Raw genomic sequence first — 144179 nt, forward strand, 5'->3', positions numbered from 1 at the left:
GCCTGGTGGGCGCAGGGACGCGGGGGCAGCGCTGTGCCTTGCGGCACTGTGGTACTCACTCAGCCTGAGACGTTGACACAGTTTTACGGTAAACCACACGGCTAGAAAGACGGTTCCCACGGACGGCTGCACTTGCTCTCCCAGTAGGTGACGGTGATGTCCCTTTTCCTTGCACCTTTGTTTCTGTGTTGGTAGCGATGGGTTCCCACCGGTAACCCGCTCCCCGGCTTCAAGCTGGACCGGAGGAGCTTTACTCTTTGCCCGCAGGCGCTGGCCCTGAGAAACTGGTGCCTTGGCGGTGGCGGTGTTTCTGCTACACTGGTTGGGCTGTTGCCTTCAATCGGGACTTGGTTGTTGGGGGATCTACGTCCCCTTCACTGTCGGATTCGGCAAATTATGGCGACTCCTAGCCTTGCCGGGGTCCGAGAGGCCCCTGCCCTGGTGCTGACTGTCCTTTGGTCCACTGCTCCAGACCGCCGGGCCACTACCCGTCCGCGGTCCTTCCAGGAACTTCCAAACGGTCCCCCTCCAGACAGTCACCGCCGTTGCTGACCTTGCTGACCCTGTCCTGCACACAGCTGGACTCTCTTCAGGCTTTCCTTTCTGTCACCTTTCACCATTCCTTACTCCTCCTTTACCACTTCACTTTCACTTAGCTGTTTACTCCTTTCTGTCCCTAGCTGGACTTCTCACACAAGCCCTGCCTGGGCTCAACTGCCTGGCTTCTCCCGCCTTCAGAGCTGTCCTCCTCGGTGGGCGGAGCCAACCGCCTGGCCCACCCCCTGGTGTGAACATCAGCCTCTGGAGGAAGGCAACAAGGATTTTTGGTTAGCTTTGATGTGCCTAACTGGGGTGTAGGGTGTGGTGGTGTGATGACCTGTGACCCCTGGCTTGCCCAGGGCGTCACAGCTTTATCTGGCTGGTTTTAAAATTGGGGGGACCGCACGCCGTTTTTTTAAATTATTTAATTATTTATTTCACTGCACAGTATAGACACGCCCACCGGCTGCTGTGATTGTGTGCAGTGTGACACCTGTCACTCAGCGTGGGGGCGTGTCTCACTGTAACCAATCATAGGCGCCGGTGGGCGGGGATAGCAGGGAATACGAGATTGTTTAATGGGCGGCCGGCTTTTTCAAAACAGTAAAAGCCGCCGGAGCAGTGTGAATGCCGTGCAGCGCCGGGGATCGGGGATCGGTGAGTATATGAGAGAGGGGGATAGACTGACATGGACAGAGAGTGAGGGACAGAGATAGTGACCGACTGACAGAGATTAGTGAATGACAGACATTGTGAGGTGCTTCAGAATGCAGCTTTTCAGCTGCGCTCTGAAGCGGACCTTTTTTAAGCTGCGGTGCAGAGCGCACACCTGCGCACATAGCATCAGACACCAAAATCGTATGAGGGATGTCAGACGTTACAATTGACTAGGTTCGTGCAACAAAACGCTCAATTCTAGACAAAGATACGATGTGTTTGCGATCAACGGTTTTGCGTTCAATCCTGATCGCACGTAGATGTCACACGCAGATACCTCACAAACGATGCTGGATGTGCGTCACTTACAACTTGACCCCAACGACGGATTGTGAGATATATTGAAGCGTGTGTAGCGGGCTTTAGAGTCTCCCTTCAACCTTAAAAACTATGATATCATGATGATACCTGTCTATGGCCAGACAGCTCAGACTTTAATGTGCCCTTCTGATTCCTGAGTATGTCACCCTCAAGAGGTGTAATGTTCTGAATCCAGCCACCCTTTTGCCAGTAGATTCAGAAAAGGGGGAATTGGTGACAATGGTAGCAAGTGAGGATGAATACTTTGACATGACGCACGAGCATGACTGCATAGAGCTGATGAGTCAGGAGACAGCAGGTTTTCCACATGTCTATGATACACCTATTACTAATGCAGATTTTGAGTTTTTTGTAGATGGCTCCAGATACCACCTGGATGGGAGATTCTACACTGGATATGCAGTAGTATCCTCACATGAGGTAATCCGAGCTGAACCACTCCCGCCGCACATGTCCGCGCAGGAGGCGGAGCTAACAGCGCTCATTGAGGCGTGTAGAGCGGGATCAGGTAGGAAAATTAATGTTTATTCAGACTCAAAGTATGGATTTGAGATCTGTCATGATTTTGGCCCTATCTGGAGAAGTAGAGCTTTTCTTACGTCAGCTGGTAAGCCTATTAAAAATGCAGAATTGGTAAAACGGTTAATGGAGGCACTAATGTTACCAGTCCAGGTTGGCATCATTAAGGTGAAAGCACACACAAAAGGTGACTCACTGGAGGTAGCGGGCAATAGAAGGGCGGATGCAGCTGCGAAAGCAGCGGCAAAGAGGCCTAGGGATCAGAGGATAGTGGCAGGGAGCCAGCAAGTCCCAGCCACAGTGAGTCTGGATGTCCTGAAATCCCTCCAGCATCAGGCTGCCCAAACTGAGAAGGAACACTGGGAGAAAATGGGAGCTGGGCTGAACTCGAATGGAGTATAGGAAAGTAAGGATAGGTTGTGTTTACCAAGGTCCCTGTTCCCTATGATGGCACAAGCAACACATGGCCCCACTCACGCCTCAAAAAGTCACGTGTAACCAGGTGAATGCCTTCTGGATCGCTCCTGGCTTCAGTTACGTAGCCTCCAAACACGTACAATCCTGCATTATCTGCGCACAACACAACCCAGGTAAAACCGTAAAAGTCCCTAAGAAAGCAACACCCAGACCGCTCTACCCGTTTCAACAACTGCAAATAGACTACATACAACTACCCAAGGTAGGAGTGTATGAATACGTCCTGGTATGTGTAGATCTCTTCTCAGGATGGGTTGAGGCCTATCCAGTAAAATGTGCAAATGCTAAAACAACTGCAGAAAAACTGATGAAGGAACTAGTCTGTCGGTATGGCATCCCAGAAGCCATAGAAAGTGACAGGGGTACACACTTCACTGGAGAAATAATGAGGGACATTATGCAGGCCCTGGGAATAGAGCAGGCATTCCATACCCCTTATCATCCACAGAGCAGTGGAAAAGTAGAGAGATTAAACGGGACACTTAAACTAAAAATTCAAAAGGCCATGGCAGAGACAGGAAAGAATTGGGTAGAGTGCTTATCCCTGGCACTCTTTTCAGTCAGACACACTCCAAATAGAAAGACAGGCTTGTCTCCTTTTGAAGTCCTTTTTGGTAGTGCCCCAAAAACAGGTCTCTACTTTCCACAAGTGTTACAGATGCAACACGGCACTATGACAGCCTACGTCCAGGCCTTACAGGAAAGACTTAATGTGGTGCATAAACATGTCTTTTCATCCATTCCAGATCCCAATGCAAGTGCAGATGTGCATCAGCTGAATCCAGGTGATTGGGTGGTCGTGCGCAGACACGTGAGAAGGAGCCTAGATCCACGCTTTGATGGCCCATTCCAAGTCCAGCTGACCCCATCCACCTCAGTGAAACTTGAGGGAAAACCCACCTGGGTCCACGCTAGTCACTGTAAAAAGGTCACTCCACTGGCAGAATGACAGTTTTGCTAATTATCCTGCTAGGTGTAGCATGGTTGCTGCACCAAACAAAGACACTGAGCGAACTTTTAAATACGGACTGGGATAATAAACTCATTCGCCACCATATTTCTCTTACTGAGGACATGGAAGGAGAAAAGCCAAAAGACTGTTGGATCTGCACACACAGTCCTATTTCCTCAAAGACTATGCCTTATTTAGCCTTACCTCTGGAACCACAGGAGGTATTGGTACCAGACTGTATACACAATGAAACCTGGACTCAATCTAGATTTTTGGGAGAAGATGTACCTCGTGATGTATCTGCTACATTGACTATAGTTGGATGGGTCACTAAACCCTGGTTCCAGCTAAATATCACACGACCCGATGGATACTCGTGGTGGATGGAATACGATTCAGACAAGGGCATAATTGCCAAAATAAAGACTAAGATTCCTCATTCGGGCCCCATTCCCCATGATGGATTATGGTTCAGTCTTCAATACAATGGTGTTGGAAATTGTGGAAAAGACAATAACTGTTTCTATATACATACACATGATTTAACCAAGGACAATGAGACAGTATATCAAAAGGGTATGGAGGGCTGTACATCATCATTTATTAGACAGACTTTTAGGAGGGAGCGGGGTAGCTGTATCTCGGGTATGACCGGAAAACAAATATACAATACGTGGTGTGCTCAAAGTCATGAAGGGGCTTCTGAATCTGCTTTATTGTGTACAAAGTCAAACTCACTTTTGTATTTTCCCAGAGGGAGTGTTTTTGGTTTGTGGGAATCGTGCTCACAAGTGGGTGAGCCCTGACATGAGAGGGGTTTGCACACTTGCCAGACTTACACCTGCCACTTTCATAGTTCCTCATAGTAAAGTAGATGTAGCAGCTGTCCCAATTCATACCTTGTATAAACGAGCAGCAGATAATAAACCCCGGCCAAATGGTAGGCCTCATGTAGTAGAAATGGGAAAAGCAAATAAGGTATTTAGTGCTATTTTCATACACCCTTTTTTAATGCAAATGTGGGACAAGCTAGTAGAGCTGACTACCTGGATGATCAAATTTTTCGGGTTCTTGAGATTCTAAATGCTACCAATGCTATACAAAAACAATTAATTGTAGTCACTAACCAGCATACTATAGTGCTAGACTTTGTGACAGCAAAAGACGGCGGAATGTGTCAAATAATTGGTCCAGCCTGTTGCCATTACATTGACCCTGCAGGCAACCTCCAGGTTAGAGCAGATATACAGAAAACAAGTGAACTTAGGGATAAATGGTTAAAAGAGCACGATGCCAACAAGGACTCCTGGTGGGAAAATACATTTTCTTTTATGAATCCAGCCAATTGGTTTAAGGGCCTAGCAGGTTGGGTTTCTGGCATTATACAAACCTGTATGCAAATATTGTTGTTCTGTCTACTGCTTTATATAGCTGTAAAAACATTGATATATGCATTACCTAAACTAATGAATAATGTATGTTCTAAGAGTCCCAGCATTGCACCCTCTGTAGTTTACTACGGACCCCAAATGGCCTCTGCTGACCGGGAGTAGGTGTCCACACTGAGGGTGGATGGGTGAAGTGGTAGGAAGACCCCTCATGGGTACTAGGCCCATGAGCCAGCAGCTCCTGTTTGGACGCCTACTGACCCTGTAGTGAAGGTTATACCATTTACAAAAGGGGGAAATTGATATAGAAGGGTTAATAGTTTCTCTATTTCTTCATTAAAGATATTTTATTGTTATTAGTAAGTATATCTGATGGTAGTTCATAGTCATGGAGCCTACGGAATAAGAGACAGGCTCAAGGATTATTATTGTCTCTAAATGTTCTTCTTATCTTCTTCTTATCTCATATGCATGACTCTACATTTTTGTTTTGCTAAAACTTAAAGGTCATATGAGCAACTTGTGAAGTCCAGCTAGAAGCTTTTTTTTTTGCAATATCACATTGATCTGTAAATGGTATAAATAAACTGTACTTTGGTTAAATAAACAGAAAAATTGATCATGCCCACAGGGATGCAAGTCTTTTTCTCCGAGCACTCGATCTTGATTAGGTCTGAAGAGGCCTAATTCAGAGGACCTCACTGGTGATCCCATAAGCTGACTTGTGACAAAACAGAACAGCTACAACATGCACAAAGGGTGGAATAAACTGACCAGGAATTAGAACATTAGGCAATCCCACAAGGCATACTCACAAGGTCCAATAGTGATAACACCGACCGGTCACAGGAAAAACCACAGAGAGGACCTAACGTACGTTTCGCGTGTTAAAATTAAAAAGTGTGTATAGCTTCATCAGAGGTCATAGCACTCACCCACAATCCAGGGTTTTTTAAAGTGATATGCAGGGATCACATGACCGGAATTCCGGACACGTGATCGCCACACCAGGAAGTAGTTGAATAACCATCATGGATACAACGAGTGACATGTTGTAGACCATGTGATAGGAAGCCGGTCACATGGACGCAAAACAGGGCGCATGCACCGCCGCCATGGACCCGCCCAACGCCGGCAGCCACCGACAATCAATACTCACTGCGGTCGCGCGAGAGTGAACGGCCGAACTCTCGCGCATGCACGGTAGGGCGATAAAGATATTGGGAGTCACAGTCAGCGGGCAACACGGCAGCGACGCACGTGCACCGAGGCCACATGAACAGCATACAGGAGTAAGTAATGCATAGTTGCCAAACAATAATTTATTTCAAAGTAGTACATAAGTAAGATGGTAAAATCACATGAATGATACAAAAAAATACAACTATAACATTGTGACACAGTACATCATGTGGTAATTTGTGGCAAAGAACAACAGCACCATATGAGTATTTTCATATTCCGCAATTCCATGGCATGTATGGAGGTCCACAAATAGACAGACTATAAAGATGGTTGTCCAAAGATTTTGGAAATACAAAACGTATCCATGTTGTGAGATCTGAAAAAATATACAAGAAGCAAAGCACAATTAAAACTAAGAAAAAAAGAAAAAGAAAAAAGAAAGAAGAGGGAAAAAACAAAAAAAAAACAGAAAAGAGAGAAATTCCAAATGAGCAGTCACAAAAAATTTAAGCCCCTAGGGACGAGCGTGTTGAGTCACTATCCACTTCATTTCACATTGGGCAAGCTGCCACTTCAGATCACATCAATTCCTCGGATTTTTAAGGGTCCAGGGTCACAGCCGTGGTGTGATTTGAAATAGCGAGGAAGTGTCTTAAGTAAAGACACATCCTCCACCTCCCTCACAGCCCTAAAGTCTCTAACATGCTCCCTGACCCTAAAACAGAGCTCATGCGAGGTGAACCCCACGTAGATCAGGGGGCGTGTACAGATAGCAAAATATACAACGTAGGAGGTAGCACAGGAAATGCAATGTCTGATGTTGTAAGATCTCAATCCATCAGAAAAATGGAACGTAGTGCTACGAAGGACATTAGAGCATGCGAGGCAATGTCCACATGGATAACAACCACAGAGGGGACCACTGGACCCAAAAGGGTTAGGGGGATTTGGAGGGACATAGTGACTCTTGACAAGCAACTCTTTCAGATTTTGGGTTCTGTGCACAGTCATAAGGGGCCTGTCTGGAAGGAAAGAGGCTAACGTGGGATCGAATTTTAAAATGGGCCAATGCTTTGTGAACACCACCCTCATAGTTTCCCATTCATGGTTGAAAGTCCCGATGAAACGTATGTTGGTGTCACAACCAACCTCCCTCTTTTTATACACTAACAGATGTTCACTGGGTGTGTTTTCGCCCTTAGATAACCACGCTATTTGATGTACCACCATCCCGCCCCGACATTTCCACCAACTCCAAGAACTCCCCTCGCCACCTCTCACCAAAATGACCCGAACACACAACGGTAAAGTACAGTTACCCCAACTCCTCCTCCACAAAAGATTGAACATAGGGCGGGAGGGCGGGACCTTCTCTGTTGGTGCCTCATGCCCATGTGGTGCCCCCCCTCTCCCCTGGACATATATATAACATCCCACCCCTTCTAGCCTTCCCTGGCCCTATTAACCCACCTCTTAAATTTTTGACCCCACAAAAAGCCCGTTCTTCCCCTGCAGCTAAACTAACCACTTGGTTGCCCTGCAAAGGAGAGTCATGGGTCACTACGCCTATGGCTCTGCTTTGGCTCCATTCTGCCTTGATTGCCCTACTGCAGAGGTTTCCCAACTGGCTTTTTAACTCACAACCCATTAAACTCCCTCTCCCCATCCCTTAATGAACACGTAACACCATTATTGGATAAATTGGCCAGATCGGCCCCCTTATTAACAAACAATACAAATAAATAACCATTTATATAAATGGAAGGGAGGTTCTTGGAGCCCCAAAGCCTGACAGACACCAAATATTGTTCATCAAACCATCCGGCATTTTTGCCCCCAGCTGCGACCACAAGTTCGGGGGCACCACTGTTGCCGGAAAACCTTGTCCCTAACCGACTCTCAGGGGACCCCACCCTGGAGAGCCCCCAAGTTCGCCAGGCAATTACCATTCCAGAATAAACCAGAGGGGGTGGTCCCCATATATCTGATATACCACTACCCGCTCCGACATTTCCACCAACTCCAAGAAGCCCCCTCACCACCACAAGTATTACCTGACACCTGATGCAAGTCACCCCACCAAACCTAGTGCCCGCTCAACTCCTTCCTGAATGGTCAAGGCCCACAAATCAATACCCACTACCATCAAATGCACGTCGGCCACAAAATTCCCAACCGCCCTGTTGACTTTAATTCTGGTCTTGTCAATCCTTTCCAGTGACCAGGCCCCCCTCCAGGTCTTCCTGGGCACAATATCGGAACAAACCACCCTCAATTTTGGGAAAATTGACCAGAAGCGCAGTAAGTCATGGCGTATATCCCTGATCAACTCCCTACAAGGCAAGGGCGAATTGCCCAAATTGTTCCCTCCAACATGCAACACCGGCACATTGGAGGGACTATCTAACCGTGCGAAATGGTGAAAGTAGACTGACACCTGTCGTAAGCGCATACCCCGCACCCCGATCTCATCTCTCGACCAACCCAACTGCCGACCATTTCTTAGCACATCAGCTCTAAGCGTCCCTTAATAAGCAAACAAATGGCAGAAAATCTAGACCAGGGGCGTACCTCCTATGAAAGAAAACAGAAAACACGGGGGAGGGGGAGGGGTTAACAACCAAAATACTGACGATCAAACCAATAAATCTACCAATATCCCTTAAACAACATTGCACTTCCTCAGAACAACCAATTCCCCCCCCCCTTTTTGCCCCGCCAGGCCAACCGCCCCAGCTTTTTTTAACGCCTAGATTCTCACCAGCCTATCCTCTGCACTGTCTCAGCCGGGAGCTCCCAACTATCCGCCCCATTGCGGAAAGAGTGGGCCGAAAACTTATCCACCTCTAATCCCAACATCTCCAGGCATTTTCGAAAGACCACCACGAACTGATACCTAGACAAAAAGGATCCATCCTTGTCATTACTTGAAACCAATATAGATAACTAATAAGGTGATAATTATTACAAAACCTGACCAAGCAACACCTTATAAAAAATATCTTTATTACGAAGTATACAAATATAAAAACACGAATATCAAATCCGTATAAAATCAGTACATAGTGCCAAGTGCTATTTTACATATATTCCACCTAATGGAGTACTAAGGACATAGATTAATTAGATAGTTATTTAACATATAACGACAGTGGGAAGAAGGACAAATACAAAATAATGCCTAAATCTCCACCCTACCTGTCCCTTCCTGACAACTGAGGAATCGTGATTTGATGGACATCCCCCATTCAATGACGGCTATTCCTATTTATCCCTGAGTTCCACTAGTAGAGACCATCACCACACGTACTCCCAAGTGCTTCAAATTGGACAAAACAGACAAAACATAAAGACAATGGACAGGTGAAGAACTGTTAACTGGTAAACATTTCAGTTCTCTGCAGGAAATGTACCTATTATGTAATTCAGGGTTCCCCAACTCCAGTCCTCGAGGGCCGCCAACAGTGCATGTTTTCAGGATTTCCTTAGCATTGCATGGGTGTTGGAATCATCAACTGTGCAGGTGATTAAATTATCACATGTGCAATACTAAGGAAATCCTGAAAACATGCACTGTTTGCGGCCCTTGAGGACTGGAATTGGGGACCCATGATCTAATTAATCTATGTCCTTAGCGCTCCACTAGGTGGAACATATGTAAAATAGCACTTGGCACTATGTACTGAGTTTATACGAATTTGATATTCATGTTTTTATATTTGTATCCTTGTGCTTAAGCAACGGGCCTGAGCGGTCAACCCCCAGAACTAAATACCGTTGAAAACAAGATACCAGACACATCAAGGACCCCCTCAAAGCCCATAAAGTAACCCTTCTCCTGCAGCCAAATTGATCCGTGTAAGACCGCTCTATCCAAAACTCAACAGAATCACCTAAATTGGCTGCATCCGGGCCCAAAACAACACCCTCCCTGGACGACGATGGAGACACCAATTCGCCTATTCTTGTAGCTCAAAAAAACGCCCAGGAAAAGGCCAACCTAAACAAAACCAATCAAAAATGTGAGATGCACACCTGCTCCAGCTGAGCTCCCAGCTCCTCCAACAACTTAAATGACACCGGCCTCCAACTAGCCAGCCTAAAATTCTTTGTTATATCTGCGAAACCCCAGAACTTAAAACCAAACGCAACCCCCGCCATGAAACAATTAACGCTAGAAAAAGACCACCGGTCCGCTGCCACCCTACACAACCAACAAACCCCTACTAAATCCTCTTCAGACTCCCCTGTCCCAAACTCCTGTCTCCAATCCACCCATTCTCTCCAAGCTGCTTCATGCGCGGCCCACATACCCGGGGCCGCCACCAACCGACGCGAAAATACTCGGCCCATGGGCATGATACGACAAGCAAAATTAAGTTTGCCCAGCAAAGACTGAAGGTCCCTCAACTGAATTTTTCTAAGGTGACCTGCCGCACTCACCTCCGCGAGCTAAGCCGAGATTTTCTCCACTGGCATCCTGCACTCCATCTTTCCAGCATCTATAGTGATGCCCAAAAAATTCAGAGAAGTGCATGGGCTTTCTGTCTTGTCCTGAGCCAAGGGAACCCCAAACCGACCCGATAACCATTCCATGGTACTCAACAACGTCTGACAAACTGCTGACTCGGGTGGCCTAATGAACAAAAATTCGTCGAGATAATAAATCACCAACGGGAGCTGAGACACATCACACACTGCCCATTCTAGGAAAGAACTAAACGCCTCAAAATAAGCGCATGAGATGGAACACCCCATTGGAAAACAGCGATCAACAAAATAGGAACCGTCCCAAAAACAACCCAACAGATGCATACTCTCGGGGTGCACAGGCTACAAACGGAATGCCAATTCGATATCCGTTTTCGCTAACAATGCTCCCTTACCATATTTTGAACCCAGCTAACAGCTTCGTCAAACGAGGTATACACCACAGAGCAAGGTTACGGGTCAATGCCATCTTTCATAGACAAACCCTTTGGGAACGACAAATGCTGAATGAGCCGAAATTTGTTCAGCTCCTTCTTTGGGATAACGCCTAACGGCGATACCACCAAATCAGGGATGGAGGGGTATTGCAAATAGGCCTGCCATCCGATAACAAGCAACCCTGCTAAGAAGCTTTTTAGCCACCACCTCCGAGTGCTGACACACTGACAACGGATTTTTTAACTGAAACGGAACAACATGAGGCGAGAAGGGAATTCTAAAATCAACACGAAAACCATCTTCCAATAACAACACCTTATCCCGCTTAGGGGGTATCTATTTAGATATGGGACCATCTCGCGAAGCCTCACCAGACTCGCCTCCTTTTACAGGATCTCCCCCGAACTTAACCTTTCCTTTCTTAAAACAATGAGACGCTCTGTGGGAGGAACCTCCACAACCAGAAAACTGATGCTTAAATTTACAGGTGCTTCCGAACTTGCACTGGCCGTGGTTAAACTGCCAGCACACCCCCGCCTTGGCTCCAACACTCCCTGCCTGGGTTCCTGCTCCCCCAACGGCATGTTGGCCGGCTGACCCAGCCCCCCCGTGAAAGGGCTGACTATAGCGGGCAGGTGCTATGACCTTCAACCACATCCCAATGTCTTTTTGATCCCACCGGATACTGGGCCGCACGGCTTTCCTTTACCTGAATTGCTCGTCGTAACACAACCATGTCTGTCCGCCATAAATCCTATAAGCCTCCACTATAGCATCCATATAGCAGAACAGCCCCGAACAATTATCCGGCGCCTTTTCGCCAATAACGCTGGCTAGGATCGCAAAAGCCTGCAGCCAGTCAACAAAAGTCTGAGGCATCAGTCGCAACCTCCGGTTTTCCTCCTCCTCCTCCTTCTTACTGTTATCTTTTTCATTTTACCTTCCAAATCTTTTCTTTCACATCCTTCTTCAAATGCGCCCCCAACGGGCCATCACAGCAAACATAAACTTCCCCTCTGGCCCTATCATCTAAAATAATCCTGTCTACCTCCTTATCTTTTTTCGTCTGCACTGATACTGACACTCCATCCCCAGAAGCAGCCTCACTCCCTGCCTGAACAACTGCTTGTGCCACCACACCGGAACTCAGGACCCACGCCGAGACGGGAAACCCCACCAACCCACGACTCACCCTATCCAGCCACTCCAGCAACTCGGGCACGCCCCCTAGCACACTGCTAAGGCTACCGATATCGGACCCTGAGGCGCTCGGCCCAGCAGGTCCTGATCGCTGAGCCCGATTCCTCCCTCGCCGGCTCCTGCTGAAGCTGGGGGATTCTTCCGTCAAGGAAGGCCACCGGAGGGGCTCCTACGGTGCTGCTGGGGACCAGGAGCTGCTTCGGGTGAGAACCACTTTGGTGCCCTCGCCCTGCGCACACTCCAGAGGGGGGGCAGCATCAGTCGCCGCTTCCGGACCTCCCAGGATCTCCCGGAATGCGGTCCTGACCGCTGCTCCATCAGTGCCGCCAGCAGCAGCACGAAGCTGCTTCAGGATTTCTTGGACCGTTGCCATCGGGTCAGGACCAGGAGAGATCAGGTGAGGTGACACGGGGACCTTCTATGTTGGTGCCTCGCGCCGATGTGGTGCCCCCCCTCCCCCCTCCCCTGACATATATATAACATCCCACCCCGTCTAACTTTCCCTGGCCCTTTTAACCCTCCCCTTAAACTTTTGACTCCATAAAAAGCCCGCTCTTCCCCTGCAGCTAAATTAACCCCTTGGTTGCCCTGCAAAGGAGAGTCATGGTTCACTACGCCCATGGCTCTGCTTTGGCTCCATTCTGCCTTTAAGAACAATCTTCAGTGTAAATAAGTACAAATAGTTTAGCTTGCGAACACCATCAAGTCTGTGTGGAATTATATGAAGAGACCAAAGAATTTGCACAAACCTACATCCACAGAAGATTTTTGGTTGGTTCGCCGAGATATTTGGAACAACCTCCCTGCAACCTACCTATGTGCAAGTATACCAAGAAGATCTGATGCTTTGATACTCTTGATGGCAAAGGATGATCACATCAAATTTTTATTTTAGATTTTATTCATTGATAAAAATATATTAACATTATATTTGAAACAATTCTTCGTTTGAGGTATTTTTTTTCTACACAAGTAAAATTTTTACACAGTACTGTATACACAGCATTTATATTTTCATACTTCTGACCAGGCAACTTTCCTTTTTTCTGCTTTTGTTTTTCTTTTCTTCTTCCAAGAGTCATAATAATATTTTTTTCCCAGTCGATAGAGCTTTATTTATGGGCTTATTTTTGGAATGACAAGATGTAGTTTTGAATGTCACATAGTTTTGAATGTCACCATTCACTGTAAAATTGCGGAAAAAAATAGATTGCACAGTTTTTTTATTTTGGTTTTAAAGCAATTATTTTTCTTAAAAAAGTTAATGGAATCATGATTTTACAAATCAGTATAATTATAGTGATACCAAACATTTATTTTTTTTTTCATCGAAGTAGTGAAAAAAAGTTGTACGTTCATAAAAATAAAAATTTGTTTGTGTTGTCATTTTCCGAGACAAGCACATTTTTCATTTCAATTTTTTTGGTTGATGGAGCTGTGTGAGGGCTTTTTTTTTGTAATTTACTCACATTTTTATTGATACAAATTGGAATTTAAGCTATGATTGATCTCTTCTTATTACATTTTTTTCCTGAGTTGTAGCAACACCCATACCTTGCCCAAAAAACAAACGCTATGCTAGGGGTACAATTTTCTTTTTCTTCTCATGACAGTTTACAGATTGGGTCAATAAATTATTTATTTTGATAGACTAGATTTTTAGGGACACTGCCATACCAAATATTTGAATTTATTTTAAAACGGAAAGAAAGTGGCAATTAGAATTTTTTAATTGTTTTAATTTTTTTTCATATTTAAATTATTTACTGCAATTTTAAATTCCCATAGGAGACTCGAGCCTGCAAAAGTTTGATATATTGTAGTATTTAGTACAAGCCCTTTATTTGTTTCTGGCAGAGACTGAAGGAGCAAAGCAAGAGATGTGAGAATCAATCAAACATAACTTTTAATCAATTTTTTTTTATTTTACTTTTTTACATCTATGCCTGAGTTGCAATATAAATATCCGATTACACAGGATAAATCATCAATTCAGATTTTCATGTTCAGACTCCACCTCTCAAAGTGTAATTACAAAGCATTACTCAATACTTCAATAATCCACGTGACTCCTTTATAGTTATATGATTATATCCCTATATGCAACCACATATTCAGGAGAAGAATTGGACAGTAGTACAAAATCCTCAAAACACATTATCAATGTATGTTGCAAACGTGTCAATACACAGTTATGAGGCATTCAATACTGAATCACTGAATCCGATAGTTATTAATTCACTCAATATATAGAGGTGTAATAGCGAGCAACCACATATTCTAGGAAGGCATTGACAGTGGTACAAAATTCTCAAAACACATAAATAACCAGTGTGTGTTGCAAGCATACAGTGAAGGAAATAATTATTTGATCCCTTGCTGATTTTGTAAGTTTGCCCACTGACCAAGACATGAACAGGTTATAATATTAAGGGTAGGTTAATTTTAACAGTGAGAGATAGAATATCCAAAATAAAATCCAGAAAATCGCATTGTATAAATTATATAAAATTATTTGCATTTTGAAGAGAGAAATAAGTATTTGATCCCTTACCAACCATTAAGAGTTGTGGCTCCAACAGACCACTTAGACGTTTTTATTCAACGCAATATCTTCATTAAACAACAACAAGGAAAAACACAAACACCCATATTAATTCTGTAGCAACATTTTTTTTATTAAATTATTCATAATAAAAAATATATTTTTTTTTTAAGTTCATTGGTGGGGCAACATACATATGCATCAATTGGATATTTAAAATGGACCGGGATCACATATCATATGAACCAGAATAAGTTCTCCTGTGCTGAAATAAGATAATACACCAAAAGGGGTCACACTAGATCTAATAAAATAAGGGTCTTTAATTATAAAGTGCCATGGTAGTGGACATAATCTAATATACCACTAGAGGTCACTAGGAATCTTATTGGAAACAGATTCCAACACAGAATCTAATGCAGCCTATATACACTCTGAAACACTCGCATATTCACCTCAGTGAAGCAAAGCATAGTTAGTTGCAGCAACCAGCAAGCAATCACACAGTCCAGCACCTGGCGCCAGGAGTCCATTTAAACCAAAGATGGGAACCTATAAAAATTGGAATGATCTCACCCATCACAAGGATGTCTTGTGGGTAGCGCCATCAGACTTTTAGGGTCAGCCCGCAGGGACAGCTGTGGACTGCTCGTTAGAGCGGGAGCCTGTTCAGGGTAAATAAGGATTGGTTCAGTGTTTGTTTAATGACGGACCTTGAGGCTGAAGGAACACCTCTATTGACCACTCGATGTATACCTGAAGTCTGATGGCGCTACCCAAAAGACATCCTTGTGATGGATGAGATCATTCCAATCATTATAGGTTCTCATCTTTGGTTTAAATGGACCCCGGTCCAGAGTTTTACTTTTTTCTTCTTGAAAGTAGGGCATTTACGTAGAAGCATGCAATGGTGATTTCATTTCAACTTACAAAATGTCAATGTCTCGATAACTTGCCATGGGGCTTTGAGCATCAATTACAGCTTGACAACAACGTCTCATGCTGATCACAAGTCAAATTATTGTCTGCTAAGGCATAGCATCCCACTCTTCTTGAAGGGCGGCCCTCAAGTTATTGAGGTACTGGAGTACAGAGTTCCGAGCCTCTACATGGCAACTCAACTGATTCCATAGGTTTTCTATGGGATTCAGGTCTGGAAAAAGTGCAGGCCACTCCATTTGAGGTACTCCAGTCTCCAGTAGCGGTTCCCCTAATAATGTGACTTCGATGACCTGGAGCTTTGTCATCCATGAAGATGAAGTTAGGCTTGTGTTTATGCAGAGGCAAAATAACTTGATTAATGATGTTATTCAAGTATTAAGGATTTGTTACTGTACCATTCAGAAACTGTAGGGCAGGTCGGTTTGACTAAACACACATGCCCCCACTAACACCACCACCAAATGACAACAGTGGCTGAAACATAGTGCTCTCCTTGACGTCTCCCACATCGTCTTGACGTCAAGGAGATCACATCGTCTTGCTCTCCTTGACGTCTCCCACATTTGGCGGCCATAATTTCTGGTCAGCGTGAATAGACTTTCATCACTGAACAGCAGTGAAGCCCACTGGTCCCTCGTCCAGCAAGATGATGGTTGTGACACTAGGGTGCCTTTCCCCTCACTTAAATGTGCTTGGAGTTGTGTGGCATTCATCCTTTCAAAGGACATTGTTCATAATAAAGGGGTCATCAGTATGGGATGGGGCCAAAGCACGTGTACTTCTATACTTTTCTATGACTCTTTGTATCTTTATTGCAACCTGCTGATGAAACTCCATGACACTCTAAGTTTAGTGGCTACTTCCATCTGAAAACATTCTGCTTGAAGCCTCACAATGGCAAGTTACTGTTGATCAATTATTAGGTGTCGTCGTTGTCTCATGATGTTAAAATGTGAACAGCATGATGAGGTTGACTGTTTAAATACCAATTCTAACTGAACCCCGACATTTATTGGGTTATTCATAGACAAAACCACACATTAATTTTGCCATTAAGCTATTTGTTAGAGAACAGCAAATTATGCAAAAAGTACTGAAACATTTAACCGTTGGACATATGCATTTAGAAGTTTAGAGAAGGTCACATTAAGTTCCCCTGAAAAGGTTAGAGTGCATTTTAGGATCATCTTGACATTTCACTCGAAAGCTAAATAACCCAAATTTTTGTAAATAGTGTATATGGGTTGGGTGTCTGATTCTCTTAAATAGTGCTATAAACATCTTGTTTCCCTTCTTACAGTTAACCCCTTGGTAACAGAGGCATTTATAATGCTTTCCTCCTCATGTTCCAAGGACCACAGTTTTGTTTTATTTTTCCATAGATATGGCCGTTTCAGGGCTTGTTTTTTGTGGGATGTGTTAAAATTTTGAATGAAATCAGCTCTCTATGGTCAGTATGATTTCATATGCTTTTTCTTAAAAAAAAATAGAAGAAACGCAATAATATTTATGTCTTTAGTTACCAAATTCTAAAAAACATATTTTATTTTTCACTTGATAAAGTTGTATGAGGGCTTCTTGTTCTTGAGTGGTTAGCTGTAGATTTTATTGGTGCCATTGTGATCTTCATATGAGAGGAGAAAAGAGAAAGATGGTTGCACCGCTGACAATAATCACTTATATATAAGAACGGGTGCTCACCCGTGCAGCAAGAGAGCAACAATGAAAAACAAGAAAAAAGTACCGCACAAAATGGGGAGCACAACCAATATACAGTATATATATATATATATATATATATATATATATATATATATATATATATTTGCCTTATTCTGTCTGGCTGTCTGTCTTGTTCCAAAATGACACCATTACAGTGACAACCGTCGCATTGGTCACTCGGCTCAGCCCCGCCCCCCGCACGCATTGGCTGCTCGGCTCGGCCCCGCCCCCGTTGGCCGCTCAGCCCCACCCCCCGCATACGTTGGGCACCTATAAACCTCCCCGCGCACACGTTGGGCACTTATACACCTCACCCCGCACACATTGGGCCCCTATACACCTCCCCCCAGGACTACTCCATCTATTAGACACCTCTCCCCCCAGGACTACTCCTCCTATTAGACTCCTCTCCCCCCAGGACTACTCCTCCTATTAGACTCCTCTCCCCCCAGGACTACTCCTCCTATTAGACTCTTCTCCCCCCAGGACTACTCCTCCTATTAGACTCCTCTCCCCCCAGGACTACTCCTCCTATGAAGGAAAAAGTAACCCCGGCACACTACCACTCCCAAAAAGGCAATAATGCAGTAATTTGTATGCAAAAAGATTTTTTATTGATCAAGTTTGTTCAGTATTCATTATGTGCATGTGCTTCGTCCAAAAACAATAGACGTTTCGGCCGGAGGCCTTCGTCAAAATGGACTTTTATCATGTACTTATAGATGCAAGTGGAGACATATGGCAATTAAGCCGCAAAAAGACCCTACGGAGAGTCTCTCAAATAACTTTCTCTGTGACTTAAGAAGACTTCAGGTGATGGATGTACAATACAGTAAAACAATGTTGTAGGTACTAGGACTGTATGCAGTAGTGTAAAGGGAGAGGGGGTTCCAAGACCTATGTGCATAACGTCTTCAATGAGACAGCGTATATTGGATCATATTATCATACATGGCATAACCAATTGACTGTGCTGTTGATAAATCCTTTTTAGGGAGGCAGAAATGACTGTGGACTGTGTCAGCTGTGTCAGCTGTTAGACCCACCAGTATAAGCAAAAGAGTTGTGGATAAGTGAAGAGTCCTGCACTGTGCAGGACTCTTCACTCTGAACACATGTCCAGCGGTGGTTAGGAAGATCATATTCTCCTACCGGTCATACCGGATTCTCCCCTTTCCTGGACCAGTTAAGATAGATTTATCCACAACTCTTTTGCTTGACGAAGGCCTCCGGCCGAAACGTCTATTGTTTTTGGACCAAGCACATGCACATAATGAATACTGAACAAACTTGATCAATAAAAAATCTTTTTGCATACAAATTACTGCATTATTGCCTTTTTGGGAGTGGTAGTGTGCCGGGGTTACGTTTTCCTACATATATATTTTACCTCAGAGCACCTATCTATTCAGTGACGCAGGGCTTCTCCTTCGTTGTTACTCCTCCTATGAGACTCCTCTCCCCCCAGGACTACTCCTCCTATCAGACTCCTCTCCCCCCAGGACTACTCCTCCTATCAGACTCCTCTCCCCCCAGGACTACTCCTCCTATCAGACTCCTCTCCCCCCAGGACTACTCCTCCTATCAGACTCCTCTCCCCCCAGGACTACTCCTCCTATTAGACTCCTTTCCCCCCAGGACTACTCTTCCTATTATACTCCTCTCCCCCCAGGACTACTCCTCCTATCAGACTCCTCTCCCCCCAGGACTACTCCTCCTATCAGACTCCTCTCCCCCCAGGACTACTCCTCCTATCAGACTCCTCTCCCCCCAGGACTACTCCTCCTATCAGACTCCTCTCCCCCCAGGACTACTCTTCCTATTATACTCCTCTCTCCCTAGGACTACTCCTCCTATTAGACTCCTCTCTCCCCAGGGCTACTCCTCCTATTAGACTCCTCTCCCCCCAAGACTACTCTTCCTATTATACTCCTCACCTCCAGGATTACTCCTCCTATTATACTCCTCACCTCCAGGACTACTCATCCTATTATACTCATCTCTCCCCAGGACTACTCCTCCTATTATACTCCTCTCCCCTAGGACTACTCCTCCTATTATCCTCCTCTCCCCCCAGGACTACTACTCCTATTATACTCCTCTCCCCCCAGGACTACTCCTCCTATTATCCTCCTCTCCCCCCAGGACTACTCCTCCTATTATACTCCTCTCCCCCCAGGACTTCTCCTTTTATGATACTCCTCTCCCTCCAGGAGTACTCCTCCAACACACACACGCAACGATATTTGGGAAAAGAACGAGGTGAGTATTTTTGATCGTTAGCGGACGCTCGTAGCTGTCACACGCAACGACGTCGCTAACGAGGCCGGATGTGCGTCACGAGTTCCGTGACCCCAATGATATCTCATTAGCGATGTTGCATGTGAAGCAGCCTTTACTCTCGGATTTTAGCTGTATAATGAAGCTGGTAAGGCCTGAACCTACTTTATAAAATTAATGAGTACTGTAATGGTCATTTATTTTAATAAATGAATACTACACATAAGAATAAGAAACTTTGTACTATATTGTTTCAGAAATCTACTTCTTTCTCCATCATTCCCAAAACTCTGAAATAACTGGGTTAATTTTTTTTTAGTGACTTTAGATTTTCCCATTATTGAGGTACAGTAGATGACAGTCAGTGCTCATAGTTCTATACAAAACTGTACCTGTTTTAAAAAAAACATGAAGCAAAAATGTATTTGCCTCCAATCCACCCCCCAAGTGGAAAGCTGTGTCAACACATCTAGGAGCAGTGGCTCTTCAGAGCAGCATTATTGAATAACCTGCTTGGTGGAAGTTTCATTATACAGCCGGAAAACTGATGAAGTTTGTTGTTTTTGGGTTTTTTTCGTTCTTTTTTAACACAGATTATTAAAAAAAAAAAAAGTTGCAATAAGAAATATAACATTTTAGTGCAAAAGGTGTCAAAACCAATACATGATAAAAATCCATCAAGAGTGGGCATGGGACTTTACCTAATAAAGTCATATGCAGGAAGTGCTTGATAGTGCAGGCAACTACAAAATGTACACACGTGGTCAAAATAGTTGGTACCCCTCGTTTAATGAAAGAAAAACCCACAATTGTTACAGAAATAACTTGAATCTGACAAAAGAAATAGTAAATAAAAAAATCTATGAAAAGAACAATTGAAAGTCAAAAATTGCTTTTCAACCGTGCTTCTACAGATGGTGCGATCTGACACTGATGTTCCTTGAGCTTGAACTTTAATCTCTTTAGAAATTTTTCTGGGCTCTTTTGTTACCATTCGTATTATCTGTCTTTTTGATTTCTCATCAATTTTCCTCCTGCGGCCACGTCCAGGGAGGTTGGTTACAGTCCCATGGATCTTAAATTTCTGAATAATATGTGCAAGTATAGTCACAGGAATATCAAGATGGTCTTATAACTAGGGCTGAGCAGACACGGACTGTTATAGTCCGGATTCACGCGATTTCAAAGATGCCCGGGTGCCGCACCCCAGCCCAGGATTCCAGGTGTACGATCTGAATTCGGCACTGGGGAAATTAAAAGAAAAATAAAGAAAATGAAGGAAAAAAAAAAGAATTAAGCGAACGTTTCATACCTACGGAGTATTGTCATGGTGGCAAACTGCTTCCGGGTCACGCATTCCTTTCCTGTACTGTGCATTAGGCTCATCGCATACATACAGCCTTCTGCGCATTCCGCGCCCACCGGTCGTCCTGACGTCTGTGATTGGTTGCAGTCAGACGCGCCCCCAGTCTGTGACAGTGTCTGCCTGCAGTCATTGCTCAGCACGGCTCAGTCATTGTCTACACTCACAGCCACTGGTCGTGTTCTTTGGCCACTCCCTGTGAGATATGTAGCAAAGCTGAAAGCAGCGTCTGACCTCGTGTAGATTACGCCGGACCTGGAGGGGTGTGTTGGGGGTTAATAAAGTGGTGAAAGAGGGTGTGTGTTTGTATTTTATTCCAAATTAAAAAAAAAATTCTCTGTACTTATTTACTTTCATTTACAGGTTAGTGATGCAGGTATCTCATAGACGCCTGTGCCATCCCTAACCTAGGGTTGGTTTAGTTGCAGCTGTTCTTAACCCCTCATTACCCCGATTGTCACTGCACCAGCACAACGGGAAGAGCCATTCTTACATCTAATGGATGTGGCAATACTGGGCGGCTGCAGACTGAGAATATCAGCCCCCAGCTGGCTTTATCTTGGCTGGGTATCAAAATTGGGGGAACCGCACGTCGTCTTTTTTTTAATTATTTAAATAAAAAAAGCCGCATGTGGGGTCTCTGTTAGGCCAGAATCACACTTGCGCGAGACTCGCTCGAGTCTTGCATTGCATCACCCGACACAGCAGCACACTACCCTAACAGAAGCGGGTCGGCCGTTGTGTTTCTTTGTACCTGCATGCTCATGTTCAGAGAGCGGCAGGCTATGCTGGGTGATGTCATGCCAGACTCTCACGAGTCTCGCATTGCATCACCCGGCACAGCCACACACACTCCTGACAGCAGCGGGTCGGCAGCATGTGTTTCTATGTACTTGTACGCTCCTGTCAGGAGAGTGTGCAGCTGGCGGGTGATGTCATGCCAGACTTGCAAGAGTCTCGCATCGCATCGCCCGACACAGCTGCACACTCTCCCTACAGAAGCTGGTCAGGATCATGTGTTTCTATGTACCTGCACGCTCTTGTAAGCAGTGTGCAGCTGCCAGGTGATGTGATGCAGGTCCCACGCACAGCATAGATAAAGCCCGATAGTTGGGGGCTGCAGCCATGGGCTTTATCTGTGCAGGCATCAGAAAATGGTGGACCCTGCGCCGATTGTTTGTTTTATTTTTATAAATTAATTTTTATACAACCATACTGACCTGCAGACACTTGCACTGCTTTCCCCGCCCACCGGCCATCCTGGCGCCTGTGATTGGTTGCAGTCAGTTGACACGCTGCCACTCAGGGTGAGGGCACATCTAACTGCAACCAATTACACGGGCCGGTGGGCGAGCAAAGCAGTGAATATTCAATTCTTGGCTCCTGAAGGGAAAGTATGACCCGGAAGCAACTTACCTCCATGAAACAGCCTCAGTGAGTATACCGTGCATGCTCCTACGCCCCTATCCCTTCCACCAACGTTTTTAATGTCCGGATTCTGGTCCCCATAAATTTATATGGGTACCGGATTCCGGAGCAGATCGTTTTTTGTTGTTTTTTTTTAAATTTAGCAGGGACCTGGATTTTTGAGAGTTCATTCAGCTCTACTTATAACCCTTACCTTTAACATTTTTGTCTATACAATTTCTTTCTAATCTCCTAACCCAACTCTTTCCTTCGCTTCTTCTGGTCCATGTTGAGCGTGGTAAACACCATGTCACCAAACAGCACAGTGAGTATCTGTAGCCCTATATACAGATCTACTGACCGATTACAAAATTGTAGTCACCTGTGATACTAATTAGGGGACGCACCTTGATTAAACATGGCCCTTTTGTCCCATTAGTTTCAGGGGTTCCATCATTTCTGTCCAGGCCTGTTTCATCAGTTTTATTTTTTTAAAAATTCTGTGGAAGCATGGTTGAAAAAGCAATGTCTGACTTTCATTTGTTCATTTTCATAGATTTTTTTTATTACTTTTGTCAGATTCAAGTTATTTCTGTGACCATAGTGTTTTTTTCTTTAATTAAACGAGGGGTACCACCAATTTTGACCACGTATGTAAATCTATGTGTTAAATAAAAGGAAAGTAGGTAATTTTGTACCTTCAAAAAACCCCCCCCAAAAAAACGTAACTCTTAAAAATTACATTTCACCAAATTTTTCATCTTGATCTGCACGCACAATGCAATAGTAGCTTCAAAGCAGAATAAAACAGAATCTCCCTTAAGATATTAGAATTCAAAGTATTTGTATATAAATGTAACTCAGCTCCGACCAGGCAATGTGGAGAAAGATGCAGTACAGCAAAGATGACAGTACTATGATAGGAAGAGACCTGTTAGAATGGTTTGTAATGTGAGACAGTTATATTTAACTGCATTTTCTAATCATGCAGGAGGTTATACCAGGAGATCAGGGCTACATCATTATACCACATCCAGACGTTGAGTATTTGGTGGGTTTTGTACCTTAGTATTTGTGAGCCAAAACCAGGAGTGGAACAATCAGAGGAAAAGTATAATAGAAACATGGGCAACCACTTCTGCATTTTTTTTTTTTACCCACTCTTGGTTTTGACTTACAAATACTAAAAGGTAAAAAGCGCACCAAATGCTCAACGTGTGCACGTGGCCTTACATCTCCCACAAGGAGAAACCTGCTCAAACCTAGGATGGGAAGGGGGGGGGGGTGTTCCTCTTTATTTTGAGTGTTTCAGCCTGCTTATGATTGGTCAGCATCATACAGGGAAAAGTACTTGCCCCCAGTAAGAAAATATCTTGTAAAGCCCACTTGAACTTAACAAAAGTTCTCATTAGTTGCCAAATACCTTTATGGCTAATATCTCCACAATGGAAGGCAAAATAAAAAAAAACAACATTTTTTATTCCACTCTGCAGCCACTATTACATATTTACTAAAACTAAAATAAAAATACACTCAAAGATTTGAATTTTGTGACTCACAAATCATCGTGCTGGATATTTTATAAAAACTGAAAGGTAGAAATTAATTTCTTAAAAGTAAAGCGATAGATCGGTGCGAGCATAGTGTAGCCTGAAAGTCATGATTAATAGAGGCATTTATCATGAGCTGATAGACATTTTAATAAACTTGACACAGATATTGCTTACGAAGACAGTTTTTACATAGGGCCATTACTTAGCCCTGCAACAATATTGATAAGTGTGTGTATATTTTTTGTGTTCAGCAATGGCTATAGTGGGCAACAGACTACAACCACTTGTATACCACAAACTTCAAAAAACGGAAATGATGACACACAATAGAATGGATTTAAGTTGTTTACAGAACTTCTCCAATAAAGATCTTTATTAATTCCCTTTATCCTACTTTGTAGATATACTAATCCTTTTTAAGGTTAAACTCTTAAAATGACTGAGAAATTCATTAACCTAAACATATTTGTGATTTTGCTTCATATCTGTTTACGAGGCATACAATGCATCCTCCTCTTCATTAAGGTTAGGCAGCATTTTGCATTATAGAGTCTACGTTTGGTCCAGCGATGAATGGAAAGACCTTGATGCTAAAACAGTGCAGCAGGAAAATGATACATTGACCAAGTATGTTCAAAAAGAAAAATCTGCACTTCAGACTTTCACAGATGTATGGCTCCTGAATAATATCAAGCTTCCCAGGACTTTAGAAAAAAACACCTGTTTAGAAAGACTGTGTGTCATTTTATTTCCACAGACCATAAATTAGTACTCCAAGGTATTGTGACTGACTAATGCTCTCCATCATTTAGAACGCCTCCAGAAAATGGAAATTTGCTCCACATCACAAACTAACTTTTCCATGCCTGGGTGGGCAGACGTTCCTGCCCATTCCATCTACACTACACAAGTTTTGTTAAAAAATGCTAAATAAGCCCAAAACACTGCCATCTTCTTTCCAGGCATAATGTAATGTGCACAGTGTTTACATAAGGGAGCAAAATTAAAGTGGAACTAGACCATTTTCTAAACTAGTAAAATGGACATACAAGGGTCAAGTAAGATACAGGAATTAACAAAGTGGCTGCATTTCAGCTATTGACTACACTTGTATCTCACAAACAACTGAATTCATCTTTTTGGTCCACGTTAATGGATTCCTATGGATTTTTACAGAAAGACCTATCTGAAACAAAACTCTCAAGCCAAGATTCCTTATGGAGTTTAAACTAGAATTCAATCACAAAAACATCTTCAAATGTTGCAGATTTTTTTGCACAACACAATTTTTGTAGCTTTTGGGTAATTCCGCCAAAATGGCAGATCTTAGGAGAAGTCATAAATGATGGCCCTGTTATGCTAACTGTCCACACAAGCTCCATTTTAAGTATGAAAATGTGCCTAGTAAAAGTAGGTTCTCGTATTAAATTAGGAAGGGTTCTTAAAAGTAATTCTAAACAGCCTTCGTAATAACTATCTCAGACTTTGCTCATGTATTGTGATGCGGCTAAGAAATTATCAGCAAGTAATTTCCAACTACCTGCCTGTTCTGCCATGCGCCGATCTTTGCCAGTCTAGGGCGGTCACAGATCACTCTTGCTGGCGATTCTGCAGCTTTCAGTGACATCACATTGACAAGGTAGCTTCTTTTCCACCCTACTCTGTTGATGAGGTGTCTCTGCCAATGTCATGCTGATTGACAGCCAGCTTCCCGCTGTCTTAACTGCAAGTAGCCAGTGGTCAATCAACATGATGTCTGCATGACACCCTGTTGATAGAGCTGATCAGAAAAGGAAAAGAAAGGGCTGCTCTGTTGACAATAGGTGAAATGAAGTAGCATAGTCGCCGGCAGGAGCGATCCCTGACCCCTCTGAGCTGGCCAAGATTAGCGTCGGTCAGAACAAGCAAGTAGTTACAAACTACTAATCTGTAAGATCTTAGCGCCATAGGAAAAAAGAAGCAAGGTACTGGATAACCTCTTTAGCCCCTACATGACCCATAAGTATAATGGACTTTTATATCTGGTAAGAGGAGATATGTATCTAAAATAAATAAAACTAGAATAACTTAGAGGGGATGCCCACTACTGGATAATCACTGCTTAATCTCTTCATTGCCAAATATACTGGACAACCCCGTTAAAATATGTCTACGCTTAATTGCAAATTGAATTTGCTATATTATATTTTAACTTATTTGACTAATGTGGTATCTAAAACACAAAAACAAAATCAGTGGGGAGCACAATATACAGTATATGGTATATACACATGGGCCCTAGTAGGGTAAACTATGCTATTTTTCTCTAAAAATAAATAATGGAAAACCACTGAATGTAGATGAATTACAAGTGGTACATTGTATGAACAAGGTGAATATTTTTCGGAATGGAAATAGTCTTACAATGTTGGTTTAAATGTACATAGCCGCTCATATCTGAGATATTGTCCAATATTAAACCAAATAACATTGTGATAAATTGCAACAGTTGATGGCCATAAACACTTCATTAAGGACCATTTCCAGTCCGTGATGCCTTAGGAAGCATTCACACATCTATATGACACATCCTATTGCGAAACGGACAGCACTCGGACCCGGAGAGTAGAATGGATGTATTCACGTATCCGTTAAAATCACTTATCCAAGAGTGAGAGCCGAGAGACTCAGAACTTGTCCTATTCTCAATCATTTAGAGGATCCGACTAGGTCATTCAAGTCTGAGGATCAATGTAAAATGAAGGAAAGCACCGAAAACCTACTATATACATAAGATTTCCAGCTGAGTTTCATCTGTTTTTTAACTGATCCAGTAGATGAAAAAAAGTTTAGTTTACTTGCATTACTTATAATAAAAAAAAAAAAAAAAAAAAAAAAAAAGTAGTGGGACATGTTTTCTGGAGAAAAAACAAACATACGTCACATGACCTTCTGACACTCCTTCCTACATCTCTTTAAAAAAGAGAAGTTGTTTAGGCTTGAGGACCTCTACAGTCAGTCTATGTGACAGCAGACTTGTGAATCCTCACAGTGTGCACTGTCAGGATTCTCAGATACCGGGAGGTCACGTGACCAAAAATATGCCTTTTCCATACTTCTGGCAACATTCTGACTAGACGTGTCGGGCCTTGCTCAATTCACTCGTATTCAACGAGATCTTGCACGTCTAGCTGTCTGGTGACCACATGTATGTCTATTGCAGTCATCGATCATGCACCTGCCTGCTCCTGAAGCTGCTATCGGAGGATCCTGAGAACGTGCAGTGTGAGGATTCACAAGTCTACAGTCACTTAGAGTGACTGCAGACTTGAACTCCAAGCCTGGATAACCCCTAAAGTGATGCAAACGGCTACATTTTAACAGATCATTTTTTTTCTTTCCATACAACATAAAAAAAATTGCAGCTTTTAAAAGTTACAAAAGGGTTGTATGAAACACATGGATGTGTGCATGTCGCCTTAAAAGAATTAGTAGAAGAAGGGAAAGCATCAATGCCCTACAAACCATTCAAGCTCCGAGTCGTAATAGTCAATTTTTCAGCCACATGTGTCACAGTGTCTCAGATTATGCAGCATCAAATGGTAAATGTAAGAAAGCTTTAGGGGCATGTTTTCAGGGGTCAGAAATGTGGAAGATATTGAGAATTTCAAAAATTGCAAATTTTGCTGCCACAGTTACAGATATTTATGCAAACTAGCACCATTCCCTTTTTTTCTAGTTGAAGATTTTGCTGTAATTTTAAGTCACCTCATTCATGTCCATGGGGAAAATCCACAAAAAAAAAAAACCCAACACAACCAACCATTTACCTGCATATTTTCAAAATTAAAATCTGCAATGGATTACAGTCCTAGATATGTGGATTCATTTTTGAAAAATCTCATCCACATGCTGCAGACTTTTTCAGCACAAAAATTGAGCTGTGGTGAGAAAATTTAAAGCCACATATGTTTACATTTCACTTGTTTTGATGGGCGGGATGAAATTCACATCGAGATCTGCAGCCAAAATACATTGTACTTCATCTGCACTTACAGGTATTTTAAATCTAGTGAATAATAAAAGAGAATATCGGGCACTTTGAGATTTCATTAGTTGAATTTTGATGTACCTGAATCGTTGCCTAACCATTTGCTTGCCAGGAAGAAATGATTTTAATAGATAACAGTAAACTTGGACAAAAAGCAGAGAAAACATAACATGAGGGTTAGCAGTCTGTTGTGAAGTAACTAAGTAGTATTGTATTGGAGGATGCCGCAGACAATGACAATAACTGAATAACATAGATTCTGCTCCAGGTGAGGACAGGGTCATGTGCAATGTGCTGCATGGTGTGCCCTCTGGGTATAGAAACATGGGCATAGTCCCGTAATGCATTCAAGTCCATAGCACTCGACAAATGTTTTTTTTTTTTTATCTTCCCCAGAAGAGAATAAAATGTAAATAGGAAGAGAACGGAGGGTAAAAAAATCCTGTAACTCCTTATTTTTCAAACATAGAAGAGCCTGACTCTGGATGTACTGACAAGAAGTTCAGCATCGTAGAACTTGGTTTCTATGATTACGTTCCCACTGTAAAGAAAACAAAGAAAAACTGTTAGATATGTGTTGTAGTAATAGTTTATCTAGATCACATCTGTTTCACCACAGGGTTTCACAAAGGCACTCTGCTACAATGGGTCTAGATTTAAAGGGACTCTGTCACCAGGATTTTCCTATCCCATCTGAGAGTAGAAAAATGTGAATGTGCCACTTACTGGAGTGCTTGCTGTCATTTTGATAAAGTTCCCGTTTAATATGCAAGAGATCTACTAGTTCTCTAAATGCGAAGCTCTGTATAACCCTGCCCACATCACTAATTGGCAGCTTTCTGCCAACATACAGTGTACACAGAAATCTGCCAATAAGTGGTGGAGGAGAGGTTCTACAGGTCATGAATATAGAGGACTACCTCGCAGAAGGTTTATTAGTCCTCTAGTGATAAGCAGAGTGACACATAGTTGGAGTCAGTGTCTCTGTCGCTTCATTATGCTACTCTCAGATAAAGATGCAAAAACCTGTTGACAGATTCCCTTTAAATAACTTTGGGGCAGACATTATTTTTCCCTTGTGTGCATGATTTCTTCTAATACCATTGCTGTCCCTTCTTTTGCTTCAGATACCTATTCCTGCTAATACCAAATCTATAAATTAAGAAACAAAAACATACAGACACTGTGACATCTAATAATTTCCTATGATGTCACATTATAACCTGCAACGGTGACATAGTAAGGCTATGTGCGCACGTTGCGTACAGTCACTACAGAAATTTCTGCAGCGATCTGAACAGCACACGTGCGCTTCAAATCGCTGCAGAAAATGTCCATAGTGAAGAAAAAAAAAAAGCCGATTCCATGCGCTCTGACTGCAGTTCCTCCCATAGAAAGAGCAGGGGCTGCAGGCAACGCGCACGGAAGAAGTGACATGTCACTTCTTAGAACGCGCGCTTCGGGCAGCAGCCGAAGCGCTGCGCTCTAAGACGCCACGTCGCACGGCTCCTGCATAATCTTCATAGATTATGCAGGGGACGCAGGATGCATGCAGTTACGCTGCGCTACAAAGTGCAGCGTAACTGCATGTAATTACGCAACGTGCGCACATAGCCTTAAACTGTTCCAGATTTGTGGGACACTTGCATTGAGGTTTATGGTAAGTGAATTATTTGTCAATAGCGACTGCAACTTGTCAATGACTTCTCTTTGATGACTGAGGGACAAAAGAGCTAAGCATGAAAGCGAGCACACCACTTGGTAAGTTAAAAGGTCAATGTTTATTAGTAACAAGAATACACAAATAAAACCACTTAAAAAACAATTAAAGTGAGAAAACGCCCAATACTACACTAAATAGTCAATGCTCAATATGTTAACATGATGTGCTCCGAAATAAGATATTTTGTTTACTCACTGTCAGCGGAGAAAGGTGCCAAAGGTAAGAGGACAAAAGAAATGTACCACAAGGGTATAGTATAGGCACTAAAGGTACCGTCACACTAAGCAACATCGCTAGCAACATCGCTGCTGAGGCACAACTTGCTAGCGATGTTGCTGTGTGTGACATCCAGCAACGACCTGGCCCCTGCTGTGAGGTCGCCGGTTGTTGCTGAATGTCCTGGGCCATTTTTTAGTTGTTGCTCTCCCGCTGTGAAGCACACATCGCTGTGTGTGACAGCGACAGAGCAACAACTCAATGTGCAGTGAGCAGGGAGCTGGCTTCTGCGGACGCTGGTAACCAATGTAAATATCGGGTAACCAAGAAGCCCTTTCCTTGGTTACCCGATATTTACCTTCGTTACCAGCGTCCGCCGCTCTCACGCTGTCAGTGCTGGCTCCCTGCACACATAGCCAGACTACACATCGGGTAATTAACCCGATGTGTACTCTGGCTAAGAGTGCAGGGAGCCAGCGCTAAGCGGTGTGCGCTGGTAATCAAGGTAAATATCGGGTTGGTTACCAGATATTTACCTTAGTTACCAAGCGCAGCATCGCTTCCACACGTTGCTGCTGGCTGGGGGCTGGTCACTGGTTGCTGATGAGATCTGCCTGTGTGACAGCTCACCAGCAACCCGTGTAGCGATGCTCCAGTGATCCCTGCCAGGTCAGGTTGCTGGTGGGATCACTGGAGCGTTGCTTAGTCTGACATCTCACCAGCGACCTCCTAGCAACTTACCAGCGATCCCTATCAGGTTGTATCGTTGTTGGGATCGCTGGTAAGTTGTTTAGTGTGACTGGGCCTTAAGATATCCGATAACAGAGAACAAAAAAAAAAAAAAAGTGTGCACAGTGGCAAAACTGGTATTGCACAGATGGACACAAAAGGTACTAATGAATCAAAGTACTAAGATGAAAATCCGCAAATAAACCAAGGGCTTATACTTGTATCAAGCGGAGTCCTCAGGGCCAATAGAGGCAAGATTACAGACTGTTAGAATTTAGAGCATAGGGTGCAGATGGCAGGGCAATAGTGTCCTTATAAGTGGTGTGCTCGCTTTCAAGCTCTTTTTCCTGCAATCAATATTCACACAAGCATAGAGCACGCCTTGATTTCATTAATATTTTTCATTTTTCTTCGATTTCCCTATTTATTATTTTGTTATTTTTTTTTTACCGCAAAACCACAGCTCTGAAATAGTCACACAACAGAAGGTCGAAGAGAAGTAGCACAGATGTTTTTTTATGAACAGACTGTTCTAAAAATTGCTGTTGTGCGACATATGCTGCCTTGTGGCCACAGCCTAAATTGGATATTGAATTGTGACTAGAGATGGGGAGACCCAGACTGTAAAAGTCCAGATCTGCGCAGTTTCAAAGTTGCCCAGGTGTCAGGCCCGTTATTCCGAGTGTTTGATCTGGATCCGGCACTTGAGAAATTAAAAAAAAAAAAAGGAAAAATAAAGAAAATAAGAATGAAGCAAGCACTTAATACTTACCAAGGCTCCGTCGTGGCTGTAAACTGCTCCCGCGCGGCTGTACGCTGCTCTTGTGGCCTCCCTGGCCCGCTCATCATTGCTCATCCATATGCACTGCTTTCCATGCCTGGCCTCTATGATTGGTTGCAGTCAGATGTGCCTCCAGCATGTGTAACAGCGTCTGCCTGCAACCAGTCATCACTCATCGTGGCTTATTCATTCTCTTCCTGGAGCTCACAGCGGTCAGTTATGCTTTATGGTCGCTCGCTGTGACAGAGATGTAGCAGAGCTGGAATCACCATGGGACCTAGAGTGGATTATGTCGGATCTGCAGGGGTATTTAAGGGGTTAATAAAGTGGTGAAAGGTTGTTTTTTTATATATATGTATATATATATATATATATATATATATATATATATATATATATATATATATATATATATATATATATATATATATATATATATATATATATATATATATATATATATTTTATTCCAAATAAAGGATTTTTCGGTGCCTGTGTTTGTTTACGTTCAGTTACAGATTAGTGATGAGGGGGTCTCCATACACCTGCCATCATCAATCTAGGGCTTAGCAGGAGCTGTGGGCTGTTACTAACCCCTTACTACCCCGATTGCCACCGCACCAGGGCAACGGGAAAAGCGCCAGGCTTGTCACATCTAATGCTGGGCGGCTGCAGGTTGCTATTTCTAGGCTGGGGGACGGTCAATAACTATGGCCCTCCCCAGTCTAAGAATACCAGCCCCTAGCTGTTGGGCTTTATCTTGGCTGGGTATCGGGACTGCACACTGTTTTATTTTTCATTATTTTTTTAAATATTAAAAAAAATGCATGCGGTTCCTGTTATTTTGATACATATCCAAGATAAGAGCAGGGCTGGTGCTGTAGCCTGTGCCCATGGGCTTTATCTGTGTTGGTATCATAATATGGGGGGACTCTGACGTATGACTCGCATGAGTGCAGTGAAAAAATCTTGCATTGAACTCGGCCCCATATAAGACAATTCTGCAGCTCACATCTGTGAGTTTTTCCTCAGCCCTAATCGAAATGAGGAAAAAAATTGCAGCATGCTGCGACCGTCTGTGAGTCTCCATACAAGTCTGTGGGTGTGAGAGAAACATCAGACCTCACTCGGATGTTATCCAACTGCATCGCGATATACGCACAGGCTGACAATGGAGGAGATGGGGGGGAGGGATTAATCCCTTCCTCTCCTTCGCAGCTGTCATCCGATCGCAGGAGAGCCTGAGCCGAGGATCGTTAGCATATCACATCCAATGCTCTCGAATCTGATGCCATACACCAGTGTGACCCGGCCTACGATATAGATGGGCATAGTGCCTGTGAATGGAAACAGTCAGCTGACACGCAGACACGCTGCCCCTCAGTGTGCGGGCGCTCCTGACTGCAACTAATCACAGGCACCAGTGAGCAGGAAAAGCAGTGTATATCCAATGAATGTTAATTAGCTGCTCCGGAAGTGAATGCACGACCTGCAAACAGCTTACCCCCATGATAGATCTTCGGTAAGTCGATCTTTTTATTTCTTCTACCAACATTTTTAATCCCCAGTTTCTGATCCCCACCAACTTATACGGGACCGGATTCTGGATTGGAACCAGGTTTTAAAAAAGGATAACAGGGACCCGCCGGTCCCGGTTATCTGCGAGTCTGCATCTCTATTTTTGACCTTAATATTTTGAAAACACTAACATTATACAACCCTAAAATTTCCATAGTAGACACATGCAGCTGGAATACTCTCATTAAAAGGGAATCTGTCAGCAGGTTTTTGCTATGTAAGTTGAAAAAAAGCATGCTGCAAGGGTTAAAGAAAATTCAGGGCTGCCTGTCTTGTCACAGTCCAAATATCAGTTATTTATTTGCCATCTTTGTTTAAGCAGCAGGACCATTATCATTGCTAGGGCTACAATGTCAGACACAGAGCAGTCCAACATGTCCCCTCCTGTGATTGTACATTGACAATGAGATGTCAATCTATATTGAGAGCCTGGAGTGGTCAGAGAAGCTCACTCCGCTCTGCTAGATGGCCAAATCTAAAAATTCGGATTGTGTCAGAACGGCTGCACTCAGTAATCGAAGTGATACATTCAGGATCTCTTTGTCGACATCATGCTGCTGTCAGATGAAGTAGCAAATACCTGCTGACAGATTTTTTTAACCCCTTCACCCCCGGCAATTTTTCATTTTTTCCTCCCCTCCTTCCAAGAGCCATTACTTTTTTATTTTTCCGTCAATATTGCCATATGAGGACTTGTTTTTTGCGGGACGAGTTGTACTTTGAATGCATCCATTACTTTTATCAAATAGTGTACTGGAAAACAGGAAAAAAATTCCAAGTGTGGTGAAATTGCAAAAAAAGTGCAATTGCACGATTGTTTTTGTGGTCTTTTATTTACCTTGTTCACTATGTGATAAAACTAATGTGTCATTATGATGCCTCACGTCAGTACAAGTTTATAGATACATATATACTTTTATGTAAGGGGTTAAAAAATAAATAAATAAATTCAGACGTTTCTCCAAAAAAAGAATAGCGCTTTTGTCGCCATTTTCAGAGACCCCTAGCGGTCTCATTTTTCAGGATCTAGGGCTCAGTGACGACTTATTTTTCGTGCCTTGAGCTGGTCTTTTTAAATCATACCATTTTTATGTACATGTGCTGTTTTTATCTTCTGTTATTGCATTTTAATGCAATGTTGCTGTGTCCAAAAAAAAACGTTATTTTGGCGTCTGGAATTTTTTTCTCGCCGCAGTGTACCAATCAGAATAAATGATTTTATATTTTGATAAATCGGGCATTTCTGACCGTGGAAATACCAAATATGTGGATATTTTTTATTGTTTTATTTTCATTGGGGCGAAAGGGGGGTGATTTGAACTTTTAATTTTTTTTCATTTTTTCATAAATTTAAAAAAAAACAAAAAAAAACAACAATTTTTTTTATTGATTTTACAATATCAGGTAGGGGGGACATGACCTAGGACATATACACCGTATTTTTCGTTTTATAAGAAGCACCCCAAATTTAGAAATAAAAAAAATACAAAATGGGGTTAGTCTTATACTCTGGTGTTGTCTTACAGGACGGAGGCGGCAGCAGTGGTGGAGCGGGGTCACAGGAGGCAGATGCTGTGCAGGCAGCGGCGGGTCAGTGCAGGAAGAGGCAGGCAGCGGGTCACTGCTGGCAGCGGGTCACTGCTGGCAGCGGTGGAGGGTCACTGCTGGCAGCGGCGGAGGGTCACTGCTGGCAGCGGCGGTGGTTGTGTGGTGGAGCAGGCCGATGCGGCAAGTGTCCCATATGCTCTGTCGGCGGTCCATGCTTCAAAAGGCATGGCACCCAGAGAGGTATTTGCGCAGATTGAGCGCTCATCCAAGAGCTCCATCTGCGCAAGCGCTGACTACGGGCGCCATCATTTGAAGCCTGGACCGCGGACAGACCATCTGGGACACTCGCCGCACAGCCACTGCAGTCCGCACAGCCAGCAGGCCGGTCGCCCACCCACATAGAGAGGCAGCCTGCACAGAGAGGCAGACGGCCGCACGCACTGACAGGCACCTGGCCGCCTGCACAGAGAGCCGCACAGACAGCCCCCAGCCAATTCTCCACCTCCCGGTAAGCTATATTCGGATTTTAAGACAAACCCCTCATTTTCCTCCCAAGTTTTTGGGAGGAAAAGTGCATCTTAAAATCCAAAAATACGGTATACATCTAAGGGGTTAATAGAGCTATGGACAACACACACTTCAAACTGCACATGGCACTTGCCATAGTGATGGAAAAATAAGGGAAATCATACAACTATCATTACCATGGCATGCTATGGAACTTTAACATCTTGAAGAGAATCTGTCACCAAGTTTTGGCAACCTAATCTGAGAGCAGCATAATGTAGAGACAGAGACGCTGATTCCAGAGAGGTATGCATTACTGGGCTGAATAGTGTACTTTTGATAAAATCATTAGTACCCAGATTGCTACCGCACAGGGCAATCGGGATGAGCTGGGTAAAGTTCCAGGATTGTTGCATCTAATGGATGTGACAATCCTGAGTGGCTGCAGGCTGATATTTTTAAGCTGGGGGGCCAATAAGGATGGGTCTACCCAGCTTGAGCATACCAGCTCCCAGCCATCTGCTTTATCATGGATGGGTATCAAAATTGGGGGGAGAAGCGCATGCCGTTTTTTAAAAACTTATTTATTTCAATAATATATAAAATTAAAAAAGCCGCATGTGGTTCCTCTAATTTTGATACACAGCCAGCACATGGCTGAGGGCTGCAGCCTGTAGCCATATGCTTTATCTGTGTTGGGTATCATAATATGGGGGGACCCTATGCCAATTGTTTCTAATTTATTTTTACACCAATGTTGACGCAGACAGTGTGTGTGATTGACAGCAAGCAGAAATGCTGCCACACAGACTGGGGGCGCGTCTGACTGCAACTAAAGATGCGAGGACTGCAGATGGGAGGGGGAAGCAGTGCATATGCATAAAGTAGAGTGAGTGACAGTACCGCCACGTGTAGAGCGGTTAGAATGAAGCGCTTGCTTCAATCCCCCATCCCTTCTACCACCATTTTTAAGCACCTGATTTGGGTCCACATAGACTTATATGGGGACCGGCGTCCGGCCAGATATCCGGTATCAATACCAGGCACGAACAGGGCGTTTTTTTTTTTCAACCCGGTTGAACACAGATTCCTGGGTATCTGCGGGTCCACCCATCACTAATCAGCTCCACTCTTTAGTCTGTTAACAAATTCTCAGGCTCTGTACACGATACATTTTTTTCTGCGGAGTTGTTACAAAACCTGAAGGGAATCTTGATGCCAGCAAAGTGAATGAGAATCCTGAAGTCTCATGCATGTGTTGCTTATTTTTTTGTTGCAGATTTAAATCTGCAGCTTATCAATTCTTTCAACTTTCTGCTGCAGATTTCACCTATACTAAAGAGTGGGGGAAAATCTCCAACATAAATGTAAAAAAAAAAGCGTGTTTTTTGCTACCAAAAAAATTGTGCAGAGATTTCTGTACTAAATACTTAACTGTTTGCCTGTTATGCCTGAGCATAGATTGCTGCAGGATCGTTTGTAGCATAAAAGACATCATAAAATAATGTCAGAGTCCAAAGTTAAAGACTGTGGACTCAATATACCTCATTATACTCAGTGGCTCCGTTAGAATTATGGTATTCTGGGTGACAGAGGCTTGTGAAGAGCAGTTAGTGTGAAAGTAGCCTAAACTGTATGAAAATAAAGCTTCCCTATCCAATTTCCACTATATCAGGACACACACTGACAATGCCAAGTTCTTACGTTAAAACATTAGCTGGCATCATTTGAGACTCCGGTGCTGCTTCTATCATGGACTGCCAGGTGTTCACAGAATTGGGCATTACAAAGCCAAACTCAAAAGACCATTCTGGAAGACAAAAAACTGAATTTAAAATAAATTCATTATGGACATTCAATATTTCATTGTTTGTGTCGGACCTACATGAGATAATATCTGCAGCATCATCCAACAGTAAAAAGGAATGGGGACAGAAGCGTAAGGCTAGTTTCACACTTGCGTTGAATGGCATCCGTTGCGTTGCGTTGTGTAACGGATGCAACAGATGCGTTGCATATAATGGCACAACGAATGCAACGGATCGTACAAAACAACGGAAAGCTTTTTTTTTTTCCTTTACAGTTTTACCGGCGGCAGACTATTGTGAACGATCAAGTGAGCGCTCTCAAAAGCCAGCCGCCCAGCGATCAGCTGAGCGCTCTCAAAAGCCGGCCGTCGGGCGATCAGCTGAGCGCTCTCAAAAGCCGGGCGATCAGCTGAGCGCTCTCAAAACCCGGCCAATCAGCTGAATGCTCTCAAAAGCCGGCCGCCGGCCAATCAGCTGAGCACTCTCAAACGCCGGCCGCTAGGCGATCAGCTGAGCGCTCTCAAACACCGGCCGCTAGGCGATCAGCTGAGCGCTCTCAAAAGCCGGCCGCTAGGCGATCAGCTGAGCGCTCTCAAAAGCCGGCCGCTAGGCGATCAGCTGAGCGCTCTCAAAAGCCGGCCGCTAGGCGATCAGCTGAGCGCTCTCAAAAGCTGGCCGCTAGGCGATCAGCTGAGCGCTCTCAAACACCGGCCGCTAGGCGATCAGCTGAGCGCTCTCAAAAGCCGGCCGCTAGGCGATCAGCTGAGCGCTCTCAAAAGCCGGCCGCTAGGCGATCAGCTGAGCGCTCTCAAAAGCTGGCCGCTAGGCGATCAGCTGAGCGCTCTCAAACACCGGCCGCTAGGCGATCAGCTGAGCGCTCTCAAACACCGGCCGCCGGGCGATCAGCTGAGCGCTCTCAAAAGCCGGCCGCTAGGCGATCAGCTGAGCGCTCTCAAAAGCTGGCCGCTAGGCGATCAGCTGAGCGCTCTCAAACACCGGCCGCTAGGCGATCAGCTGAGCGCTCTCAAACACCGGCCGCCGGGCGATCAGCTGAGCGCTCTCAAAAGCCGGCCGCCGGGCGATCAGCTGAGCGCTCTCAAAAGCCAGCCGCCGGGCGATCAGCTGAGCGCTCTCAAAAGCCGGCCGCCGGGCGATCAGCTGAGCGCTCGGCCACCGAGAGACAAAATAACGTTTCTGTGATTTAAAAAAAAAAAAAAGATGAGCATGCGCAGTGAAAAAATAAAGGATTCCGCTGCTCAAAAAACGTTACGTTACATGCTGCGTTCCTTCCGCCCGGCGGAAGCAACGCAGCGTCGGCCAGCGGAAGCAACGCAGGTACTTCTGTCACAATCCGTCATCCATACAAGTCTATGGGAAACAGCGGAATCCGTTAACGGATTCCGCTGTTTTCCAAAAGGGCGGATTGCGACTGAAGGTAATTAACGCAAGTGTGAAACTAGCCTTAAGGTTAAGATTCACAGCAGTAAAATATAGAGTGGGCGAGAATCCCGGTCTATAGGCCATTTCAATAACCTGCCCTTGGTCTGGAGCCTTGTGAACTGCCTAATATGTGATGGCATCTGCGGCTTCTCTATTGATTAGCTGGCCTTATGTGATGTCATCGTTGCTGTATGACGCACAGGCAACATCACTCTAGACTGGCAAGTCAAAAGAGAACTAGAGATGCGTCATGTAAGAGGCTACAATGTATCAGGTCTTGGGAACCGATTTCCACCATGTCTAGTAAAATACCTTTAATAGAATAACAGAGATTTTATATTGACCTATATATATTTTACTGCCGAATTTGAATATAAAATGAAATTTTTTTAAAGAAAATGTTACTGTTACACTGCTACTCGCTGATAATAGTGTACAAGTAGTACAAGACATATCAAAGAGCATCCAATGCATTAGATCTAGAAAACAAATGAAAAAGAATTATACTCCGGCTCTTATTTTTAGGAATGTAAGAGACAACTAGATAAGATTTGCCAATTTCCAGGTTTGAACATAGCATTCATTCCTTTTAAGAGATCATACCTTCTAAACACTGCCCCTTAAAGTAGACTTTCTGTTCTAGTCTAAAATTCTCCATCTCTTCTTCAGATGCAAAGTTGATCTCTCTGGACACAGATTTACATTTCAAGATTTTCTTGGGCACGCGAGCTGTAGGAAAAAGTAAACTATGTAAAACTCCAAAAAGAACCTTAACACCACAATTATATAATCTTATATAATCTATAGTAGTATATGATCTCAAGGACATCATGACTTTTGAGAAGTAGGCTTCTTTGTTTATATAGCATTTAGAGTTCAGCAAAGATTCACAGGACTGTGGTCCAGAGGTCAAGTCCAGAGTCCGTGGCCACTGGACAAGAGCCTTGCGAACCTCAACTGTGTGGCGAGTTGGTTGGGATATGTCCACACAAACATTTCTATGCTTTTTTATGCATAAAACAAAAGATTTAATTGATAACATTTGGTGCTGGATTTTATTATTCTTAGACATTTTATCCTTTGCATATACTACAAAACCTCTCATTCCTTTCTGGAAATACTCCTCCCAGTAAGGCTGCTTTCACACATCAGTTTTTTGCAATCAGGCACAATCCGGCGCTTTGCTGAAAAAAACGCATCCGGTTTTTTTGCCGCCGGATGCGTTTTTTCCTCATAGACTTGCATCAGCGCCGGATTGTGCCGCATGGCCTTGCGTTGCATCCAGTTTTTGCCGGATGCGGCATACTTAGCCGATGCAGCGGCCGCATAGAACGTTGCTTGCAGCGTTTTTTTTGTCTTCGGAGAAAAATCGCATCCGGCCGGATCCGGCGCGATTTACAATGCAAGCCTATGGACGCCGGATGCGGCGTCCTGCGGCAAAAAACGCATCCGGCGGCCGGATGCGGTTTTTTGAACTGCGCATGCTCAGTATCATACTGGATCCATCAAAAAATGGACGGGCCGCATGGAAAAACTTATGCAATGGATCCGGTTTTTTTTCGCTGCATCCGTTCCATAGATTTTTGAGGCGGATTGAGCCTGATGCAAAAAAACTGATGTGTGAAAGCAGCCTAAGATTTTGAAGGGGACTAAGCTGCAGTACCTGGCACAGCCACAATTATAGACTAATGCTGTGCCTGTGCAATAAACGATTAATGAAAACCCGCCATTATTTATTTTATCCTTTTAATTTATAGTGCAGTCATCATATTATATAGCACTGCATACTTATAATTGCTCATTTTCCCCTTCTACCCAATTAATTCTTGCTTTCCATTAGGTCTATGACATAACATGATGAAAACCAGACTAGCTGAATCATTCTAAGCACTATGAAGAAAAAGAAAGTCACTTTTTTTTGCACAAGTCATCCCCCTCTCCAACTCTTGACCCACACACTCTGCTCCTCCCCCTGCCAGGGATGTTGCACTGATGACTGATGTGGGGAAAAAACAAAAAAACCAAAACTGCTTCAACTTAGAGCTTAGAATGATTCAGCTAATTTGCTTTTAATCATGCGATGTCATGGAAAAAAGAAGAATTAACTGGGTAGAAGGGAAAAATTAGTAATTGTAAGTACACAGCGTTCTATAACATGAGGACTGCAATATATTAGCAGGATAAAACTTTTGATGGGTGTGTATCTTTCACAGGACTCCTAAGGGTCATACCAATGAACCTTTAATCTTTTTTTTTTCTGACTGGTGTAAAATATTTTACCATCGTGAGTCAATAGTAACTATAGTCAATTTTTATATGTGCTGTATTTATCACAAACAGAAAATTCCATTTTTGAGCCTAAAAATTATAATTAAAAAAAGCACATAAAAAGACAAAATCAATTTCCACTGTCTGTATAGCTATTTAGGAGCCTGCCTTTGCTGGCGGAAAATGTAGATATGTTACTTGTAATCTCACATCCACACCGGTAAACAAGAAGAGCCACTTCACACATTCTAGCTGTTCATAAAATCTTTAAACCACTTGCCAGATGTCAATATTACATTATATGTTCAACAGTGAGATTTTTTTTTTTTTTTTACAGTTTTCATATGGATAAAATCTACAGAAAAGCTGAGAAACTCTCAAATGCATTACTTTATTCAACTACTGCAAGGATAAGCTGACTTTTTAGATAATTATTATTATTATTTTTTTTTTTTAAGATTTTAGTAACTCTGCAGGATTCTAAACTGAAATCCCCATTAATCCCCTCTGGCTCTAGTTTGTACACAGCTTATGCCAATGATCTGCACTACTGATATAGTGGATGCTTCAAAAATCCAGCACTAGAAATACAGAATCCTTTGTTGATACTACTTTAAAAATTAGTGCATGTCCATATTACGTGTTTCATGCATTACTGCTTGAATAATAGACAAAAGATGAATATATGCTATAAGACTATATAAAATACACACCAATAAATAAAAAAAAACCTTCACAGGTTGTCATTAACACATGAAGGTCATCACAACCTCTAGTGTTTATATTTCATGTATAATGTTTATATTGTATGCATGTGCGCTTTGGCCTTCTGCGCATGTGCCGGATGCTCGTCGAGATACCTGGGACCTTGGCATCTTGAGCGCTCATCAGGGCACATGTGCAATTGATACATAAAAGTCATCATAACCTTTATTGTTGAGGTAGGATGCGCATGCACCCAAGAAATACACTAGATATGAGATTGTGTGCTCCACAAACAACATTGACAATGATTCTTTATTGGGTAAATTTTCTATCAATCAGGAACATGTGAGGTCATTAAGATGTGCCTCTATATATTGAAAATGAGCATAAGAATGCAGACAATAGCTGGGTATCCATTATCATTTGTCATGTGAATGAATCTCTCTCCGTCCATGAGCCTCCAGAAACCAGTATCTGAAGGAGAAACGCGGTGAAGCACAGTATATGATCAGATAATTAGGGTAGACATTTGCTGGACAATTTATATGGTGCCAACTTCCCTGGTCAGGTAAGTAACAAAACGAGGGATGACCAGGGTATATCATTTAAATTTACAACTGTTTACCTGGATTGTCTGTAACTATATATTTATTGACTAATCCCGCTATATGAGTGCCATTATTCTATAGAATATTTTTGTGTAGTTTGTTTGGGGTCTTTTATTAATAAATGTGTTTTTAGGCAATTTTTTGTTAGTTGTATATATGATTCTCTTTTTTTTTTTTTTAAATCAGATCTTTTTTATTAAACAACTAGGAATCAATACAGAGAAAATATATTGCATCTTATATAACTAGTAAAAGCGTACATTGAAAAAAAACATATGCTGTCTGTCTATAAATCAGGTTCTTCCTCTGTATATAAAAAAAAAGAAGAAAGGATTCTTAGATCAGCTACATAAATTGAGCCTACAAACAATATGGTTCCACAGATAAACAAAAGTTAAACTATGCAACAATACCTCAGTCTAATAGAAAAGTCTCCTCCATCAGCCGTGTCGCTCCACATATTTCCATACCCGCTTGCCTCTCTCTCCCCGTTAAGTCATCAATCACACACCTCCGGCCCCCTCCCACAGCACTACTCAAAGTCCACTTCGCCACGTAAAAAACTAGTTTTAACTTTTACTCCCCAAACGTTCCATTCACTGCAAGCACACCAGTAACTGGTCCAACATTGCATCCTGCACTAGTGCCCCATCCATGGCTGCCAGATTTTGTAAAACTTTCTCAGTGTTTTTCTTTTTAAATAAACTCCCCTTTCCAATCTAATGACATTATTTAATTTATTTTTAAGTTCTGGTAATGTTGGTGGTAGAGGATCTAACCAACGGTATACCAGTATCTTCCTTGCTTGATACAGGATACGTGCTATTCCCAGGGCTGTTGGAGAGTCCAGGCCTACTCCTCCCTCCCACAGACTCAACAAACATAGACGAGGCGATGGTTGTATTGTGATATGATATATTTGGTCTAGGAGTTCCAGGGTTTGTTTCCAGAAATCACCAATGTGTCCACACTCCCACATAACATGCATCAAATTGGCATCATCCTGTCCACACCTAACACATTGTGCATTTGGTCTAAGTCCCATCCTGAATAAATAGGCTGGGAGCTTTATATACCCTGTGGATGAGATATATTTGAGAAAGTCTTTGGCACTCAGAGACCGCCAGTTTAGGGACCTGTTCTAAAATGTCGGACCACTGGTCTTCCGTCAGGGGACCAACGTCCCGTTCCCATTTACTTTTAACAGTCAGTGGGTATGTCTCCAGATGGGCAGGTAGTAATCTTTTGTATAGTTCAGAAATAAGACCTTTAGAGGACTCAGATGTAAGTAGCATATGTAATGTTTGATTATGTGTCACTGTGTTTGTCCTCCTCTGTCTTTCCAGTGCGTGCCTCAGCTGTAAGTACTGATAAAAGAAGAAGACATGTGGAAGGTGAAACTCCGTTCTCAATTGCTCAAAAAACTTTTAAGAACATTATTTTGTAGTACTTGTGACACTAAATTGATCCTTTTATATTCCCATCCTTTGAACCCCACTAATTTTTTAATTTCTGGCAAATCCGGGTTCCGCCACAGTGACCAGAACTCCGTAGGCCCATTTATCTTCAAAAGAAACTTACCTCTGTCCCATACCCTAAATATCATAGCCAACGTGGGATATCGTACCCCATTTATCTGTCTTTGTCTCACATCCAACTGGCAACCCGGATATTTCCATACCGATCCCTCTCTCACTATATCACCACTATTATCACACGCTCCTTCTTTGCCCCAACCCCTAGGATGTTGCATCTGGGAGACTATATAGTATATATATGGGTTTGGTACCGCCAGTCCTCCCTCCTCCTTTCCCCGCTGTAGCACTTCCAGTCGAATCCTAGCCCGTTTTTTCTTCCAGATAAGTTCCCGGAATAATGTATTAATTTTTGCAAAAAATTCCCTACGTATCCACACTGGAGAGTTATGTATAAGATATAGTAATTGTGGCATCATTACCATTTTGATTAAGTTGCATCTACCGATATTTGATAGCGGCAAGCGACACCAGGTGTGTACCTTTGCTCTGAACCGCTGCAACAGGGGTTCCAGATTTAGGGTCTGGAAATCCTTCGGATTTGGGCTGTTACTCCCAGATACTTAAACTCTCGGACCACAGGAACCGGTATTTGCAAGTCCGAGAAACCCACCGGGAGAGGGTCTATCAGCATTAAAGCTGATTTGGACCAATTAATCCGAAGGCCAGACCTCCGCCCAAATTCTTGAATGATATCCATTGCCGGCAAAATCGAGGAATGTACCCTGTCTAAAAATATAAAAGTAGGTCATGTGCGTATAATGATATCTTCTGCTCCACTGCTCCACACCTAAATCCCGTTATCTCCTTGGACTTCCGTATTGCAACTGCCAATGGCTCCACTGCAGTAGCAAATAGCAAGGGCGATAGCGGGCACCCCTGTCTAGTACCTCTTCCAAGAGGAAAAGACTCAGAGACCCTGCCATTAGCCCCAACCGTCGCCACCGGTGACTCATATAGCAGCTTCACCCAATTTATAAATCTGTGTCCAAAACCCATTTTCCGAAGTACCGCCCACAAATACCCCCATTCTAAGCTATTGAACGCCTTAGCGGCGTCTAAGGACAAAATTGGCCTTTCTCTTGGCTTCTCAGAACTATGCTGAATCCCCAAGTATAATTTTTTAAGATTCATAGATGTGGCTCTACACGGAATAAATCCTGTTTGATCATTCTGTATAATAGATGAGATGACTCGGGACATCCTATTGGCGAGCACCTTGGCCAGTAATTTAACATCTGTTGGTAGTAGAGAGATTGGGCGGTATGAGTCCGGGATCTCTGGATCTTTTCCGGGTTTTAATATTAAGACTATTAAAGCTTCCCTCATAGAAGGCGGGAGGACCCTCTGCCTTTCAGCTTCTTCAAATACTTTAAGTTGTTTAGGTAGCAGTAAGGGTGCATACGTTTTATAAAACTCGCCAGGCAGGCCATCCGTTCCCGGAGCTTTTTCATTTTGCGTCTGGCCAAGCGCTTCCTCTAATTCTTCCAACAGGATGTCTCGAGCCAACAAATCCTTTTCTTCGTCGGCTAGTGTGGGGAGAGAGCATCCAAATATTGCTCTCTTAGTCTCCGTAAGGTCACAGTCTGATGTGTATAGTCGCATATAATACCTCTTTATCTCCCTCACTATATCCTCACTTTCCGTTACAAGGTCAGCCGACTCCATCTTCAGCCTATTTATATATGAAGATCCTTCCTGCGCCCTAATGACTGTGGCTAGTAGGTGCCCTACTCCCTCCCCCTCTATGAAATATTTCTGTTTGAGGAAGTAACGTTTATTTGCTGCCACCGACATGAGATTTTCTTTGAGTGACGTTTGTGCCTTCTCTAGAGTGTTTTTCGTTTCCTCTGTCGGGTTGAGCACCACTGCAGCCTCCGCAACAGATACTTCCTGAATCAGACTTTGGGTGTAGCGTCTGTTTTGGTTTTTACGTATGCATATTTCTCTGATATAGATGCCCCTCACCACGGCTTTCATAGAGTCCCAGACTATATGTGATGGTGCGGAGCACTCATTAAGTTGGAAATATTCTAAAATAGTATCATGCAAAGATCCCCCTATAAGCTGGATCCAGAAGGGATTAAGTTTCCAGATAGGCCTAGACAGGGTGAGGGGCTTTCCCCATGAAAGTGTAACATGGAGTGGTGAGTGATCAGATACGCTTCTAGGTAGATAGGCCACCGTTTGTACATATGAGGTCAGAAGTGTGTTCCCAATAGCCAGGTCAATCCGTGACATAGTGTGATGGGAGCTAGAGTAGCAGGAAAACTGTTTGGATGTGGGGTTTTGGACGCGCCAAAGGTCTACCAAACCCAGCTCTGTCAGCAATCTAGCAAATGAAATTGAGGCTGCGTCCTCTATGTTCCCCGAATGTAGCTTATCTAGATAAGGATGTAAATATGTGTTAAAATCTCCTCAATCAAAAGAGTTGGCGCAGGGGGCAAGGAGTCTAAAACAGACAAGATTATTTTTACTGGTTCGACTGAGTACGGTGGAGGAATGTATACTGCAACCAGAATAAATTGTATACCATACAGTGTGCAAAGCAAACAAACAAATCTGCCCCCAGGGTAAACCACTGATTTTGTACAGGAGAACGGGATGGATTTGTGCACCAACACACCGACACCCCGTGCATGGGTTGAGTATGTGGAATAATATTCATGTGTGATCCATCCCTTCCTCAGCCAATGAACATTATCTCTTACCATGTGGGTCTCAGATAAACATAGAATATCCGGGAGAAACTTTTGCAAATGAGTAAATATAGCACACCTCTTATTCGCATACCTGAGGCCCTTAACATTCCACGCTACAATATTAAGTGATGTCGCCATAAGAGCAGGTTAAAAAATAATAAACCGGAGCATACTCCATTCCTGTGGGAGAGAAGCAATCTCCACCAATTCCTGTTAGCATTAGCTTGAGCGACACAACTGAGGTACACCACACCCCACATATTAATTGCAAAATACAACAATAAAACGAAAAAAAAACAAGGCGGGAAATAAAGCCCTGCACACCAGTACACAGCGCCCCCGCCCTCAAAAACAAGTGTAACTTGCACATTTCTCTCAGATAGAGAGAATCAGGGCTAGAAAACTCGCCCAGAGTCCATGCAAGGAGAAGGGTCCACAGCTTTTTCCCGTAACGAGTGTCCACAGTGAACCGGTCATCTCCCGCCCTGGATCCAAAATTAAATGATCGGTAGTAATTATACCAGCATAGCATCTCAGACAATAAGAAACAGCAGCACCTGGCAGTAGAAAGGGTGATCTTCAAGTATTCTTCCTCCTCATGGACCTCTCATTAATATCCAGCCAAGACAGCGCCATGCTGTATCAAAAAAGTGAGTTTCTCCATTCACCGCAATTCGCAGTCTAGCAAGATACATCATGGAGTATGGCACTTGTAATCCGCGCAGGCGTAGTTTAATCTCAAGAAATTGCGCCCTTTTACGTTGTACCTCCATGGAAAAATCAGGGAAAATAGAGATCTTCCTCCCATTAATAGCAAGCTCCTTAATATCTCTGGATCTGCACAGAATAGCATCCCAGTCTTTAAAATGCAGGAGTTTAAGCAAGATAGGACGTGGGGGTGCTCCTGGCGGGGGGGGGGAGGAGGCACGTGTAGGGATCCTGTGCACTCTCTCAATAGCAAAGAATGGAGATAAAACATCTTTGCCAAAGGTGTCCATAGCCATTTTTCAAAAAAGCCCAGGGAGTCATTCCCTTCTGCTCTCTCCGGGACCCTCACCAGGCGCAGATTACTTCTACGGGAGCGGTTCTCTAAATCGTCCACCTTGTTCAGCAGTGTTGTGATATTTTGCGTGGCTTTTCCCAGCTCCCGTGTCATTGGTGGCAACTTATGCTCTGCTGCACTCACATGTTCTTCTAGCTCCCCCACTCTGGTAGTCACCCCCTGCAGCTTATGTTTGATACAGGCTATATCCAAAGTGACAGTTCCCATTTGGTTACTTAAAGTGGCCAGTGTGGTGTTGCAAGCATTAACTGCTGCCAGGATTTCTCCCAGTGTGGGTTCAGCTTCAGCGGGGACAGACCCAGGCTGCTCCATATCTCCCCCTCCCCCACCTTCAATCACAGGCCCAGGCGTCTGTATTTGCTGAGCTACTAAACAAACAGGGCTCAGATTACTCACTGGATCCTCCACATTATGTTCAGTGTCTCTCACAGATTTCTCACCGGAAGACATATCAGGAACAGGAGCCACTCTGGCATATCTCTCCAGTCTGCTCACAGCCCCCACTGCTCCACTACAGGACGGCCTGGTTTTTGCTGGTGCTCTCTTGGCCACTGCAGGGACACATTCCTGTGCGTCTTTATCCTTATCTTTCTTCCTGATACGGATCGGCATGGTGCTAGTATCCTCCCCTCTCCAGATGCCTGGGTGAATATTGCAGCCTTCCAGGTTAGTTATGCCTATTAACAGGGCCGGTATTCAGGATTTTGAGCGGATCCAGGCAGGAGCTCTCCTGTGCTGCTTCCTCCCTACATGAGGTCCAGGCCACGCCCCCCTGTATATATGATTCTCTTAGTGTTATCCATTTTTATGAGATCTTCACAGGTGTTCGTTACAAATTAGTCTCAAATTAGGCATCTGCAACCTTATTCTTTCAATGTAAAAATATATTTAAAGAAGTGGTTCACCCATATTTTTTATTTTCTAGAGCGATATGTTGAGAAACAATGTTTCTCTCAAATACCTTATGTTGGCAATAGTGCCTGTGAGAGTCGCTATTGCAGACTGCTGTTCCCCATGCCTGACCCCCGGGCTCCATGACCTCAGGGATCCGGTGACGTCACGTCAAGTGCCTGTTACATCGCGGCTGACCGCAGTGTCCGTGAGTAATGGGCTGTGGGCAGTGTTTCACCGCTCGTCACAGCCCATCAGCTCCCTCCTCCCTCACAGCAAAGCGCTGCAAGCAGGAGACATGCTGGGCTGTGACGAGTGGTGAAACACCGCCCACAGTTCAGTGACTAAGGAAGACCGGGGCCGGCCGCGGTGATGTGAAGTGATCCCCAACTTGACGTGACATCACCGGATCCCCGAGGTCACGGAGCCCGGGGGTCACAGAGCGGGGAACAGCGGTCCGCAATAGCACCTCTAACAGGCATTATTGCCAACATAAGGTATTTGAGAGCAACATTGTTTCTCAATATAATATCGATCTAGAAAATAAAAAATATGGGTGAACCACCCCTTTAAAGGGAACCAAACATCAGCATTTTCCTATATAAGGTGCAGCCAGTGCAGTACTGGCACTATCAGGCACATTGTGTACATACCATTAGTGGGCAGCTAGGGTGTTTAGGCTGTGAAATTCAACTTTATAAAGTTTGAAAATTCATGCACTTTTTGATTGACGTGTGCACCTCGCTGCTAATGTCCGGGCGGGTTATGCACGTATATCCCCACCCCCTGTTCCTCCCTCTCACTGGCTGTATGTAAATTTCTAATCTTCAGTTACACGGCATCTGAGTTAGCGCCTGCGCATAGTGCTCATCTCTGGCGCCATGTTTCTGAAGCCCACAGTATTATGGTGCATGAGAGGGCGGTGCCTGAGAGGGCGGCGCATGCGCCCTCACATCTTCAGATCTGTTGTGACTGCGGGAGCGCGTGCGGTCACAACAGGACAATGTGCCTGATAGTGCCAGTACTGCACTGGCTGCACCTTATATACCAAAATCCTGATGTTTGGTTCCCTTTAAAGACCTGCAAGGAAAAAAGACATATGGACCGAATGCAGATAACATGACAGACAATTATTAGAAAGGATATAAATGGATATACATCAAAAATAACATTGAACCAATGTAGATGAATAAATATACAGTAAATGTTTTCTAGTTAAAATTAGTATTCTAAAGTGTAAATGTAAAATGAATGCTGCCTCTCTTCTCTCTACACAAATTGGTTTATTGACCAGTTCTACACTGTAAAAAGTGAAGGAATGTAGGTTTATATTATGAACATCAAACGAGCAACAATGTAGAGGTTTAGCACCACCCACTTATTGAAAACTCCACTTAGGCAACAATGATACTGAAGCATTCAGGATAGGACTATGAAGTGGTGTGCTGCAATAAGCAAAGTTTCATGTAACATCAGAAAAAAAGAAAAGAAGCAGCCGCACTCACCATTTATGTCCAAGTGTCTTTTGTTGAAGATCCATAAAATCACTGGGAAGCGGGGTGCATCAGGACGACGGCTGTTTCACGCGTGTCAAGCACGAAACGGCCGTCGTCCCGATGCACCCCGCTCCCCCTTACCTGCATCCCGTTCCCCGGTGATTTTATGGATTTTCAATAAAGGACACTGACATAAATTGTGACTGCAGCTGCTTCTTTTCATTTTTTTTCTAATGTATTGTGAACATCAACAAAAGGTTTTTCTGCATCCGATATACCAGGAACCTTATTGAGTGCATCATATACATGTTCAGCAATGCGGGGGGTTTTTTACATTTAAATGTAGTTCATCCAACAACGAACACTCCATCACATAAACAATGCATCTTGGTTTCAGTTAAAGAGATCCTGTCTACATGATTTTGTAATGTACAGTAAAGACATGGCTGCATTGGTGCTGTAATACTGATTACATTGATACCTTTGGTGAAGAAATCCACTTTGCAGTTCTTTAATCAGCATTTGAAGTGGTCTGCTATTTAGATTTCTGTGCACAGGAGCTGGAATGTACACTGGGTCTTCTCCTCCCTGTCTATGATTCCCGATTCCCTCTGCTAATCTGTGAATGACAAGTCACTGCTGAGATATCAAACAGAGGAGGCAGGTCATTCATAGACCAGAGGCAAGCGGAGGAGTTGGGGGAATCACAGACAAGGAGAAGACCCCATGTACAGTCCAGCCCCTGTGCACCAAAACTTCAAGTAGTTACTGGTGAAGAAATCGAGTTTGTTGTTCTTTTTTTATATCTTTGTTGATCTGTACTACAGCACCATTACAGCCATGTCATTACATTGCAAAATTGTGCTGGCAAGTTCCCTATAGTGACATTTTTTTATTTCAGTTTTTTAGGGCCATTCATGGAATTACAGTTAGGTACAGAAATATTTGGACAGTGACTCAAGTTTTGGCATTTAGCTGTTTAACCAAAACATATTTTAGATACAGTTACATAATAAATATGAGCTTAAAAGGGCAGGCACTCAGCTTTAATTTGAGGGTATTTACATCCTAAATGGAGTAAGGGTTTAAGATTTACAAGCTATGTAGCTGCCTCTATTTCAAGGGACCAAAGGTAATTGGACAATTATCTCAAAAGCTCTTTAATGGGCTATTTCCTCGTCAATCCATCATCAATTAAGCAGGTAAAAGGTCTGGAGCTGATTCTAGGTTTGGCATTTGCATTTGGAAGCAGTTGCTGTGAACTCACAACATACAATCAAAGGAGCTCTGAATGGAAGATAAATTGACCATTATTAGGCTGAAAAAAAAAAGAAGAGATCCATCAGAGAAATAGCAGAAATGTTACGAGTGGCCAAATCAACAAGTTTAGTACATTATGCAAAAAACAGAGCGCACTAGTGAGCTTGGGAACACAAAATGGCCTTAACACCAAAGAACGACAACAGTAGTGGATGATCACAGAATCCTTTCAGGAATAAGAAATACCTCTTCAAAACATCCAACCAAGTGAATAACACTCTCCAGTGAGTGTTTCAGTATCTAAGTCTTCTATAAAGAGATGCCTTCATGAGAGCAAATACCAAGGATTCACAAAAAGGTGCAAAACCAATAATCAGCCTTAAAAATAGAAAGTACAGATTAGAATTTGAAAAAAAAAACAAAAACAAAAACAACATCTAAAGAAGCCAGCCCAGTTCTGGAAAAACAATCTTTGGACAAGTGAAACTAAGATCAACCTTACCTGTACCAGATTGAACGGAAGAACGTATGGAGAATGCTTTGAAACGCCAATGGTCCAAAGCATACCACAATTTCTGTAAAACATGGTGGAGGCAGTGTAATGGCATGGCTTCCAATGGCACTAGGTAACTTGTGTTTATTGATTAGTGATGAGCAGTTGGATGCTCGGATGGGGGCAACATGATTACCCAAGTATAATGGAAATAAATTGGGAACTCGACCATTTTTCCAAAAGGTTTTGGGGGAAATATGCTCAAGTTCCCCACTGACTTCTATTATACTCAACTACTGGAACGGCACACATCCGAGCACCCAACTGGTCGTTACAAGTACCGAGCACCAGAGCATGGTAGTGCTCACTCATCACTATTTATGATGTGACTAAAGAAAAAAGCAGCCAGATGACTTCTGAAGTGTACAGGGCTATAATCTCTGCTTAGATGAAACAGTGATTCACATTACAGATGGTCAATAATCCAAAACATATAAGCAACTCGGGATTTTTTTTTGAGGCAAAAAAGTGGAATATTCTGCCATGGCCGAGTCAATCACCAGATCTCAACACCATCGAGCTTGTAATTCACATGCTTAAAAAGGGAACCTGTCACCAGATATGTCCCCTATAAGTTGAGGCCATCACCATTAAGTTCTTATATACAGCATTCTAGAATACTGTATATAAGTGGCCAGACCGATTTGTATAACGTAAAAAACAGCTTTTATTATACTCACCTGTGGCATGCTCCGGTCCAATGGGCATTGCTGGTCTCGGTCTAGTGCCTCCTATCTTCTTGCAATCGGGGTTCCCTCCTTCTTGCTTTGTGTGAATGACGCGTCCTATGTCATCCACACAGAGTACACTGTTTCGCGCCCTCGCTCGCGCACTTCTCTCTATCCTGCTGCGGGCAGATCAAAGTACTGTAAAACATAGGTGCAGGGAAAGCTCAAACAACGTCCACGAATGCGCACTACACTACTTTGATCTGCTGTCAGTAGGGTAGAGAGAAGTGCGTGTGCACAATGGAGGACTCTGTGTGGATGACTTAGGACGAGTCATTCACACGAAGCAGAGAAAAAAAAAAAGACAGCAATCGCAAGAAGATCGGAGGCGCCGGACCAAGACTAGCGATGCCGGACCAAGACCAGCGAGCATAATAAAAGATGTTATGTTATGAAGATCAGCATGGGCACTTATATACAGCATTCTAGAATGCTGTATATAAAGAGCTTACTGGTGGTGGTCACAGTTTATAGAGGACAAATCTGGTGACAGGTTCCCTTTAAAGAAGTGTGAGGGGGTACTTACTCAGCTTGCTTCTTAGTTGCATTGAGGTAGGCATGGCAGCATAATTTATGTCAAAACCAGGAAGATTTATTTATAGTTGGGGATGGGCGATCTTGACCTTTAAAGATCGGGGATCGTGTACACGATCCCGATCACGAGCTTTCCTGGGAGGCTTATGTTACAAATCAGGTACAGATCGGGTCCAGGGGCTGTAAAAAAATTATGATCATACTTACAGGTCCCGTGACGCATCCCGCAGACTGTCTCCTGGCCACTGCTTCCGCGTTCGATCATTGATGTGCCGCCAATAACCAGCACTGACTTACATATCCTTCAATGACATCATAGCCAAGTGACCAGTCTGGTGTGAATGTTGTACAGACATTGGCTTACAGACTGGTCACATGACTATGACGTCATCAAAGGTCCTTTTAAGTGAACTTTGTCACTGTGCGAGTGTCGCATCACGGCGCACAATCTCCCCGCAGGAGTGGACAGCTGCATATATTTCCATGCAGCTGAAGCTTTCCTGTCCGGAGATTGTCAGGCTGTGCGGGGTGATGCCAATGTGAGACTGCATGAGTCATACCCTCAGCGTCAGCTCTGCTACACGCTCTGTACAGAGCGATGTAGCAGAGCTGACAATGCTCTCTGATTCTCACTGTGTATAGACTGTCTTTACAGAGTGATGAAGCAGAGTTGACATTTCTGTCCCTGTGGATTACGTCAGACTAAGGGTACCTTCACACTTAGCGATGCAGCAGCGATCCGACCAGCGATCTGACCTGGTCAGGATCGCTGCTGCATCGCTACATGGTCGCTGGTGAGCTGTCAAACAGGCAGATCTCACCAGCGACCAGTGAACAGCCCCCAGCCAGCAGCGACGTGCAAGCGACGCTGCGCTTGCACGGAGCTGCCGTCTGGAAGCTGCGGAGACTGGTAACTAAGGTAAACATCGGGTATGGTTACCCGATGTTTACGTTAGTTACCAGCGCACAGCTGTGTGTGCAGGGAGCCGCGCACACTGAGCGCTGGCTCCTTGCTCTCCTACCATAGCTACAGTACACATCGGGTTAATTAACCCGATGTGTACAGCAGCTACATGTGCAGAGAGCCGGAGCCGGCAGCACAGGCAGCGTGAGAGCTGCAGAGGCTCGTAACTAAGGTAAATATCGGGTAACCACCTTGGTTACCCGATGTTTATCTTGGATACAGCTTACCTCAGCTGTCAGATGCCGGCTCCTGCTCCCTGCTCGCTTCATTTGTCGCTCTCTCGCTGTCACACACAGCGATCTGTGTGTCACAGCGGGAGAGCGGCTTTGAAGAAAACGAACCAGGGCTGTGTGTAACAAGCAGCGATCTCGCAGCAGGGGCCAGATCGCTGCTCATTGTCACACACAGCGAGATCGCTAATGAGGTCACTGCTGCGTCACAAAAAGCGTGACTCAGCAGCGATCTCGGCAGCGAGCTCGCTGTGTGTGAAGCACCCCTAAGGTTTTTTTTATAATAAAGATAGAGTCTCTAAATGTTTTTTTTTTGTTTTATTTCTAATAAAAAAAAAGGTTTTTTTTACTGTTTACTAGAAATTCATGGTGGCTATGTCTAATTTGGCGTGACACCATGAATTACGTAGTTTCATAATTTTTTAGTACCATCTGAGAACACAAAGCTGCTATTAACCCTTTATTACCCAGCGTATCACCACATTAGGGCCACTGGACGAGCCGGGTAAAGCGCCTGGAAATGGCGCTAAGAAACAATGCGCCATTTTCAGGGTTCATTTTCAGGCAGACTGCCGAGAATCCCAGCCCCCAGGCTTTACTTGACTTGTGATCAAAATATGGTGGAAACCCACGCGTTTTTTTTTAAAATTATTTGTTTAAATAATTAAAAAAAAAAATTAATGGGCTTCCCTGTATTTTGATTACCAGCCAAGGTAAAGCCAGGCAGATGGGGGGTAGCAGCTCGTAGCCGTCTGCTTTATCTGTTCGGAGACTCAAAAATACCGCATAGAGCTACGTCTTTTTTTATATATATACTGTATATTATGTGCCAATAACGATGAGCAGGTCTGTATCTACCTGTCTATCTACATAGATATATTTGGTGTTGCTGTGTTTGTAAAAGATCCAAGCTATCAAAATATAAAATTAAATAACCAATATGGTAAACACTGTAAAAAAAAAAAAAAAAAAAAAATTATTCTAAAACACCAGATTTTAAGTTTTTTTGCATGCTGAACCAATCCTAAAAAATGGAATAAAAAGCTATCAAAAAGTCTTATGTACCCCAAAATGGTATTAATAAAAAAAAAAAAAATGTCAGCTTCCCACACACAAAAAAAGTCTTCACAAAGCTTCACTGATGAAAACATAAGTGTTACTAGTCTTAAACGATCATGAATCTAACTAATTTTATTATTTGCAAAATTTTCAATTTTTTTCCACAAAAAAAAAAATAAAAAATAAGAAGCTATACAAGTATAGCCTTAATTGTAGTGGCTTGGAGAATCATATTACTAGGTTATTTTTATCACACAGAGTCTAAGAAATCCAATTAATAATGTCTGCAGCTTATATAGTGAAATCTGGTGAGATTAGATGGCAAGAACAACACTTTAATAGGACATACTGAAACATACCTTCATGTTCAACTCCTGGAAATGACAAATCTTCTGCTCCTTGCCACATAGTCTTCCCCGTTTCACCGTCGCGGAGAATCATGGAATTTCTAATAAGGTTAAGGAATACAACCTTCCGTGGCCTAGAACACAAACGCAATCAGCCATGCATACATTACCGACTCTGAAGAACAGATCTAGTTTAATGATGAGCAAGTTTCAAAATACTCAGATTCGCAATACTCCTAACGAGTACTGTCTAATACTCGCGTATGCATGCCAAATAGTGTGTGCAGTGCAATGGGGATACTCGCAATGTAACGAGTAACCCACACTATTTCTGCGAGTAGTACGGCATTCGGGTTACTCGTTACATTGCAAGTATTACCCATTGACTTGCATTGCCCACAGTATTCGGAATGCATACGCGAGTATTAGGCAGTACTCGTTACGAGTATCACGAATCTGAGTATTTAGAAATTCGCTCATCATTAATCTAGCTGTGCTAACGTGCAACAAATACTATATATCCAAAAAATATGTACATTTGCTATAGTCTACAGGACATCCACATGCCCTTTTTCAGTCTATGGACAGCCCTTGCCGCTATGAGACAACAGCTTAAAAAGGTTTATTTTTTAACCAGCAATCATTGACCACACCAATCCTGAACCCTGGATCCTATCCTCCACTAAAAAGGTGATGTCTGCCACTAAGTACTTTCTAATGTAGTTAAATGGAGATGTCTTACACATTGACGTTGTCTCCATCCACCACTGACTGATCCATAATTTTACTAGTTCCTCAAAGTGTTTTAGCAAGTCCAGAATTCTGTACGATTGCAAATTCTTGTGTAGTTTGCTGCATTGTTGAAGAGAAAACAATAAAAAAAAAAAAAAAAAAAAAAGCCAGCTACGGGGAAAACCAGTTGCCTGGGCCGATTTTTCAAGACTGACCCGATTGACAGGTGTCTCTATAGCTATAAGCTGGTCACCTAAACGTAGCTGGAATAGAAGACACCAGCAGATACCCGACAAAATGATTGAAACAATGAGACCAATTTTGATCTTATACCAGATTTTCTCTGAAATGGCGCGGCGGCAAAGAAGCAGCCTATGTTAGATTTATACTGCCTGTGGTTGTGGTAACAGGAATCATCAAACAGGATACTTTAATGCAATGCATATCCCGATAAGTAATGTATTGCACCCAAGTTATTTCAGTGGGGTTTGGCTCGTAATGTGAATGTACACACTTTGGAGTGGCGACTAGGCGCTGACAGCATAGCTGAGGCGTTATCGGCTAATGGGATTTAAACAGCTTAAGTTTTCTTCATCCTGACTAGAGGCAGGGACCACTATTATTAGCAACTTCACACATAGCAGGACGTTGTTACATCATATGTGAACTCCTCACAATAATTAGGGTCACACAAATGCAATATTCTTTGTCGAGTACCGAAATCAGGTTTCCAGCTTAAATCCCAAAAGAAGGGAATTTTGTTACTTACCGTAAATTCCTTTTCTTCTAGCTCCAATTGGGAGACCCAGACGATTGGGTGTATAGCTACTGCCTCCGGAGGCCACACAAAGTATTACACTAAAAAGTGTAAGGCCCCTCCCCTTCTGCGTATACACCCCCCGTGGGATCACGGGCTGCTTCAGTTTTAGTGCAAAAGCAAGAAGGAGGAAAGCCAATAACTGGTTAAACAAATTCAATCCGAAGGAACATCGGAGAACTGAAACCATTCAACATGAACAACATGTGTACCCGAACAACCAAAAAACCCGAAGGAACAGGGGCGGGTGCTCCCAATTGGAGCTAGAAGAAAAGGAATTTACGGTAAGTAACAAAATTCCCTTCTTCTTCGGCGCTCCATTGGGAGACCCAGACGATTGGGACGTCCAAAAGCAGTCCCTGGGTGGGTAAATTAATACCTCAAGCTTGGACTGTAAAAACAGCCCTTCCCTACATGGAGGCAACCGCCGCCTGCAGGACTCTTCTACTTAGGCTGGCATCCGCCTAAGCCTAGGCATGCACCTGATAACGCTTGGTGAAGGTGTGCAGACTCGTCCAGGTAGCCGCCTGGCACACCTGCTGAGCCGTAGCCTGGTGCCGTAATGCCCAGGACGCACCCACGGCTCTGGTAGAATGGGCCTTCAGCCCTGATGGAACCGGAAGCCCAGCAGAACGGTAGGCTTCAAGGATTGGTTCCTTGATCCATCGAGCCAGGGTGGATTTGGCAGCCTGCGACCCCTTGCGCTGACCAGTGACAAGGACAAAAAGTGCATCCGATCGGCGCAGGGGCGCCGTGCGGGAAATGTAGATTCTGAGTGCTCTTCACCAGATCCAACAATGCAAATCCATTTCATATCGATGAAATGGACAAGAACAAAAGGAAGGTAAGGAGATATCCTGATTGTGATGAAAAGGGAATACCACCTTAGGGAGAAAAACTCCGGAATCGGGCGCAGCACTACGTTGTCTTGGTGAAACACCAGGAAGGGAGCTTTGGATGACCGCGCTGCTAGCTCGGACACTCTCCGAAGGGACGTGACCGCTACCAGAAAGGCCACTTTCTGTGAAAGTCGAGAAAGTGAAACATCCCTCAGAGGCTCGAATGGCGGCTTCTGGAGAGCAATTAGTACCCTGGTCAGATCCCATGGGTCTAACGGCCTCAGTACGGAGGGACAATGTGACAAACCCCCTGCAGGAACGTGCGTACCTGAGGAAGTCGTGCTAGCCGCTTCTGAAAAAATACAGACAGCGCTGGAACTTATCCTTTAAGGGAGCCGAGCAACAAACCTGTTTCCCAACCCGATTGCAGGAAGGAAAGACAAGTAGGCAATGCAAATGGCCAGGGAGACAGTCCCTGAACAGAGCACTAAAGTAAGAATATCTTCCACGTCCAGTGGTAGAACTTGGCAGACGTCGGCTTCCTAGCCCGTCACATAGTGGCAATGACGTCATGAGATAATCCTGAAGACGCTAGGATCCAGGACTCAATGGCCACCCAGTCAGGTTTAGGGCCGTAGGATTCAGATGGAAAAAACGGCCCTTGGGACAGTAAGTTTGTCCGGTCTGGTAGTGCCCACGGCTGGCCGACTGTGAGATGCCACAGATCCGGGTACCACGACCTCCTCTGCCAGTCTGGGGCGACGAGGAGGGCGCGGCGGCAATCGGCGCTGATCTTGCGTAGCACTCTGGGCAACAGTGCCAGAGGGGGAAACACATAGGGTAGCTGGAACTGCGACCCATCCTAAACTAAGGCGCCTGCCGCCAGAGCTCGTTGATCGTAAGACCACACCATGAAACTCGTGACCTTGGTGTTGTGCCTAGACGCCATTAGGTCGACGTCCGGCCTCCCCCGAAGGCCCCAGATTTCCTGAAACCCGTCCGGGTGCAGAGACCATTCCCCTGCGTCCATACCCTGGCGACTGAGGAAGTCTGCTTCCCAGTTTTCTACGCCCGGGATGTGAACTGCGGATATGGTGGATGCTCTGTCTTCCACCCACATCAGAATCCGCCGGACTTCTTTGGAGGCTTGCCGACTGCGTATTCTGCCTTGGTGGTTGATGTATGCTACCGCTGTGGAGTTGTCCGACTGAACTCGGATCTGTTTGCATTCCAGCCACTGCTGGAAGGCTTGCAGGGCAAGATACACTGCTTAGATTTCCAGAACATTGATCTGAAGGGTGGACTCCTGCTGAGTCCACGTACCCTGAGCCCTGTGGTGGAGAAAGACTATTCTCCACCCTGACAGACTCACGTCTGTCGTGACCGCCGTCCAGGATGGGGGTAGGAAGGACCTTCCTTTTGACAATGAGGTGGGAAGAAGTCACCACTGAAGAGAGTCCTTGACCGTCTGAGAAAAGGAGACGTTCCTGTCTAGGGACGTCGACTTCCCATCGCTTTGGCGGAGAATGTCCCATTGAAGTGGACGCAGATGAAACTGCGCGAAAGGGACTGCCTCCATTGCTGCTACCATCTTCGGTAGGAAGTGCATGAGGCGTCTTAAGGGGTGTGACTGGCCTTGAAGGAGAGACTGCACCCCCGTCTGTAGTGAACGCTGTTTGTCCAGCGGAAGCTTCACTATCGCTGAGAGAGTATAGAACTCTATGCCAAGATATGTCAGTAATTGGGTCGGTGTCAGATTTAACTTTGAAAAGTTGATGATCCACCCGAAACTCTGGAGAGTCTCCAGCACAACGTTCAGGCTGCGTTGGCATGCCTCTTGAGAGGGTGCGTTGACAAGTAGATCGTCCAAGTAAGTGATCACAGAGTGACCCTGAGAGTGCCGGACTGCTACCACTGCTGCCGTGACCTTGGTGAAAACCTGTGGGGCTGTCGCCAGACCTAAGGGCAGGTCTACGAACTGAAGTTGCTCGTTTTCTATAACGAATCGCAGCAAAACGCTGGTGCTCTGGAGCAATTGGCACGTGGAGATAAGCATCCTGATGTCTCTTGATGCCAGGAATCTCCTTGAGACCTTGAGGCAATGACGGAGCGGAGGGATTCCATCCGGAACCGCCTGGTTTACACTGCTTTTTGAGCAGTTTTAGGTCTAGAACGGAACGGAAGAGCCGTCCTTTTATGGCACCACAACCAGATTGGAGTAAAAACCGTGACCTTGTTCCTGAAGAGGAACAGGGATTATCACTCCTTCTGCCTGCAGAAGAGCATCGGCTCGGTCGAGAGGTGGGGAAGTTCTGAAGAATCGAGCCGGAGGACGAGAACAAAACTCTATCCTGTACACGTGAGAGAAAATGTCTCTCACCCACCGGTCTTTGACCTGTGGCAGCTAAATGCCGCCAAAGCGGGAGAGTCTGCCACCGACCGTGGATGCGGAGAGAGAGAGAGAGAGAGAGGGCTGAAAGTCATGAGGAAACCGCCTTGGTAGCGGTTCCTCCGGCTGCCTTCTGTGGGCGTGATTGAGCCCGCCAGGAGTCTGAGCCCCTCTGAGCCTTTTGAGTCCTTTTGGACTAGGAAAATTGGGACCAGCCCGAGCCTGGAAAGGACCGAAACGTCGACTGTCCTTCCTTGGGTTTTGTTTGATCTGGGCTGGTGTAAGGAAGAATCCTTACCCTTGGCCTGTTTAATGATTTCATCCAATCGCTCAGCCAACAGTCTGTCACCAGATAATGGCAAACTGGTTAAGCCCTTTTTGGAAGCAGGAGCTGCCTTCCATTCCCTTAACCCCAAGGGTCTGCGCAAAACCACGGAGTTGGCGTATGCCACCGGCGTACGGCCCGTAGAGTCCAGGACAGCATGAATAGCGTAAGTCGCAATGCATGCGAGGTTAAGGACGCCACCTGCGGCACAGATGTACGTGTGACAGTGTCTATCTGCGCAAGACCAGCTGAAATAGCTTGGAGTGACCATACGGCTGCGAATGCCGGAGCAAACGACACGCCGATAGCTTCACAGACAGATTTCAACCAGAGGTCCATCTGTCTGTCAATGGCATCTATAAGTGAAGTCCCGTCTTCCACTGCAACTATGGAGGATGTCGCGGTGGAGAAAAGCTTGTCTGGATAAGCGTAGTGTTTCTGGACTGCTCCTCTGAGTCAGAGAGGCCCAAAAGGTACTGAATTTACGCTTGGGATACCTGAAATGGAATTTCTCCTGCTGAAGCTGCCTCCTCCACTGGAGGGGCTGAGGGAGAAATATCCACCAGTGTATTGATGGGCGCTATGAGATCATTCACCATGGCGTCCCATTAGGAGCATCCAGAATGAAAGCGGTCTCAGGATCAGAAACCTGACCAGCTACCTTATCAAACAGAGAATCCCCTCGCTGAGACCCTGACCAGTGTGTGAAGTCGAGGGTCTCTCCCAGCGAGCTCGCTTAGGCTGTCTGGGACTGTCGTCCGTGTCAGAGCCTTCAGTCTGGGATGTATGGGACCCCCTTGGAGCACGGATTAGTTCCAACTGAGGGAGACCGGGGAGCCTTGATTCAACAATGCCCTTGGTCTGAGTCACCACCCTGGACTGCAAAGTTGCTAGAATTTTGTTCATAGTCCAAGACATTTTATCAGCAAAAAAACTGCAAACTCTGTCCTCTGGACAGTTTCACAGGTGGCCCTCTCTGGGCCACCACTAGCAGAGACTCTACCCATTAGGGGTTAGTGGAACCTGCCGGTACAACAGCCTCACGTGCGGTACAGACAGGAAAGCCTGTGCCTTGGCCCCCTTGCTCTATGCTGACGACATGCTGTTGTCTCCTAAGAGCTATCTAGGGGTATATCGCCAAGAAGCGACCGTACAGCCACAAGTCTCAGCCGCGCCGCAGCCTCCAGCGCGGCAGTTTCCCACAGATAAACTCACTCAGCTAAGCTGCAGTGAGTATAGTCCAAGCGCGCAGCGCTGTTGTCCTCGGCGCACTAACACGCCCAGCAATGCTGGCGTGTGTCTGTGTATGGTCTTGCAAATATAAGTACAAGGATAAAGTACACAAAAAAACACTGTGGCAATAGTGGGGTCAGCACCAAGGTGCTGCTTACCGCCCGCATAAGCGGTTAAGTGGTCGCCAGAATCCCTTTGCTGGGTCTCCCAGAGCCTGTGTCCGTTCTCCAGCTTAGATTGCCTGCAGGAATGGCTGCCGGCGTCCTGTGAAGAGGGGCGGGCCGTGGGCGTGCCCCAGACAAGAGCGGGAAACTGGCGTCCCCCTGTGCCCAGTGAGAGGGCTGGAGTATGTAAATAAGACTCCAGCCCTCGGCGCTGACTATTGTACAGCGTCTCGCCCCTTCCCTGACTGGCAGGGTTGGGGGCGGGAACGAAGCGTAACTAGGCCGCAAAAGCCGGGGACTAGATTTATAAGCGCTGCCGTCGTAAAAGCGCGGCAGCGCGAAAGTCCCCAGCGCACCACAAGTCTCAGCCGCGCCGCAGCTCCAGCAGCGGCTGGCGCGGTAGTTCCCGACACATAAACTCACTCAGCTAAGCTGCAGTGAGTAAAGCCCAAGCGCGCAGCGCTACTGTCCCCGGCGCACTAACACACCCAGCAACGCTGGAGTGTGTCTGTGCATAGACTGTACGGGGACACAGAGTACCTTAACGTTGCAGGGCCTGTCCCTGACGATACTCCACTCCGCTCCATTCCAGCAGGATCTCCGGGTCTGTGGATGGAGCCCGGCCTCAGAGCCTGGAGGCCGGTAAGATCCCACTTCACCAGAGCCCTTCAGGGGGATGGGGAAGGGAAACAGCATGTGGGCTCCAGCCTCCGTACCTGCAATGGGTACCTCAACCTTAACAAACACCGCCGACAAAAGTGGGGTGAGAAGGGAGCATGCTGGGGGCCCTAGTATGGGCCCTCTTTTCTTCCATCCGACATAGTCAGCAGCTGCTGCTGACTAAAAACAGTGGAGCTAAGCGTGGATGTCTGACCTCCTTCGCACAAAGCATAAAACTGAAGCAGCCCGTGATCCCACGGGGGGTGTATACGCAGAAGGGGAGGGGCCTTACACTTTTTAGTGTAATACTTTGTGTGGCCTCCGGAGGCAGTAGCTATACACCCCAATCGTCTGGGTCTCCCAATGGAGCGCCGAAGAAAACTGGATTCCAATAAAAACCAAGATGTTGCCAATTACTATTATGAGGATGATGGAGCCACATTGGTCTTCTGGTCTCTGTCCTATCATATCTGTGGTAAACTACGCTTTTGGGTCAGATTAAGTCCAAAATGGCTCCCATCGGCCTCATAACACTGTAGTGCAGGGGTCGGGAACTTTTTTGGCTGAGAGAGCCATGAACGCCACATTTTAAAATGTAATTCCATGAGAGCCATACTCACCAGGGAGGAGCGGTGGTGGTGGAGAAGCTTAGAATGTCCCAGGAGGCAAGGTAGGAGATGCTGCGGGCACGGAGGAGGAGGAGATGTCACGGCTCAAGAGGGTCAGTGTGTGGAAGGTTGGCAATACTGCTGCGGGCTTGTGGTGTGTCATGGCGGCAGGAGGTATTGATCTACTGGCGAGCTGCTTTGAATCACCCGCAATTGACGAGATTGACTTCAAGAAAATGGCTGCGGAGAGTGCACAGATCGATGCAATGGACTTCAAGAAAATGGCCGTGGAGTTCTATCTGCACACGCGCCGACTCCATGGCCATTTTTTTAAAGTCGATCTCGTCAACTGTGGGAGATTCAAAGCAGCTCGCAGGCTACTGTGGGCTCGCATGCCGTGACACCCCACGAGCTCACAGTATCGCCGACCATGAGCCACTACTGCTGCCGTGGTAAGCCATATGAGGTCAGTAAGACTTTCCCCCCAGTTTTGGAGGGAAAAAAAGTGCGTCTTACAAACTGGAAAATACGGTATTTTTTTTTTTATTAAAGATTTGTCTGCTAGCTAGATCCAGCCATCAAGAGACATCTGGCTCGCGAGCCATAGGTTCCCAACCCCTGCTGTAGCGATTAGTTCCCTCAGCGTTCTGTTGATATCTTGTTTTTCGGCAATTCCGACAAAAAAGTGAACCTAGTTGTAGAGAAATGAGCAATTATTTCCTTCAATAAAGTGGTCCTTTACCTATAAATCTACACAAAAGCAAATGGATTATCTACTGACAAATCAAGATGATCCGCATCTTCCCAGTACAGGTAAAAATCTATTATGTTATTTTTCAGAATGATAATGGGCAAGCATAAAAATCCCCCGGTTTTTTGCACGGGATGGGGATGTTAGGGATGATCATATAGGGTTTGCATGTAGTGGACTCTGCTCTAAAATCTACATAAAAAAACTGCTTCATATACTCTTTGAAAAAGCTTCCTACTGATTTCATTGTTAGTACCACATAGCTGTCCATACAGGTTGTTTTTGTTTTTTTTCACCTGATGTTGGAAATAAGTGACAAGTAAGTTCTTGGATGTGGATCACATATAGTATTTGCACTATATTTTACATTGATGCCATAAAGGTTGCAAAAACAAGTGAAATATAAACAAATCAGATACAGCATGAGAACTGCTAACCTTATAGAAAAAAAAACAACAAAAAAACACACATGGATTTCTGACAGGGATATCTCTTGAAAAGTATCTCAGATATACAGTATACAAAATCCACGACCGTAATGAAGTCCTGAACCTGTGCAAATAGTCTAAAATTGCTCCAGTTTCGAAAGGGGTCCTGATGTATACGTGATGGCAAAACCCCGCCAAAATCAGGACTCAGCACTTTAGGATTGTGACCCAACCGATCTAACTTTTACGCCACTTCAATGTGAAAGAAAATTACCAGGGTATCCGTGAAGAACATAATTCCAGTGGATATAAGACTCCTTATTGTTCACGTTTGTGCTGTATTAGACCGCACACGCACCACAGACTGTCTATGCATTGCTGTGATACAGAAGAGGCTCATTTACAGAAATAAGCCAGTCATCTCCACAGGACTGAGGACATGGGCCCCCAGCAAAGAGATATTTTTTAGTTATAGTTTTGTCAAAGGACAACTTTTAAAGATGACTTTTCTCTGACAGATTATCGTGAAATGAGAGTTCTTAAAGTGAACCTGTCAGCATTTATCAAGCACTGGTTGTATGATTTCATCCAGGTATGTTTCGCTCTGAAAAGCTGTGGGTTCAGAGAAAAACACTTTAATCGCCGTCCAGGGACCGCGCTGTTCACTAGTCGGACAGGCGGATCTCCAATAGCTTCTCGACGCATACTTTCTTGAATTGACAGGTCTTTACTTATACATACAGGGAAAGACCTGTCAATCCAGGGCAGTACATGAGGAGAAGCTGCTGGTGACCCGCCTGTCTGGCTAGTGAACATTACAGTCTGGGTCCATGGCCGGCTATTAGAGTAATGCTGCCACATTCTAGAGTCAAACATACCTTGCTGAAATTGTGCAATCAGTTCTTCATACATGCTGCTCACATACTGGGTGTATGCATCAGTTGACAAGTTTATTTTAAGATAATCACGATAATCTTTCAGTATAAACAGGCTGCCGATAACGAGCACAAACGCTTGTTCATTGGATGACATTAACTTTTGCGCAACATAAAACATATTCAATCTTGGTGGCGCATCGTCCGGTATAAACAGGGCTCGAGCTTCCGAGAACAGTGGCAGCCTGTGCGCACTGAGCAATCTCTAACAAATGGCTCACTGCACATCATCTACCATGGTTTGCCTGTTTAAACAGGCAATTGATTGGTGATCGGTAATGCCATACTGTTTAGTGGTCATAGAGCGCCAGTCGGTCCATGTAAACTGTCGCTAAGGCTGGAGTCTCACTTGCAAGTGACTCGTGCAAGTCTCACATCAGTATCACCCGGCACGGCCGCACACTATCCGGACAGGAGCGTCTCAGCTGCATAGAAATACATGCAGCCGACACGCTCCTGTCGGAGAGTGTGCACCGTGACGGGCGATACCGATGTGAGACTCGCAAGTGTGACACCGGCCTAAAACGTAAAGATTGTCCTAAGTGCAGGATTTCTTTACCACGGCATCATCACCTACAAAACTATTTCATTTTTTGTTACAAATAGAGCCAAGACGCAGCGTTAAAAAGCTGTACTAGCCTCAATAAAATCCTTATTCCACAATTCCTCCTACTTAGCCATCGCAGGGATGTGCCCTGTGCGTTTGCCCAGCACATACACATGGTGGGAGACCATCCTACTACCAGAATACCGAAGGAGAGAGAGGTTTGGTGGCATGCGAGCCACGCCATATTTAGTCCTTTTCCTATGCATAACACAGGACAAACCAATGGGCTGAGAGAAGAAAGGTATGTGAACAGAATTAATACATGTATAATAGGAAATATAGGATCTCTCATTCCAGAAAGAAAACAACTAAATTATAACTAGAATAGCCTTTAACCTCAGTGGTGAGAACTTTGTTTTGGGATACAGTTCTTCTCCGACACTACGTAATACTCTGAAATGACACACGACAGCAGGGGAGATGTATGCTTGGTTTTACGTTGCAGTCTGAACAGCTGGTTACAATGTGGCATGCAGCATTTAGAAATAAGCCATAGACTTTCTCAAACAAGTCATAAATTGTCTGGGAGAGAAGCCCTCTTTATCAATGGATAGACAAAAGTGAACGTCTCACCAATGATACATTGCTGCAAGCAGAAACGCTAAAGACGTCAGTTTAACAAAGGAGCAATAGTATTCCCAGACAGAGAGCTGGTAAAGTAGATCACAGGGAGACGTTTCCAGGGTGAGGATTTGTGCGTAGGGTTGATATGGGATACATTAGCTGAAAAACATCATCACTGTGCTAGAACAGGTTGTTATACCTTCTAGGCCGCCCCTTCCCCAGAGCTCCCCATACATAGCAGCTGCGGCTCTGGGGACAGCGCAGGCTGGTGACACGGAAAAGTGGTTAACGCTAGGATTACATCCAGTCCAGTCTAATGTAACAGTGCTTTGTAACCTCTAGGAATAAGTACTTTAATCTGACAGACACTGTAGAGATGGGGGATGGGGATTCATTTATTAAAGCAGCCACAAGCTTCATTCAGAGCACTCATGAAATATATAACACAGCCTGGCCGTGTAACTGTGCCATGAGTGATTATAGGCACATTAGGATTAGAAAAGGGGGGAGAAAACAATGTAATATCTCTGCCTAATGCTCTGATGCAGCAGAGAACCACCCAAACTGCTATGCAGTCTCATGAACTATGCCCCAACATTTCCAGGATGTGATCCTATCATTGCTCACAACACACGTAACACTAGGCCAGGGTTCCCCAACCTGTGGCTCGGGAGCCACATGTGGCTTGCGGGCTCATGATATGTGGCTCACGGCTGTCTGCCAGCTAGGTGCATTTGCACCAGGTCTGGCATACAGCTATGAAGAGCAGGTCTCCAGATGGTGATATTTGTGAGTAGCCCCAAACAGAAGAGCAGATCTGAATGGAGGAAGGAACCCCTGGATATTGAAATATTGCCTCGATGTGGTGATTATTGTGGAAAAGATTCGGCTGTCATTACATTGGTAATGGAAGCTTTGGGTGTCACTACGGTGAGGGGCGAGATACAAATGTGGTTCACAAGCCTCTCTCAGAGCTGAATGTGGCTTGTGACCATTCTATCAGAGATCAATGTGGCTCTCAAGGTCAGAAAGGTTGGGGACCACTGCACTAGGAGATACCTTCTCCTTCACTGGAATAACACACATGAAGACAAGCCAAAACATTTACTGTACGCTGGGGTTTAGGCAAATCATTGCTATCACACCCATTACATGTATTTTTGTTTTGTGTACATTAAATCAGACTAGTAAAAATATTCACTTTAGGATAGATAGCCTTCCACTTTATTATCTAAAAGAAAATCTTAAAGGGAATGCGCCAGTAAAAGCAACACTTTTAAGCAGTCTATATGAGCAAGCAGGTCATAGAAAGTTGAATAAAAGGATACCATGATATCTGCAATCCCATGTCTTATTCCAGAGAAAGTCACATTTTTCTTAATCTAGTAACAAACTGCTATGATCTATGGGCCAGTGTTACCAGTGTGAGACATGTAATGAAGAGGGTGTTACCAGTGTGAGACATGTAATGACTGACAGTCTGCTCTTCTGAACTCAATACAGAGCTGGGTGTGATTATCACTAGCACAGTACAGTAGAGATAAGCGTTGTCTATTTACAAACACATCTGTAGTTGTAGCTTTCCCCTGATAGTGCTGTCAGCTCTGTTGCACTCCCCTCTGTCCAATCTGGCTGCCTGTGAGATAGAAGTTGAAAAGGTATTAGTTGCAATCAGGCACAGCTCTACAGTAAAGCAGACAGCACTGAGAGAGGAGAGCTACAACTGCAGATATGGTTAGAATGAGACAAATTCTAGCTCTGCTGTACTGTGTTAGTTGTTATCACATATAGCTCTGCAGTTAGATTTGGAAAATAGACTGGCAGTCATTACGTGACTCATACTGGTAATGCCCTCGTTCATTAAAAATTACCACTGGAGGAAGACTTTCTGGGAGATCTATGTTGCCCACAGATCTTAGCAGCTAATTTACACATTAAGAAAAAGGTGTATTTCTCTGGAATAAGACATTGGATCGCAGATATCAAGTTATTTTATTCAACTTTCTATGACCTACATGACCATATAGATGGCTTAGGAGGAATAATCCTAAGCCATGACGCGTCCTATGTCATGCACACAGGCCAGTACTGAGGTCCTGCGCAGGCGCACCACAATACTTTGATCAGGACCTCAGTGCCAGCGAGTGTGTATGACGTAGGATGCTTCATGCACGTCGGTTTCAGAAGAAGGAGAACAAAGATGGCCGAAAGAGGCGGCGCCGGTCACGGAGAACGGAGACGCCCATTCGACCAGTCTGCACCGGAACGACCTTCTAGGTGAGTATTATAAAGTGTTTTTTATGTTCTACACAGCAGCCTGGGCTCTTATATACAGGATGTTAGAATGCTGTATATAAGATCCCACTGGTGGTGGCCGCAGATTATAGGGCCCAAATCTGGTGACAGGTTCCCTTTAAGTATTAAAATTGTACTCCTAAACTGTATTTAGCCTTCTCAGCCACTACATGTGCCTAGACGTGGTCCATCAGCTGTGTCCAGCTCATTACCAAAGAGGACTTATAATGCCCTCACCTGACAACTACAACCTCCATTAGCCAAACAAATCTTGTCTAAGCCATGGATGATGATGGTTGTAATTCTGACCCAGCTGTTGTGCTTTTCTCTCTACTGTACAATAAAAGTGTGGCTCCTACAATGGTTACCGCTGGAAGAAATTTTCCCTTTTAAACATAATCTACTCTGGATACAGTCCGAGGAACCTCACAGAAAGGAAAAAATAAAAAATAAAAGCAGATGTAGCCGATATTTTTTTTCCTAACATGTTTAACGGATTACACATTTTAAACATTTAATTCCGAATAGTTGACGGCAGGCTCAAGTCAGGGTTTTGCCCGAGTTATTGGAATATTATCCGTCTCCCTCCATCTATCCCATAATGACACCATGGTATTAGCAATCTTCCTGAGAGCATTAAAAGCCCATCATACTTATGGCAAAGGCGAGCGCCGCAGAAAATAGACCTGGCCTCGATCACTGTTAGAAATGACAACAAGATGCGTACACCTGCATTAAACACATTAACAAGAATGTGTGCCTGTCATGAACGCCGCGCCGTGGTGCTAGTTTCCTAGATGCACCATAAATTCCATATGTGCAGGCCACTCAATAAACCCACACAGCTAGAGCCAAAGCCATCTCGCTACCTGCCATGAGCAGTACTAAAGCGAGCTTTCATTGTGGTCACAAAGCACTTCATATACTGAGCCAGGGCTGTGAATATATTCTGTCCACAAGCCGAGAGCATTACCTAATAAAGCTCCCCACCGAAAGGAGATTCCGCGTGGTGCTAAATCTCACTGATTTACAGTATGTGAAGCCTTTCCAAATGTGATATATGGCAAGGATACAACTGGTAGGATTATAAGGCTACAGCCCTGACCTCAGAATAATTACTAGAAAGAAAACGGAGAAGTGACTTGTATGGTGTACAATGTTATATATATATATATACACATACACACACACACACACACACACACACACACTTAAAGACCCCGCACCCAATCTAGACCCAGTCAATGATGGATCAGCAATCTCTCTCTAATCCTACGCATATGCTTTGTTGTGATTACCGCCTCTCAAAGGAGTTCATGAACTGAAATTTTGGGTGGTCCCTAAGAGAAGCTTCATCATATTCATCTATAAATCATACACACAGGGTTGCTTGCTGCAGTAATCTAAGGTATGTCCCCATATTGCATTTTGCCACATTTTTAACCATATACCGTAATTTTGCTGCAAGGAGCCAGTTGTCAAACAGCAGGACATCGGCAGAGGTGCCCTATCAAAGTGACGTCAGTAGAAGCAGGAGATCGCTGTCAGGTGCAGTCCGTGACCACTCAGAGCTGGCCAGGACCAGCGTCAGATAGAACAAGCAAGTAATTAGCAAGTACCTGCCTGTTAGTTCTTGGTAATAAAACAAAAACCTGGATAACGCCATTAAAGGGAACCAGTCAGGTCCCAAGTGCACCCAGAGCCACGAGCAGTTCTGGATGCTTAGCTAGAATCCCTGCCTAGCCGTCCCTACATCTAGTAGCATATACAAACACATCTTTAGAAAGATGGCTAGTCAGTCCACTTAGCTTATTATCATGCACCTGTGGGCATGATAAATGATTTACAATGCCCAGCGCCATGGCAGTGCAATACAAAGCCGCACATGCACACAGCTGTGCTCCAGTTAGCACTGAATTCCTTTGACACCGGGTGTATGCGTCCTGGCTTCAGACTCTCACTGCCCATGATCTGAAGTTGTCCGAACTTCCGATCATGCGCACTACTCCTCTCTGAAACAGACACACATACACCCGGCTTCTGAGTAGTGCACATGATCGGAAATGTGGGCGACTTCAGATCATGGGCAGTGAGAGTCTGAAGCCGGGACGCATACACCCGGCATCACACTAGGTACGGGGAACTACTAAGCGCATGGCGAAAGAGAAGGGAACCCCTGTGTCTAGGGAGAGGGAAGATGATGACCCTTGACCGAAGCTGCTGCTGGTCCCCCTTGATACGTTCCGCACCTATGCGCTGAGCCAGATACCTGACCCTAGGTATCCCTAGTGTTGGGCCCTAAATAGGGAACGGATGGGATGAGCTCTTCCTCAATTTCACTAAACAACTATAGAAGACAAGGGGGACACATGGAGAAAAGCATGAACTACTTATCATTAGATAACTCAGGTAGACGTTCAGCAGAGCTTTTAGCAACGATACCACAAAGGAGTACAAACCACCTGCTTGCAACCTCGGCGAAAGGATCACTAGCACAGTCCAAAGCAAGGAAGGGGAATTTAAACACAAAGGAAATACTGACAATCAACAGCTGGGTGGAAGCTGAGCTCCTGCTGTGTCCAAGGGGAGAGGGATGAATCCAGCAGGAAAGCTAACTATACCAATGAATACTGACAGTAGGAACAATGAAAAGTCAGGGGGCATTCTACGCAGCCAAACGCTGTGACCTTCTACGGCCAGAACCCACATGACTGTCTGTCACACGTGACACACCAGTGACACCCGGCGTCGATGCTGAAGGCTGATGGGTAAAAAGTCGGGCGCATGCGCTGCTTTGTACTGTGCTGCCATGACGCTGGGCATTGTAAAGTAGGTTATCATGCCCACGAGGGCGTGATAACATGCTAAGTGGGCCAACTAGTCAGGGAACTAACGCCCTTGTGACTAGTCACAGCCATCATTAACATCTCATAAACGGTCTAGATATACTTTTTCTAAAGATCTGTTTATCCATGCTAGTAAATGCTGGGACGGTTAGGCAGGGATTCTAGATATGCAGTCAGAACGGCTCATGGTTCTGGGTGCACTGGGGACCTGACAGGTTCCCTTTAAGGTACCCATAACATGACGCTCATGTAAAACGAGTCACCATAGCAGTGTCCGATTGCTCCTGCGGAACATCCCTTTTCACATTGCAGCAAATCTGCGATTAATCCTCAATATCCTCATGCAACACAGGTGCATTTAGCAGTGGTTTCGGCATGAAATCCACCATGATAAACCCGCTCTGTGTTCATGCAGCCTTAGATAATGGCATGAAAGATTACATATTTGTGTAAGTCAATCAAGGCAATTTAAGGCGTTACACTCTTCAATTACCAAAAGTGGAAACTTATTGGTTTTTCCATTTCCAATTTAAAAGGGAACTGTCCGCATTTTTTTGCTCTGTAAGTTGAGGCCAGCATGCTGCAAAAGTTAAGGGATGCCTGACTTGTCAAAGCCCGATCTGTTGTTTATTTGCTATGTTTGTTTAACCCCTTCACGACCATGGACGGAAAGATCCGTCCTTGTGCCCTGGGCCTTAACGACCAAGGACGGATCTTTCCGTCATGGCGGAATCGCGGCACCGGAGCCTCCGGTGACTGCAATATGTTAACAAAAACCGCAGATTCGGGGAGGAGGGGACCTGTTCCTGACCTTAGGAGGGGTGGTGCCTCCTCCCCGGACCTACGGAGGCTGTGATTGGCTGACGAACGCCGCTCAACCAATCACAGCCACTGTAATGTTCCAGCCATTTAAAATGACTGAAACATTGAAATCCAGCCCTGGCCAGTGCAGCTGTAGCACTGGCCATTGGCTGGAGCTGGGTGACCTCACTGGATCACCCTCCCCCAGCTCCAATGCTCTGATTGGAGAGATCGGCCTTGTGACCGATTTCTCCAATCACAGTGGAGCTGTTGCCGGTGACCGCCCCCATCAGCTTCACTTGTCCCTGCAGCACGCCAGCACACTGAGAACAGTGAGTGTACACAGTGCAATGGCAGGGCGACAAGCTCCGGTCCCATGCTGTTATGAGACCGGAGCATGGGACCCGGAAGTTGCCGCGCTGCCATTGCACTGTACGAAAAGCGTCCCGATCCGCCGCCGCCGCTGCGATCTGCCACCTGTCTCCCCGATCTCCTGCCCGCACCCTTACCCCCACCCCCACACCTCCCGATCCGCTGCCTCCACCGCCCTCCATCTGCCACAGTGCCACCGCTCCCCCCAATCTGCTGCCCGGCCCCTCACCTCCGTGCAGCAGATCGGAGGGAGCGGTGGCACTATGACAGATGGAGGAGGACAGGGATCGTGCACCCTGTCCTTCTCCATCTGTCATAGTTCCACCGCTCCCTCCGATCTGCTGCCCGGCCCCTCCCCCTCGTGATGTGCTGCTCGCCCCCTCCCCTCCGTGATGTGCTGCTCGCCCCCTCCCCTCCCCTCCGTGATGTGCTGCTCGCCCCCTCCCCTCCGTGATGTGCTGCTCGCCCCCTCCCCTCCGTGATGTGCTGCTCGCCCCCTCCCCTCCCCTCCGTGATGTGCTGCTCGCCCCCTCCCCTCCCCTCCGTGATGTGCTGCTCGCCCCCTCCCCTCCCCTCCGTGATGTGCTGCTCGCCCCCTCCCCTCCCCTCCGTGATGTGCTGCTCGCCCCCTCCCCTCCCCTCCGTGATGTGCTGCTCGCCCCCTCCCCTCCGTGATGTGCTGCTCGCCCCCTCCCCTCCCCTCCGTGATGTGCTGCTCGCCCCCTCCCCTCCCCTCCGTGATGTGCTGCTAGCCCCCTCCCCTCCCCTCCGTGATGTGCTGCTCGCCCCCTCCCCTCCCCTCCGTGATGTGCTGCTCGCCCCCTCCCCTCCCCTCCGTGATGTGCTGCTCGCCCCCTCCCCTCCCCTCCGTGATGTGCTGCTCGCCCCCTCCCCTCCCCTCCGTGATGTGCTGCTCGCCCCCTCCCCTCCCCTCCGTGATGTGCTGCTCGCCCCCTCCCCTCCGTGATATGCTGCTCGCCCCCTCCCCTCCGTGATGTGCTGCTCGCCCCCTCCCCTCCCCTCCGTGATGTGCTGCTCGCCCCCTCCCCTCCCCTCCGTGATGTGCTGCTCGCCCCCTCCCCTCCGTGATGTGCTGCTCGCCCCCTCCCCTCCGTGATGTGCTGCTCGCCCCCTCCCCTCCCCTCCGTGATGTGCTGCTCGCCCCCTCCCCTCCGTGATGTGCTGCTCGCCCCCTCCCCTCCGTGATGTGCTGCTCGCCCCCTCCCCTCCCCTCCGTGATGTGCTGCTCGCCCCCTCCCCTCCCCTCCGTGATGTGCTGCTCGCCCCCTCCCCTCCCCTCCGTGATGTGCTGCTCGCCCCCTCCCCTACGTGATGTGCTGCACGCTCCCCCCACCTCTCACCCCCGTGGTCAGCTACCCGCCCCCTCCCCTGTCACCGCCGTGATGTGCGCTCCCTCCCCTGTCACTGCCGTGATGTGCGCTCCCTCCCCTGTCACCGCCGTGATGTGCGCTCCCTCCCCTGTCACCGCCGTGATGTGCGCTCCCTCCCGTCACCGCCGTGATGTGCGCTCCCTCCCCTGTCACCGCCGTGATGTGCGCTCCCTCCCCTGTCACCGCCGTGATGTGCGCTCCCTCCCCTGTCACCGCCGTGATGTGCGCTCCCTCCCCTGTCACCGCCGTGATGTGCGCTCCCTCCCCTGTCACCGCCGTGATGTGCGCTCCCTCCCCTGTCACCGCCGTGATGTGCGCTCCCTCCCCTGTCACCGCCGTGATGTGCGCTCCCTCCCCTGTCACCGCCGTGATGTGCGCTCCCTCCCCTGTCACCCTCGTGATCTGCTGTCCACTCTCCCTCCACCTCTCACCCCCGTGATCTGCGCTCTGCTCACCTGTCTCCCCCGTGATCTGCGCGCTCTCACCTCTCACCCCCGTGATCTGTGCTCTCCCTCACCTCTCACCCCCGTGATCTGTGCTCTGCTCACCTGTCACCCCGTGATCTGTGCTCCCTCACCTGTCACCCCCGTGATCTGTGCTCTGCTCACCTGTCTCCTCCGTGATCTGTGCTCTGCTCACCTGTCTCCTCCGTGATCTGCGCTGCGCTCCCTCCCCCACCTCTCACCCTCCCCGATCTGCTGCCTCCTTCATCTCCTGTGATCCAGCTGCCTAGATCCATCCTGTAGGGTAACTATCCCCAATCTCACCTCCCACTCCCCTTCCCACCCATCCCCCCCACCCGCTCCCTCCCCCCATCCTCTGCCGCTCCTGCATCCACTGCGCCCTCTCCCATCCGCCCCCACCCTATCCCAGCCGCCGTCACACAATCACAGATGCTCCCTTTAGATGCCGCTGCCCCCCCATCTGCTGCCGCCCCATCTGCTGCCCCCTCCCCCCCATCTTCCGCTGGTTTTTTTTTTCTATGCCATGGGGGTCTAGTTTCCAAAATGGGGTCACATGTGGGGGAGCTCCACTGTTTCGGCACCTCAGGGGGTCTCCAAACACAACATGGAATACGCTAATTATCCCAGACAATTTTGCGTTTGAAACGTCAAATGACGCTCCTTGCCTTCCGAGCCCTGCTGTGCGCCCAAACATTTGAGTTCCACCACATATGAGGTATCTGCGTACTCAGGAGAAATTGCACAATACATTTTATGGTGCAATTTTTCCTGATACCCTTGTGAAAAAAAAAGCTACCTGGTAGAAGTAACAATTTTGTGGTAAAAAGTTTTTTTTTTATTTTCACGGCTCAACTCTATTAACTTTTGTGAAGCCCCCAGAGGCTCAAAGTGCTCAATAAACATCTAGATAAATTCCATGAGGGGTCTAGTTTCCAAAATGGGGTCACATGTGGTGGAGCTCCACTGTTTCGGCACCTCAGGGGCTCTCCAAACGCAACATGGTGCGGCTAACGATTCCAGCTAATTTTCTGTTCAAAAAAGTCAAATGGCGCTCCTTCCCTTCCGAGTCCTGCCGTGCGCCCAAACAGTGGTTTTTCGCCACATATGAGGTATCTGCGTGTTCAGTAGAAATTGCCCAACAAATTGTGGGGGTTCATTTAATCCTTCTACCCTTGTGAATATGCAATATTTGAGGCTAAATTAACATTTTTGTTGCAAAAAGTAAAATGTTCATTTTTTCCTTCCACATTGCTTTAGTTACTGTGAAGCACCTGAAGGGTTAATAACCTTCTTGAATGTGGTTTTGAGTAGCCTGAGGGGTGCCGTTTTTGGAATGGTGTCACTTTTGGGTGTTCTGTGTCATGTAGACCTTTCAAAATTGCTTCAAATGTGATGTGGTCCCTAAAAAAAGTGGCTTTGTAAATTTTGTTGTAAAAATGAGAAATTGCTCATAAACTTTGAACCCCTATAAGTTCCTTAAATTTTTTTTTTTTTTTCCCAAAATTGTTCTGATGTAAAATAGACATGTGGGAAATGTTATTTATTAATTATTTTGTGTCATATGTCTCGTTGGTTTTAGAGCATAAAAATTCAAAGTTTGAAAATTACAAAATTTTCAAAATTTTCGCGAAATTTCCGTTTTTTTCACAAAGAAATGCAAAAAATATCGGCCTAAATTTACCACTAACATGAAGCCCAATATGTCACGAAAAAACAATCTCAGAATCACCGGGATCCGCTGAAGCGTTCCAGAGTTATAACCTCATAAAGTGACACTGGTCAGAATTGCAAAAAATGGCCTGGTCTTTAGGGTCAAAATAGGCTTGGGGCTGAAGGGGTTAAAGAGAACCTGTCAGGTCCAATATGCACCCATAACCACGAGCAGTTCTGGGTGCATATTGCTAATCCCTGCCTAACCGTCCCTGTATACAGTAGCATAGATAAAGGGATCTTTAGAAAATGTATTTCTAAAGATCTTATATCGTATGCTAATGAGTGAGGGGACTAGTCCCCTGGGAGTTAGTTCCCCGGCCAGTGACCCCCATTAGCATGTTAGTACGTCCCTGTGGACGTGCTAACATGTTAATGAATGCGCCCACAAGGGCGTACTAACATGCTAATGGAGGCGACTAGCAAGGGAAGCAACGCCCAGGGGACTAGTACCCTCGCTCATTAGCATAAGGTAAAAGATCTTTAGAAATACTTTTTTCTAAAGATCCCTTTATCTATGATAATGTATTGAGGGACAGTTAGGCAGGGATTAGCAATATGCACCCAGAACTGCTCGTGGTTCTGGGTGCATATTGGACCTGACAGGTTCCCTTTAAGCAGCTGGACACAGGAGGATTTCTCATTGCTCACACTGGACTACAATGTCACGAGCACTGTAGTCCGGCAAGCCCCCTCCTCTGATTGAGCATGGAAAGTGAGGTGTCAAATCTCTATTGACAGCAGGGTGGATAAAAATCAATGTTTTTTTAAAAAAAAAAAAAAAAAATATCGGATTTTTTTGATTTAAATCGGATTTTTTTCAATAAACTGCTTTTTGAGGAAAATATTTTACCATCCAAAGGTTCTTCCATCATGAGATAAAGCTGAGTTGTTTAACTCAGTAGAATAAAGGCTGTATATGTGTAACATTCACAATGCCATGCTCTTCCAGAGGTTTCTGTAGGATTAGTGGGCAGTTTCTCTCCTATATTATCACAGACGCTCGCTTTACTTATGCAGTTCTCAAAACTGAATTTGACTCCGCAGAGGTCTCAGCCTCTTCTTCACGGCAAAAATATTACAACATGAACAGAGTTGAGAAAAAGACCTTAATCCTATTGTTCTACAAACCTATGAATACAGAATCAACCCCTTCAGTGCCAAGTCCAAGAAGTTAGACAATATGTTTCTGATTGTTTGGAGTGGAATAGATCTGCACAACACAAGAAGAATGTGAATCTAAGTGTGAGGAGGAGGAAGGGCAAGCAGACAAGAAAATGAAAGTGAAACTTTGAGCACAATACTGCAGCATAGCCACAGACAGACAAGTCTGGATCTGTTTGTGTGTACGATCTGAGGTTTATTACATTCTTTCCTTATAATGGCAGCAGGCCGTAACAGAGACCCAGTTTGGGAATATTTTAATGAAGCTCCTTCGCCTATCGGTAAGGCAGGCATGGGTGCAAAATGCAAACGATGCAACAAAGAGATGCAAGGCCTGGTGGCGCGAATGAGGCAACATCATGAGAAGTGCGGTGATGAAGATGATCAAAGAAACACTTCTAAACAGGCAGGATCTTCAGGTTGGTAAACATTTTTATTGAATCCTATTTCTAAAGACTGAACTGTCATGTGTGAGAAAAATTATAATTTCTTATTATTACTGCATGTTACTGTCATTTGGTACAGTTATGAAGAAAAACAAATATTCCTTTTGGGGCAGGGGCAGTGATGTGTTGTGTACAATAAGCAGAAATTGTACAATAAAATAACAGCATTGACTTTTTTTGTTTAGGGGAATTCATGGATTCTGGAGACTATCCACCTCCAAGATCACCATCATCCTGTTCTACAGTTTCAGAGTTATCCATCCAGGATAGTGCTTCATTAGCAGCAGCATCATCATCATCAGACACCCACAGCCACATATCACCATCACCCAAAAGGAAGAAAAAACCTTTACCTCCTGGAACTACCATAGATAGGTTTGTGATAAGAACTAGCAGATTAGAAAAAGAGTTGATTGATGAAAAAATTGCCCAGTTTATTTATGCAACGAACTCTTCTTTCCGTCTGACTGAGAACCCACATTTCATTAATATGGTTCAGTCACTGAGACCAGGATACAGTCCACCCAGCAGAGCTGATGTTGCAGGGAAACTGCTGGATCAAGTGTATGACAGAGAAATGGAGCAATGTGCAACAGCTCTGGAGGGTAAAATTGTTAACCTAAGTATTGATGGGTGGAGTAATGTCTACAATGATCCTATTGTATGTGCTTGTATAACAACAGAAGAAGGTAAAGTCTTCCTTGCACAAACAACTGATACGTCAGGAAATGCACACAGCAGAATACTTACAGGAAGCGGCAGTAAAAGCTATAACGACATGTGAACAAAAATTCAAATGTCTAGTACGCAGTTTGGTCACTGACAATGCTGCAAACGTATCCAAGATGAGAAGGGATTTAGAAGAGCAGGGAGGGAATACAAAGCTGCTAATAACATATGGTTGCAGTGCTCATTTGCTGCACCTCTTAGCCAAAGACTTAAGTGTTCCAGAAATAAAAGAGTAGCCACTGGAAAATTAGTTATATATATCAATTTCAATCAGCAATGTTTCAAGACAGCATATCACTACTGCAAAAAATAATCATAAAATTTAACTTTTACTTCAATCGCTAAAAATGTGGTCAGAATCACAATTACAAGACGAACAACAACCAACATGAATTAAAATAAATTTGGTTCTTCCTATAGTGGCCCAAATAACACCGCAAGTAAAAATTGAATTTATCTCACCAACTTATTCTCTTCAATGAAGTTTATAGGGTCCATTCATTAGCAGAACCCCAAAACAAAAGGTCTGAAGTATCTCCCGACGCGTTTCAATCAACTCTTCAGGGGAGTATTAGAATGCCTCTTAGGTCCCGTAAAGACATGGACCTTGCATTCATATAATATGCATCTTATAACTTTGTTCAAATAGAATTGCGGTGATTCCAACACAGGTACTAATTATAGAGGGCCTGTCACCTCTACAAGCATGCACATGGTACGGACGCCTGTGCTTCTCGCCCACTATAGGAAGGGCCAAATTTATTTTAATTCATGTTGGTTGTTGTTTGTCTTGTAATTGTGATTCTGACCACATTTTTAGCGATTGAAGTAAAAGTTAAATTTTATGATTATTTTTTGCAGTAGTGATATGCTGTCTTGAAACATTGCTGATTTAAATTGTTCCAGAAATAAAGGCTAATGTTGTTGAAATTGCTAAATACTTCCGTAATAATCATTTTGCTGCAGCAGCTCTGAAAAGGATGGGTGGAACCAAGCTAACGCTCCCACAAGTTGTTAGATGGAACTCTGTGGTGGACTGTTTTGAGCAGTATATCAAAAACTGGCCTATTCTGATGACACTTTGTGAAGAAATTCGAGATAAAATAGATGGCACTGTCACGGCCAAAATCCTCAACATTGGGCTTAAGAGAAATGTTGAACATATGCTGAGCTTCCTGAAACCCATCTCTGAAGCTTTAAACAAAATACAGAAAAATAGCTGTTTTATTGCGGATGCTGTTGAAATTTGGAAGGAACTGAGTGAACACTAAGGCTATGTGCGCACTAGAAATGAGAAGTTTCTCAAGAAAACTTCTTGAGAAACTTCTGGGAGTGAAAGATTTCCGGACCTCCGGAAAAAATCCGCACCAAATCCGCATGCGGATTTGCCGCGGATTAGCCGCGGAATAGCCGCGATTTTCCCGCGGGTGGTTCCCTGCGGATTTTTGCAGGCTGTACTGCCGAAATCCGCAGGGTACCTGCGGAAATAATGGACATGTTCATTTTCTCAAGAAAGTTTCTCGAGAAATTCTTCTCAAGGAAATTTCTTGAGAAAAATCCGCACCAGTGCGCACAGCTATTTTTTTTTACCATAGGATTTGCTGGGAAATGTCTGCACAAAGATTGCAGACATTTCTCAAGAAATTTCCGCGGCAAATCCGCGGGTAAATCCGCGGGTAAAACGCACTAGTGCGCACATAGCCTTAAAAACAGAACTACACATGGACAGAATTAAATTACAAGCAGTAAACAAACGAATGGGACAAGCACTGACTCCAGCTCATTTTTTGGCAAATATTGTCAATATCCAATATCAGGGTCAAAACCTAAGTGCTGAGGAAGAGGAGTTAGCTATGACATGGGTATCCAGCAATCATCCATCTTTAATGCCAACTATAATAAACTTCAGAGCTAAGGGGGAACCATTCAAGAAATATATGTTTGCTGAAGATATTTTAAGGAAGGTCACACCAGTAAACTGGTGGAAGTCACTTAAGCGCTTGGATTTAGAGACTGCTCAAGTAATGATTTCACTTTTAACAGCAGTAGCTTCTTCTGCAGGCGTTGAAAGAATATTCTCTTCCTTTGGACTCATTCATTCTAAATTGAGAAATCGGTTGGGACCCAATAAAGCAGGAAAGCTTGTTTTTCTTTTCCAGATTATGAATAGGAACAAAGAAGAAGATGATGATGATGATGAAGATGACGACAAGTGAGCTACAGAGGACAGCAGGGACAGTAGTATTTAAGTTTTTCATGTGTCGGCTGGGCTGACAGTCTAAGTTTCTTAAAATATATATATATTTTGTTTAGCCAAATTAGTTAACAAACATGGATGTTTGTTTAAGCAAATAACTTATGCTGTAATGTTGTTATTGTTTCAGTTGAATAAATCTATTTAAATTGTTATTAAGGTCAGGATTATTTTTCTCCTTCCTAAGTACAACAGAACAGTGGTGTCCAAATATGAATGATTAACCCATTAAACTGGGGAGAAAAAAGTAATAGAAAAAGTGATTCTAAAAATCTTCATCTACTTGCATGTTAAAGTAGCAAGAACTAGTTTAGGTAGAAACTTTGATTTAAATCACTGATTTAAATCAAGCCTTACTGACTAGTGATTTAAATTGTGATTTAAATCGTGATTTAAATCAGTTACATTTATATCAAATCCACCCTGATTGACAGCCTGGTGTGTGATGGACAGCTCTCTCAGCTCTGCTACATGGCTAACTCTAAAAATTCTTATTGTGTCAGAATGGCTGCACCCAGTAATCTAAGTGATACATCGTTGGATTCAGGGTCTCTAGTCTCTACATTATGCTGCTCTCAGATAAGGTGGCAAAAACCTGCTGACAGATTCCCTTTAATATACATGTAATAAATTATGCTACATGGTAAATGAAAGCATTTTTCTGCAGGCAATTATCTTTGGCTGATTCCCTGCAAAAAATCTCATGTATTACGCATTATATAGAAAATTATATACCAGTCACATCCTAAAACAATTACAAATTATACAAAAAACTTCTCACTCTCCATGTGTGAAGCCTCAGGGTTCGTTCACACTAGCATATACCTCAGAAGAGTGCAATACAAAGGAAAAAAAAAAAAAAAAAAAAAAAGGATTGCGCTCATACCTATGTTATTCAATGGCACTGTGCAGATCTGTGTGTGTGTGTGGGGGGGGGGGGGGGGGGGGGGGGTTCTCCTCTGAATTCGGCCTGAGGACGAAATTGCTACACGCTGCAAGTGGATGTGTAAATTGGACAAGACACTCCAATGCAAGTCTAGAGGTGCGAGAAAACAGATGTCACACAAACCATCCTCGGGACATCCGTTTTTTTATGGATACATTACCATTCTGTAGCAAAGGACACTGTAAATTAATGTAGCATAATGGCTGCTGAGAAACAAATGGATGTCCTACGGAAAAAAAAAAGAAAAATCGCGCCTTTGCATAGCACTTGCGTTACATACAGATCTCACTCGTCACATTTTTCTGGATGAAAATGGAACAGATTTTTTTTATTTATGCACCAGTGAGCGTGAATCCTTAACCCCTTCACGACCTTGAGTGTACTGCTACGTCCAAGGCCGTGTCCCTGCCTTTGATGGGGGTTTTCACGCTGAGCCCACATCTTTCCCTGCATGTTGGCTGATCTAATTAGCTGGCATGTGTCTTTAACAGCCACGGATGGATAGGAGCGCCATCCGTGGCTGCTTATCAGTTAAATCCTGCTGTCAATCTGTGACAGCGGGATTTAACACGCACCGCTTCATTGGCGACCCTGTGACATGATCGCTGGGTGCCGATGGGTTGTCATGACAGTCGGGGGTTCAGCTCATGACTCCAGTCACTGTCATGACAAGCTTCCTATGAATGTCAGCTGCAAGCTGGCATTGACAGGAGAAGATGATTTCGGCTGTTCTTGATACCAGCAGATTGCTAGAAATGCTCAGTTCTGGAGCTGCCCCATCTTCTCATAGCGGACGTGCAAAACCCGGTTGCAGCCACTAACAGAATAAGGGTAGCTGCGGAGTTGAGCATTTCTGGCTGCCTGCTGTCACCACCGGCACTGAGAACCGTTGACCAGCGGGGGTGCCAGGTGTCGCACTCCAGCCCATCAGATATTGATGAGAAGAATTAGCATTAAAAAAGGAAAATACCATCACACCAGTCTTTTCACTGCAGTGGTATGGTGTACCTCTCCTCTCCTCTCCTCTATTAGGCCTAAGCCACACGGCGAGAAAAACAGTGCGAGTGGAGTGCGATAAAACATCGCATTCCCCTCGGACCAATTCTAGCCTGTGTGTCAGCGCACATGAGCGATTATTTTCTCAGCCCTAATCGGACCGAGAAAACAATCGCAGCATGCTGCGATTGTAAGCCGAGACTCTCTAGCACCCATTCAAGTTAATGGGGCGAGAGAAAAATCGCACTGCACTCGCGGTACACCGGTGTACCGCTAGTGCAGTGCGAGAATGGCAATAGCCGGCTATGCAGGAGAGAGGGAGAGAAATCCCTCCCACCCCTCCTGAGTGCCGGCCCGCCCCCCGCAGCTGAGGTCTGCTCGCACGAACGGACCTCAGTTGCAAGGACACACGCATGACACTCGGCTCTGCTGTACTGCCAGCACGAGCCGAGTGTCATGCAAGGGGATCGCAGTAGTCCCCGTGTGGCCCCAGCCTTATACCATATTGGCACAATCCTGCCCAGGTCTGGTGTGGTTCTTCCAGTTCTGGTGCAGTGGGAGCAGTAAAACAGAAGGCTGAAACATACAACAGTTACTTAGCACAGTAATCCCTTTTCCCCTGGTCTCTGCATGACGCAGGTTCATGCCTAATATTTTGCCAATAATTCAAAAGGAAAGTCAGCAGATACAAAGACTTGAAAGAAAAGCAGGACTGGGCCACACATGATCTATTCACGATCGCTCCGCAGGAAAATTAGTATCCCGTCCCGTCCCAGAGGAACAAGAGTCATTACAGCACAATGCGCCCATGACAATCTGCTTCTCGGAGGACAAAATTAGAGTAGATTCCAGCCAAAGTAGCATTTTTCAGGGCAGTACGGCTGCCAGTCCCCACTTCACAGTTATTTAATCATTTTAAAGTAATGCAGAATAGGAGCTGTTCAAAGCAGAATATCAATAGTGTAGTAGGGTAAAACAAATTGTTACTTGGCTAGTAATCAAGATAAAGTGCTTTTACATGGGCAGATCTAGCTGAAAAACAGTCACATGGCCGATGTAAACAGGTCTACCGATTAAGAGGTTATTCACTCCAAAAGAAGTACACTGGTCCACCCTTGTATAAAGGGAAGCTGTCACCAGTAGACATGAACGGACCCGTGGAAGTTCGGTTTGGCGGGTTCAACCAGACTTTATAGAAAGTTCGGTTTAGGAACCGGACTTGACCTGAACCCTAATGGAAGTGTCACACTAGGTACGGTGAAAAGGAAGGGAAACCCTGTGTGTCTAGGGAAGGGGGGAGAGGTTGACCAGTGACCAAACTTACCACTGGTTCCTGGGTTTTCTCACCCTAGATAGGTTCCACACCTATGCACCAAGCTGGATAACTGGCCCTAAACTGACCCTGATCTGGGCCCTAGGTAGAGAGCAGATTAGCTCTTTTTCAATCCCACTAGGCACTAATCGACACACAGGGAATATAAACAAGGGAAAAATAAACAACTTATCTCAAAGTAAATACAGGGAGAGGGACTGCAAAAATGCAACTAAGTACTCTAGATGGTTGCAAGCCGACTGCTTGCCCTCAGGATCTGTAAGAAGTTAGAGCTATCACCAGCCCCGAGTAATAGGAATTGCAGGTATATAAAGCCACCATGCAAGTGCTGATAAAAAGCAGCTGAAACGCTGAGGAACTCTGCAGGGTTCTAAAGGGAAAGGGATGAAAACGAAGCAGAAATAATAGGTCAGGGAGCAGTTTGCACGGCCGAACGCTGTAACCTTCTATAGCCGGACACCATAGGACTGTCTGTGGAAGTCACTAATTTTGCAGTTCAGATCTCTAACCTTATGCAGCCATCCATAAACAGATCATGTCTTGTGGAACGGGGAGCAGGCTTTTTCGATTTTTTCGTTCTGTTTGGTGCACACTACATCTGATCAAGCTGTTAGTGCAAGCCATTCAAACGGAGCATAGACAAGCACAGCGAAACGCAACGCACCCGAACTCTGAACCCAAACTTGGGTGTGGGGGGGGGTGTTTGTAAAGTGTATTCGGTATGAACACCGAGCCTTGGGTTCAATCTTTTCTAGTCACCAGGCTTTTGCCACAAAATGTGAAAGAACCATAATACAAAGATTAAGATCTTGAATCCAGTGATGTGTCACTTACTGGGCTGCTCTGTGTACTTTTGATAAAAATCAGTTTTACCAGCACAAGATTATCACTAGAGGACTAGTAAACTTGCTGCCCGGTAGTCCTCCATATTTATGAGCTCGGTATAATCTCAACCTCACCAATGATTGGCAGCTTAATGTGAACACTATACAAGGGCAGAAAGCTGCCAAACAGTGGTGTCAACAGCGTTAAACAGAGCTGAGCATTCAGAGTATTGCTAGATCTACAGCAGACAAAAGAGTGGTTTTATCAAAATGACAGCAAGCAGCCTAGCAAGACACATCGCTGGAATCAGGGTCTCTGCCTTTAAATTTTTCTGCTCTCCTTTGGGGTAGTACCCTGGTGACAGATCCTCTATAATCAATTCTAGGCCCCACAGAAAGTAAAAACAACAACACAATATATACTCAACTCCCACAAGGACATTCCAGAGATGTTGGCACTGGGGTTTTCCAGCAGGTCATTTTGTGACATGTGGTCATCACAGCCAATCTACTGATCGGCGGCAGCGCTTCCTATTCATCAGAGTGGATGTCAGCTCTGGCATAACATGGATGAGTGACAGCTGATCAGCTTTCAGTAACCACTTAGTAAAGTTTCATTTAAATTTCAATTAAAGTATTTTTTTCTTAGTATTTGTATACAAAACCCAGGAGTGTCTCCAAAGCACAGACCAGGTGTTATTCTTTAAATTATAGTTTTTCTCTGCAAATTCCACTTCTGGTTTTGGCATACAAACAGATGCAAAGTACGGACATGTGATTGAGGCCTAAAGCGGGCTTTACATGCTACGACATTGCTAGCCGATGCTAGCGATGTCGAGTGTGATAGCACCCGCCCCCATTGTACGGCCGATATGTGGTGATCGCTGCCGTAGCGAACATTATTTCTACGGCAGAGTCACACACACATACCTGCTCTGCGACGTCGCTGTGACCGGTGAACCGCCTCCTTTCTAAGGGGGTGGTTCGTTCAGCGTCACAGCGACGTCACAGCACAGAACCGCCGCCCAATAGAAAAGGAGGGGAGGAGATGAGCGGCCGGAACATCCCGCCCACCTCCTTTCTAACTCCTTTTCCGGTGGACGCAGGTAACGAGGTTGTTTGTCGTTCCAGCGGCGTCACACATAGCGATGTGTGCTGCCGCAGGGACGACAAACAACCTCGTTACTGCAGCAGCAACGATAATTGGGAAGAGGGGGTGATGTCACCGATGAGCGATTTTGACTGTTTTTTGCGACGATTCAAAAATCGCTCATAGGTGTCACACACAACGACATCGCTAAAGCGGCCGGATGTATGTCACAAATTCCGTGAGCTCAACGACATCGCTTTAGCGATCTCGTAGCGTGTAAAGCCACCTTAAGACTGCGCTGGGTTACTGCAGTGTAAGAGCTCTAGATAACATGCAAGATCCTTTCACCGTGAGGAGGACTGAGGTTTATGGGATGCCACAACCTGAAAGTTCGGATTTGCTAGTCAGGTCCTTTAGGGGAGCATTATTTATCTCGGTGTCCAATTGTCTTAAGAGGTGATATTTAGAATAATCAACAGTCTGAGGCTGTTTACGTTTTTGGTAAATAAAAAGGGCAGCTCCAGAATGGCAATCACTGCTCTTTAACTACCTCTAAATCGCCCATAGATCTTAAACGTCCGGTCGATTCACACTTAGGGGTGCTTCACACACAGCGAGCTCGCTGCCGAGATCGCTGCTGAGTCACGCTTTTTGTGACGCAGCAGTGACCTCATTAGCGATCTCGCTGTGTGTGACACTGAGCAGCGATCTGGCCCCTGCTGCGAGATCGCTGCTCGTTACACACAGCCCTGGTTCGCTTTCTTCAAAGGCGCTCTCCCGCTGTGACACACAGATCGCTGTGTGTGACAGCGAGAGAGCGACAAATGAAGCGAGCAGGGAGCAGGAGCCGGCGTCTGGCAGCTGCGGTAAGCTGTAACCAAGATAAACATCGGGTAACAAAGGTGGTTACCCGATATTTACCTTAGTTACCAGCCTCCGCAGCTCTCACACTGCCTGTGCTGCCGGCTCCGGCTCTCTGCACATGTAGCTGCTGTACACATCGGGTTAATTAACCCGATGTGTACTGTAGCTAGGAGAGCAAGGAGCCAGCGCTAAGCAGTGTGCGCGGCTCCCTGCTCTCTGCACATGTAGCTGCATTACACATCGGGTTAATTAACCCGATGTGTACTGTAGCTAGGAGAGCAAGGAGCCAGCGCTAAGCTAAGCGGTGTGCGCTGGTAACTAATGTAAACATCGGGTAACCATACCCGATGTTTACCTTAGTTACCAGTGTCCGCAGCTTCCAGACGCCGGCTCCGTGCAAGCGCAGCGTCGCTTGCACGTCGCTGCTGGCTGGGGGCTGGTCACTGGTCGCTGGTGAGATCTGCCTGTTTGACAGCTCACCAGCGACCATGTAGCGATGCAGCAGCGATCCTGACCAGGTCAGATCGCTGGTCGGATCGCTGCTGCATCGCTAAAGTGTGAAGGTACCCTTACTCCTGACTGATGTTCTAAAAGGTCAATACAGAGGAATCTGCTTGCGGATTGTGCAGCTGTGGCGGTGGGGAGCCGGCTATGGACAGCCAGTCTTCCCACAGACTGCAGAGCTGATTTACTATCAGGCTTGCCTTCCTGATAGCGGTGTACACAATGCTGAATAAGTATTGGGAATATAGATTAGGAAGAACAGACATGCTTTCTCCTTTGGACCCAGTGATGATGTGATCGTTGTGTGTAGGGGGGGAGGGGGGGGAGCAGAATCAGAAGATGCAGAATCCTAGGAGACTTAGCCAGTAAACCGAATTACCCGTGCAACTGAGACTACTATACCAGCTTTAGTTACAGGGGAAATAAGCTATAACAATTATATAGTAATAAGTTCAACTGCCCGACAAAGGTCTTTGAAAACCATATAACCATTATGGGAGGGAACAGCGTAAAAGAAATAAAAAAAACAAAAAAAAACAAAAAAAAACAAAAACACCAGAATTATTAATTGCTGTTATTGATGTGTTCTTTAAGACATCAACGATACAAGATGACCTCCACTCTTCTATTACTAGATTGTGGCATTAAATAGATGACCACTTTGAGCATAGCTTCTCATTTTGTGATTATGAAGATCAAATGGATGTTACATGTCACTCTGTACTGTTGCGTGCAGAAAATGCAAGAGATCGTTGCATCATCACTGCAAGAAACTGACAGGAACACTAAACCAGAAGCGTATGACAAGGGACAGGGACTCAAAGGACCACTTGGCAGTAAACAACTTACACACTGTGTCTGGTCTGAACTTAGGGACATATTAGTGATATTGGAGGTGCAGTTGGTGCTATAGGCCAATAGGATACTGTTCTCGTGTGATACCCTTGGCAATTGGAACCCTGTACACTGTACCTCATACGTGTCACACCCCTTTTTTTTGTCAAAAGTGACAAAGGAACACAGGAAATCTTTACTTTCGATCTTCTTTTTGTCTTTCTTACGACATTGCTGAAATACAAATCAATTTTCTGTAACAATAGTAATTATTTTAATGGCAGAATCACAGATGTCAAATACAGCCAATTAAGGGTGTCCTGCATCTGTGCATCCTTTTATATCCCTCATAAATGTGATATATATATATATATATATATATATATATATATATATACACACAGTACAGACCAAACATTTGGACACACCTTCTCATCTCTAGAACAACTGTCAAGAGGAGACATTGTGCAGCAGGCCTTCATGGTAAAATAGCTGCTAGGAAACCACTGCTAAGGACAGGCAACAAGCAGAAGAGACTTGTTTGGGCTAAAGAACACAGCGAATGGACATTAGACCAGTGGAAATCTGTGCTTTGGTCTGATGAGTCCAAATTTGAGATCTTTGGATCCAACCACCGTGTCTTTGTAGAAAAGGTGAACGAATGGACTCTACATGGCTGGTTCCCACCGTGAAGCATGGAGGAGGAGGTGTGACGGTGTGGGGGTGCTTTGCTGGTGACACTGTTGGGGATTTATTCAAAATTGAAGGCATACTGAACCAGCATGGCTACCACAGCATCTTGCAGCGGTGTGCTATTCCATTTGGTTTGCGTTTAGTTGGACCATCATTTAATTTTTCAACAAGACAATGACCCCAAACACACCTCCAGGCTGTGTAAGGGCTATTTGACTAAGAAGGAGAGTGATGGGGTGCTACGCCAGATGACCTGGTCTCCGCAGTCATCAGACCTGAACCCAATTGAGATGGTTTGGGGTGAGCTGGACCGCAGAGTGAATGCAAAAGGGCGAACAAGTGCTAAGCATCTCTGGGAACTCCTTCAAGACTGATGGAAAACCATTTCCGGTGACTACCTCTTGAAGCTAATCAAGAGAATGCGAAGAGTGTGCAAAGTAGTAATCAAAACAAAAAGGTGGCTACTTTGAAGAACCTAGAATATAAGGGTATGTGCGCACGTTGCTTTTTACCTGCTTTTTACCTGCTTTTTTGCTGCTTTTTCTTCTGCGCTGTTTAATGCCAAAATGGATGTGTTCTTCTATTCAAGCAAAGTCTATGGGAATTTGGGTTTCTTGTTCACACTATGTTGTTCAAAATGCTGCCTTTTTGTGGCCGAACTTTGGTCAAAAACTCAGCTTTGCAGTGCAAAACCCAAATGGCAAAAACAATTGACATGTTGCTTCTTTGAAAAGCTGAGTTTTTGACCAAAGTTCTGCCTCAAAAAGGCAGCATTTTGAACAACATAGTGTGAACAAGAAACCCAAATTCCCATAGACTTTGCTTGAATAGAAGAACACATCCATTTTGGCATTAAACAGCGCAGAAGAAAAAGCAGCAAAAAAGCAGGTAAAAAGCAGGTAAAAAGCAACGTGCGCACATACCCTAAGACATATCAGTTGTTTCCCACTTTTTTAAGTATGTAATTCCACACATGTTTTAATTCATAGTTTTGATGCCTTCAATGTGAATCTACAATTTTTAGAGTCATGAAAATAAAGAAAAGTCTTTGAATGAGACGGTGTGTCCAAACTTTTGGTCTGTACTAATATTATATATATATATATATATATATATATATATATATATATATATATATATATATATATATATATATATATATATATATATATATATATATATATATATATATATATATATATATATATATATATATATATATATATAAATAAAATCTCCCCATCTATCTATGTATATCTATCCTCCCCCCACACTCAAGGCTGTGGAGTCGGAGTTCATTTTGGTGGAGTCGGAGTTGGTATAAAATGGACAGACTCAGACTCCTAAAATCTAATATATAAAGCTGAATGTGTGTGTGTGTATGTGCAGCCACGCCCTTATATGGAATGTTGGCGTGTCACAATGCAGCCAGGGAAAGAGGCAGACATATATATATATATATATATATATATATATATATATATACATGCAAACGGAGAAGAAGGGATATAAGGCAACACTTGAATTTAGAAAAGTACATTTTATTGATTAAAAACAATTATTAATAAATATTGTACTACAAATACAAGTCATGGGATACGTCTAACATGTATGTGAGAATGCAGGGATGGTCATGTGGGAGCGATCACTTGCCTCACAAAGCCAGCCAATGGTTGTAAAGGGGAAAAGTTTAATGTGCCACCATATTCATGAAAGATGTAATGGTAAAGAGTTGCAGTGGAGTGACAACCCCATAGAAAGGAGGGGGGGGGGGGGAAGGAAAAATCAGAGATGTTATAGTTTCTGCATGCAGGCAAAATACAATATAATACACCCCAGGGGTTCACTGCAACAGCAAAAATCAGGAGATATGACCCAGACACTGCGCAGATCCACAGGCAAGGATGAAGGTAACCAGTAATTCACAGCATAAGTATGCATATAAGTTACCCAAGCATGGGGGGCTGCACAAGCAGAGAAAATCAACTAATATGCCACCATGTTCATAAAGGATGTAATGGTAAAAGGTTGCAGTGGAGTGACAACCCACATGGAAAACGGGAAAACACAGGAGTATTATAGTTTCTGCATGCAGGCAGAGTACAACAATGTAATACACCCCAGGGATTCACTGCAGCGGCAACAAATAAGGGATGTGACCCAGACACTGCGCAGATCCACAGGCAGGGGTGAAGGTAACCAATGATTCACAGCATAAATATGCATATAGTTGGGTAACTATATGCATATTTATGCTGTGAATTACTGGTTACCTTCATCCTTGCCTGTGGATCTGCGCAGTGTCTGGGTCATATCTCCTGATTTTTGCTGTTGCAGTGAACCCCTGGGGTGTATTATATTGTTGTATTTTGCCTGCATGCAGAAACTATAACATCTCTGATTTTTCCTCCTCCCCCCCCCCCTCCTTTCTATGGGGTTGTCACTCCACTGCAACTTTTTACCATTACATCTTTCATGAATATGGTGGCACATTAAACGTTTCCCCTTTACAACCATTGGCTGGCTTTGTGAGGCAAGTGATCGCTCCCACATGACCATCCCTGCATTCTCACATACATGTTAGACGTATCCCATGACTTGTATTTGTAGTACAATATTAATAATTGTTTTTAATCAATAAAATGTACTTTTCTAAATTCAAGTGTTGCCTTATCTCCCTTCTTCTCCGTTTGCACATAATTCATGAAGTAGGCTCTTACCCTAGGGGGCACCACTGAGTGGCTCCCCTAAGTGTGATATCTATATTATGGCTAACAATTTTTTGCATCTAAAAATATATTATATATATATATATATATATATATTATATATATACTGTATATTATATGTCCGGGATTGGCATCTGCACCATCGGAGATACAGCCACAAAATTTTGCACACTTACACGTCTGGACCCCGAGAGCATCATCATAGGCTATGTTGTGAGGCGAAATTTTAACCCCGTGCGTTCCAATTTACCAATCAATTTTGCCCCTATCTACATAATGGGGAAAAAGTAAAACGAAAAGTGTATCCGCACCGTCGCATTTACAATCACGAAATTTTACACAGACACCTCAAGTGACCCAGGGAACGTCGTAGACTGTTTTGACAGGAAAATTTAACCCCACGCTTTACAGTTACTCTCCAAAAACATGCCTCCATTAAAGTAAATGGAGCCTGGAACTACAGGTTATTAGTAGGAGCTGTGATTGTTTGCTATAGGAACAAAGGACATTCATAGTATAAAAAGCTTATATGTGAGGTAATAAGATGTCGGTGGGGAGACGGATAGAGAGAGCCAGACGGGGAAAGAGCCAGACGGGGAAAGAGCCAGACGGGGAAAGAGCCAGACGGGGAAAGAGCCAGACGGGGAAAGAGCCAGACGGGGAAAGAGCCAGACGGGGAAAGAGCCAGACGGGGAAAGAGCCAGACGGGAAAAGAGCCAGACGGGAAAAGAGCCAGACGGGAAAAGAGCCAGACGGGGAAAGAGCCAGACGGGGAAAGAGCCAGACGGGGAAAGAGCCAGACGGGGAAAGAGCCAGACGGGGAAAGAGCCAGACGGGGAAAGAGCCAGACGGGGAAAGAGCCAGACGGGGAAAGAGCCAGACGGGGAAAGAGCCAGACGGGGAAAGAGCCAGACGGGGAAAGAGCCAGACGGGGAAAGAGCCAGACGGGGAAAGAGCCAGACGGGGAAAGAGCCAGACGGGGAAAGAGCCAGACGGGGAAAGAGCCAGACGGGGAAAGAGCCAGACGGGGAAAGAGCCAGACGGGGAAAGAGCCAGACGGGGAAAGAGCCAGACGGGGAAAGAGCCAGACGGGGAAAGAGCCAGACGGGGAAAGAGACAGACGGGGAAAGAGACAGACGGGGAAAGAGACAGACAGACAGACATTCAGACAGTGATAGAAACAGGCAGACAGGGAAGGAGGAGACAGCCAAAGATAGATGGGGAAAGACACAGACCTTGATAGAGACAGACAGAGACAGGCAGACAGGAAAAGAGACAAAGCGGGAGAGACAGACGGGGAAAGAGACAGCCCTGGAAAGAGACAGCCGGAGCATATTACCTGGCCAATTTAGTTAAATCTGTGTGGAATATCTGTGGTGTTGAAATATATGTTGTGAAATGCTTCTATTAGCTTAGTTTTTGCCTTTTAATAATTACATTTCTATCTATTTGTTTTGTGGTTTTTGTGTGTGCAGAATAAATTTTTGCTAATACATTCTATTTTGTTAACAGTTATTAACCCGGGCGAAGCCGGGTAGTACAGCTAGTGAGGGAATAAAGGAGATGGAGACAGAAGGGGTCGGAGAGGATTTCGAGGGGTTGGGAGGTGCAAGGAGAGTAGGGAGGTGAGAAGGAGTAATAAATGCTCTAATAGTATTAAATGTCTGCTGGTTAATGCAAGAAGTCTTGTAAACAAAATGAATAAATTGCAGACTCTTATGTCAACCACATATTATAAAGTAGTGGGCATACGGAAACCCGAGAGTCATGACTGGGTGACAAACGTAGATGTTACACTAAATTCAAAAAGGACAGAAAAAAAAAACAAAAAAAAGGTAGAGGGGTGTGTATTTTTATTAAATACAATTTAAGACCTATGCTCAATGATGCCATTGGTGGGAGCTGCGACAATGTAGTGTCAGTATGGGTAAATATACAGTGGCATGCAAAAGTTTGGGCACCCCTGAACAAAAATTACTGTTATTGTGAACAGTTCTGCAAGTTGAAGATTAAATGATCTCAAAAAATCATAACGTTAAAGATGATACATTTCCTTGTTTGTTTTGTTTTTCATAAAATAATAATAATAATAAGAATAAGAATAAATAATAATTTACATTTTTAAAATGAGAAAAAGGATAATGGGCTGGTGCAAAAGTTTGGATACCCTTGGAGATTTGTGTGCCCAGATAACTTTCACCAAGGTTTCAGACCTTAATAAGCCTGTTTAGGATTATGGCTTGTTAACCATCATCTTTAGGAAAGCCCAGATGATGCAAATTTCACTGCTTTATAAAAACCCAGCTTCCTGTAACCTCGTGCACAAAAACAGCAGCCACGGGATCTCCTAAGCAGCTGCTTAGCACTCTGAAAATTAAAATGATGGAGGCCCACAAAGCAGCAGAAGGCTATAAGAAGATACGAAAGGGCAACTTGAAACCACTTTGCGAAGTTCAAAATGTAATTAAGAAATGGAAGTTAAAGAGGACCAAAACACCAGGATTTTCATAAACTAAAGCCAGTGCTATACTGGTGCTATCATGCCGATTCTAAACATACCTTTAGTTGTGAGATCGAATGTTTACTTTCTGAAATATAGGCAAGTAGAGTTTGTGAAATGCGCTGTTATTTGATGACAGGTGTAGCGGAATATCTAATAGGTGGGTTGGATTTTGCTTGGTATTCCTGCCCCTGTCTGCCTACTTGTCCTTCTTTCCTCCTTCCTCCCCCTGTAATAACACAGACAGGAGGAGGAAGGACAGGCAGACAGGGGCAGGAATACCAAGCAAACTCCAACCCACCTATTAGATATTCCGTTGCACCTATCATTAAATAACAGCGCATTTCACGAACTTTACTTGCCTATATTTCAGAAAGTATACCTCCGATCTCCCAACTAAAGGTATTTTTAGAATCAGCATGTTAGCGCCAGTATAGCACTGGCTTTAGTTTATATATGAAAATCCTGGTGGTTTGTCTTCTTTAAGGGGTACTTTGCACGTTGCGACATCGCTAGCATCGGCTAGCGATGCCGAGCTCGATAGTACCCGCCCCCGTTATCTTATGCGATATCTTGTGATAGCTGCCGTAGCGAACATTATCACTACGGCAGCTTCACACGCACTTACCTGCCCTGCGACGTCGCTCTGGCCGGCGACCCGCCTCCTTCCTAAGGGGCGGGTCGTGCGGCGTCACAGCGACGTCACACGGCAGGCGGCTAATAGACGCGGAGTGGCGGAGATGAGCGGGATGTAAACATCCGGCCCACCTCCTTCCTTCCGCATAGCCGGTGGAGGCAGGTAAGGAGATGTTCCTCGCTCCTGCGGCTTCACACACAGCGATGTGTGCTGCCGCAGGAACGAGGAACAACATTGTATCTCCTATTGGTGCGACATTATGAAAATGACCGACGCTACACAGATCACAGATTTTCTACGCTTTTGCGATCGTTTATTGGCGCATCTAGGCTTTACACATTGCGACGTAGTTACCGGCGCCGGATGTGCGTCACTTTCAATTTGACCCCAACGATATCGCAGTAGCGGTGTCGCAGCGTGCAAAGTACCCCTAACAGTAACAGTGGAGGTAAAGATAAAGTCTGGAGGACTAAGCAAAATTTCTGTGAAAGCTGCTCGTAGGATTGTTAAGGCCACGTCTCACTAAGCGACATCGCTAGCGACATCGCTGCTGAGTCATGGTTTTGGTGACGCAACAGCGATCTTGCTAGCGATGTCGCTGTGTGTGACATCCAGCAACGACCTGGCCCCTGCTGTGAGGTCGCCGGTCGTTGCTGAATGTCCTGGACCATTTTCTTCAAAGGCGATGTCCTGCTGGACAGGACGCATCGCTATGTTTCACACTGTGTGACAGGGTCCCAATGACAGCAGAGATCGTTATACAGGTCGCTATTGCGACCTGTATCGTTACTGAGTCGTTGGTAAGGTCTGACTGTGTGACATCTCACCAGCGACTTACTAGCGTTCCTTATCAGGTCGCCTCTTTTTTGGGATCGCTGGTAAGGCTCTAAATATGACGGGGGCTTTACAGAGGCTAATCAGAACCCCTGCTTGACTACAAAAGATCTGCAGGAAGATTTATCAACTCTGGAGTTGTGGTACATTGTTCTACTTTTCAGAGACACCTCGACAAATATGGCCTTCATGGAAGAGTCATCAGAAGAAAACCTCCTGCGTCCTCATCATAAAATTCAGAATCAGAAGTATGCAAAAGAACATCTAAACAAGCCTGAAACAAGTCCTGTGGACCGATGAGGTTCAAATAGAACTCTCTGGCCGCAATGATAAAAGGCATGGATGGAGAAAAGGGCACAGAATTTCTGGAAAAGAACATCTCACAAACCATTAAGAATGGGGGTGGATCAATCATGCTTTGGGGTTGTGTTGCAGCCAGTGGCACAGGGGGGAACATATTACAGGTAAAGGGAAGAATAGATTCAATTAAATGTCAACAAATTCTTGATGCAAACATAACACCATCTGTAAAAAAAAGCTGAAGTTGAAAAGAGGATGGATTCTACAAATGGATAATGATCCTACTCACAAGTCAAAATCCACAATAGACTACCTCAAAATATGCAAACTGAAGGTTTTACATTGGCCATCACAGTCCTCTGATCTGAGCATTATTGAAAATCTGTGGCTAGATTTTAAAAGATCAGTGCATGCAAGACGACCGAGGAATCTCACAGAACTGGGAGACTTTTCCAAGGAAGAATGGATGAAAATCTCTCAAAACAAAAACTGAAAGACTCTTGGCTGGCTACAAAAACCTTCTCCAAGCTGTGATACTTCCCAAAGGGGGTGCTACTATGTATCTATGTGCCATTGTACTTATTTAACATTACAGCACAAGATCGCAAATAATTCTCTTTCTTACTTTCTTTCAGGCAAAACATTTAAACGAAAAAAAAAAAAAAAAATCAGGGAAATATTTTACCTCACAAAAAAAATAATTTGTGATCCCATGCTGTAATGTGTTTATACTTTTTTGCGCCCTCCCCAGGAGATGTGGTTTCATCAGACCAAGTCCCTGTACGGGCAGACACGGACATTACCCAGTACATAGCAGGGACACATAGGATTATCTCAGCACAGGGGGGAAAAAAAAAAAAAAAAAGTAAAGTAAACATCAATTGTGGAACCTATTCCAAGATCTACTAATAAAAGGAACTTTAAGATTAACTTTGTTTTTGGGAAAGCCCATTTAAAGTGCGCATAAGGAGACATCTTTTGTGACACCCTGGCCTATCAGGTGGTCACAGGGTATTGTGCAATCTGCCCTTCTGTACAGTATCCACCTCCTCCTTGGTTACGGGTCCCTGACCTTTGGTGTTGCCAAGAACATGCAAATCAAAATCCTAGGAACACTCTGCACCACACCCACCAGACACACCAGTGGCTGACCTGAAGGGAATAGGGTCGCCCACTTGGGGGGGTTGGTTAAGGGGAGGTCAGGAGTAGTTCAGTTGTGTGGTCACTTAGTTTCGGGAGGAGAAGTCAGGAGCTGGGCTCCCTGAGACTACTAGGTGACAGACATTGGTCAGGGCCTGGTAGGAGCTGGACCCCGGTCGCAGGGGATCGTGACAAGGGGCATGGACAGCCTGCGGCCTTGTGCCATCACCGGGAAGTAGCTTCAGGCGTCATGGTAATTTACCTGACGAGGACGGAGCCTTCAAGATCCGTTCTCCACCCACTCCAAAATCGGGGTACTAGCGCAACAAGGGGGATAGGACTTTCCCACTAACTAGTCCAGAAAATCCCAAGCGTGAACCCTGAGAGCAAGCTCATCCAGTTAGCCACACTGGTGAGCGGGACCCGACTAGTTTTATGCTAAAGGGACCAGTTAGAAGAAAAGATGTCAAGGAAAAGGTCACAGGCTAACAGGCAACAACAACGGGCACGGTATCCAGGCGTGCTCCCTCTAAGTGGCAGCGGTGTCAAGAACTTTGGTTTACCACAGTTGTCTGATTCAGCGTTATAAGGTGGAGCCACCAGAAGGCGAGTATATAGCATGGGACTTACATTTAAAAGCTCCACAGCAAAAAAAACCCCAAAAAAACAATGCAGTGGTGCTTTAAATAATAAGGAAACCCCAGATTGCTGACAGAAGAAATTTAAATATTGTAGGTAGGTACCGGACATGGAATCGTCATTTAGACAGAATTTAGTTACACTAGTATGTTCTCAGTCTACAGAGTGGACTGAAAAGCATATGAAAGCCATGGGACTCCATGCAAAATTACAAGGTGATTAGTGTGCGATCCTAGATGGAAAGTCAAAAAAATAAATGCTTATATTCGCCTCGGCATTACTGCAATAAAATAAAGAAATAGACAAGACTCTTCACACATGAACATTATATCCACTCACGGCATACGAGCTTTGGTCACTGTCATCCAAAAATCATTAAAGGGATTGTCCAGACTTAGAGTGACTTCCGACATGCCCCATATGACTGTATACTGATGAGTCATCACAGTGTGCAGTGTGCGCACTGTCAGGATTCTCAGGTACTGGGAGCCCAATGGGCATGTTAACACTAGTATGTGATTTGCATACATGTAGCCACGTGCCAACGTGACATCCAAAGCTTTGCTCAATACAAGTGAAATGAGCAAGGTTGGACACGCCTAGTCAGAATATGGCCAGAAGTATAGTATACAAATCGCAAACTAGCATTCAAAATGACTGCCTACCTCTAGGACCAGAGAATCCTGACAGCGCACATATTGCACGCTGAGAGGATTCATAAATCTGCAGTCACGTAGATTGACTGCATATTTGCGCCTCAAGCCTATATATATTATTGTGTCAATGGGTTGTTAGTTACAAGTAAATCTTGCTCACGGTAAATACACCACATTTAAACAAAAACCCATGACACCAAAAGATTATACATAATACATACAGTATAAGGTGTTAAGGCGCAAAGGCCCGTATAGGGGAAATCACATTGTCCATAGCCAGCCACAGAGGAAGACTCAGGAAAACGCCCTACGTACGTTTCGATATGTTTGTGCGGTAATCAAAATCTTCATCAGGGGAAGGAATCAAATAAAATCTGTCATTTTTTGCACTTCAAAAACTCTTGTTTCTCTTGCATTATTATGCTATTGAGTTTGTGCTACAAGTGGGGAGTTGGTGGTGCCCATACCCACAATTACCCCTATATGGTGTTACGGAGCATTGTATTTAACTAAAGCTAGAAGAAGCGAAGGTAACCACCTGTACACCTCTCATACAATGCATGGCAATTTATATGAACACACATTTGGGAAAACATATCAGCTTTCAGAAAAGGAGGCCAATACATGGATGAATACAGAGGAAGTAATGGACTCCATGTTTGACAACAAAGGATGTCTGGTGCTTGGAGATAAAAACAATCAAACATTGATGTGAAATTCCATTTTCTAGGGATCTTGAAGAACAAGCATTTCAGGACTTAGATACAGCCAACTGAGGACGATTTTACAAAGTGTTGACAGGAAGACATTCCAGGGAATAAGAAACTTAAGCTGCTTTCACACTATGTTTTTTTAACATGCGTCATGAACGTTTTTTTTAACGCAAAAACGGATCCAGTGCAAATGCGTTTTCATTTCAATGCATTTGCAATGGACTCGCGTCAACATGCGTTTGTGTGCGTTAGGCTGGGGCCACACGGGCACTACTGCGATCCACTTGCATGAGACTCGGCTCGTGCTGGCAGTACAGCAGAGCCGAGTGTCATGCCTGTGTCCTTGCAACTGAGGTCCGTTCGTGCGAGCAGACCTCAGCTGCGGGGGGCGGGCCGGCACTCAGGAGGGGAGGGAGGGATTTCTCTCCCTCTCTACTGTGTAGCCGGCTATTGCCATTCTCGCACTGCACTAGCAGTACACCGGTGTACCGCGAGTGCAGTGCGATTTTTCTCTCGCCCCATTCACTTGAATGGGTGCGAGAGAAAGAGACTCAGCTTACAATCGCAGCATGCTGCGATTGTTTTCTCGGTCCGATTAGGGCTGAGAAAATAATCGCCCATGTGTGCTGACACACAGGCTAGAATTGGTCCAAGGGGAATGCGATGTTTTATCGCACTCCACTTGCACCGATTTTCTCGCCGTGTGGCTTAGCCCTTATAGTAAGGATCCAGCGACTTGCAGTGTTTTAACTTTTTTCAAAAACACTACTTGCAGCGTTTTTGAGCTGCGTCCAAATACTGTTTTTTCACTGGATCCTGACTATACTGCACGCAAACGCATGTGAACGCTTGCATGCTGATAGACAGGATCCTGCTTGATTTACTGAGCATTCCCAGAAACCAGCCTGGCGTGATCAGTCCCTTCTCCCCACCTCCCTCCCTCCCCCCTCCCTCTCTCCCCCCGCCTGAGAGCGGCAAACGCTTGTAACCAAGGTAAATATCGGGTAACCAAGCAAAGCGCTTCGCTTAGTTACCTGATGTTTACCTTGGTTACGTGTGCAGGGAGCAGGCAGCCAGGCTCCTAGCAGCTACAGATGCTCATAACCAAGGTAAATATCGGGTATCCAAGCAAAGCACTTTGCTTAGTTACCCGATGTTTACCTTGGTTACCAGCGTCTGCAGCTGTCAGATGCCGTCTCCCAGTCTATCACATTCAGTTCCCCTCACTCCCGATCACATGACTTCAATGCCTGCCCATAGACTGCATGCGTTTTTCTTTGTAAAAACAGGATCCACTGTTACAGCAAAAAAAGTTCATGACGCATGTTAAAAAAAACGTAGTGTGAAAGCAGCCTTAGCTGTTGAGAATAAGATGGGGGTTGGAGAGACAGCAGATGGCAGTGAGTGAACTCTTAAAGTTCTCTATGTGGCGATTATCGATAAGGTTGATAAATGTGCCAAGTAAAATAAAATGAAACGTGTTGTCCGACCCTTAAACTATCTTTAAAAAAAAAAATAATTTTTTTTAAATTGACACCTGTATAAAATTCCCTACCAATCCTTTGCTACCTTTACTTCCAGATATTTTTTTCACCCCCTCCTGCATGATTGAATGTCCCTGCTTCCGTGAAACTATGGCGGGGCTGTTCAGCTCTACTAGTGTTCTGTCAGTGAGCTCTGCGCCAAAGCCTCTCAGAACCCTGGGAAGGAAAGAAGAGAGGATCCTATGGAATAGACAAGATGATTGGCGTTTTCTTGACGACATTCAGACTTCCGAGCGCAAAGCACTGAAAAGAACACTGACAAGAAGAGAAGTGTAAGGCCCTGTGCACACGCTGCGGTTTTTGCTGCGGTTTTTACTGCGGTTTTGCTACAGAAAATGTTTATAACTTTTCTGCAGACATTCCCCAGCAAAAGCTATGGTTAAAAAAGAAAAAAAAAAAATGTTGTGCGCACACTGCGGTTTTTTTCACCAACAGGTTTTGCTGCATGTTTTCTGCAGCAAAAAGAATTGCATGTCACTTCTTTTCCGCAGGTGTCTGCGGTTTTTGCCATAGAAGAAGTCAAAAACCGCAGGGAACAACCTGCGGAAAAACCGCGGTAAAACCGCATGCAGTTTTTCGGTGTGGTTTGCCGCGTTTTTTTACCACGGGTGCGGTAATCTTTCAGAGCTTAAGAGAATTCCATTTTCTAGTGTGCACAGGGCCTAACAGTCACGACAGAAAAACTGATGATCCGGTCACTAATGAGATTCATCTTCATGGGAGGAAGGGAATAGCCCAGAGCACGGCACAGCCCAGAGCACGGGACAGCCCAGAGCACGGGACAGCCCAGAGCACGGCACAGCCCAGAGCACAGGACAGCCCAGAGCACGGCACAGCCCAGAGCACGGCACAGCCCAGAGCACGGCACAGCCCAGAGCACGGCACAGCCCAGAGCACGGCACAGCCCAGAGCACGGCACAGCCCAGAGCACGGGACAGCCCAGAGCACGGGACAGCCCAGAGCACGGGACAGCCCAGAGCACGGCACAGCCCAGAGCACGGCACAGCCCAGAGCACGGCACAGCCCAGAGCACGGCACAGCCCAGAGCACGGCACAGCCCAGAGCACGGCACAGCCCAGAGCACGGCACAGCCCAGAGCACGGGACAGCCCAGAGCACGGCACAGCCCAGAGCACGGGACAGCCCAGAGCACGGGACAGCCCAGAGCACGGGACAGCCCAGAGCACGGGACAGCCCAGAGCACGGCACAGCCCAGAGCACGGCACAGCCCAGAGCACGGCACAGCCCAGAGCACGGCACAGCCCAGAGCACGGCACAGCCCAGAGCACGGCACAGCCCAGAGCACGGGACAGCCCAGAGCACGGCACAGCCCAGAGCACGGGACAGCCCAGAGCACGGGACAGCCCAGAGCACGGGACAGCCCAGAGCACGGGACAGCCCAGCCCAGAGCACGGGCCCATTTCCTCCTCCAAGCAGGTAGAATTGTGCATTTTAATGAGCTTTTGGACAGGAGAGGCCATATATTGTTCTTCTGGGAACTTCTTCTGTCTGTATCGGCCCCAAAAGGCAACACAACATCTATGTTACTCAATCTCTGAATAGAGCAGTCTGCCAATAGAGAACCGTTGAAGAGATGGAAGATACGATAGTAATGTGTGCACTATACTTAATGGCAGACAAGCATGTTACATTAATGTGTAAAATTTTTCATCTTTCATCACTTAATGTGTGGTTTCTGAGAATTGTTCTAAAATAAAAAGATTTAAATATACAGTGCTTTGCAAAAGTATTCGGCCCCCTTGAATTTTTCATCCTTTTCCCATATTTCAGGCTTCAAACATAAAGATAAAAAATGTAATGTTATGGTGAAGAATCAACAACAAGTGGGACAATTGTGAAGTTGAATGATATTTATTGCTTATTTTAAACTTTAAAAAAAACAAAAAAAAAGCCTGCAAAGTCAGGCGTGCAATATTATTTGTCCCCTTTAAGTTAATACTTTGTAGCTCCACCTTTTGCTGCGATTACAGCTGCAAGTCACTTGGGGTATGTCTCTATCAGTTTTGCACATTGAGAGACTTAAATTCTTGCCCATTCTTCCTTTGCAAACAGCTCGAGCTCAGTGAGGTTGGATGGAGAGCGTTTGTGAACAGCAGTTTTCAACTCTTTCCACAGATTCTCGATTGGATTCAGGTCTGGACTTTGACTTGGCCATTCTAACACCTGGATATGTTTATTTGTGAACCATTCCATTGTAGATTTTGCTTTATGTTTGGGATCATTGTCTTGTTCGAAGACAATCTCCATCCCAGTCTCAGGTCTTTTGTAGACTCCAACAGGTTTTCTTTAGGAATGGTCCTGTATTTGGCTCCATCCATCTTCCCATCAATTTTAACTATCTTCCCTGTCCCTGCTGAAGAAAAGCAGGCCCAAACCATGATGCTGCCACCACCATGTTTGACAATAGGGATGGTGTATTCAGGGTGATGAGCTGTTGCTTTTACACCAAACATATCGTTTGTCATTGTGCCCAAAAAGTTCGATTTTGGTTTCATCTGACCTGAGCACCTTCTTCCAACATGTTTGGTGTGTCTCCCAGGTGGCTTGTGGCAAACTTTAAACGACACTTTATGGATCTTTGAGAAATGGCTTTCTCCTTGCCACTCTTCCATAAAAGCCAGATTTGCGTACGACTGATTGTTATCCTATGGTTAGCCTCTCCCACCTCAGCTGTAGATCTCTGCAGTTCATCCAGAGTGATCATGGGCCTCTTGGCTGCAACTTTGATCAGTCTTCTCCTTGTTTGAGATGAAAGTTTGGATGGACAGCCGGGTCTTGGTAAATTTACAGAGGTAGGATACTCCTTCCATTTCAATATGATCGCTTGCACAGTGCTCCTTGGGATGTTTAAAGTCTTGGAAATCTTTTTGCAACCAAATTCGGCTTTAAACTTCTCCACAACAGTATCACAGACTTGCCTGTTGTGTTTCTTGGTCTTCATGATGCTATCTGTGCTTTAAACAGAACACTGAGGCTACCACAGAGCAGGTGCATTTATACGGAGACTTGATTCACATAGGTGGATTATATTTATCATCAGTCATTTAGGACAACATTGGATCATTCAGAGATCCTCAGTGAACTTCTGGAGTGAGTTTGCTGCACTGAGAGTAAAGGGGCCAAATAATATTGCACACCCCAATTATCAGTTATTTATTTTTTAACAAAGTTTAAAATAAGCAATAAATTTCGATCAACTTCACAATTGTGTCTCACTTGTTGATTCTTCACCATAACATTAAAATTTTTATCTTTACATGTGATGCCTGAAATGTGGGAAAAGGTTTAAAAATTCAAAAGGAGCCAAATACTATCGCAAGGCACTATATATATAATTTTTTATAATTAGCTTTATTTCGCAAAAAAAGGCATGCTTTATCATGTGCACCTTGTCAGGATTTTAAAGATGGCAACTGCCATAAATCAGAGTGCACCCGTCCTAGATTTCAGAGGGCATGCAGTAGGACAGACTGCATAAAGAACATCTGCTCCAGACCTACATCCGGTCAGAGCAGTGTCCTGTCAGGCATCGTGAACGCTTGTTCCTCTGTTCCGTCGGCCTGACAGGACACTGAGCAGAGTGGCCTAAAGGGGAAGATAAACCCCTTTATTTAGCGGACTGAGAATGAACATCCATCTCAGTCAGCCTGACAGTGTTAGTGCATTGCAGGAGGACGTGTCTCACTCATCACACAGCCCCTTGCTAGGACGGCAGTACACTGCTAGATGGAAGTTGCCATCTCTAAAATACTGATATAGTGCAACAGATAAAGCATACATTTTTGCTAAATGAAACTATTTAGAAAAATGTTTAATAATTAAAAGGATTTTTATTACATTTTTCAGAAAACACCTGTAATCTCTTGTATGTCATTCCCTGTATTCAGATCCAACAATTTCTATTTTCTCTACACAATATAAAACAAGCAGCAATTCAATGCACGATGATTGAGCATTTCTGGACATGTCACCTCACCCATTATCCCCTATGATGAGTCATGAGCGTTTAACAGACAAATAGGTTGACTGAGAGCAGCATAATGTAGAGACAGAGACCCAGACACCAGCGATATGTCACTTACTGGGTTGATTGCTATAGATTTTATACAATTATTTTATGAGCAGGAGATTATTACTAGAGGGCTAGTAAACCTGTTGACATGTAGTCTTCCATATTCATGAGATCTGTATAACCCAGCTCTCAACATCGATTTGCAGCTTTCTTCCAATACACAGTGTACACAGTAAGCTGCCAGTGGTGTGGGAGTGGGGTTATAAAGAGCTCAGTATTCAGGAAACGGATAGATCTGCCGCAGATAAAACAGTAATTTTATCGAAACTGCAGGAAGCAGCCCAGTAAGGCTGCTTTCACACCTCCGGTTTTTCTTGTGCGGCACAATCCGGCGCTTTGGAGAAAAAACGCAACAGGTTTTTTTTTGCCGCCGGTTGCGTTTTTTTTTGCACACACTTTCATTAGTGCCGGATTGTGCCACTTGGGCTTGCGTTTGGTCCGGTTTTTGCCACATGTGGCAGATTTAGCCGATGCAGCGGCTGGATGGCACACTGCCTTGCACGTTTTTTTGTCCGGCCGATGCGGCGCGATTTGCAATGCATGCCTATGGACGCCGCATGCGGCGTCCTGCGGCAAACACAGCATCCGGCCGCCGCATGCGTTTTTTCCCACTGCGCATGCTCAGTAGCGTGCCGCAAGCGGCAAAAACCGGACGGGCCTAATGTCAAAAACTTAAGAAAAGGATGCGGTATTGTCGCCGAATCCATTGCATAGGTTTTAGAGCCGCATTGGCCGGCTCTGCTAAAACCGGAGGTGTGAAAGCAGCCTTAGTGATGCACTGCTGTAATCAGGGTCTCTGCAACCACATCATGCTGCTCTCAGACAAGATACCAAAAACCTGCTATTAGATTCCCTTATATAATCCCTTTGGGTTCATTTATTTGCTTTGAACCCTTTTCACTACATGACAAACCACCACCACTAGCGAGCGCTCTAAGCACTCTACAATGTTTTAATATATCACAAGGACACTAGGGCCACCTGTTCAAGGAAAGTCAATAGGTTATCATGGCAGCAAGAGTCCTAGTGATTGCCTGAAGTCTACCATGTTAATAATAAATAAAAAAAGCATAGGCTTTATAGCCTACACTTTCTATCATATCCATAGTCTAGAAAGTGTCCATCATGCACGTCAGTGGTAGGGGTTTCGACTCATCTGGTCTCTACATGGAGAACCTCCACATTGCCTCATGGGTCATCACAAGCACCCAGCCAGCCTGTGCTCTACACTGATGAGGGACAGACATCCCAAAACAGACAGTAGAGGAGCTCCTGGCTTCACATCTATCCAAGGTCATGCTGCAGTGCTCAATAAGGTTTAGTCACTTATGGATCGCTCCCTTTCTTAGGCTACTTTCACACATCAGTTTTCTGCATTCAAGCACAATCCTTTTTTTTCCTGATCCAAAGGATCCGGCAAAAAAAAATGTAAAACCGTATCCACCGGATCCGGTTTTTAACGGATCCGTTATGCCGGATGCGTAAAAAACCGGATCCGTTTTGCATCCGTTTTTGCATCCGGTTTGTCCGTTTTTTTGATGGATCAGTTTTTTTAATTAATTTGGTGCATGCGCAGTTAACAAAAACGGATCCGGCAGCCGCATCCATTTTTTACCGCATTGTGCTGGATTCGGCGTCCATAGGCTTTCATTGTAAAACACGCCGTATCGCGCCGGATGCGGTTTTTTTGCCGGACAAAAAACGTTGCAAGACATGTTGCCTCCGGCCGCCGCTTTAATTAATTTTGCCGCATCCGGAAAAAAACGGATGCAACGCAAAGCCATCAGGTACAATCTGGTAACAATGCAAATCTATGGGGATAAAACGGATGCGGTACCGGATCCGTTTAACCCAGTTTTTTCCGGATTGTACCTGATGGAAAAAAAATGATGTGTGAAAGTAGCCTTAGGTAGGACTTGTTTCTTTAGTTCTGTTAAAAAGCTAATGTGCATGTAATTTGAAAATATGTTGTTGGATTAGTGATCCCCCAGTGAATCTACTGTAGATCAACAGAATGAGGTGGCTGCATGTTTTCCCATACAGAAGCCCACTGCAGACAAACATGTCGGTGTAGGTTTCTAAAAAAGTGGGACCCTCTGGTGGCCGGATGCCTTTGTGTACACACCAAACAGTGGGCATAGGAGCACCCTAACATGTACTCTGTATACATGGAACTAAGTCTACAGCACCAGACATGCAAGAAAATCAATCAAATCTGTGGACAGCACAGTGTAAAGAAAGAAGCGGAGTAGAATAATATATAGATTTGTTGGAACAGATTCAGTATAACTTGTATATTATCCATTGAAATCCCTGATGTTTGTATAGGTACATGAGTCCAGTGGGCGGTCCTACTAGTGATTGACAGCTATCTGTGCAAGCATAGTGGTACAGCGAAGACAGTCGATAGCACCGCCCACTGGACTCCTACATACAAGCACCAGGGATTTCAATGAATAAGATGCAAGGTGTACTAAATCTTATCCAATAATGTATATCAATCTGATTAGCTCCTCGTGCTCTATAATATCCTGCCTGTAAATCAGATACCATTTTCAACATGACAGGTTCCCTTTAGAGGGAATATTTCAGCTTGAAAAACTGTTCAATGTATAGGCAGCTTGTTATAGAGCTGGATGATCTGAACAGATTGATATACGGTATATAATCTTATGGGAAAGTTTCACTTCTTGTTGAGTGGTTGTGATCAGTGATTGCTTATCTTCTTATCTTACACTATCATAGGTACAAGTGATATCTGTGAAAAACATCGATAGCACCTGCATGAGAATAACTGAGGTCTGAATGGGTCCTTAGGCTAAAGTTCAATTAACAAAAACTCCTAAAAGTTACAAATGTTATTAACTATAGTATTAAAAAACTGAATAAGTAGATGTGAGAAAAGTACTCAAAAAACAAGCGAAAGGACCTAAATCAAAAGTGAGATAAAAAAGGATATAGGTAAACCTGAAGGGCCCTATGGTCTCACCCTACCTTGCCGCGGAGGTTGGCACCCCAATAAAGCGCAACTGGCGCCCCCGCTCACCGACAACTCACCGTTAAAGACCCTGATGAGTCCCTAAAACTGGATCCTATCAGAAATTATCCACAAAAACAAATCTGATCAATTAGGTTTTAACAACCAAAGAGATAACAACAATGGTATCCACTATTAATAAGCCATGCTGGATCCTAATAGATACCACATGCAACAAATCAAAATGCAAGGGCTACTGCTGTGCACCACAGCGCCCCAGAAAAAAATGAACACAAAAGCTCACAAAATAGGTTACAAACCAAAACTAAAGAGTAGACAAAAAAAACAAAAAAACAAATGGAGAAAGACAAAACATTTCCCTTGCAGATGTCGTCATTCACAAGTCGGCCTCAACGCGATTCTCCTGTGTTTCAGGTCCATCAGGAGGCTTGATTTGGGTTTAGATGTCCATCCAGGCTGTGCCATCATCAGTTGACTGTTGGACGTCAAACGCCAATGTTTTCTCAAATGGATCTAGTGATGCGATTCCTTAGAGCAGTTATTCAGGGAGAAATGAACAGAAAACTTGCTCACTTGAAGCCCCGGGTGGGGGGGGGGGGTCACATTCTGGCTCTCTACTGGTGCCCAATTGTTTTTTATTATTGTTTCCCTGCTCAACACATTAAAAATACTGTAGTCACAAAAACCCACCCAGCCAAACATAGGGTGAGCCAGGTCACTGGTGTGGACATATTGCCTGAACAGGACCTTTCAGCTATTTCCAGTGTCCATCAATCCAAGGCAAGTGACAACACTGAAAATGAGGGAAATCAAGGAGGACAAGTGTAAAAGGGTTATACGGTACTCTCCTCAGCATTGTATAGCTTTAACAAAAAAAAATATCCATCCAGGCTCCATCCACTGAATGTAAAGCTCCAGGAAGAGTCGACAACGTCTGAGCTACTCTATTTCTTTAACTCCTATTTGAATTAGGCTATGTTCACACTAGAAAAATGATTTTTCTTAAGAGTGCGCCGGTGTTAAAAAACGCACCAAAAACGCACCTGCGTTTTTGCCGCGTTTTCACCGCTGGTTGCTCCCTGCGTTATTGTGCCAATTATATATGGCACATAACGCAGTTAGCTGCAGAAAAGAAGCGACATGCTCATTCTTTTTCTTAAGAAAATCTACTGAAAGAATTACGAAACATTTTTGCTCAGACACTATTCACATGCGCGGCCCACTGCTTCATTTCGATAAGGCAATTCATAGCCCCATTCTTAGGATCGAGGGTGGAAAACATTGAAATGTTGGGAATAATCCTTTAATTCGGTCCTAGTGAGGCAGAAAGTGGATTTTAGATAACCTCCGATTCCAATCACAGAGTACAACTCCCCCCCCCCCCATACACGTTAAATTGAAGTAGCGCACAGCTGCCAATATCAGTAGGATCAGCGACTATTTTGATCTCTTGGCCTCCCGCCTCTTTCCCGAAAGATGATGTCGGAGAATATAAAGGGTGGGCAGCTCGAATGCAAATGCCAGATGCTTTTCTACGCTAACGCAGCAGTTGCCATCGTCTGGCAACGGCATATTTCTCTTCTCGCACTGAAAACACATGAACGATTGACCGATCTGAACATTCGTATGTTTGCAAGTCGTCTTATTTTAGAAATAGCTGCAAATGTCATACAACCAGGGCTCTTGGCCTTTGTTTACAAACAGTCAGCATGTGACCGCTGCAACCAACCAGTGACACATCATGGCTCTTACCGCTACCGGTGAGGACAATATAGCACATGACCGCAGCGATGGATGTACCACTGGATCTTCTGTGCTGTATTGCTTGAGAAAAGTATGATGTGTTCATTTCAGGAGGTTTGCAACATTTTCTTACAAAACAAATAAATCAATTTAAAATCTGGATAACGTTTAAGAGCCCAGGAGGACATCTGCTTAAAGGGATTGTCCACTTCTCGGACAACGCCATTCTCAATCCCTATGTTTGACACTAGTAAAAGAATAACACCTATACTCACCTCTGGTGCCGGCGCCATTCCATTGGTGGCTCTCCTTATTATTGAGTGACATTGTAATGTCACAGAAACCCTGCGGCCAATCAGTGCTGGCTTCGATCTCACCTCCTGCGACTGCTCTCTCACTTCCTCTGGATGTTAGATTTGTTCAAAGTAGAGGAGAGCAAAGCCAGCACTGATTGGCAGCAGGGATCAGGTGACATAGTTACGGGCGGCACGGTGTATCAGTGGTTAGCACTACAGTCTTGCAGTGCTGGGGTCCTGGGTTCAAATCCCACCAAGAACATCTGTAAGGAGTTGGTATGTTCTCCCCGTGTTTGCGTGGGTTTCCTCCCACACTCCAAAAACATACCGATAGGGAACCTAGATTGTGAGCCCCAATAGGGACAGTGAAAAGCACTATGGAATTAACAGCGCTATATAAATTAATAAATATTATTATTGTTATGCTATCCCCAGGAGAGCCAATACAGTCATCGCTGGAATGGCACCGGCATTGGCGGCGAGTACAGTTGTCATTTTGGAATATAGGGATTGAGAAGAAGTTATCCAAGTAGCGGACAACCCCTAAGGGTAAATGGACACATTATGTATTTGCTGCAGACACTTTTTGCAACATTTTTTTATGCGTTTTTTCCCAGTCATTAGAATTGGTGAAAACTGCTGAAAAGACGCTGCAAGAATTGACGTGTTGCAAATTGGAAACAGCTCCAAATCTGCAAGGGATAGATAAACAACTTGTGCATGAGACCTTATAAATCTCATTCACTTTACTAGGACAATCAATGATGCAATTTTTCCAAGAAAGAAAGAAAAAAAAAAACGTGGCAAAAATGTAAGTGTGAACATACTCTTAAAGAGGTCCAACCAGCAGGATTTTGCTATATGAGGTAAAGGCAGTGCGATTGAAGCAGTAAGATTCTGAATCCAGGCATACCTGTTATAGGAAGATCTGATGTTTAATTGATTAAATATCTCTAATCAAAGTTGCACAAATTAACTGTACTTTGATTGACGTGTGCAACAGAGGTAGGCCTTTGAGGGTCAGGTCCTCACGTTTATTCCTCCTCCAGCATCATCCTGTCTTGCCCCTTTATCTGTATTTGAATATTATGCCACGCCACCATTGCCACAGTACTCAGGTCTTCATTAAAACGGCACTGGAGTCTGCGCATGCACGTACCACGATCTCCAGCGCCATTTTATTGAACACACAGCGGTGAAGACTCTGAGAGGCATCGGTGCATGTGCAGATGTAAAAAAAAAAAAAATCTGCGCATGCGCCGATGCCTCTCAGTCTTTACCACAGAGTCTTCAATAAATGGTACCAGTGATCACGGCACGCACATGTGCAGACTCCAGCACCATTTTAATGAAGACCTGAGTACTGTGGCAATGAGGTGTGTCCAAACTTTTGGTCTGTACTGTATGTCTCGGCATCTGTTTGTCATTATAGAGCCCTTAAAAAAACAAAACCTTGAGTGTACCAGTGTCTGCTACACCTTCTTATACAATTAAGTAAACGTTTAAAGTATATGTCAGGGGGAGAGCTCCTTACATATCCTTTTGGCTAAGTGCACGAATCCAGGGTGAACTAAGCCTTAGGCCTCTCTCACATGTCCGTGAAAAACCACGCACGTTTTTCACGGACGTGTCAGAGGTGCGTTTTGCCCTGTGTGAGCTGTGTTTATGGGTTACGTGTGTTCTCCATGTGTTATCCGTGATAACACACGGAGAACGGGAACTTTCCACTCACCTGTCCCTGGCGTCGCTGTCCGCGGTGCTGATCTTTGGTCTCCGGTCCTGCCGACTCCCCGCTGCTGCTGCTTCTGGCCGCAGTGAAGTGAATATTCAATGAGCGGCGGTCGGCAGCAAGTGACAGCAGCGGCAGAGACAGGAGGGCAGGAGAAGGCGAGTAAAGTTTTGTTTTTTTCACACAGACCCATGTCTTCTCTCCGGTGCGTGTCACACGGAACACATCCGTGTGGTCCGTTTGCATTCCGTGTGACACGTTTGCATTCCGTGTGACACCAGTGATGCCGGAGAGAAAACGGATATGTCGGCGTGAGAAACACACGGACACACGCAAGTACGGAACGGACACACGTTCCGTGCGCAAATACTTATGTGTGTCCAAAACCATAGAAATACATAGGTCTACGTGTCTCCGGTACATGAGAAAACTGCCAAACACGTACCGGAGGCACGTACGTGTGAAAGAGGCCTTAAAAAGAGAAGAGTTGGACCCAGCACCAATTCCGATACCATAGAAAAAATCTTTATTGAACCATATTCTTAAAAAATTGAGGAAAATCCATAACGCTTGGTGCTGGGTCCAACTTTTCTCCTTTTGTTGCCTTTACACTGGGCTGGCCTGCCTAGCGGACCGCGTGCCCCCTGCAAGCCCTGGAGTACACAGCATCAGGTGAGCTGAAGTTTTCTGTTGAACTAAGCCTTAACCTTCTATTGGTACAGTCAGGAATCTTCAGATATCACATACTATTAAAGTGCGCCTGTCGGTTCAGGAAACGTTTCACAATACTGTACGTTGTGTGTACATAAGGAATTCCAGTACCTCTGCCGCTAAGATGACTTGTACCTTGCCTCGTGACCAGTTTTTCCCTTTGTAGGCTCTAGCTCCAATTTCGGTTGTCTATGCCCTAGATGCTATGTCTAAATACAAAGAAAGATGGATTCCTGCTCATTAAAATTTTCAACCATTCTTGAGATATTAAACACTTTCTTGTTTTTGTTTATAGATTGCTGTCTAGGAGACCGACCACCGCTGCTGTCTAGCTTGTAGGAAGTGCACCTAAGGTGATCAGTATTTGGAGGTAAGGCTGGGGCCACATGGGGACAAATGCGATCCTCACATGATACTCGGCTTTGCGCTGGCAGCACAGCGGGAGCAGAGTGTCACTGTGACTGAGATCTAATCATGCGATCGGACCTCAGCTGCGGGGGGCGGGCCGGCACTGAGGAGGGGAGGGAGCAATTTCTCTCCCTCTCTCCTCCTTAGCCGGCTATTGCCATTCTTGCTCTGCACTCGCAGTACACCGGTGTACCACGAGTGCAGTGCGATCTTTCTCTCGCCCCATAGACTTGGGTGCAAGAGAAACCAGGAACGCATTACAGTCACAGCATGCTGCGATTGTTTTCTCGGTCTGATTGGGGCCGAAAAAATAATCGTTCATAAGCGCTGACACATAGGCTAATATTGGTGCGAGTGGAATGCGATGTTTTATCGCACTCCACTCGGTCCGATTTTCATGCCGTGTGTCTTAGGCCTAACAGTGAGCTCCAGTGATCCTGACAGGATCAAAGCACTGTTTACTAGCTCAATAAAAAAGCACATGTAACTGTTGTGTAAGCGCATGTTCTGCTGTCTAACAGTGGTGGTCAGTCTCTTCGGCCTCTTTCACACGTTCGTGAAAAACCACGCAAGTTTTTCACGGACGTGTCAAAGGTGTGTTTTGCCCTCCGTGAGCCGTGTTTATGGCCTACGTGTGTTATTCGTGATAACACACGGAGAACGGGAACTTTATGCTCACCTGTCCCTGGCGTCGCTGTCCGTGGTGCTGATCTTTGGTCTCCGATCCTGCCGACTCCCCACTGCTGCTGCTTCCGGCCGCAGTGAAGTGAATATGCAATGAGCATAATGAGCGGCGGTCGGAAGCAAGTGACAGCAGCGGCAGAGACAGGAGGGCTGGAGAAAGTGAGTAAAGTTTTTTTTTTATTTTCTCAAACACGTGAGTTTTCTCCGGCGCGTGTCACACGGAACACCTCCGTGTGGTCCGTTTGCGTTCCGTGTGACACCCGTGATGCTGGAGAAAAATGGACATGTTGACGTGTGGAGCACACGGACACACGTATGCTCCACACATACACACGGTCCATGGCAGAACACGCACGTGAGCGCAGACCCATTGATTTTAATGGGTCTACGTGTGCCCGTGTCTCCGGTACGTGAGGAAAAGGACCAAACACGTACCGGACACAAGGATGTGTGAAGGAGGCCTTAGGCAGCAAGTTCTAAACAAAAAAGTATCAATATATTAAGAATGGCAGAAAGTTTTAATAAGCAGTGAGTTGCCTGAATTTACAAGCACAGTCTGACAGTACCCATTTATGAAGATGGATAATAACCCTTTAAAGGGAACCTGTCAGGTGCAATATACACTCAGTACCACGAGCAGTTCTGGGTGCATATTGCTAATCCCTGCCTAACCGTCCCTGTATCTGGTAGCATAGATAAAGAGATCTTTAGAAAAAGTATTTCTAAAGATAGTGTCTTATATGCTAGTGAGGCCCACGACTAGTCGCAAGGGTGTGAGTTCCATTTGGCTAACCGGCCCAAATAGCATGCTAGCACACTCCTGTGGGCGTACTAACATGCTAATGAATGCGCTGCTTCACAGCACATACCTCACTCTTCATGGCAGCCGGCGGAGGATGGATGCGCACTGTGCGTGATCCGGAGTACTCGGGACTTCCGATCACATGCACTAAATTGATGCTCGACTTCAGTGAGTTATAGTGCGCATGATCAGAAGTCAATCCTCCGCCGGCCGCCATCAAGACTGAAGTATGTGCAGCGTTGCACAGAGGCGTGCCAACATGCTAAGGGGGCCAACTAGCCAAGGGAACTCATGTCCTTGCGACTAGCCCCTGCGCTCATTAGTATATAATAAGCGATCTTTAGAAATAGTTTATCTAAGGATCTGTTTATCTATGCTAGTGTATACAGGGACTGCTAGGCAGGGATTAGCAATATGCACCCATCTGACCCTGATTGGTATCATTAAAGCAACAGATGAACAAGAAAGTGTCATAATTATGGGACAATGCATGTAGCTAAAGCCCACAAGCCCAGATGGACAGCACCTTACACACATTAGGATACAGCTTGAATCCCTCCATGATCTTCTGGGCCCGCTCGTTGTTGCACATGTTGAGGGTCTTCTGTATTCTGCAACAGGACTGATGAAGAGTCTTCTACAACTGGTTGTAACAAGTCCAGATGTCACAGATCACAATGTCACCTCTGTCCCCTGGTACTGCCACCTAGACTGGGTACATGTGAAATGAATGCCACAAACTGGCAGCGGAGATCACAGACTGGCAGCTATGCTAACAGAGGGGATCACACATTAGCAGTTATGCCAATGGAGGGGATCACAGACTGGCAACTATGCCAACAGAGGGGATCACAGATTGGCAGCAATGCCAACAGAGGGGATCACAGACTGGCAGCTATGTTAACAGAAGGGATCACAGACTGGCAGCTATGCCAACAGAGGGGATCACAGACTGGCAGCTATTCCAACAGAGGGGATCACAGACTGGCAGCTATGTTAACAGAAGGGATCACAGACTGGCAGCTATGCCAACAGAGGGGATCACAGACTGGCAGCTATGCCAACAGAGGGGATCACAGACTGGCAGCTATGCTAACAGAGGGGATCACAGACTGGCAGCTGTTAACAGAAGGGATCACAGACTGGCAGCTATGCCAACAGAAGGGATCACAGACTGGCAGCTATGCCAACAGAGGGGATCACAGACTGGCAGCTATGCCAACAGAGGGGATCACAGACTGGCAGCTATGCCAACAGAGGGGATCACAGACTGGCAGCTATGCTAACAGAGGGGATCACAGACTGGCAGCTGTTAACAGAAGGGATCACAGACTGGCAGCTATGCCAACAGAGGGGATCACAGACTGGCAGCTATGCCAACAGAGGGGATCACAGACTGTCAGCTGTTAACAGAAGGGATCACAGACTGGCAGCTATGCCAACAGAAGGGATCACAGACTGGCAGCTATGCCAACAGAGGGGATCACAGACTGGCAGCTATGCCAACAGAGGGGATCACAGACTGGCAGCTGTTAACAGAAGGGATCACAGACTGGCATCTATGCCAACAGAAGGGATCACAGACTGGCAGCTATACCAACAGAGGGGATCACAGACTGGCAGCTATGTTAACAGAAGGGATCACAGACTGGCAGCTATGCCAACAGAAGGGATCACAGACTGGCAGCTATGCCAACAGAGGGGATCACAGACTGGCAGCTATGCCAACAGAGGGGATCACAGACTGGCAGCAGAGGGGATCACAGACTGGCAGCAGAGGGGATCACAGACTGGCAGCAGAGGGGATCACAGACTGGCAGCTATGTTAACAGAAGGGATCACAGACTGGCAGCTATGGCAGCGGTGGGGATCAGAGTGGCACCAGTGACTGAAGGGCAAACCTAAGCCGGCAGCGGAGAGCTGTGACCGGTGACAGTGCTGCACTCCGGTCATAGACTTGACTTGTCTCTTGATCAAAGTTTCTCTGTGGCGGGTCCTTGCAGGAAGTGTCAGGCTGCGCCAGTCTGTGGTACTGTTACTACGGACAATGGCGACTCTACATTGATGTAGGCAGAAATGGCCTTTTGGATGCTACAATCCCGATGTGGAGGCCGCTATTCATTACCATGTAGTCTCGGGCTCCAGCTAAGCGGATTTATGGAAGCGACTCCAGCGCCTCCCCAGCTATCTGTAACGCCTTGTGTGTGCAACCGAACCTTGTATCTGACCAATACCTCTTAGAATACGTCGAAATGAAAAGCGCTTTCCACTAATCAAAAGCCGCGTACTACCTAGAACCTCCCTTAATAGGCGTGGCTTAGTCTACAGAGGTTAGATTGTATTCATAACGTTCCAGGGCAGACATATGCGCGTCACTCTGCCCAGCAACGTGACGTTCCATAGAAACGGATAGCTGTGTACGGGAGGGGAGCGTGGACAAAAGTGTATTGTAAGCGCTTCTGTCTGTACCCGAGAAAATAACTACTTCATGTGATCTCGTGCTTGAAAATGACACTATAAAGTAAAAAGAGAAAAAAAACAATATACTATGGCAACACAATGTCTGGGGATAGAAAATATTAATGGTATCAATAAAAAATACGTTATGAATGTTTTTTTAAGAAATTAAATGACAGTAAACCTGAATATAGAGCATATCTCTCTACGTACTGGGGCAAGTTCTTTCCTAACCTTTTCCAGTCCTTTATATGTGGCCACATAGAAATACTGCTTCTAATGCATTAGTAATTAGTGTACCTACACAGTATGGTCATACCCCCCACACAGGAGAATGCTCCACAGCCCACACACCATATGATGGCCCCATAGTACATTCCACCCCACACGTATAATGCCCCACATCTGCACCACCCAGTATGTGGTTCCCTCCACACAGTATGACTTAGGCTAGGTTTACATTTCCCTTGTTTTGCATCAGTGACATGCGTTTTTTGAAAAAGCGGATTCCGTTGTAAAATGAGTGATCGTTCACAATAGCCGGCCGCCGGCTTTTGAGAGCAATCAGATGATCTCCCGGCCGCCGGCTTTTGAGAGTGAACAGATGATCTCCCTGCGGACGGCTATTGTGAACGATCAGCTGATCGCTCTCATTAGCCGGCGGCCGGGAGATCAGCTAATCACTCTCACAAGCCGGCGGCCGGGAATCAGCTGATCGCTCTCATTAGCCAGCGGCCGGGAGATCAGTTAATCACTCTCAGAAGCCGGCGGCCGGGAGATCAGCTAAACACTCTCAGAAGCCGGCGGCCGGGAATCAGCTGATCGCTCTCATTAGCCGGCGGCCGGGAGATCAGCTAAACACTCTCAGAAGCCGGCGGCCGGGAATCAGCTGATCGCTCTCATTAGCCGGCGGCCGGGAGATCAGCTAATCACTCTCACAAGCCGGCGGCCGGGAATCAGCTGATCGCTCTCAGAAGCCGGCAGCCGGGAATCAGCTGATCGCTCTCATTAGCCAGCGGCCGGGAGATCAGCTAAACACTCTCAGAAGGCGGCGGCCGGGAATCAGCTGATCGCTCTCATTAGCCGGCCGCCGGGAGATTAGCTGATCGCTCATGTGACGCCCTGGATCCCCCAGGTGGTCACACATAGAATAGGCCCCCGCAAAACACCTTCCCTCACAGGGTTACACCCAAGCAAATAAAACCCAAGTCACCCCCCCCCAGGGTAGGACAGGCACACCAGTGGGCGGGACCAGGCGGATGGAGAACGCCCACCTAGGGGTTTAGAGAACCCGGGGGCAGGAAAAGAGAGTCAGTTTTAGTCTAAGTTGCAGTCTAAGTTGAAGTCAGAGTTGGTAGTTGGAGTTGAGAGGAGAAGGTCAAGTGCAAGTGAAGACTGAGAGCAAAGGCGTCGGGGTTGGAGCCCCGGCGTTCTGGCTAGGTGGCAGACGGTGGTCAGTGTCTGACAGGAGACGGAAAGACGGATGCCGGAGATCCGAGGTGGACCGGGACAGGATAGGAGCCCGCCGGTACCGACACCGGAGAACTGACTCGGAAACCGCGCATAGAGGGGGTACTTGGACCCTGAAGCCAGGACCGGAACCAACGACCTTGCTAATTAACCAATTGAGGACAGGATTATAGATCCTGTCCCAACCAAAGTCCCAAAAGCAGACAACAGCCCACGGCAGGGGATAGGGCATCCGCCAGGGCCCGGCAGATCCCAAGGGCCAGCGTCAGCGGGCAAGGCTCCCAATAGAAGTAACGGAAGCGGACTCCCGTGTTCCATACCGGGAAGTCCACAAGAAACAAAAGTAGTGCAGAGGAAAGTGACACAGACTATCACCCCGGGTGAGGGACCAGAGTACACCCGTCCGTGGAGCTCCGGCCACCGGCACCTTGGTTTACCACGGATTTGTGTGATTTCTTCAATAGTGAGTTCACCAATATTCCCCGGTCCGTACGGGCGCACGGCCCCTGCAATCACCATCCTCAGCACAGACACTGGGCCACGGGGCATCCATCCCTACCCTCGGAGGGTTAACAACAGCTAGCTGCCATCCCAACGCCCCGGGTGCTCCCCAATAGCAGCGGTGGTACCCCATTTTACCACACACCGTGGGTGGCGTCACGGACTGTATACAATATCCCCACATATCAACATCCCCCTTTTATTTGGAAGTGTCCACGAGACCCCCGGGTCCGGAGACCCCTCGAGCCACACTGCAGATCCGGATCCGAGCAGCCCGGCTGCTGATGTGGGGGCGGTACACTCACAGAAGTCGGACACCGGGTGATCAGTAGAGTTGAGCGCGGTTCGTGGTTCGTGGTTCTCCAGTTCTAGGCTCGAGTGATTTTGGGGCATGTTCTAGATCGAACTAGAACTCAAGCTTTTTGCAAAAGCTCGATAGTTCTAGAAACGTTCGAGAACGGTTCTAGCAGCAAAAAACCAGCTAAATCCTAGCTTGGTTTCTGCTGTAATAGTGTAAGTCACTCTGTGAATCACACTATTATGACATTTCAGTGTATAGTGTGCGTGAACAGCGCCTTCAGATCACTGCTGTTTCTATAATGGCGATCGCCATTTTTTTTTTTTTTTTTCTTGTCTTCCTTCCCTAAGCGCGCGCGTCTTGTGGGGCGGGCCAGCATGTCAGCCAATCCCAGACACACACGCAGCTAAGTGGACTTTGAGCCAGAGAAGCAACGGCATGTGTGATAGGATGTCCATGTCACATGTCCCTGCATTATAAAACCGGACATTTTCTTCCAGGACGCCATTATCTGCCTTCTGCGTCTTTGGTGTCAGACATCACTGTCGCAGCTCCGTCCTCCTGAGTCCTATCGCCGATACAGCTGTATGCGCTGCATACACAGCGTTAGACAGCTTAGGGAGAGCACTTTATAGCAGTCCTTTTAAGGGCTCAAACCGGCAGGGTCAGAGAGCCATAAGTGACAGGTCCTGCAAACAGCAACAGCGTCTGTGTAGCCAAGGTCAGGGATTTCCTCCCTGCATTTCACCATTAGGAGGGAATAGAAAGGCAGGCTTCCATTCCTCTACTCAGAGCACCACAATCCTGCCACTGTACCATCTTGTCCTCTGCACACTCCAACTCATTATAACTAAGCCATTATACTAGCAAACACTCAGTGTACCTAGTGGCATCCTAAACGTGGCTATTGGACTTTTGTCTATTCACACTATTGTAAAAATATTTGCAGCACGTCTGCCTGCATTGCACACTCAAACTTTTTTAAACTCAGCCATTATACTAGCAAACACTCAGTGTACCTAGTGGCATCCTAAACGTGGCTATTGTACTTTTGTCTATTCACACTATTGGAACGATATTTGCAGCACGTCTGCCTGCATTGCACACTCAAACTTTTTTAAATTCAGCCATTATACTAGCAAACACTCAGTGTACCTAGTGGCATCCTAAACGTGGCTATTGGACTTTTGTCTATTCACACTACTGCAAATCTATGTGCAGCACCTCTGCATGACAACCTCCTGCTCTGTTTTTAATAAGCTATAATGATAGCACAAAATACTGCCATTTAGTGGCATCATAGAACTGGCTGTTGTATTCCATTAGTGCCCCACTGGTGACAAGCTATTTCTAGCACCTCTACATCACACCCTCATGCACATTTTGCTACGCTAATGTTATAGCAAACTCATGGAATTCATTGCTGCATTTCATAATTCGGAGGGATAGAAAGTCAGGCTTCCTTTAGCTTTTCCTTCTGTTCATAGACAGCATCTCCAAGAGCAATTTCCCCTCCACGTCTAAGTGTGGAGAGGCAGCTAGTGCGCATGCGTGTGCCGATTTACCCCAGCTGCAGCATAATTACAGTGTTTCGCGTAGTGAGTATGCTCAGCCTGACTGCCATTCCTGACGCTAAGTCTTCTTTTCGGGATACAGCGCATGCTCCCACACTAAGTGTGAAAAGCCTCTTTGCACAGGTGCTTGCATTCCGTGCCGGGTCTAAGTCCTGTTTTGTGCCTAGACACCATGCTAAAGCTGATAGTCTTTTTTCAGAGACTGTATTTCATGCTACTGAGCATGCTCAGGCACTTCCTGCATCAGAGACTAGGTCCGGTAATGAACTCTTTGGCCCTGGCCCTGATGTGGGGGTCCCATATAGACCACAGGGCATCAGGTGTCCTCCCAAATGGCTTGCAGAGGCCCACACCTATGACTTGTCACCGCATTATTGATGGTCAGACGATGACTGGTGAGGTGTTTGGGTCATGGCAGCCATGAGGTCATCATTGAAGTTGCGTTTCCAAATAGGACGCTAGTTATGCCACTCATGACGTGTCACTCTACTTTTGTCTCCAGGAGGTGCATTGTGGTTCACCCTGGTTTGGGGCGGACTCAGGTTATAAAAGGGGCTGGAGCCAACAAGGAGGTGCGCAGTCTTCTATTATGCTCCGAAAGAGCACACCTCCATGTGTTGAACCCATTGCGGCTTTAGGCCAGAGGTAGGCAGGGATAGGGTGGTGGATGCAGGCCACCACCACAGTTGGTAACGCAGAACGGTTAAGACCAGCTCCTGTCCTACCAGTCCTGCTTGTGCAGCCCAGTGGCATTAACAGGCCTGCTGCTGCTGATGTGTCGCGGGCGGGGAGGAGGGTGTCAGCACACCGCGCTCACCCCTTCTGCTCGGGTCCGGCAGTTGCTCCTGGTGGCTCGAGCTGCGGGCCGGATCCCGGGGTGTCTCGAGCGACACTCCTCGCCCGTGAGTGAAAGGGGGGTGTTTGTTGGGATTATAGTTCGTGACGCCACCCACGGTTGTGGTGATGGCACCACCGCTGCTCAGTGTGGGGGTCCCGGGGATGGTGATGGGAGCAGCCAGGTGTGGTGTTGCCCCTCCGTGGGTAGGGGTTTGTGATCCCGGGGCCCAGTGGGGTGCAGGGGCGCAGGGGCAGCGCTGTGCCTTGCGGCACTGAGGTACTCACTCAGCCAGTAAACACGACACAGTTCTCGGTAAACAAACGGCTGGTTGGACGGGTCCCTCGGACGGTTCACGGTGCTGCGGTTCCCTGCAGTTAGCGGTGACGGTCTCTTCCCTGCACCTTTGAAATGTCTGTTTGGTAGCGGTGGATCCCCACCGGTTACCCGCTCCGCGACTGCAATCTGTGCCGGAGGAGCTCCACACTTTGCCCGCAGGCGCCGGCCCTGGGCAACTGGTGCCTTGGCAGTGGCGGTGTTTCCCCGTTGTGGTTGGACCTTTGCCGTCAATCAGGACTTGCTTGTTGGGGGATCTACGTCCCCTTCACTAACGGATTTAGCAATTTACAGCGACTCCAAGCCTTGCTGGGATCCGAAAGCCCCTGCTCTGGTGCTGACTGCCCTTTGTATACTGCTCCAGGCCCCGGATACACACAGCCTCCGTGGCCCTTCCAGCAACCTCCAGACAGTCCCACTGCAGATCTTCACCACTGTCTGCTGACCTTGCTGACTCCGTTTGGGCACACAGCCACAGACCAACTTCAGGCTTTCTGTCACTTTCTCTGCTGTTTCACTCTAGCTCCCTCCTGAGCTATCTCTGTTGTTCCTTCTCTCTCCTTCACTTAGGTGTTTACACTTGCCCTCCCTGGGCTTAACTTCACTCTTGCCCTGCCTGGGCTAATCTGCCTGTTTCCTTCCTGCCTCCAGAGTTGTGAGCTCCTTGGTGGGCCGAGCCAACCGCCTGGCCAACCCCCTGGTGTGCATCAACAACCTACTGGAAGAAGGCAACAAGGATTTGTGGGTTAGCTGGTGTACCTGCAGGGAATGTGGGGTGTGTGTGTTGTTATCTGTGTCCCCTGGCTTGCCCAGGGCGACACATTCCCCCTTAGCAAAACGCAGACCGTCCTCGGGCTGCCCGTCCAACACCGGTTTTATTTTCCTTTTTGTTTTTTTTCTGAAAAGGTAAACGGTATAACATTATAAACAGTAAATAATATACATTTTTAATCAACTCTTCCCAAGACGGGAGGCACATTTTACTTTTTAACGTTACAACGGTGTACGGTCACGGTTTCCGCTCTCTCCCACCCAAGCAACCTGGCCCTGATGCTGCCCCTAAAGCCCAGGCAGCACCCCTTGACCCACAGTCCAGCACAAGTCACCCGAGCGGGATCTGTCCTTCCCTCCAGAGGGTAGCCACCGGTCCCTTTGGTGGCTGGGCCCTGGCCTGCTCTGCTCAGGGCCCTCCCTCCAACCTGCCTCTCCGGAGGCGGCATTGCGGAAACGGTAACGGTACCCAACATATTTACAAGCCACTAACGTTTGTGGTTGCCCTGCAGAGTTCACGGGCTTGTCCATGGATAGTTCCCATGCATTTTTAAACTTTGAACGGTCCCCACGGGGACAACGGTGCCGGCTCCTGCCGGTTGCTAATCACAAAGCAAATCTGGTGAAAACTCGGTTCAATCATTTTCTTCTTATCATTTTTCAAAACTTTCAACAAACTTAACAGACACACACCAACCTTTTACCTTTGCGGGCCCCTCTTATTCACAGAACGGTCTCCCTGTACCTAAGTGGGGGTCTACCTAGGTTGGGACGGGTGGACCTTCGGGGCCCGGTGTCAGTGGTGCTAGACAGTGGGGTAGAGGGAACAATCGGTTCCTCCTCCCTGCTATAGTGTGGGGCAGGCGGAGGTGCAGGGGGGCTGGGTACAGGTTCATCCCTGGGCACTGGCACTGGTTCTGGCTCACGGTTAACCGCTTCCACTACTTCTTCATCCACGGGTTGTGGGAACAGTATCACTGGAAGGATCACCGCGCCGTTCTGCGTAGGCCAGTTTGCTGGGAAGTCACCCATTACAGTGTGGATTACCTCTGCTGCCTTTTCCACTGGTGGAGGAACCGGTACTTCAGCCTCTGCTTTCAACGCTGGGGGGCATTTTTTTAGATGGTCCCGAGAAACTGTGGCCAGGGTGCCCCCTTGGTCACGACTGATCTGGTAGGTCTTCCCATTGTCCCACTCGGTGGGTTGTACGACGTAAGGGACTTGCTCCCATTGGTCATCCAGTTTGTGGGCTTTTCTTTTCCGTTTCAGCACCACATCTCCTGGCTGGAAAGGACCTGCAGGCGCCTTCTGGTTGAACCGGTGCTCTTGCTGTTCTCGACTTCGACTGAGGTTTTTCTCCACATACTCCTGGATTTGCCGGTACTGGGCCCTCCTCCGACTTTCCCATTCTGCCGTTGAAGGGAGTGCTTCCGGAGCCTCCAACCCCATTTCCAGATCCACCGGCAGGCGGCCAGGCCGGGCCCTCATCAGATACGCTGGGGTGCACTTTGTCGAGCTGGATGGAATATTATTGTACATGTCGACCAAGTCGGGTAACTTTTCCGGCCACATGTTCCGTTCTTCCAGCGGTAACGTCTTGAGGAGCCCCAGGACCAAGTGATTCATTTTCTCGCACATGCCGTTGGTTTGGGCGTGGTACGGAGTGGTCCGGATCTTCTTGCAGCCGTACAACTGGCAGAATTCGTGAAACACTTCTGCTTCAAAAGCCGGGCCTTGGTCGGTCAGCACCTTCTCGGGGTACCCATGGGGTCGGCAAAAATAGGCCTGGAACGCTCGGGCAGCGGTTCGACCAGTCAGGTCCTTAACGGGGACTACCACCATGAATCTTGAGTAGTGGTCTACCATGGTCAATGCGTAGGTGTACCCACTTCGGCTAGGGGTGAGTTTGACATGGTCCAGGGCGACCAGCTCCAGCGGCTGATGGGTGACTATGGGATGTAACGGTGCCCTCTGGCTAGTCTCGTCCTTTCTCCTCAGCGTACAAGGACCGCACTCTCGGCACCAGGCTTCCACCGATTCACGCATCCCACTCCAATAGAACCGCTCCCTCAACAGCATCTCCAGCTTCTTCCACCCGAAGTGGCCAGCACCATCATGGTATGCCCGCAGGATAGTAGCAACCTCAGCTTGAGGAACGATCAACTGGCATATTTTCTCATGGGTCTTTGGGTAGATCAGCTCACGGTACAGCCTCCCTTGGTGTAGGTAGAGCCGTTTTCGTTCTTTCCACAAGCGTTGGGCTTCGGCTGGAGCGGCAGGGTCTATTCCCATAGCACCTTGTTCCACCAGGGTCTTGACAAGGCGGACAGCCGGCGCTTGGTCCTGGGCGTCCTGCCACTCTTGACTGGGCCGCGGGTCCAGGTCCGCCCGTTGCTGACATACTTGTACCCTCTCAGTAGGCGGCTGGTGAAACGCAGGCAACTCAATCTCCTCGAGGTCGTCATCCTCACACCCCTCTTCTGACAAATGGGGCATCCGGGAGAGTGCATCTGCATTGATGTTGACACGACCAGCTCGGTACTTTATGGTGAAATCATAGTTGGCTAACCGGGCTACCCACCGCTGCTCCAGCGCGCCCAACTTGGCCGTGTCCAGATGAGTTAGCGGATTGTTGTCCGTAAACGCGGTGAATTTTGCCGCCGCCAGATAGTGGCGGAACCGCTCTGTGATAGCCCACACCAACGCCAATAGCTCGAGCTTGAAGGAGCTATAGTTCTCAGGGTTCCTTTCGGTCGGCCGGAGTTTTCGGCTGGCGTAGGCAATCACCTTCTCCTTCCCATCCTGGACCTGGGACAAGACCGCTCCTAGCCCCACGTTACTGGCGTCCGTGTGGAGGATGAACGGGCGCCCATAATCAGGGTACGCCAAGACCTCTTCTCCGGTCAAGGCCGCCTTCAACTGGCCAAAGGACTCCTCATGCTTGTCCTCCCACAACAGTGGGGCTCCAATAGGTCTACCACCTTTGGTCTGTCCCACGAGGAGATCTTGCATGGGGGCAGCCATCTTCGTGTACCCCTTTATGAAGCGCCGATAGTACCCCACCAGACCCAGGAACTGCCTTACTTCCCTCACTGTGGTTGGTCTCGGCCAGCTCTGGATGGCAGTGATCTTCTCCGGGTCGGGGGCGACGCCATCCGCACTCACCACGTGTCCTAGATACTGCACCCTGGGTTTCAGCAGATGGCACTTCGAGGGCTTCAACTTCATCCCGAACTTGGCAATGGACGCGAACACCTCGGCCAGGTGCTCCAGATGGGCCTCATACGTCTGGGAATAAACAATCACATCATCCAAATACAGCAGGACGGTCTCGAAGTTTAAATGTCCCAGACAGCACTCCATCAACCGTTGGAAGGTCCCGGGGGCATTGCACAGCCCAAACGGCATGCTATTGAATTCACATAACCCCATCGGGGTGGTGAAGGCGGTCTTCTCCCGGTCCTCGGGGGCCACGGCCACTTGCCAGTATCCGTTGGTGAGGTCAAGGGTCGAGAAGTAGTGTGCAGTTCTCAGTGCAGCCAAAGATTCTTCAATACGAGGCAATGGATAGGCATCTTTATGGGTTATCTGGTTGATCTTCCGGTAGTCCACACACATCCGCATGGTACCATCCTTCTTCTTGACCAGTACCAACGGAGCGGCCCAGGGACTACAACTGTCCCGAATAACCCCTGCCTCCTTCATATTCTTCAACATATCTTTGGCACACTGATAATGTGCAGGGGGAATAGGTCTATACCTCTCTTTGATAGGGGGATGTTCACCCGTGGGAATGTGGTGTTGGACCCCCTTGATCTGCCCAAAGTCTAGGGGGTGCTTACTGAAAACCTGTTCGTACTCCTGCACTACCCTGTGTACCCCTGCCCGGTGATGTGTAGGGGTGTCATCAGTGCCCACATGTAGCTGTTGGTGCCACTCCTTGGTGCCCTCTTGGGGTGGGGAAGTGCTGGTGGTAGGTGGGAGTGTGGATGGACGGGCTTCCTGGATAGTGTGAGGGTCCAGGGTGAGCAGCTTGGCAATGGTGGCATACCGGGGGAGCCTGACTTCTTCCTCCCCACAGTTCAACACTCTCACAGGCACTCTCCCTTTCTTCACATCTACCACCCCTCGGGCGGCCACTACAGTGGGCCAGTGCTCGGAAGGCATGGGCTCCATCATCGCAGGGTAGTCACGCCCCTGGGGCCCTACTGCTGCCCGACACCAGATCATCATCTCACTCCTAGGGGGCACAGTCAATGGAGCAACATCCATCACTCGCACTCCACCAATCTCCCCTCCGGTTGAGCTTACATGCTGGCGGTACATCAGGGCGCGGATCTCACGCTGCACAGCCCTCTGCCGGCTCCCCGCCGCCGTGGCGGCTAGCCGCTGCAAAAGGTTCAACACATCAGCCATGCAGTGTTCCATCACATTGGTTCCCAACACTATTTTCGGGTTATGATCACTAGGCTCATTCATGATCACAATCATACCCTGGTGTTGCAGTTCAGCTTGCCCCACTGTCATAGCCACCTCCTTATACCCCACCTGAGTCAATGGAAGTCCATTAGCGGCAATCAAATTTATACTATTGTCTGGAGGCGCCAGTTCGTCTGTGGCCCAATATTGCTGGTACAATGTGTACGGTATGGTAGTTACCTGTGATCCAGTGTCCAAGAGAGCCATCACGGGTATGCCGTCCACAGCCACAGGGATGATAGGGCGGGCCCCGACGTATCGGTCTCGCCAGTCCGGGGGGCCACGGTGTTCTACTCCTGAGGATTGGCCCGGGGCCCCAGGGGTTGCTCGTTTAACGGGCACTGTCGGTAAACATGACCCGGCTTACGGCACTTGTAGCAGATTGGGGGTCTGCTCCGCGGGTTGTTAGCGCTTCTCTGCTGCATCCAGGGAACATCTTCGGGACGGTCAGCAAGCTGTATCTGCGCTGGGGGCTGAGATCTGGTCAGAGGTTGAAGCGCAGCAAGGATTTTGGCAAGGTCCCCATCCAGGCGACGGACCTGGGCTGCCAGTTCTTCCACTGTGCTGCTCGATGCTGCGGGTAGTAAGGGGGTTGGTTTGGCGGGGGCCGCCACAACGGGAGCTGTCTCGACGGGCCACAGGACGGGTTCCAGAGCTTCAGCAGCTGGGGGCTGTAGTGCTTTGATAGCCCGCTCCTTTAACATGGCAAAGTCCACATCAGGGTGTTCCAGGGCCCACAGCCGGAGTTGTTTACGATCCTCAGGGGACCTCATCCCCTGCGCAAATTGCTCCACTAACATCTTATTGCTATCCGCCTCATTAATAGAGTTCACCCGCTTCAGCGTGCGGAGGGCGGTCTGCAGACGTAGAGCATAGTCCCGAATGCTATCCCCAGCTCGCTGCCGGCACTGGTAAAACTGCATCCTCAGCTCAGCTTCAGTCCGGGTCTCGAAGGCAGTCTGTAGCTTCTCAAAGATGGTGGCTACAGAGAGACGGTCCCCCTCGGCCCAGGTCTCCGCTTCCTGCTCCGCCGCACCGGTTAGCTGGCCTAGCACTATCGCTGCACGTTGCTTATCAGTCAGGGGGTACAGCTCTAGCAACGGGTTAAGCTTTTTCCGGAAGGCCTGCAAGGCATCCGGTTTCCCGTCATACTGCGGTAGCCAGGCAGCTCCGGGCGCATAGGGCAAGGAAAACGGCATGACCTGAGCAAGCGCGGGGGCCGCGGCACCTCCCGCCAGTACGGCCGGGACCTGGGCAGGCCCATTCCCATCCGCGGGTGCCGCTGCGGCTGCGACCACCGCTCCTCCAGCGGCTTCGTCGGGCGCAGACATCTTGTTTCCGTCCCCCTTAGCTCTTTCCGGCCCCTCCTCTCTCGGGGCGGGGTTTTGGCCTTCGCGCCTCTACTGCTCGAGAAGACGCTCGAGCGGGAACTTTTCGCGCCAAAGATGGCGGTTTCTGAAATTTTTCTGCCGGATACCTCCGGCGGTAACAAGGCGCACCTCTACCTGACGGCAGAGCGGTAAGATCCTGTTCGTGACGCCAAGTTGTCGCGGGCGGGGAGGAGGGTGTCAGCACACCGCGCTCACCCCTTCTGCTCGGGTCCGGCAGTTGCTCCTGGTGGCTCGAGCTGCGGGCCGGATCCCGGGGTGTCTCGAGCGACACTCCTCGCCCGTGAGTGAAAGGGGGGTGTTTGTTGGGATTATAGTTCGTGACGCCACCCACGGTTGTGGTGATGGCACCACCGCTGCTCAGTGTGGGGTCCCGGGGATGGTGATGGGAGCAGCCAGGTGTGGTGTTGCCCCTCCGTGGGTAGGGGTTGGTGATCCCGGGGCCCAGTGGGGTACAGGGGCGCAGGGGCAGCGCTGTGCCTTGCGGCACTGAGGTACTCACTCAGCCAGTAAACACGACACAGTTCTCGGTAAACAAACGGCTGGTTGGACGGGTCCCTCGGACGGTTCACGGTGCTGCGGTTCCCTGCAGTTAGCGGTGACGGTCTCTTCCCTGCACCTTTGAAATGTCTGTTTGGTAGCGGTGGATCCCCACCGGTTACCCGCTCCCCGACTGCAATCTGTGCCGGAGGAGCTCCACACTTTGCCCGCAGGCGCCGGCCCTGGGCAACTGGTGCCTTGGCGGTGGCGGTGTTTCCCCGTTGTGGTTGGACCTTTGCCGTCAATCAGGACTTGCTTGTTGGGGGATCTACGTCCCCTTCACTAACGGATTTAGCAATTTACAGCGACTCCAAGCCTTGCTGGGATCCGAAAGCCCCTGCTCTGGTGCTGACTGCCCTTTGTATACTGCTCCAGGCCCCGGATACACACAGCCTCCGTGGCCCTTCCAGCAACCTCCAGACAGTCCCACTGCAGATCTTCACCACTGTCTGCTGACCTTGCTGACTCCGTCTGGGCACACAGCCACAGACCAACTTCAGGCTTTCTGTCACTTTCTCTGCTGTTTCACTCTAGCTCCCTCCTGAGCTATCTCTGTTGTTCCTTCTCTCTCCTTCACTTAGGTGTTTACACTTGCCCTCCCTGGGCTTAACTTCACTCTTGCCCTGCCTGGGCTAATCTGCCTGTTTCCTTCCTGCCTCCAGAGTTGTGAGCTCCTTGGTGGGCCGAGCCAACCGCCTGGCCCACCCCCTGGTGTGCATCAACAACCTACTGGAGGAAGGCAACAAGGATTTGTGGGTTAGCTGGTGTACCTGCAGGGAATGTGGGGTGTGTGTGTTGTTATCTGTGTCCCCTGGCTTGCCCAGGGCGACACAGATGCGCCTGCTGTCCACAGGTGTGGCCCCTACGCACACGGTCAGCGTACTCAATGGCCCCTGTGTTGTTAACAGGGAGTTCCTGGGCTGGGTGGGCATGTGGACCCTGTGACGCTAACAGGGCTCACAGTCTCCAGATCCGAATGGCGTCTAACTCGGTTCAGGCTACTATTAGTTTCATAGCCACACAGCTCTGTATCCTCCACCAAACCTTCCAGTTGCCAACCTCTCCTTTTCCAACTGGGAGCACGGTGGACACTGACTGCTGATGGGGATATATACCTTTCTCTTTCTTTTCTTATTAATTTTCGTTATATAGCGGTCACAGATTATATACCACTTTATCCAAATCTGCCAGTCCCACTGTAACAGATGGTGTTTCTTCAGCAAATGTTACAGTTGCTTAACCACCAAATCCACGGACCAAAACTTTTTTCCCCTTTCCAACACACCTGTTCCCCTTTCCAACAGCATCTGTCCTTTTTAAACTCATTTTGGGATATGACCAAAAGTGCAACTGTGCAGGGACACCGTACTCAACGCCATCTCAGCACAGCAGCCATCCCTCGGTCCCTCCGATGTGGACAAGTAAAAGACCATTTCCTCCTATCCATGACAAAGCGTTGAGATTCACTCTGTGCAGCACTGGTGTTTAGTGGAAAAGTAGATCTAAGATTGCGTACCACATTCTGCAGATACTCCTGTATACGTGCGTCCATTTCTATGGCAGGAATTAGTTCGCCAAATTTTGTCTTGTACCGGGGATCTAACAGTGTGGCAACCCAGTATTCAGGATTACTTCAAATTCATACAATCCGAGGGTCATGTAGGTAGTGCAGCAAGAAGGCGCTCATGTGTCTTGTGCATCCAGGAGGACCAAGTCCTTGGTGTGTTGGTGGCAGAGAGGTGAGAATCGTGCATCCTTCCTCTGCCCTCTCCCCACAACCTCGCACAACCGAAATGTGAGCAAGCTCTCACTCATCTGCTGAGTCTTCCATGCCCATCGCCAGTTCGTCCTCCATTTCTTCATGGGCTCCTGCACTTTCATCAACACTTTTTGCTGATACTATGCGCCCTTGTTAATCCCTCTCCCTCACCATGACTGCCGCATAGGTGCCGCTGACCATCTGGACCTCGTAGATCTTGTTATCCCTTCCGCATATGACTCCTCCTGTACTTCCTCACCTTCCTCTTGTCCCAACACCTGACTCCGAATAATAATTACAGTGTGCTCCATCATGTAGATGACCAGAATTGTCACGCTGAGAATGACATTGCCAGTGCAAAACATCTTCGTCGACATTTGTGAACTGTGTAGCAGGGTGCATAGGTCCTTGATCTGACACCACTCCAGCAGCGTGATCTGCACCACCTCTTGATCAAGTTATCCCAGGATATATGTCATACCGTATTTCAGCAGGGCTCTGCGGTGCTGCCACACACGCTGCAACATGTGCAGATTCCAATTCCTGCGTGTCGGAACATCGCATTTCCGGCGTTTAACTGCCAGACCCTAAGACTTCCGGAGTGATGAAAGTTGTTGAGCTGCTGTGTGCGCACGATGGAAGTGAGCACATAGCGAGCGTGCCCGCTGCACAAGGCCATGTAGGCCGTGATGGTGTTTTAAAAATTGCTGGAGAATTCGGTTCAATACGTGAGCCATACAAGGCACGTGTGTCACATTGCCCTGAGGATGGCCCGCAGCCAGGTTTGCATCATTGCCGCACACGGCTGTTAAGTCACCAACGGAGTCCGCTCCGTCAATTTGTACTCCGGTCGCCAGGTGACAACGTGTTCCTTTCATGAATAGTGCTGATGATGGGAGAGTAGTCGATGCCAGCGGCGCAGGTGGACGCAGGTTATGCTCACCCACTGGGCTGCATTACCTTGACAGATGCAGAATCTCTGGCTGAATGTAGCTGGTGGGTATCTCACAGATGAAATACCATCATTCAGCTACAACCAATGGGAAGACACCACACCCTTTTTTATGCCCATCCTGTCTGCAGACCACTGCCAGACATAGCTATGAACCTCTGGTTAATTTTACCCCCAGTTCAGTTTTAGGATTTTGTGTGCTTGTTACCTGACTACTTTTCCTGCTTGCTGTTTATGTACCTTGTTGGCCGATCCGCATTTCACCTCTGCTTGTTTTCTGATTAAGTCCTGGCCGTCCCATTGTGTTCCTGTTCCTCAATTAATGTTTTGACCCTGCCTGACTACTATTCTCTGGAATAGCGGTGTGACTCACATTTCCCATACATTTCAAAGTAAAACTTTGACCGCCTGATGGCATTGAGCTCTGCTGCCAGCATAGTAAGGAGGTGTGTGGTAGTCCTTGTGCGCAGTTGCAAGGAAGGGTGGCCTGACCACACAGGGTTTGCGCCAAGGTGGAGGACCCACACGAGGTTGAAGAGGCAGAAGCAGTGTATTAACTTCTACATACAGAAGAAGGATTGAAACAACTCGTGGGGACGGCAAGACTTGTACAGCAGACCCTTCTCCATCTCTCACCATAGTTTGCCAGTGCCCAGTCAGTGACATGTAATGACCCTGTCTATGCTTACTGGTCCAAGTATCTGTGTTGAAATGCACCCTGTCACACACAGATTTTCTCAAGGAAGTGGTGATGTTGTGTGCGACATGCTGGTGTAGCGCGGGCATGCTTTTCTTGGAGAAGCAGTGGTGATTGGGCATCTGGTACTGGGGCACAGCGACAGACATAAGGTCTGTAAAATCCTGTGTGTCCACTAGGCGTAAAGGCAGCATTTCGGTAGCCAACAGCTTACAGAGGGATAGAGTCAACCACTTAGCTTTGTCATGGGTCGCAGTAAGTGGCCTTTTATTTGACCACATCTGAGGGACAGAGATCTGGCTGCTGTCTGTAGACGGTGTTGAGTAGGGTGTCCCTGGAAAAATGCAGGTTTGTGAGGAAAGTGCAGGCGGAGACATGATGTTGCCTTCATCTTGCCTTCAGATCTGTTCATCTTGTATCATTTTTAAAAAACACAGCAAGCAAGGGTTACTCCAAGCGGAGTCTACCTTTTTTCCAAAAATTGGGCACACAGACACCCCATCAGTGGCAGCACTTGTGCCCTAGTTGCAAACAGGATGTTTTGATTTGCATCAAGCACATTCAAAAATACGCCATAATTAACCGTCCCCAGCATGACACCGGGGTAGGTAGATAAAGTCTTTGCTGAACCATGACTTGGTCATCTTGGCTCCTTTTAAAAACAATGTAAGCAAGGGTTACTCAAAGCGGAGCCTCCCTTTTTTCCAAAAATTGGGCCCCACACACACCCACCCATTCAGTGGCAGCAGTTGTGCCATAGTTGTACACTTCACAGCTAGATTTGCATCAAGCACATTCCAAATCCACAAGCATTTACTCTCCCCAGGATGACACAGGGGTTGTAAATTCCTTCTGGATCCATGACTTGTTAATTTGGATGAACGTCAGTCTGTCCACATTGTCACTGGACAGACGCGTACGCTTATCTGTCAGCACACACCCAGCAGCACTGAAGACACGTTCAGAGACAACGCTGGCAGCTGTACACGACAAAATCTCCAAGGCGTAACTGGATAGCTCTGGCCATTTTTCTAGATTTGAAGCCCAAAATGAGCAAGGCTCTATTTGCAAAGTCATGGCATCGATGTTCATTTGTAGATACTCCTGTATCATCCTCTCCAGCCGTTGACTATGTGTCAGACTTGTTGTCTCTGGTGGCCTTGCAAAGGAGGGTCTAAAAAAATTATGAAAAGATTCCATTAAATTGCTGTTACCAGCACCAGATACGGTCCTACTGGTACGTGTAGACTGTTGAAGATGACGAGACCGTCCCATGTTTGTCAAGTTACAACTGGGAGATTCCCTCCCTGCACCTGCACGGTTGTTTGGTGGAAAAGCCGATCTAAGATCGAGTAACAGCTTCTGCTGATACTCCTGCATAAGTGCGTACCTTTCTATGGCTGGAATTATGTCACAAAATTTGGACTTGTACCGGGGATCTAATAGTGTGGCAAGCCAGTAGTCATCATCACTTCTAATTTTGACAATACGAGGGTCATGTTGGAGGTAGTGCAACAAGAAGGCACTCATGTGTCTTGCGCAGCCATGCGGACCAAGTCCACGCTGTGTTTGTGGCATAGAGGTGCTAACCGTTCTTTCTTCCTCTGACATCTCCCCCCAACCTCTTTCAACTGAAATTTGACCAAGGTCCCCCTCATCTGCTGAGTCTTCCATGTCCATGGACAGTTCGTCCTCCATATCTTCATGTCCTCCTGCACCTTCCTCAACATCTCGCCTGCTACCATGCGCCCTTGTTGATCCCTGTCCCCCATGGTCCCATGCCTGCCGCGTTGGTGATGATGAACGTCTGGACCTTGGTGATGTTGTTGTGTCTTGCGCATATGAATCCTCCTGTAGTTCCTCCCCTTCCTGTTGTCCCACCCCCTGACTCCGAATAGTGTTTAGCGTGTGCTCCAGCATGTAAATGACTGGAATCGTCATGCTGATAATGGCATTGTCAGCGCTAAACATATTCGTCGCCATGTCGAAACTGTGCAGAAGGGTGCATAGGTCCTTGATCTGAGACCACTCCATCAGGGTGATCTGTCCCACCTCTGCATCTCGTTGGCCCAGGCTATACGTCATGACGTATTGCACCAGGGCTCTGCGGTGCTGCCACAGTCGCTGTAACATGTGGAGAGTTGAATTCCAGGGTGTCGCCACATCGCATTTCAGGCGATGAACCGGCAGGCCGAAAGACTTCTGGAGCGATGCAAGTCGCTCAGCTGCGGCGCTTGAACGGCGGAAGTGAGCAGACAGTTTTCGTGCCCTGTTCAGAAGGCCATCTAGGCCGGGATAGTGTGTTAAAAATTGCTGGACGACAAGGTTCAACACGTGAGCCATACAAGGTACGTGTGTCACCTTGCCCAGGCGAAGGGCCGCACCCAGGTTTGCAGCATTGTCGCACACGGCCTTACCAGGCTGCAGGTTGAGTGGAGACAACCATTTATTAAACTCGGACCGCAGAGCTGACCACAACTCCTCAGCTGTGTGACTCTTATTCCCAAGACATGTCAAGCTAAAGACCGCCTGATGCCGTTGCGCTCTGCTGCCAGCATAGTAATGAGGGGTGCGTGATTCCTTCTGCGCAGTGAGAACGCTGGTGGCCTGACCAGGCAGGCTTGGGGCGGAGGTGGAGGACCCAGATGAGGTGGAGGATGCAGAAGCAGTGGCGGAACTTGGACAGACAGAGGATTGACACACAAGTCGTGGGGACGGCAAGACTTGTGCAGCAGACCCTTCACCATCAATCACCATAGTTACCCAGTGGCCAGTCAGCGACATGTAACGTCCCTGTCCATGCTTACTGGTCCAAGTATCGGTGGTGAAATGCACCCGTTCACACACAGAGTTTCTCAAGGAAGCGGTGATGTTGTGTGTGACATGCTGGTGTAGCGCGGGCACACCTTTCTTAGAGAAGTAGTGGCGACTAGGCATCTGGTACTGGGGCACAGCGACAGACATAAGGTCTCTAAAATCCTGTGTGTCCACTAGGCGGAAAGGCAGCATTTCGGTAGCCAACAGCTTACAGAGGGATAGAGTCAACCTCTTAAGGCCCCATCACACACACAGATAAATCTCTGGCAGATCTGTGGTTGCAGTGAAATCATGGACATATTGTTCCATTTGTACACAGCCACAAACCTGGCACTGATTGTCCACAATTTCACTGCAACCACAGATCTGCCACAGATTTATCTCTGTGTGTGACAGGGCCTTTAGCTTTGTCATGGGTCGCAGGAAGAGGCCTTTTATTTGACCACATCTGAGGGACAGAGATCTGGCTGCTGTGTGTAGACAGTGTTGAGTAGGGTGTCCCTTGAAAAATGCAGGTTTGTGAGGAAAGTGCAGGCGGAGACATGATGTTGCCTTCATCCAACGTTGGTGCTATCGATGTTTGAGAGAGCTGTACACAATCAATTGTTTCCCCTTCCAAACCAACTGACGACCTACCAAGCAAACTGCCTGTTGCGGTTACAGTGGTGGAAGTTGTGGGTGGAAAAACAGGTGTGACAGCTGTCCCCACAGTCCTAGAAGATGACGAGCGCGCGGATGCACTGGAAGGGGCAGGCGGTGGATGGTTGGCTCCGCTAGGCCGCATTGCAGCACGGTGAGCTTCCCACCAGGCCATATGATATTTATTCATGTGACGATTCATGGAAGAAGTTGTCAAACTGCTGAGGTTTTGACCTCTAGTAAGATAACCATGCCAAATGTTACAGATCACATAATTTGGGCGATCTTTTTTTATGTCAAAAAAGGACCAGGCTAGGCAAGGCTTAGAGGCCATGCGACCTGTTGATCCACCCCGAATAATGCTCAGAGGCAGAGTGGTGGCTGAGGATGCAGTTGTAGACGTGCTACCAGTGCTCCGACTGTGTCCAGGAAGGCGCAAGGTTACTTCGACGTCGGTTGCATCCTCCTCCACCGCCTCTGTTGACCTCCTCGAGTGTCTGACTGTGGGTTGACAGTAGGTGGGATCTAGAACTTCATCATCAATTGTTGTGTTTGCACTCCCCTCCCCCTCAGACCGAGCCTCTTCTTGCCCTGACCGAATATTTAAGTTGTCATCCCAATCGGGTATCTGCGTCTCATCTTCATCAGTATGTTCCTCATTGTCTATAACCACAGTTGTTGGAAAGGCAGCATTTTGGTAGCCAACAGTTTGCAGATGATGAAAGTCAACCTCCAAGCCATGTCATGACCTTCTAAAAGCATGTAAAACACAGCGAGGGGACTCCAACCACAGTCTCCCTCGTTTCCACTAACTGGGCCACACACACCCCACTTGACTGGCATCGGTTGAGCCCCCTTTTGAAAAAGAAAAAGATGCTTTGCATGAAGCACTCTCAAAAATACGCGTGCCTTTCCCGTCCCCTGGCTGACCCAGGGGAAGAAAAGTCCTCTGAGAGCCATGACTTGTTCATCTTGGTTCTTTTAGAGACACAGCGAGGGGACTCCAACCACAGTCTGCCTCGTTTCCACTAACTGGGCCACACACACCCCACTTGACTGGCATCGGTTGAGCCCCCTTTTGAAAAAGAAAAAGATGCTTTGCATGAAGCACTCTCAAAAATACGCGTGCCTTTCCCGTCCCCTGGCTGACCCAGGGGAAGAAAAGTCCTCTGAGAGCCATGACTTGTTCATCTTGGTTCTTTTAGAGACACAGCGAGGGGACTCCAACCACAGTCTCCCTCGTTTCCACTAACTGGGCCACACACACCCCACTTGACTGGCATCGGTTGAGCCCCCTTTTGAAAAAGAAAAAGATGCTTGACATGAAGCACTCTCAAAAATACGCGTGCCTTTCCCGTCCCCTGGCTGACCCAGGGGAAGAAAAGTCCTCTGAGAGCCATGTCCACATTGTCAGTGGACAGACATGTGTGCTTATCTGCCAGCAGACCCCCAGCAGCACTGAAGACAGGTTCCGAGAGAACGCTGGCTGCAGGACACGACAAGATCCCCAAGGCGTACGTGGCGAGCTCAGGCAATTTATCAAGATTGGAAGCCTAAAATGAGCAGGGCTCAAGTTGCACAATAATGGAATCGATGTTTCCTTGCATATACTCATATATCTGTGTGTCCTCCTCTTTTTCCTTGTCCAGCTCTTTTGTTTTCACATGAGTATATGTCCTTGTCACTTTCCCATGTGTTGTGAGTTGTTTGTCACCTTTTGGACACCTTTGAGGGTGTTTTCTAGGTGTTTTTCTGTGTTTGTGATTGCCTGCCATTGTTTCCTATGCAGTTCGAGTTCGGTTTGTCGAACGTTCGACGAGCCGAACTCGAACGGGACCTCCGTTCGGCGAACCGACCTCGAGCCGAACCAGGACCGGTTCGCTCATCTCTAGTGATCAGCTGATCGCTCACAGAAGGCGGCTGCTGGGCGATCAGCTGATCGTTCGGCCGCCGAGAAAGAGCATGCGCAGCGAAATGAAAAGGATTCCGCTACTCAAAAAATGCTACATGCTGCGTTCCTGCTGCCCGACGGTCAGTCGTTCCACGACTGATCAGTGGGCGGCGGATGCAACACAAGGGCATCAGTCACAATCCGCCGCTCATACAAGTCTATGGGAAACAACGGAATCCGCCAAACGGATTGCGTTGTTTATCAGAGCGGCGGATTGTGACTGATCATAAACAACGGAAATGTGGACTTAGCCTTACAGTACATTCCACCCCTCATGTATAAAGCCCCACATCTGCACCTCCCAGTATCATATCCCCCATATGATTCCTGCCTTGTACATTCCAACACATACGGTATGATGCCCACACAGCTGCACCACCCATTAGGATGTTCCCTACACTTTTTATTGCCCCCATATCCCCCCACACGGTATAATTGTGATGCCCTGGCAAAACGAGGTAGTCACAAATAGGCCCACGCATTACACCGTTCCCTCACTAGGAAACATACAGCCAACCAGAAACCCTAGTCACCCCCCCTTAGGGAAAGATAGACACACCAGTGGGCGTGACCAGGCAGTTGGGACACGCCCACCCAGGGGTCCAGACAGCGTGGGGCGGGAAAACAGCAGATCAGTTTAGATTAGTCTGAAGTTCAGTTTGGAGAGGAGTGTGAGCTGGAGCCAAGTGTAGCTCCAGCAGGAAAGTTCAAGTTGAACGGTACCAGGGTTGGAGCCCTGGTGCCAATTGCTAGGAGGCAGACGGTGGTCTCCGTCAGCAGGAGACGAGAAGACTGCTCGACAGAACCGAGGTGGACCGGGACAGGGTTGTACCGACTCGGTCCCTGAAGCCAGAACCCGGAACCAAGCGGACTGGTTAATTCACCGATTGAGGCCAGGACTAGAGGTCCTGTCCCACCCAAAGTCCCTCATAGAAAACAACAGCCCACAGATAGGGACAAGAGGTCACCGGCAGGGCCCATAGATCCCACGGGTCAGCGTCTGCGGGCACGGCTCCTTAGGCCACATCCAGCCGGGAGCGGACTCCTGAGTTTCACACTAGGAAAGTCCACCGTACACAAACAGTGCAGAGGAAAAGGATAGAGACCACCAGCCGGGTGGGGGAACCCGAATACAACCGGCCGCGGCACCAGCCACCATCACCCTGGTTTACCAGAGACTTATGTGGTTTATTAACAGTGAGTACACCAACACTCCCTGCGGTCACTATCCCGTGCACTGAGCCACCAGGTCCCGGGGCCACTATCACTGCCCACAGAGGGGTTAACAACTTGCTGCACAACATCTCCCCCGGGTGCCCCATCACAGCAGCGGTGGTGTCCCACCTCACCACACACCGTGGGTGGCATCACGAACTTACTACGGCGTAGCCCGTACATCTACGTCCCCCCATTTATTAGGCGTGTCCGCGAGACCCCCGGGTCCGGAGACCTCGAGCCACCACCCCTGAAGGCCCGGATCCGAGCAGCTCCGGCTGCTGGCACGGGGGCGGCACATAATGACTTACAGTACATTCCACCCCATGTGTATCATGCCCTACAGCTGCACCACTCAGTATCTTATGTATCACTGAAGTCCCTGACAATCAGTCTATGACTATTATTATGGACAATGACAACTTTACATTGACATAGGCAAAAATGACCTTTTGGATGCTACAATCTCAATTTGGAAGCCGCTATTTATTATCATTTACTGCTGGACTCCAGCTGAGCAGATTAATACAAACAAAAGAATCTTGCAATTCATATATATACTGGAAACTATAAACATCTTTGGAATATTTAATTGGTAGGATTTAATGTATATAAGTTCTGTATAAAAGTATAATGCATAAAAAGGTAAATTCAAGGAATTGTAGCTTTAATGACCACAATATTCCTTGCACCGATTGCTAGGTTTAAAATCTGTGCAAGGACAGGACGGAATGCTAGAAGTCTAGGACTGCCCTATAGATCTTTCTAACTTTAGAAGCACATTATGTATCTTTTCAAAAGTATGCCTTGAACATCAATTTGTATGTTCATCCTTTCCTCTTAAAACCCATGCTAGGGGGCACCTAGTCAAATCAGAGCTCCTGCATTACACTGAACAGGGGCAAATACCCCAGGAACATGTCTCCAAATGGAGTGTCGAGTTTGTCAAGTCCTGTTAAAGAGTCGATATTGACTTTTAGGATTGCTAACCCCAATAGGTGTGATTAGAGTACTAGTTCGGCTCTGAAGAGGATATTTCATTTTTAAATTCCCAGAGGAGCATTATGCCAGCTTGGCACTGTGCACAATGACAAATGTTCCCCATTAGACTCTATCCTTTCAGTCTAATTTAGCTATCAATGTAGAAATCTATATCAAGATGTTTAACGTATCTAATTTTGTTTATTTACATCAGGGGTGCACAACAGTTTTTGTTCCAAGGTCCACATCATAGTCCATTTCTTCTGATCCGTTTCATGATTTGTAGTTGATACCAATGATATTTAAATGTCATTTTTTTGAATGAAGATCATTACTATTGAGAAAAGACCCTGGGAGGTTCCGAAACGCATCTAGGGTAGTGATCTGTTCTGTCAATAAAATATCCAATACCGCCATTTACATTATCACATGTATGTGTGTCCAAGTCTGCCTCAGGACGTGGATCCATCTAATTGACCCTGCCGGGCTTTCACCTTGGAGCCTGTGAACTATCTGCAGAAGCTGAGACATGTAGATTGTAGTAAGGCTGGAGTCACACCTGCGATTAACTCGCACGAGTGCAATGTGAGAAAATCTCGCATTGCACTCGGACCAATGTTAATCAAGGAGGCAGCTCCAATCTACTATTTTTTTCTCAGTCCAAATCGGACTGAGAAAAAAATCACAGCATGCTGCGTTTTGGTGAGTTTCTCGCGCGAGTCTCTTCAATGCAAGTCTATGGGTGCGTGAAAAAATGGCAAAACGGATGTCACACGGACGGCACACGGACCATCCTCATCCTAGTGACATCTGTTTTTCTCAATAGATTTCTATCATGTAGCAGAGAACAATGTAAATGCTCCTGTACATAACAGTACATGAATAGCAGCTGCTGAGGGTAAAAACTGATTGCATACTGACAGCATACTGACAGCACACTGATGAAATGTGAGAAGAAATCGTCATACTTTCTGGCATGAGAAACGGACCGATTTTACACTCGCAAGTGTGATTCCAGCCTAAGGCAGTCCTGCTAGTGAGGAGGACAATCAGCTTTACCAGACAAGTTACACGCTGCTGGTATTTGCAGACGCTGGGAAATTTTTTATCATGGTTTGTCAATCCCTTTGATGTGGAGAACAACCATCTTTAGGCTATGTGCGCACGTTGCGTATTTGCATGCAGTTATGCTGCGATCTGCACCGCAGCGTAACTGCATGCGTCCTGAGTCCCCAGCATAATCTATCAAGATTATACAGGAGACGTGCGCACGTGGCATATTAGAGCGCAGCGCTTCGGCTGCTGCCCGAAGCGCGCGTTCTAAGAAGTGACATGTCACTTATTCCGTGCGCTCTGCATGCATCCCCCGCTCTGTCTATGGGAGGGGCTGCACTCAGAGCGCATGAAATCGCCTTTTTTTTTTTTTTTTTTTTTCCATTATGGACTCTTTCTGCAGCGATTTGAAGCGTACGTGTGCTGTTCAAATCGCTGCAGAAATTTCTGCAGGGACAGAACGCTACGTGCGCACATAGCCTTACCAAGCTTATCACATGATGTCAAAGTCAAGGAAAGAGACAAAGCTAACAGTGGTTGTCTCCATTTACTATATACAGCGACTTGACATTATAACCATGACCAGCGCACCTTGTATATTTTAGTGAAACTTGGATTTGAATTTACACAGCAAATCTACATATTTTAATTAACAAAGACGCATCAAATTGCAATACTAGATCTGGAGAAACTGCTAACGATTATGCTTTAACATAAAATTACCAGTTATCAGCTTCACATACTGCAGTTATAAATTATATATACAGTACAGACCAAACGTTTGGAAACACCTTCTCATTCAAAGAGTTTTCTTTATTTTCATGACTCTGAAAATTGTAGATTCACATTGAAGGCATCAAAACTATGAATTAACACATGTGGAATGAAATACTTAAAGTGTGAAACAACTGAAAATATGTCTTATATTCTAGTTTCCTCAAAGTAGCCACCTTTTGCTTTGATTGCTGCTTTGCACACTCTTGGCATTCTCTTGATGAGCTTCAAGAGGTAGTCACCGGAAATGGTTTTCACTTCACAGGTGTGCCCTGTCAGGTTTAATAAGTCGGATTTCTTGCCTTATAAATGGGGTTGGGACCATCAGTTGTGTTGTGCAGAAGTCTAGTGGATACACAGCTGATAGTCCTACTGAATAGACTGTTAGAATTTGTATTATGGCAAGAATTTAAAAGCAGCTAAGTAAAGAAAAACAAGTGGCCATCATTACTTTAAGAAATGCAGGTCAGTCAGTCTGAAAAATTGGGAAAACTTTGAAAGTGTCCCCAAGTGCAGTGGCAAAAATTATTAAACGCTACAAAAAAAACTGACTCACATGAGGAACGCCCTAGGAAAGGAAGACCAAGAGTCACCTCTGCTGCAGGGGATAAGTTTATCCGAGTCACCAGCCTCAGAAATTGCAGGTTAACAGCAGCTCAGATTAGAGACCAGGTCAATGCCAAACAGAGTTCTAGCAGCAGACACATCTCTAGAACAACTGTTAAGAGGAGATTTTGTGCAGCAGGCCTTCATGGTAAAATAGCTGCTAGGAAACCACTGCTAAGGACAGGCAACAAGCAGAAGAGACTTGTTTGGGCTAAAGAACACAAGGAATGGACATTAGACCAGTGGGAATCTGTGCTTTGGTGAGTCCAAATTTGAGATCTTTGGATCCAACCACTGTGTCTTTGTGCGACGCAGAAAAGGTGAACGGATGGACTCTACATGCCTGGTTCCCACCGTGAAACATGGAGGAGGAGGTGTGATGGTGTGGGGGTGCTTTGCTGGTGACACTGTTGGGAATTTATTCAAAATTGAAGGCATACTGAACCAGCATGGCTACCACAGTATCTTGCAGCGGCATGCTATTCCATCCGGTTTGCGTTTAGTTGGGCTATCATTTATTTTTCAACAGGACAATGACCCCAAACACACCTCCAGGCTGTGTAAGGGCTATTTGACTAAGAAGGAGAGTGATGGGGTGCTACGCCAGATGACCTGGCCTCCACAGTCACCAGACCTGAGCCCAATCGACATGGTTTGGGGTGAGCTGGACTGCAGAGTGAAGGCAAAAGGGCCAACAAGTACTAAGCATCTCTGGGAACTCCTTCAAGACTGTTGGAAGACCGTTTCCAGTGACTACCTCTTGAAGCTCATCAAGAGAATGCCAAGAGTGTGCAAAGCAGTAATCAAAGCAAAAGTTGGCTACTTTAAAGAACCTAGAATATAAGACATATTTTCAGTTGTTTCACACTTTTTTGTTAAGTATTTCATTCCATATGAGTTAATTTTCATAGTTTTGATGCCTTCAATGTGAATCTATAATTTTCAGAGTCATGAAAATAAAGAAAACTCTTTGATTGAGAAGGTGTGTCCAAACCTTTAGTCTGTACTGTATATATATAGGGTGTGGTCTATCCAAAATCCTTCTTCAATGTTGTTTGCACTGTCATATGTGTATATATGGCCTATCAGGTCATCACAAGGGTGCCGTGCAATCTGCCCTTCTGCATGGTACCCGCTCCTCCTTGGTTACGGGTCCTGTCAATTTGGAGTTGCTCCCAACAGGTATACACAAATCCTGAGGAGCACTCTGCACCACACCCACCAACCACCCATTGGGCAGCCTGAGGGGAATAGGGCCACCCAGATGGGGGGATGGAAGAGGAAGGGCAGAGATGTCAGTAGTTGAGTTGAGTAGAGTTGAGCAGTGAGACAGCGGTGACAGTGCAGGTCACGCTGTGGAGCTGGGCTCCTGTATCCGTCCCAGGTTCTAGACGGCCTGGAGAGAAGGAGCTGAAATCCCGGTCGCAGAGGGTAGGGACAGGGGGTGCGGTGCTGCTACAGAGAGCAGACCGGCTGTCTTGTGCTACAACCGGGCAGGGGCCAGGGCATGACGGGGTACGCGGACCCTAGGCTGGGAAGTAGCTTCACGCAGCCCAGTAATTCACCCAACGGGAACGGAGTCTTCAGCAACCATTCCCCACCCGCTCCAGAAACGGGGTACTAGCGCAACGAGGGGGATAGGACTTCCCAAAATCGTCCAGAAAATCCCAAGCGTGAACCCTGAGAGCAAGCTCACCTTGCTAGCCACGCAGATGAGCGGGACACGAGTAGTCTTAGGCGAAAGGGATCCACCAAGTTACACACAGCGCCAAGGCACAAGGCTTCAGACCAACCAGCAACAGCAAAGGGACCCGGATCCAGCGTGCTCAACCAAGAGAAACAGAGCATTCAAGAGTTTGGTTTACCTGGTGTCAGCGTCAGTGACTTTGGACTGTGTGAGTACCCGATATCCCTTCACGCCCGACGGGTTCCCCGCTCCATCCCATCACCGGACCCCAGGACACCAAACCCCCTAACCAC

At 46.3% G+C, this 144179-nt stretch overlaps 1 protein-coding gene across 4 annotated transcripts; it reads right to left on the minus strand.

The window, feature by feature from the left end:
• Nucleotides 1-24372: 24372 nt before the first annotated feature.
• Nucleotides 24373-116356, minus strand: PDE6D (phosphodiesterase 6D). Of its 4 annotated transcripts, none has more exons than XM_075340405.1 (6): nt 116341-116356; nt 114652-114812; nt 55356-55444; nt 39004-39129; nt 36857-36962; nt 24373-28611 (listed from the first exon to the last, which is right to left on the minus strand). In XM_075340405.1, the coding sequence occupies exons 2-6, from the start codon at nt 114696-114698 to the stop codon at nt 28530-28532; spliced, it is 450 nt and encodes a 149-aa protein (XP_075196520.1). In that variant the 5' UTR covers nt 114699-114812; nt 116341-116356; the 3' UTR covers nt 24373-28529. The 4 variants fall into 4 exon arrangements, with proteins under 4 accessions (XP_075196520.1, XP_075196517.1, XP_075196518.1 ...); XM_075340402.1 differs by lacking the exon at nt 116341-116356 and adding an exon at nt 116008-116286; XM_075340403.1 differs by lacking the exon at nt 116341-116356 and adding an exon at nt 116008-116286 and having other exon boundaries at nt 114652-114817.
• Nucleotides 116357-144179: the final 27823 nt, after the last annotated feature.

Source organism: Anomaloglossus baeobatrachus, chromosome 3 (assembly GCF_048569485.1).
Source record: "Anomaloglossus baeobatrachus isolate aAnoBae1 chromosome 3, aAnoBae1.hap1, whole genome shotgun sequence".
Lineage (NCBI taxonomy): Eukaryota > Metazoa > Chordata > Amphibia > Anura > Aromobatidae > Anomaloglossus > Anomaloglossus baeobatrachus.

Bases quoted from the DNA above. Each gene is read 5' to 3' on its own strand.
- PDE6D (XM_075340405.1), bottom strand. From the start codon at position 114,698: ATGTGCAACAACGAGCGGGCCCAGAAGATCATGGAGGGATTCAAGCT. The intron at 55,445-114,651 runs GTATCCTAATGT...TAACCTTATTAG, and splicing joins ATCATGGAGGGATTCAAGCT to AAATTCCATGATTCTCCGCG. The intron at 36,963-39,003 runs GTATGATCTCTT...TTTGTCTTCCAG, and splicing joins TAAGGGGCAGTGTTTAGAAG to AATGGTCTTTTGAGTTTGGC.